The following is a 144,179-nucleotide window of genomic DNA, read 5'->3' as shown; positions in this document are numbered from 1 at the left end:
AACTGACTTCCTGGATCTCAATTCAATTAGCGCAGCAGCATTCTCTAGCATTAATAAATCAATAGTGATGGCCTGCTGATAGGCGTGCTGCATGCAGTATATCGAAGATGCTTTCTGCGCACACGCACACACACATTCACACAAACTCATCTGTTACAGTTTGTGTCTGCACTGTTCATTACTGTTCATTAATGATTCCCAGCCCTGCTGCCAGCTAGCATGTTAGCTGCTGTTTAACTACACTTGCACATGGCACGATGGGACGTGTTCTTTAAACATGTATAGATTTATGCGCGCTACACAAACAACACACACTTATTGATATCATCTCCAGCAATATGGGTGAGCAAAACTTTGGAGAACTATTTATCCTCTTGATCAGCTTACTGTTGCTGCCGTTCAACCAAGTAATTAGAGGCTGATTGTCCATCAAGGCCCTTAACTTCTTCACTCGCTGCCTCAGCAAGGACTCGAGCCAAGAGATGCTTCTGCCTGTAAGCCGAAGAAAAGACCCGAGCTATTGTTTTCCAACCGTTAAACCTCCACAGCTGTTTGGAAACCTCTGTGACAGCGAGTGGAGAAGCGGAACCAGAGCACTGACAAGGAGAAGGAGGAGGAGAAGGAGGAGGAGGAGGAGGAGGAGGAGGGAAGACATGCTATCAAAGTTGACCTTTCTAAGCACTTTTCAGCATAAGCAAACATGTCAGAATGGGTGGAATAAAACTCACACATACTCTCACTTTGCTGCACCTGAGTCATTTATTGATTTGTCAGTTACGCGTTTTAAAGGTCTTTTACCCACCCATGGAAACACACTCACACATGGCAGTAAGTGCACAGACATGTAACTGTGTGGAGGAGAAAGTTGCCTTTGGATCAGCTTTGAAAAATAGTATTTCGTCTTTTCAAGCTCATCCACAAAAGCCTCCAGCTTTGTTTTCCTACATCACTAGTCAATGTGATTGGCGTCTCGGGTATAAGGCGTCTTTCAGTACCTGTGCACACTAAAAGGTTGTGATTTGTTGACTCTGATCTTTATCATCATCTTCATCTGTTTCTGTCGCTGGCCATTTCTCTAGTTAACTGTTCTACTCACTGTTTTTCCTACGTATACTCTTGTTTCTAAGATGTTGATTTCTCCCTGATTACACAAACTATGCGTCACTCTGTGAATTGCCAGGGGCTAATTTGGCCCGTCGGCCTGATGAGACAGTTGATAAGGGCATTGATTGGCTCTCCTTCTGAAGGAGGGAAGGATTTCATTGGGACAAAGATACGGGGGCAACGCGGCATTCATTTCAGCAATCAGCCCACCATCCTCCCTCCTTCCTTTCCTTTCCCCATTTGGCCAAACTCTTCCCAGAAGTCTTTCAATATGGATTACACTGCATGGTGCGCACAATGGTAATTCAAGGTGAAATAAAACTCTTTTAATCCCGTCGGCTGCTGCAGTGAGAGAGAATCGAAACGTGTAGAAGGACAGACATCAAGTTGGAGGTGATTAGATGTCTGTGGCCTTTCCTTTGATGCCCATATCTGCCTATTTCTACCTCTGGAAGTTGATTTGGTAGTAACGGTCTAGTGAGCACGTCCTTAGTCAAGTCCCTGTCTCCTCCTCTTTCTGGATGCGAGCGCTGCTCCAAAAAAAATCATAGGCCTTCATTATCTTCAGTCAGGCAATTTTGGGAACATAATACTGTCTCAGGATTGGAGAGCTTGCCCCCATCAGGGCTGGGGCCTGATCAAACCACTTGCACCGGGAAGGGGAGTTAAAGAGAAGCACGCCTGCCAGTCGGTTCATCTCCCTTCAAAGGCATATGGTGCAAATTTGATCAAAAGTGTAGGGGGGTGGGGGTTTGAGGGGGCATTCACATCGTTGATGTGAAAAATAAGGCCGGGCTGTAAAAAACCAAATCAAACCATGGTCTGCTCTCTGGGAGTGATTAGAGCGAAAGAAGAACCAGCTGCCGCATCTCAATCTCCTCCATGCACTGGCAGCCTGCTGGCTGGCTGGGCAGAGGCAGACGGGGGGGAAAAGACAAGTGCTCATCCCTTCATCTGCCTCAGTGGCTTCTGAGCGCTGACGAACCACAGAGAGAAGAGACTGCGGGCAAGCGTTAGACGTCAGGATAAGAGAAAACAGAATTTGGAGGTGTAGAGAAAATAACAGAAGAGAGATTCGCAAAGGAAGGGAAAGAACTGAAGTGCATGAAGGTGGCAGAGGTCAGGGTTAGAAGAAAGTGCAACGAGACAGGGGGTGAGGATGTAGGGGGCCTGCATCACCCCCTCTGGGATGCCAAATGGAAGAGTCCCAGTGTGTCCTTAAATATTCATGCGTAGTGTGAGTTGCAGGCCTCTCCTAATGCTCGCTAGTGGCCCTAGGAGACCAGGCCCTCTATGGGTGAGTATACACTTCATTTCAAATTACAGCCTATCGTTTAGACAAACACTTATAGATGGTTGTTTTATAGTCATGCCATCCTGTGCTGATGAACTTTAGCGTCAATGAATTCTGGGTTGTTACAAGGAGGTGCCGTTTATTAGCTAAAAATTAAGTATGGCTTGTTGGTGATGAGTGTGCATATGACCAATCAACCAAATAACCAACTAATACATCATTTGTGATTCAAGTTTGAAAAAGATCATTTTTCTTAATTCATTTAATTGAAAACACACACACACACAATGCCCTCTTCAGATTTTTAAATTGCGACCAGCATTTCTATATATATTTTCTATATACATTTCCCTCAGTGGAGAGGCATCTCCATTCTCCAAAGGTTAAGTGTCACTCTGGGCTACCTCCTCCTCAAAGTCCTTTGCCTTAATGACAGCAGTAATTGAGATGAGATAGAGAGAACTCATCACCCCGTGACTCCAACTGCATCCTCACCAGGGCCCTAAAAGCCCCTTTGTGCTCCACAAGGGAGGGGTGTGAGATGGAGCTGAGAGGGAGGGACCAAAGGGACTGTCTACTTTGTGTTTTACGCCTAGAAGTAGTGAGTGTTTGTCATCACCATGAATCATTCAAAATACTCAACAGAGCCATACAACATCCATCTCGTCCCCATAATTCAAGGCCATCAATTTGTTTTGTCTATTAGCGATGCTTACACGCGGTCGTGCCCCATGCAAACACACAGACACACACACACACATACACAAACACACACACAATCCTCGTGTCCAATAGCAGTAATCAATCCCATTACCAATAGAGTCACAGGAGTCAGCGCAGGGCACGGCCCCCTCTCCATCCTCCAAAGCCACAGTCAGGTCCAGAGGTGAAGGTCAAGTTTCCAGAGTGACTGGCCCAGCTGCAGCTCGACCACAGAGCAGAAGGTTCAACACCGTGCTCCGTCTGTTTGCGCTGACCTGAGCTTTTGTCAGGGGCCGCGCACCCCCAGATTGTGAATGGTCCCTCCTCGTGGCCCTTGTGGCCATGGTCAGCGAGATGACCGAGCTGTTGGAGAGAGAGGGGGTGGGGGGGGGGGGGGTCACTGCACAACAAAGACCTCTGCTGTTAGCTGCAGCGAGCGGGTTGGTCAGGGTTGGTAGGAGGGCAGGGTGAAGGCTGATGATATTGATTAGTTATCTTCCAACTGGAAAACATATCAGACTTCTGTGGTACAGCCCGAGGCCTTTTTATATCTGGCCAATGATTGATCGGTTCGATTGTTACTTGCTTTCGTTTAAAAGGCTCTTGAGATTGAGCTTGACAAATGAATGTTGTGAGCTTCAAATTCGTCATAATATTCAAAAAGATCATATTATTTCTTTAAAGACAAACTAATTAGGATGAAAGCATTCCACAGTTCTGTGCTAGTTGTTCTTTTGTCCAAGCATTGTGATCCATGCTGTCTGTATTATTGTTGTGTCGCCATGGTGGTGTCTGTGTTTGTGCATAGACAAATTCCTGTGAACACAGTAACAATGACTCATGGTTTAAACTTCATACTTACGCCACAGGTTTCCTGTGAAGACAAGTACAGCATGTTGATGTAGAAATATTTATCAAACAAAGCATTCATTTAGGTAGGTAATGAGCTCATTCACATATAGCTCTATTAAAAATGTGTTATTAGTCAGATGTGCTTTATCAGCATCTATAGTGGAAGTTGTTTTAAAGCGAATATAGTGTTTTTAAGTTGTCAAACACAAAACAGTTGGTATCAATATGAATGTTTTTCTAATGGCTGAAAATCTTAAAATGCAGCTTCGATGTTACGTTACATTGTATGGGAATGACCCAAGTGCATAGCGCACGGTGTGTAGGAGGGGCGTGGGAGTTCAGGGAGCCTGCAAAGTAGTGCTGGTCGATATGGAGGACATCAAATATACTTTTGACCAAGTACCTCAATATCGCTATTGCAAGAATATTGTAGAGTTGTCCATTAGTGCTTTTACAAAATATTTACACAATGAATTTGTTGGTAAACATTCATCTGTAATGTGGATAATGGCTAAAGTAAAGGCAAATAATAATAATAATAAAATTTAGAATTTAGAAATTCACACCACTTTACTTTAATGCAGCCATTAATTAAAACCAGAAACACTCGTGGCATATTACGATATTGTTATCCAAAAAATCTAAGATGATATCTCGTCTCATATCACGATGTTGGTTTAATATCGATATATCGCCCAGCCGTGCTGCAAAATAAAAATATTATTCATAAATAAATGGCCCATTTCAATCATAGGTCTATATGTATGTGTGTATATATATATCTATATATATGTATATATATAGAGAGATATATATATCTCTATATATATTACAATCATTATAAATGGTCAGTATATATGTTACATTAAAGCTACATTGACTTGCAACTAACCAACTGCAGGGATCCTACACCTGTAGATATAAAGGAATCAGCCTCACTCGTAAAACTTACAACATGTGGAGAAGTGAAAAAGTGTTTGACAATTACCCCCATTCTATGAGTCTTAGTCATTTTTCTTCCCCTGCGCTGCTACGTATGGATGTATTCAATCAGGAGCCATTCCCACTGAAACATGCTCTTACACAGCAAGAGAGTAAACCTTTATGTAACCGCCAGTCGAGTGGGGAGTTCATTTGATGGAGAGCCCTGCTTGATTTGTTTGTGGCTCCAAAGAGGCTTACGACACGCAAGCTGCCCCTGTTCTGCTCTGATAAATGGTTCTGGTGAGAGGGAGGAAGGAGAAAAAGCGTGTGTGAGACCTCGCCAAAGACTTTGGGGTTTTTCACAGCTTAACTATATTAAGAGACAATCCCCCGCAGACACACACACACACACACACGCACACACACACACACACACCCTCGCACACACGGTACATGTTCAGCTATTAACAATGAATACACACACACATATACGTTGAGTCATGTGTGAATGTCTATGAACATTTTCATAGGTACATTTTTCACACACACACACACACACACACACACACACACACACACACACACACACACACACACTGGGTGGTATTCATTGAAGTAAAACAGTGCATTGATGAGGTGGGAAGCTTTTCTGTTCGGGACTCAAAGTAAAAGTATGGCTCCCCATACCGCCACTCACTCTCCATCGTCCTGCAGTGTGTGTCGTGTGTTTGCTTAGTAACGCGACGCTGCTGTCTTTTTGCCTTCTCCAGGCAGGGCTGTAATTGAACGTTACCTGTCCCACCCTGCAGGTCCCCGGCAAAACACTGCCACAGCCGATTAGCTCACACTGTAGCTATGCTAATGGTCCGTGAACACACAGGGGCCCACGTGGAATGTCTGTTCATGACAATGTGTGTGTGTGTGTGTGTGTGTGTGTGGCTCCTTTACATCTGCCTGCCTCTTTGTCTCTGTGACTATTATGTGTAATGAGTGAGTATTACTATAGCGACCAGCTGCTGACAGGCCACACAGAACGGAACACAGTGGTCATGCAGTTGTCCCAGTGACTCCCCCCCCCCACGCTCTCCCCACAACACACACAGTCCTCATGTCAAGACTGGGCAGAGAGTGTGCCACTGGAACACACAGATTTGCTCCGGCTGATGGCAAACCACAGCAGTGGAGCCTGTGGTGGCCTGCATTTCCTTTAATATCCTGGCTAATGTACAGAGAGAAGCCAGGGCCTCTGGAAAGCCACCCGATCCCAGTCAGGCTTCCTAACCTACCGCCACAACAGTCTTATGTAATGTTTTGATCAGTGCAGTAGGCTAGGTTTAGTGTGGGAGATGTTAATGGGACCTAAATCTGAACATGGCAGTGTCTTGGCATTCATGTTCTAATTTAAATTCTAATACACTGTGAGTTTGACGCGTGCAAAACTTTTACTTTGACAATCAAAAATGTAATTTTACGTGGTCGTATTGGCCTGACAACCAACCAGCCAAGATATACTGTAGTTCAGCATAAATTCAACCCTCCATAAACGACGAATTGTCGGGTTCATGCTTCGGTTTTTGAACAAATTAAACAAACAAAATTGTGTTAGATATGGAACTTAAGACGTGCTCAACGTGACAACACGTCCCGGTTTGTCCGGGATTCTCCCATTCTCAAGCTAGTTGTCCGGAATCCCAACAAATATTTGTAGAACACTCAAATATCCTGAATACCAACAGTCACTACCAAATTGTCCCGATATTCACCACAATTAAATAGTAATAATAATACTATACTTGTTTTCACTGCAAGTTTATCATGTCCTGTCTCACTCTTTATTACCCAACCCAATGAAAAACAAATGAATCAAACAGCAAATCAACGCATTACACATCTGAATGAAAAATGCTGCGTTCTGCAAACACTGCAAAAGTACATTTGGCTGATAGAAAAGATCATATTAAGACAGCCAGATAGCAATATACAACAGCATGAGGTAATCGGTTTGGGGGTTTGAAAATAGGGTCACCCTATCATGGACAGATTTTATTATTGTTGGACAGAGGCAGGCTAGCTGTTTCCCACTTTTACAGTCTTTATGCTAAGCTAAACTAACAACCGCCTGCTGGCTCTAGCTTGAGAATCACCATAAATACTAGAGAGTGGTATCATTCTTTTCATCTAACTCTCGGCAAGAAGGCTAATAAGCATCTTTCCCGAAATGTCAAGAGTTTTGCTTTAGGGCTCCAAACAAGCCATAAACCAAAACACTCCTAATACAATATAACTCAGCCACTCAGTTGTTGTTAATGTATACAACATATAATGTATGTACATGTATACAACACTTTTCAAGCTGTAATGTTCAGTAAAGAAAATACATAATATATTCAGGCAAGTATGTACCTATGTACCATGTTCATCCAAGTGTGTTGGTCCAGAGAAGGGATGGAGAAATGAGGGTAAAGCCGAACTTTCAGAGTGATAATACGTCGAGATTATGCAGGGATAGAGAATATTTAGAGAGATGTTGGAATGAAGCGGTGGTGGGGGTGCATTGTGGCCTCGACTGCGCAAATTAAGCATGGTTTCATGCGCGGCCCATCATTTCAGGATTCACAGCAGCTGGAGAAACCGCATCTCCTCCCATGGAGCGGAGCCAGGGCCACTGCCAGACCCGAATAAGCATCATCTATTTTATACCACAAAAGAAAAAGAAGGAAAAAGAGATTGAAGGAGAGAGCGAGAGAGGGGGTGGGGGGGGGTGGGGGGTGGGGGGGATCGGTTTAGAGGGCAGCAGTAAAAGGGAGGTTGTCTTCATGGGGGTTTGGGGCCGTGGAGCTGAGGAAGGAAACCACAGGAGGATTACGAGCGAGGGGCTCTGTGTTTCAGTTCAACTCTTCTTTCTCTCGAAAACCGTTATATAGACTTGTTGACCCTCTCTCCCTCAGTCAGAGCTTCCTGCCTCTGTCTACCATGCAGAACCCCCTCACCCGCTTCGAGCCCAAACCCCCCTCTCAGCCGGACTGTGGCAGTTCATGAATTACTCCACAGAGAGGTGTTGCTTCCGACTTACAGCTGGGGGGGGAGGGGCACTATTTTCCACATCCTTAGCTTAAAACTGGCCACTTTTAGGTTGGCTGTCACCAAGTCGCTGAGTAGGCACACCTGAGGATTGCCTGTCTGACAAGCTGCGACGTGGCATCTGCTCCTGGCACTTTGATGAATGGCAAATGAAACAAGAGTGGGAATGGGAGAAGAAGGCTCCCTCACCGGTGTCCTAACCTGCCGAACGCCGTGTTATTTCTCCCGTTCTGAAACTTCCTGTCGACCTCGGTCATGTGACACGGGTGGTTGAGGCCAGTCGTGAATGGGTGTTCCGGCCTTGTCTGGTCAGGTCTGGTTTTTCTCTTGGCCCGGCTTGCCGCTCCACTTGACTATCCGCGGAGGTTGGTGTTAACAATGGGTAAATGTTCCTGCTAGTACGCTGTTGTGTCAACGCAGGATAATTGCACCCTGTCCAATGGTCATCCTTGGACCAGAGCTATATGCAGTGTGTGTATTGACTTTTCTTTTTGGACCCTATACTTTTCTTATTTGACAGTCTTTCTCCGGCTGTCCAGACCCGGACCAAAAGGGTCTGGAAGTGGTTTTGAACTTCTTCTTCTTTTTCTATTGACATCTTCTCACTTTGAAAAGTTTTGAAAGCACTGTGCGTTCTAATCGATGCAGAATCAGCAAGAACTGTGTCTTGTGCAGAGCACAGTGAGGTTCTGACCATGTTCATTGTACAGTAGAAGCCCCAGCAGCCACTGCAGCTGCTGTGCGTTTGCTGAAGTCTTTGTAATACAGCAGTTGTCATAGGAAATAAAAGCAATTAACATTGCGCTGTAGTTTCTGTCATATCCTGTTGCTGCCTGCATATCGTGGTGAGGAGTCTTGCCATTTTCTATTTATTATTTACTATTTCTTTGTAGTTTATCAGAGAGGAATGTGTCTTAGCGGCGTGGCAGCAGTCCAAAGCGAATGTATCTGTCCACTCTGTTGGTGCAACATCACATTTCTGCTCATCTCCTCTAATCTGGATAATGGTAAGAAGGCAGAGGAGGAACATCTGCAAAGAGCCTCCGTAATTATATCTGAAGATGTGGAGCAACAGAAGGGGGGTGGGGGTATAAAGGAATAAAATGAAGGGGGTGAATGGAGAGGAGGGGGGGGACAGAAAAAAAATCTGACTGTGAAATGACTGCCAGATTTCTATTTGTGCGTCTTGAAAGACCCGTGTCTCTGCCGCTGCATATGGGATGTGGGATGAGAGCTCTGGCAAATCAAAGGCGCAGTGGATAAAGATCTCTGGAAGCCCATGCTAGTAAACAGGCCCATAAAAGCGGCTTGCGGGGTGGAGCGTCAAAGCAAAACTTGAACGACTGCCCACCTCCAATAAAGCCCGAGCTTCTGCAGGCGTCGGTTCCAGCGCTGCGCACGGCGAGGCGCCCGGTGCTGCCGGTGGTTTGGACCTTCCTCATCGTATCATATCCTCTGATTAAGGCCTATCAGTCATACAGAATCCTACTGTGTCTCTTGATGGATTTTCCAACTTTTCCTTAAGTCTTTTTTTTTCTTTTCTCGTTTGCTCTCCTTTTCATAACTTTTTCATCACCCTGCATGCCAACTCTTCTCCAATTTTCACCATTGCCTTTCAACCTATATTACACAGATTTCCAACACTTTATTTCCACATTCATCCTGTCATTTTCTGCAATTATTAACCACCAGTTATCTTCAATCTAACCCACTCAACAATTCTTTTTTCCAGCAAACCGGGCATGTCCTGCTGTAGCACTTGTAGCATTAATGCTAGCAGTCCAAAACCCTGAGTCGGCAGGTCTGCTCTGGCTCTGCAGCTGCCTCGTTTTTTCGCCTCACTTTATCGCTGCCAACTGTCGTTGCACGCTGTGCTTTTTTTTTTTTTTTTTCCATCACGGATGTAAGTGTTTGTGACATCGTGGCTAGAGGGGGGGCGGAGGTGTTGAGGCCAAACTATTTCATTTGAAACAACTCAAACCCGGTAGCATTCCAATGTAGCCAACCCTCCTGCAGTTTGCTTGAGAAGGAGAAGAAAAAAATAGGAAATAGAAAAACATGACTGCGAGCTTTGCGGTAGAGGAGGCTTCATGCTGTGTGGCATTTGTGTGTTGTTGTTTTTCTTTTTTTGGTGAGCAAAGTACTTCACACCACAGAAACACCCTTTAGCTTTAACAGTGATAACGATGCACTTATCGTTCACTGTGTCTACATTTGTATTTTTTACTTATTAGGAATTGAACAAACCCTGCAAATAAAGCAGTGAAGACTGTGCTTCAAGAAAGGAGCCTACTTTGATCTCTTTATTTTGGGCAATCATACTGTACTGATGTTTGAAACTTACATCACACGTGATGCAAAATGTGGCAAATAGCTATTATAGTCTCACTTAGTCACCGTTAATCATCCCCAGTGTCTGTGGCGAAAGCATCTCCCAACAAAGAGCGCTCTGTGTGAAGGCAGACGGTGCAGTGCCCTCCAGTGGTGCAGCGGCTAAAAGGGGCCCTTCAGAGCCGCTCGGCTTTACGTGCATTCCTCCTCGGTCGTAGTCAAGGGCTCCTGGCTGACAAAGCCACACACAGCAGTCTTAAAAAAAAATAAAAAATCAGTTTCCACCACAGACTGAGGAATGTTTATCAGTGGTAAGCTCACTGCCCTGGAAGCATATGGTGCGGTTTCACTGCTCTGGGTGCACAAGAGGTGAACTTAAAGAAATGTCGTATGATCATAAGAAACCAAACGGATGGTTGAACATGTGAGTTTCTAGTAGTTCTGCTCTGTGTTGTCCACCTATTCATCTGAGAAAATCACTGACAAAATAGCGACAGCATTACTTTAAATACTTTACTTTTGACGCCTCCCTCTGAAATGCCCTTCAAACACACACGTGACTCGCAGGAACAGATATACAGTATATATGCAGTGTACTTATGTCTACAGTATATGTAACAGCCAAGTTATCTACCAGTCACTAAGGCATTTGGTCACCACAACCAAACCCAGATCAGCATGACATGTTCCTCGATCTAGATCCTGATTGACGTAGACACTAAGCATGATGGGAAAATGATTGGCGCATTGTCTTTTTCCGCCACACCTGCTTTCATGAACATTTCTATCTTACAATTTGTAACCCACGCGTCGGCATTCTTATCGTGTCATTGTTGTACACAGTGCATCTTGGCAGTCGTGGAAGGTCCCTAAGTTCATTTACTCTAGTACACTTGCAGTAAATACAGTTTTTAGGTACTTGTTCTTCACATGAGTTGTTCCCATTTGACGCTAATTTCTACTTCACTAGATTCCAAAGTGTTTAACTTTTTATTCCTCTGTATTTTTTTGACACCTACTTACTGGTTGCTTTTCAGGTTAAGATTTGATCAAATTAGCTCCACCTCGGCCAACTGCAACATTAATGTATTGCTTACATGTTTATGAATCAAAATGAATAAACCAGCTAACATCGAAATAATGGGGGCCATTCTGCATGATGAGTAATTTTACTTGTGAATAACTTCTGTTGCAGAGGTGAATTTGATACGCCTGGGAATTTGACCTTTGTTTTCTATGAGCAATCACAGTAATGTTGTCAATGAATATATCAGACAATGCACAGGCGGTTGAGTGGAATCCCTGCAGATGTGGTCTTGAAATATAATCCTGAGTCCTCTTTGTCCGAGACCGAATCAAGATCGAGTAAAAATGCGGTCGATTGCGAGAAGAGACCGAGACCTTAAGTCCAAGACCAATCTCGAGTACTAAAACACTGGTGATACTTTTATTAAGTAAAAGTATGGTGAGTACTATATATGTATCTGAATTTGTCCTCAATCACTGCAGCATGAAACAGGTACAGGTTGACTTAATAACATGAACACGTGTACTGTAGCATACGGTCTACAATAGCCCAGCAGTTAGTCTTATTTTTGTTGAGTTTATAATGTTCAGTGTTTGTTCATAATGTGTTGGATTGCATTATAAAGTACAATATTACAGGTGTGATTGAGTCATATCTCGGTAAATGAAGGTTTTCACTCCCCAAAGCTATTTGTAAATGAAATCCGCTGGTGAAATTAGCCAATATTAGAAAAGACATAAATAACCCCCTATATATATTAATGCCATAAACTCATCATATATACACACAGGCTCCTTGTGTCTGTCAGAGCAAGGCCTCTAGTGCCCTCACTTTAATGACCCTCTCCCCAGTAGGCCTCGTTAACTTCTTTTCAGGACAAATTAGGAGGTGTTGCACATGTCAGAGGTCACTCTGCTGCTCTCATGCAGCTCTCCCAAATTCACAACACATGCTCGCATCGTCTGTAACCCCGAAAGGTGTTAACTCAAAGTTCACCACCTCATTTAAATCCCTGGTTACTTGCAGGGCTCAGCCTCGCCGAGTGACTGGCCAAACAAGGACAGTTTTTTCGGAAATGAACAGACGGGAGGTTGAAGCATCGCTGGCTGAAGCTTGTATGTGTAGCTCAGAGGCACATTGGTTTAAGCAATGTCCTATTAAAATAGTAGCCCGAACACAATAGTTTGATTATTGTAGCAATCAATGAATAGATCGCCCTTCTGGGTTTCAACTTTGCTAAAAGGAAAAGCCTTTTTGCTTTTGAATTTTATTGATTTGGTTCACATTGATAAATGATGCATTAAAATCTGCTGGTTCCAAACTTTTCCGATGCGAATCAAATCAAGCACTCAGTTGCTGTTTTACAGCGAAGATTATTAGTGAAATCAGAGCCCACCGGATAGGATTCATATAACACTCTTTGTACCAAATACACTTGTTTATTTTGGTCTGTACCCCGTGATTTCTCGAGTGTAAGTGTGAATTACATGTCGCCGCCATTAAATATTAAACCCAATGGAGCATTAATAATTAACGGCATCACTTCTTATGCAACGGTGGCCGAGGAGCCGTCCCAGAAAGGCCCCTTGCATTAGGCTCTCCTTGAGGTTAGAGACTGTGGCCACCGTACCCGCCCATTTCTTTTTAGCAGGATGATGGACGATCGCAGGAAGTTCGTAAAAGAAGATCTCCCCCACCAGAACGACATCGTCTTGGGCAGGGAATGGCCAAGTGCTGAGTGGATGTAAGTGCTTCTTCAACCACAACTAAGTATGTTCTGTGGACCTGAGGACTCTCGAGCTGTGGGCAGGATGGGTATAATGATCGGTTTGGGGGAGAGAATGGTGTGTGTGTGTGTATGTGTGTGTCTGTGTGTATGTGTGTGTGTGGACAGAGTGGTACAGCGTAGGTTACCCACATGACTCCTAAAGCCTGTAAGCTGTTCACTCTGCCCCCAAAAGTGGTGTGTTTGGGGTGGCTTCGGCATCTCAATGTGTTACCGCTTCAAAAGTGTATTCAATAAATGGACAGCCATAATTATTGTGACGATAAAAGCTCCAAACCACTGATGGAATTTGATGGTAAATAGGACTTCCCTGACATGGGCCCAGAGAGAAAAACGCTCAGTGAAGCTGCGTGTCATGCTAATAGGCTAGAAATAAAGCATCACAGTAAACACTGTGTTTATTGTCGAACATTGTGAGCTGCTTTAACTGTCCAACAGTGTGCATTACTTCTCTACAGTGTACTAAAGTGCAGGGAGCTGTAAAAGTCTCTCCCTATACAGTTCAACAGTCTCTCTCCAGCACACTCAGCTCCCCCTGGCAGTAATCAATACAGCTTAATAATAACCTATAATCAGTCTCGTCACGTTGCGAGTGATGGTGACTGATAGGCCTCTGCTGTCCGCCTGGCGCTCCTGCTGACACTAATGCACTGACTGTCTATGAACGACTGTTTATTACTCAATAAGGACATTTGGAAATAGCCTGATCAATAATGAATGGTGCTCCCTTAACTCCAAGCCTGCATGCATGCAGGAGGCAGAGAAATAGCATGTAAACAACAAAGCATCTCGTCTAATGTGTCGACCCCAGTATGGGGAGTTTTACAACAGCGAAGGTGAAGAATGTCATCAAAAGTGGTCAAATTCTCCAGACAGGAAATTCAACGTTTGTTTGTCTGGTCTGCATTTTTAATATAATAAACGAAAGCTCAATGTCTCCCTTTGAAATGTAGTGGAGTAGAATAAGTACAGTAGCATCTGACTGAACCACGCTAAGTCACTATTTGCTGTAGAGAATAGTTGAAAGAGAGCGGCAAGCTCCTTAAAGCGACAGCAGCCATGTTGTGCTGTTTTACAAAGCCGTTCAAATAGCTTGATTCATTCAAACGTGACCACCGGTGATTAAGGTAACGGACATCGGACGCTGTGAAGCTCTAATTTTGTGGACTGAGGTGGCCTTCCCTCTCAATAGAGAGCCATTTCACATAGTCAACACACTTTGATTCTGGCCACTGAATGGTCCTTTTCAGCTGACACACTCACTTTCAAACAGTAATGGCGACAGATATATAAAAGCAGCTCTTCAGGCTTTAGAAAATATTTTGCGAAGCCAAAATAGCCTGGCACTTATGAGAGAGCAAGCAGGAGAGAGAGAGAGAGAGACAGAGAATGACACTTTTTTTTCTCGACTTAACTGGAACGGCGACAGGCAGTATATTTGCTTGTTGAAATCTCATTGGAAGGAGAAGATGTTTATTTTTTTCCTTTCGGCCACAACTTAGAAACCCAAGGAGTCTGCTGTCGTCCTCGCCCCACCGTCTGATGCTTCAGGGTTAGCGTCTGCCTCCAGAGTCGTTGGTGCCGGGTTGGTGGGGGACGGGGAGGGGGGGGGGGGTACTGACTCTAAATGCGGCTGAGGTTTCCCCAGGATCTCTTTGAGCATACCGAGGCCATCCTGTGCTGAGCCCCGGTCTTACACCAGAAGTAATCCCGGCTAGAGAGAGAGGAGACGCTCCGTCGTCTACCCGTCTCTGTCAAAATATTTGTGCCGCATTGATGGGGGCTCTGTGTGTGTTTGTGTGTGTTGAATGGGATGGTCAGTGGGGCTTGCGGCGCTCCATGTGTGGGCACTGCCCAGGCTGCCTTGCCACCCTTTGCAACCACACACACTCACTCATCTCACCTTTGCAGGACGAGTGTATGTCCGTCCCTGTCCACACACACACACACACACACACACACCAACACCAGAGTCAGACCACCCAAGGCAAGTGGGGAACCATGAGAGGGCCACTTTATGCTCCCAGACAGCCCAGTCCAACCACAGTGGCGCCCCTCTAACACCCATGCAGCCGCTATTACCCACAGAGCCTGTGTGTGTGTGTGTGTGTGTGTGTGTGTGTGTGTGTGTGTGCGTGCGTGTATGTGTGTGCACGGACGCAGGCACACATGCATATGCATCTGTCAGTCTATCCGCCTGCATTGACAAATGTGTGTGGACGAGGTAGTGACTCTTCTCTTTATATTCTTCCAGCCACAGGCTCCAGCACATTTAACTTTAATTTAGCTAAATGACTCCAGTGCAACATCAGACGCTTTGCGTTTGCCACCTGGCAAACCCTGACGTGTGAGCATCAAGTCCGGCCTCAGCCGCGACTCCGCCACTTTCTCCAGCGCAGCCATTATCCTTGCTAATATGTATCACGCTGGTGTGTGTTGACAGAAGCAGAATGGGAGGCTGGATTGGTCAAAGTGCTGACATTTATCCTGCGCGTTTGTGGCTGCGACGGTTTGGTCGGGACCTGGCATGTGACCGCCTCGGCTTTGTTCTATCTCTCTCTGTAGACCATCACCCAGCCGTGATGTAAATTGCCAGGGACAAATTAGCCACATGTGTTGAGTAATGGTTACAACAATTGATTGGGCACAGCCTGCCTGGGGGGAGTTTCCCTGTGTGTGTGAGTGGTTCTGTGATAGAGCATCATGCATGTGTGCCTGTAGTTTTATGAATGACTGTACTCGTGAATTAAGCTTGCGCGCACGCAGAGGGCTGTGACACTCATTCATTTCAGCACGCCAGCGGGTGTTTGCACAAAGCAACATTTGCATTTGTTCGTCTTCGCATCGATTCTTTGTCAGTGATCAACATTCAGCCGCTGACATTTCTTTCCGGTTTGCTGTGATGATGAAGGAGGAGGAGATGTGAGGGAATTGCACCGACGAATCTGGAAAAGCATGAGTCATTTTCTGTGATGCTCTTCCAACCGAGCCTCCCACCACGCCACGCATGCCATGGCAACCGCTCCACCTTTGATTAATGACTTCTGCTATTGTCGGCCCTCATGCCTGTGATCTTCTCATAAAGTTTGTTTTTACGCCCAGAGAGCTGGTTGGACGAACTTCAGTGACTCATTGCCCAGATACCGCTCCACCTCAAACAGGGAAATGCTCAGCTCCTGTATACATTTTAAGCAAATGTAATAATAATTAATTTATGTATTATGTTCTGATCTCTTCTATCTCATTTGATTCTAATGTGTTTAAAAGCTGCTGCTGTCTGTGTTATGGAGAGTACAGTAACATTTTGATACATAACTAGTTAAAGGGACCATTTTTACACATTAAGTTAAGTTTACCCATCATGAAGAGTCATTTTAACTTTGTAATGTATTTTATGGCTCTGAGGGAGCTTTGCAAAGTTTGAAAATGTTATTAAGTCATTTGCATCATGGGAAATGTAGTATCGAGGGTAATTGGAGTTTTACCCATATTAGGCACGAAAGGTCAGGATTGATCTGCCTTTACTGCATCTATTATCTATTTCTGTTTCTTCTTCATGGAAGGGCAATACTGAATCACTGGATTAACCCTTTTATTGCTTTCAAATACACCATTAGTAAACATGGTCTCCACTATAACACATTCCTGGAAGTTGGATTTATGCTAAACAATGTATTTCTTTTTTTTAAGTTGAGGCCAGAAAGTTTAATGCATTCGAAGAGGAGTATGGAAAAGCTGGAAGTTTCCAAAAGAACTTCACTTTTGCTTTATTTTGTTGATTATGTAACACTGTGATTTTGTTTTAGATTGTTTTACCTCTCCAACGTGATAAATGACATACAATGCGTTGTGTTTAAAAGTGGTCACCGATGGGAAAGATGAGAGACGAGGAACAGCAGAGGAAAAATAGAAAGTACAAACATTCTCAGAAACACTGTTGCCAATTGCACCCGACACGCCAGGATGATGATGAAACCACCGGTGTGAGCTGTCCATTCAGAGACAGAGCCACCTATTTATTTTTCTTTCCTTCCTTCTGATTGGCCGGCGGAGGTGTGTGGCCAGTGAGAGGGCGAGCTTTCCCTCCAGAGCCTGATGACAGATCCAAAGGATAGTTCCCTATCCCTCTTGTTACAAATAACTTCCTCTGACATGTTTGGGCACGCTGACAATGTTTTGAGTGAAAACAGCTTTCAGGGTTGGATGGGATACAGGCTTTCAACCCCTAGGGTGGGCTACTTCTTCAACTGCTGCTTTATTCCTCTGAAGAGAGAAAGCAAGAGGGAGCAGAGAGAGAGAGAAAGAGAGGCAGACAAGGCTGGGATTAAGGATTGCTCAAGACAGTGAAGCACAATGAAAATAAAAAAATAAAAAAAGCGTTTTGGCTTTACAGTGACACAGACTTGTTTTTCTCTGTCAGTGCTTTACAGACAGCAGCAGGAGGGAGGGGACAAGCCGGAGCAGAGGTGTGTCATTGTTGACACAGACAGAGAAGAATGCCTGGACAGTTTTCCTCTGCTGCTGCTGTGACTGGATCCACTTCTGTGGTCTGGGCTGTGTGTTCAGAAGCAGTTCCAGGTCGTTGCATGTGATGTGTGTTGTGGGCACAGACAGGCTTTGTGTCTGCTCTCTGTCCTCTGGGTCGGAAATCACAGAGCAGAACACGTTCTGCCGCTTTGTATGTACCACAAAGCCTTTGTTTTGAGTCAGTGCAGGCATACATGCATTGTTGTTGCTTTTTTTTTTTTTTTAAATCTTTTCCTAATTGACCATTTGCTAAACCCCTCCACCGCCAAACAGCAACTTTCTAATCATAGCTTAGCAAACGCAACAATATTACCAAACAAGCTGTCATTTTATGATCAAAGACACGGATACAAAATTCGGTAAACTTTTTGTGCCCACTCAAAAATATTATTATCTAAATTGATTTGAGAAAATATTTGATTTACATGAATTGTATTCAATCGTTCACAATAACCATCATCATTGGCATGGAATTTTGTGACTGTTTGACAAATACATTGGTCCGCATCCTAAAAGTCCTTTCTAATCCTATGATGTTAAAAGTACACCTTACTTTTTGGAAAAACCCTGTTTGGGTTAGCTCGAAATATTAGCCTGATGATAATTACCTTGTTTTCATACTTTAATACAGGACACAACAGTGTTTTTCTTTATTTCCATGGATCATCAACTGGTGAGGATGCTGATGCTCTGGGACATGTTAGCTTTAGCCTCAGTCTTTTAGCATGAAATCATACATATAGCCACCAAGTGCCTTTTTAAGACCCCTTTTATAAGATTCTCATTTTAAAATGAGTCAGCTGGAAACATTAAAAAGGCTACACAGCAATTTTCAACAAACATTAGCTTAATTAGATAATGAAATCTGATAATACAGTCGTCATTTTAGATGGTAGCGTTTGACTGGCAGAGCCACAGTAGTCAGTGGGACTCAGTGAACGGTTAACTCTGGCCTCAGTGCGTTCTTTGTACCCGTCTCTCTTCCACTTTTTCCTTCTCTTTTTATCAGCTGTCCTATGGGGCAAGTCTCCCTGATCAGGCCCATCGGAACGCTGGTACGTTCTCCTCAATTGCCTAATCAGGGGAGATGGCGAAATCAATGAGGTGCATGGATCCTAACAGGAATCTGAAATGAACACCAGCCCGTAGGATCAATGTGTGTCTTGGCCTCTCTGTGTGTGCATGTGCGAGTGTGAGGAGCTGAAGAGGTTCGACCTTCGCCAGGACAGCAACGCTTTAAGCCTGGGCTGTATTGGATCACTTTTGGGAAATGATAGATAGGGAGGAAGGGGAGGACAGGGTGTTAATTAGAGGTCGAAAGTCTGCAGAAGGAGTCAGCCACCACAAGCCACTTCACTTAAATCAGAGCACAATCTTTTGAGGCCAAATTAATCTATCTATTGTCCGAAAGGACAACTGATCCTGTACGATCAATCACAGCCACCGTGATGGAAGTGGGAGTTGAATTGAATGCACATTGATTTAGTCTACGGCAATTGTATTGGAAACCAAAGGCAATAAAAAACAACATTGTGATGGCGGCTGCAGAGGAGGAGCTGACAGAGAAGATAAGCAAAGGACCAAAAAGAAAACCACATTGATGAGAGGTGAAGAGAAGAGAGGCTCGTCACCATCTGGTCCCCATCACCTCTGCCATGACTCTTGTGATGTTACAGAGAGAGGAGATGGTACCAATTAGAAACCAGACTGAAGACGACTCGGGGAGAAGTGGGCTCAGTCCCAGGTCTCTGTTTCTGTGTTACACAGTCACTGGGTCAGAGGCTTAGGAGGATGGCAACTTTTGCCGCCAAGGCCAATAAGCTAACACGTCATTTTCCCAACAGGGTACTTCCAGTTTATAGTTATGGCGGCTGATGTTTCCACACACTAAAGTATTGATTCTATAATTGTCCTAAAAGAAGGGGTGCAAAGCAAATTGCGTGATCGGTATTCAGCTTTGTAGATAATGGCAGTCTGGCTGGGGAAAATCTGCCACATTTTAAAGCTCCTCTGTCGGGAGCGAGACGAGCAGCGCCGGCTCTCCTCTTATTTCTTTATCAGAACAGGAGACGGCTCAAGCTCTTTCCCAGAATCTGTCAGGGCCCGGCGAGCACAGCGCTTCATCCATCACCGGAGCCAGCTCCACAGGCTTTTCATTTTACTGTGGAGGCCCACTTCAGAGGCCAGGCCCATTAAGTTTTCACATTCGTGTCCCAACGCCTGTCGTTTGGCTCACATCAACCGAAGCGCTCTTTCGCTCTCGCTGTCTCTCTCTCTCTCTCCGTTTTCCTCTCGTTCTATTTATCTTTATTTATCGGCCTCTCCCTCTTTGCCCCCCCGTCGCTCCATCACTTTTCTCACTTCTAATGAGGAGTGAACTCGTTTTGAAAATGATGATGTGATCCCGGGGTCAAAGCTGCAAATGAAACGCACGTTTCGAGGCTCACCCAAAACGAAGCGAGAGAGGATGTGCCGGACTTCCATGAAAAGCTGCTCCACGGTGTGAATATCAGTTCCCAGTTATCCCACATAAACAGAATACTGTACCGTAATTGCTGGTTTAACAAAACAATTGGCCTTAATCCTCTAGTCATGTGCATACCAAACAAAGAGGGAGAACAGCGCTGGTCTTCCTCTGCACTCAAGCAGAAAATTTCTGGATCTGCTGAACGGCTGAATGGACCATCTAAACACTATCAGATTCCTGCTGTTACTCTATTTCCCCTTCGAAAAGGCATGTCGTGCAGCGTGTGTCGTGCCGGAGGGCCAGATCACAGGCTAACATTGTTGACAGTCAGATTTAGTCTTGGAACAGACCTGATGCCTCAATCGCTTTTTCCCCCTTCATCTTCTCTGACCGTTTAAAAGTGGTTCTGGTCTCACTGCCAATCATTCCGCAAACATTTTCCCTAATAGGAATCCGATGACTCAAGGCAATTTACCCCTCATTTTGGCGCTGCCTAAAATTGTTGCGAGGCCACAAATCTGGCATGGTGACATTTGGTCTGAAAGGAGGCGCAATGGCGTCTCTGAACTGTCCTTGTTGTGGGTCTGTACTGTAGTGATGTAGTGATGCAACACTGAACACTAAAAATTCTCTCTCCCAGCTTAGTGTCTGTCCCGCAGGCCGCAGCATGGTCCATAACTTACATTAAGTATGCTTCATTTAAAGTAAGATTATGTAACGTTTGAAAAAAGAAAGAGCACATTTGTTCTCTTACAAATTAAAAGTTGAATTCAGAGGCGACAAGATGCACCATAGCTCAATTACATACATTGGTTTTACAGATACAGCTTTACTTATTGGCTTATTAGCTAGTAAAAGCTGATCTGGGCTAACTTTAGATAGATAATGCTTTGTAAATGTGATTATTGAGTCAGTCTGATGACTTGATGACTCAAGAGAAATTTGCTAAATTGGAAATTTGCATAGAAATTTGTCAAAAACCATAATCAGGTTATTAAAGGTGTTTACAATTCAGCATTTCTTAAAAAACCTTGGCCTAAAAAATATAATAAACTTGTTTTACTTCCTCATAAAACATTTGCAACGCTGTTTATTAATTTGAAACCAGCATTGTACATCAATAAATACGTATTTCTCTATCTCTAACTTCCGTTATGCTTAATACCAGTAGCTTTTAAACCAAAGGTATAATACAGTAGAAATAAAAACATATATTCTCATTTCATTTGAGAACGTGTCTCTAAGAGGGTGAAATTTACTTCCCTGCAGCCCTTCGTTGCAAAACACGCCACACACTTGAGTAAATCCCATGTAGTATTTCTGTAGTAGGTGTTCTGATTGTAACCACAGCTCCCAACTCATTAGACATGAACAGACATGACCGGGGTTGGGTTCTGCCATCTCATTTGCATGATTTCATTGTTGATGTGCCAAGCAGTAATTTTGTGGCATTCCACATCAGACTGCCAATGAGGCAGCATTTAAACATGCTGAACATTCCTGTGTGTTGTGATTGTGGTACAGTGTGTTCTCACACGTTTCATGGGGCAGTGTTCGAGGCACGTACATGCCCTCTGTGTGTCAACACTCGACAGTTAGGGTCCAAAGAGAGAGTATTGATTAGGGGTCAGCGGTCTGCATGCGGTTTATTTACTCTCCTCCGTAGCCTGCAATTTGAAGGGAGGAGCTGACAAATCCTCCTGAAGAGCCTCTTTGTCGATTTCTGACCTTTTCTCCTCTCTTATCCCTCTCTACCACTCCAACCGCCATCCAGGAAGGAAGCAGTTGTTGTGAAACACTCGGCCGGTTTCCTCTGTACATCATCTGTCAGCTCTCTCGGAAAAACAAAAACAGAAGTGGTTTTGGACATTGTTCTATCTATCCAGCACTGTGTTTGGGTTAACTTGCAAAGCACCAAACATTTAGTTTGAAGTCTTTTTGCATTTGTGCAGCACTTTAGTGCAAACCCCACTTTTATTTAATCTTTGCATTTTGACTCGTTTCCCTCTCTCTCTCTCTCTCTCTCTCTCTCTCTCTCTCTCTCTCTCAGCTCTTTAAGGTGTTTACATAATGAACATATTGAATTTGTTACTGGGCCCAAGTCTTATTTCCACTTCGCTCTGGGTAAATAAAAGGATAGACCCTATATTAAAACATATTTTTAAAATTATATGATAATTAAACCAATTAGAAATTGTTTATGGGCCCGTGCTTGGGTTATGGCCACTTTGGGCATACCATTGAACAATGTGGATCTTGTTTGGCTTATGTTTGAAGCGGTTTGGCTGTTTGGAGGGTCCTGTTAACTGAGACTTTTAAATAGCTGCTTTTTTGAAGCCCTGTCGTTCGCTCCCCACTCAGCCCAATCCGTGGGCTCCTGGAAACCCGAGGGGAACATTATCAAATTTAACACAAATTCTGTGTTATATTTTTTCAACCATATCCCCTCCACCAACCTGCCCCCGATATAAGGACTTTGGTCCTTTTTTCTACTAGAGCTCTATTGGGGTATTTCAACTTAGTTTTGACTAGCAAGTGTTGATCACACCATATCTAAAATCCCATGGAACTGTATTTTCACCTTCTTTCACAAGCTACTTTATGCCTACATCTTTCACCTACATTCACATTATTTTTGCTGTTACAACATAAAAATTCATAGCAAACTTCTTTTATTTTTATCACCTCAGCTTTTAAAAGATCAGATTTGATTTTGAGGATTTCATGACACACCTCTTGATGCAAGGAGTTGAGCGAAGACGAGCGAGAAACCGCGCATCAGTGCCTCTCCTCCCGTACATTTCAGAGAAGGCTTTCACAAACCACTGGTAAAAATGTTTGTCTCAAGTTAATGGTCCTCTCCTCACACTTGAGACCAAACAGAACAAACAAAAAGCACTTATGTCAAACAGCATCCTTCATTACATAGGAAAGAGAATGTTTTATTAACTCTAAATAAGCCCCACACCTATCGTAAACACCTATATTACTGTAATGCTATCAATAAATGAGCGAGAGGAAGCCTTTCAGCCTGATAAACAGCAAACAACTCTCCATTTGCCTCTGACTAAAATGATTTAATGGCCAGATTGAATCAGTGAAATTAAGTTGTTGTTTCAGTCCCAATGTATAAGCAGCCTAGCCTGAGCCAATGGGAACTTACAGTGTGTTCCTCCCAAACGAATCCAAACATAGCAGAAATAACATGAACAAAATGTAGAATAAGGTTTTTAGACAAGAATATAAAAGAAGTCAATGAATATAAAGAAGTCAATGAATATGATTAAAAAGAAGCCTTTTCCACACACAAACCCTGGACACATTCCTGCCCTGAACATACACGGCCATCTTATTATCATATAAGAATTAGGAAAATGAACTAATGTGGTATGCAAAAATTGGAAATGGATAAATGATTAAATGTGTGCCCTGACCCAAGAAATAGGAAAAGTAAAAATGTTACATAAAATAAATACATTTTTGATTTATTTTATCAAATTATTTTATATTATTATCTATTATACTATTAACACTTTTTTAACCAACTGATTGGAAGTAAAAGGAAAAGTATAAAGCTTTATATTTCTCATTATGTTGTGTTACAGTATCATTTATTGACGCATTTCATATTTTTTTGTCTGATAAACTCCATTTAGTTTTTTCGGCTCCTTAGACATTGGGCTGAGATGTGTGGCCTGTTTTATGGAGCTCAGGTTTAATCAACACTTTGCCTCCGCGTCCATAAATCTTTCAACTGCCTCTAATATTGTCGAGTGTGGAGAGACGCAACATCGTTACAGCATCATGCCGAACGATAAGGTCTTGTTTACTTTTGAATATCAGACGACTCGGTTCAAGCCCCTAAAGAACCCACATGTCTTCATGTGTGGGAGGACTCCCAGGCCTACACTCATACCTCTGGTTAACCATTATCTTACATCAGGTTTAGCGTGCTAGGCCGCAACCCAGATCAGGCCCTGAATGGGCGGATCGCCGTTAGCTGCGGCAGCGGCACCGCTAGTCCTACTCGAGGTATTTTTAACTGTCAGCACTAAATGCCTCATTCAGCCCCGGCATACCCCCCCCCCCACCCACCTCGTAACCTCAGCCAGAATACCTTCACTTCTGTTTACACACCACCACAGGCAGGCTTGCCAGCTGTTTACACACTCAGACACGCGCACACACGCACGCACACACGCGCGCCCTTACACATACTTAAAAAACACAAATATGCAGCATGCTTTCTCTGCTGCACACACACACACACACACACACACACACACACACACACACACACACACACACACAGACAAACACAGAACACATCTATATAAACTCAGTCTCCATGAAAACGTATTCATATTTGCAAACAGACACACAAACAGACTCCTCCACTCGTACTGTACACACATCATGTGATTTGGCCCGGGCCTGTCCCGTCTGTTGGCGAGTTGGAGGAACGGAATGTGTAAGAAACGGTTGCCCACACATGGAGCAGCCGCCCCAAACGCTGGAGCTGGCATCACACACAGTGGGGAAGTGTACGGCGCGAACGGCGAGCGAGAAATGCAGACAAAGAACTTGTCTTCATTAAACAATGCCGCCGCAATTAAACACGCACTTTTCTCACCTTCCGTCTCCCTCTCCCTATCATCAGATCAGGGAGATAATGGGTGGCACTATGCGACGAGACGATGGTTATCTGCAGGGAGAGCCAGCCCGAGGCCAATCAATCATTTTTGGTGTGACAGCTTTATGACTTCTAATGAATTTCTCCCACGCCACCACCAACGCTGGTAATTCAATGGCAGCCAGAAGAAGTTTTTGTCTCCGGGCATCTATCTGGCGCTTTCTGAAGTTGTGCTCGTGTGGCTAAGGAGCTTTTTCTTGGGCGTGGATGAGATCTGAAGTCGTCTTCTAGTAGACAGCCATTGTTTTTCCACACCTACCGGTCGGTTTCAACGTTGCTTCGCCCCGTGTGCACAGCCGTCCTCTGGGCCCCGGCGCTTCTTCCCCTCTGTTAGCCCCTGAGTCTGTTCAGCGCTAATGAATGAACGAAGGGAGTCGTGGCTGAGCCTCTCTGTATTTTTAGGGCTGTGTGCCTGTGGTCTGTGTGGCCTGTCCCATTCAGAGGAGCCATAGGGGGATATTTTTGGCCACGGGCTGAGTTGAGTCCAGGCCCACACAGAATCGCTGACAGACGCAGGCAAGGAGGAAAGAGGGATGTTTTCCTATTGGGAGGAAACCAGGCCTGATTATGGAGGGGAGAGAGAAACCAAGAGAAAAGGCAGATGACTGTGTTTGTGGGTGTGTGTATGTGTGTGGGTAATATTCTCTGATTTACACACCCTTCCTCTCTGTAGCCCACATATTTGAAAGGCTTTTAATTTGATATTTTGATCTAATGACGACAACAAAAAGCGCCTCTTGCCATGCCATTATAACTTTTTACCTTTTAATAGTTAATATTTCCAGTGACACACACAAGGTCAAAGCAACCATACACCACAGCATGTTCACATGCAAATTAAAGCAAAATAATGATAATTACAGTTATTGTTTCCCAGTTTCATATTGTTTTTTCCCTCCGCAGTTGGTTTAGTCCATATTAATGATATTAAAGATACCCAAAGTCTTATTTATACAGTTCTCCAGATGCTATTTCAGTTGGCTCACTGATTGGAGCGATTTGCATGCTCCATGTAATGTGGATACAGCTCTCAGGCTATGATTCCCCATATTAATATTTAATTGCCATCAAAGTGTGTTTTCAAAGTATAGGGTGACGCTCCGGTCTCTCGGCCCAGTCACGATAGAGCTGATTCCGGAGCGTGGTGAGGAGCGTGGTGTGGTTCCAAAGAGACGAGCTCTCGGTCATCTTATCCCTCCCTCCTCGCGCGCTGGCACCTGTAGCGCCTCTCCAGCAACAGTAAATCACGTGACCATTTCCTCGCGAAGACATCCTAATCCTCATGCCAGATCCGTCCGGGTGCGAGCAGCTGCCCCGGCCCAAGACATGCTGAAACCCGAGGCGACGGCATTAAGAATTAAAAACGCCAGAAAGTGGTCCCTGTGCGCGCCTTGTTTTGTCATCAATGTTCCATTAGTGTCACTTTATTCCGCGCCTCCCCTCCTTCTCCCCCTCGCTGTGTTTGAGTCAATATCGGGAAAGCCGGCCCGTTTCTCCCCAAATGGTTACAATATACCTTCTTCACGCCTAAAGAGCTGACAAAGGTTATTAAGCTGATCTGTGTTCTGAGCGGGGGACAGGGCCCAGCAGATAAATCAGAGCCGCTACAGATATGTTATCTCTACTCGGGGGATTTGCTCAGAGAGAGAAAGTGTGAGGGGACATGGGCCGGGACAAGTCCATTAGTTATAGTGAAGCAGCAAATTGAAACCATCTTCAAATCTCGAATAGGTCAAACACACATTGAGACACCCTCTTAGTCATTCTTTCCTCTGTTGTTGCCGTTTAATGTCTTGGTTTCAGAGCGAGGTAGTGGACTTCCTGGACAGTGGCCTTGGTGTTTAGAGGGCTGTCCTCCAGCAGGAAGTCTCCCTGGATATAATACCTATGTGCGGCTCCAGCCAGTGGCCGTTGTGGTGATGTTGATACAGAAGCAGACCTGACACACAGCTGTTGTTTATGATGTGGCTAGCCCAGGTGGACGGGCCACGGCCACAAGCCAACCCGACCCCGAATCCACAGATCTATAGTCCTGACCAGAGCTGTTTTTAAGTCTTTTTGGGGAAGACGAGCCAGTCAGCTCTGTCCCAACAAGTCTCAAGCAAAGTCCTAACTCCTTTCAAGCAATTACAAGGCAAGTCTTATCACAGCTACAACGCAGGTCCTTCAGGCGTTAATGGATTTCAACATTTCCTTTGAAAGCTCTTAATACTAGTCTGTGGTTGAAATCAAGTCCCTCAACCCATTTTACTGGAGGTTTTTAAAAAATAAAGAATATTCTACAAATATGAGCGATGAAAGAAGAGGTGACATTTTTACCGACTTGATGTTTACTCGTACAGAGATTACTGGAAGGGCTCAATAAAGTATCCCAAGTATGGAGACTCCTCTCTGATGTAAGTTTAGATGTACATCCAGTATGTTGTTTGTGCATATTAAGATATATGAATTTACAGTGAGAACATCTACTCTCTTTGTCTCACATTTGAGCATGACAAAATAAGCAAAATTAAACCCTTCAATTTCCCAGGTTACGTTTCCTAATTTAATGAAAGGAGTTTATACTATATGTAACTTAATGTATGTAATTTACTAAGAAGTTTCCTGGAACCATCATTATATAATTCTAATATTGAAAATGGAATAAAAGTGGTAAAGGCCTACTACTAGATAATTTAACTTTCTAAGAAAAAGTCCACTAATTATATACTTATTTTAAAATAAAGAAGGCCAGTTAGATTGAGTTCATAACATTCTGTTAATGTCTTAAAACATTTCTGTCAGGAAAGAGCTGTCAGGATGCTGGATTCATAATTGGAAAATGTGAGGCAGAGATACATTGGGTGATCCATGTTGGTGAATAAAGTTTATTAAAATGCACCCAAGTTATTGACAAAAAAAAGTAATTGATACAAAAATATCAATGACAGTTCAGTCTGAACGAGCAGGTCTTTAGATGTAATGTCTAAGGCTGTGCCAGAGTGCCAAAGCCACAATTGGCAACGCTTTGTCACCCTCATTGTTGAATTTGGGAAAATATGTTTATTGTCTTACTTGCTGAAAGGTGGATGAGGGGAAACAGCTCTGGATCAAACAAACAAGATGTAACATGTTAATTAGGGAATTTAAGAGGTGCTGGTAAGTATAAATGTGTTTCTTTTGACAGAGCCAGGCTAGCTGTTAGCAGTCCTTATACTAAGCTAAGCTAACATTTGGTTAACTTAATTAACCAAATGTTTGTTTTTTATGTTGACTGAAATTAGCAGATAATGCCAAGAAATGCCTTCAGACGTTACCATTTTCAAATAAACAAATTTCTAAACAGTTACTAAGAAACTCTAAATACAGATGATTATCTATTTTTTAGAAAAGCTTTCAACATAACATTATAAGAAAAACCTTATATATATATATATATATATATATATATATATATATATATATATATATATATCGTTTTCCCCTCGTGATATATGAGATTTGTGAAACCATATACGACAAACATCCAAAAACATTGTTAAAGCCTGACGGCTGCATGTACAGTGAATGCATTCAGTTGTAGTGATATGCATCTCCACACACACACACACACACACACACACACACGAACACAAAGGCAGTAACAGAACTCTCTGCTCCCTGGCCTTCGAGTCATCTCACTGCATCAATAAATACAGCAAAATAGCATTAGCAATAACTTCAACTATATGACCAGGCTCTAATATGATAGAATTAGTATCAGTGTTTTAAGGTTTGGCCATTTAGGTGAAATTCTAAGCCGGGCAGGGAGTAATTTGGACACAGGGAAAATTGATTTCGACCATCAGCACTTTCTCATTTTCAAACAGCGCCTGCGGCTAAATGGGTTAGCCTGTTAAGCACATTACACAGGTAGCTTCTCCTTTCCTCCCCAATGATTATGTGTCCGCCTTGAGCAATTGATATTTCTTGCAAATAAGAAAATTATCATATTCTATGACTGGAAAGAGAAATTAGGGCCTGCTGTTATGGAGTGGAGTCTCAGGACTGAGAGAGGCAGACCGAGATGCATTTTTCTCTTCTTTTTTCGTTTTTAAGGGTGGGGTGCATGTATCAAATGTCCCAAGTTATATTGGAATTGGGGGGCGCTGTCAGGCCTCATCAATAAAAATATACCGTGATAGGCTTTAAGTGGTGGAGGGGGGACAATGAGGGTTGGAGAGACGCCGGGAGAGAAGTACAGGCTTTTACTCTGTGCTGAGGCAGAAAGAGCTGGGAACATATAGAGTAGGGTGTGTCATAAGAAAGCTGTAATTACACCACCAAATGTGCATAGGTCTCATAAATCATAACTCTAGCAAATATTATTTTGCTGCTGTGTCTGAATAAAGTAAAAAAACAAAACAGTATTTCATCCAAATCATCCGTAGTTTTTTGTTTGTTATTTAATTGATATATTTAACTTTAAACAAATAATTACAGCCATGTTGGCTTTATTTGACCTATCTTGTCATTGTAAGTAATGATCAGTGGGCAGGGACACATTCACTCTGGGCAGTCAGGCACCAAGGAGGCCACGAGGCACCGGTTGCTAGCGATGAGGTGTGTGCCACAATGTGGGTTATTGAGCCTGCTGCGCATCCAGTCAGTGGGTCTCCACCCCCCCACCGCTCCCTGTAGCCCGAGAGGTTGTCTGCAGACTGTAGCTGGAGCCCCTGGCGGTCTAACTGGAACCACATGGGGCAACCTGATAGTGGCGCTTGGCCTGAGGAGAAGTTAACCTGGGCAGTGCGGCAGGCGGCCCCAGGCCTGTGAGATGGATGGTTGCTGCCACGGGGCTTGACCCATTCGTACACAACATCATTGCACAATGTCATCCGTGCACACATATGCATTTAGGCCTCATGCATCCCTGCACAGGCACTTTCTCTCACTTGCCCCGATGTATACATCTCATCCATCCTACACCCTCTCAGGGGTTTCTGCGGCTGCGGTGCCCTCAGGAGTGGCCGACCGATAAGCAGCATTTACCGTAGGGCCAGTCGGTATGCGAACAACACCAAACACACTAATGGGAGGGGAGACAAAGCCACAGGCCACAGACATCCAGTAAACAGAAGACCACAGTCCACAAGATGTATACTCTCTCCTCCATTTGACCATGCAGGTACATCTTCCCGAGTTGTGACTTCAGCAAGTCTTCTGTGTGTTACCTCTTGCTGTGTGGCCGGGGTAACTCGAGTGACCTGCTTGTGTGTATCATCAAAGGGCCGGCTACTGAGGGATAACAGTGTCATTAGGTCGGACGTTGTCTTGCGCCTCGGCACTGTGAAGGATCTTTAATTGGCGGGTCAGTTGATTGAAATACTCAGTCTCTCTCTGTCTCTCTCCCTCCATCGAAGCGCTCTGCAGCCATGTGCTTCCAGTTAAGTTGGCGCTCAGCCCCGAGCAGAGGTTAAGTGAAACTACCTGCTCCTCTGTGTCTGGCGATTATTTGCTTTGTCCGCGGCACTGCCAGATCATAAAACACTTGCGTCCACTTTCCTCCCGCTCTCAAAGTCCCTGAGGTTCATTATTGTTACGCCTGGACGTGTTGCTGTACAAGGCAGCCTTTTCAATGTCACACTGTGACAGCCCACTGAGGGTTTCACTAACAACACGTACCGCAGGACAATATTTCAACAGCAAAACACACTTCAAACCTTTTCCAAAAAGACCCCCCCCCCCCCCCCCTTCATTTACACAATATTGATGATCATCAGTCTGGAAGTGATACAGTAAATAATGAAAAATGAGGTTTCTGCAGGCAAATGGGATGAGACATGAAAGCGGACTGGAGTGCTGGCTCTGGTTTCCTGTCTGAATGGCTGTTAATTAATGGAGCAGACGAAGGCCATAATTCTTCACTGGCCCAAGACTGCCACAGTGCCTCGTGCTTACATTGTTTTAGTGTTGCATATGTTTTCATGTTGAAGAATTCATGTCTAGGAAACCCAAGCCCCTCTCTCTTTTTTTACCCCCCACACACTTGCAGAAAGAAAGAGCCCTATCTCTCCTCCCTCTGAAGCAGTAGATCTAGCAAAGATCAAACCTTTTTCACCCGCTATCAGTTTGGAAAGCCAGTCCATTCTAAGTGATTTCCAAAACCGCAGGTGATTCGTCTCTGTCTCTCCCCTTGACTTCATTTGCAGGATTCTAAGATCAAAAGGGCATGCAGCTCCTCCAAGATGAGCTCTAATCGCTTGAACTCCGGCGCGGTCATTAAATACAGTAGTATGGATGTCTCTGCCCAAGTGCCAGCCGAAAACGGCCCGCTCTGAACTTCTACTCTCTTTAGCAGACGCCACTCATGGGGAAACATTGGCGCCTCCCATAGACTGTGATTAAAGTACACGGATGAAATAAGATACAAGGAAATTGAAATGATTAGTTTTTATAGTAACCACGACGACTGGCAAGGCCCCACCGCTTCAGCGCAGGAACGACTGAGCCAATAAAGCGATTGCATTCAACTGTAAACGAGGAGGCGAGGAGGGGACAAGAGCGCATAGCAGAGTAAGACCAAAATTACATTGATTATGTATTCCAAACCATGGATTTCTCTCTGAAATATGGTCGGCTTTCAAACATCAAACGCAAACTTTAATTTCAGAGGTATAGTCAGAAATCCCCAAAACAATGTCTGGTTTCGATCACTGACGGTCACTAGCATCATTCATGTTATTCCTACCAAAACATCAAGTGTTTTTTGGAATGTGCAGATTTTAAACCTGTAGTGATTGTTTGGCCACCTGGGGGCGACAGAAACACAACATTGTGATATTATTACATTTTAAGTTGATATATTGTTCGGAAACAGTTGCGTTTTTATACATCCAGAATAAACGGTGCTCCACTATGTTCTCTAGCCAGTTGCTAACTTTGTCTGTCGTTTGGTGCTGGGCCGGTATGCTAGAGTCGGTTGTTAGCGCAGCAGTGAGAGTGAACCAAAACACATAACTTGTGGGCCGGAAAACTGAAACAGAAAGACACTATACAATTATAGTTAAAAAGTAAAAAATTCTCTATACATTCATATTATGAGTGACCCCTTTTCACAAACTGGAGGCCACATAATAATGAGATCCATTGTTTATCTAAGAATATTGACAGCTGCTTTAATGTTTGAATTGCCTCAGGGTAAAATTGTACCACAGCTTCTTCTTTGACCTCAACTATAATTTAAAGACTGTAGGTATCTTTGAACTGACTTAATTGGTTTATTTGTATTAGTTGAGGATATAAAAAAGCTGAATTCCTCTCCACCATAATGAATACCCAGTCTGTCCCTGTCATAACCCATTCCCACAATATAATGTATATCTTTTTATAGACTGAATTCATACATATGCTTTTCTGTCAGCTTCACTCTTCACTCGGCCGCATTTCTTACTCATTTTTGTATTTTTACCCCATTCTCCCCCTTTGTGTCCTGAAGCATGGGGTGTAAAAGACCGCTGGGACAGTAAAGTCCCTCATGAGTGGAAGCATTTAGACCCAAACCTCCAAATGATGAGTGTCATCTTCTTCCCTCCCCATCCGGCCGGAGCCTGTGAGTGGTGGTTGGTTTGTCCCATACTCACCGCCGCCTCTGGGCTGGGGTTCCCCGCCGGGAACCCACACGCCGGAGCTGGAAGGGCTCGGATAATGAGACGCTACGGGGACAACAAATGCATCTGCCCCCGCTCTTAGTCACATTGTAAGTATGTGTGTGAAATTCCCAACCTCAAATACAGAATGCAGAATCAGAGTTTGGACAGTGATGCTGGTGACTGGCAAATTACAGACGCTGGTCATGGTGAACAAAGTGGTGTATTTCATGGAATATTCTTTGCTAGTACGTACACATGGGGTAGCTATTAAAAACTCGACTGAAACTATAAATACCTCACATTAGCAACTGTCTTTTGTTTAGAATAAGCAGCGCAGGATCTATTTTCAGTTTGATGTTGCGTGTCATTTTGAGTGGTATCAGGAAAGGAAATGAAACACAGCATCTAACATTTTAATGGGTCATTAATGGCCTCTGTAATATTTTAAAACCAAAGCTGGGGAAGCCTCATGAACACTAACTGGGGGGGGGGGGCATAGCTGAAGCAAATGCATGGATGATTTGTGCAGTAATTAATCACATATGAATTAAAACCGTCCAGTCAATTGACGAGCCCTCACACAACCACCAACCCCCACCCATCATCCTCCACTGCCTCGCTGCTGTTTGATCCCAGGCCTTTGTCCACCCACCAGCCTCCCAGTGCCCTCTTTCATCCCACGCCCACCTGGCACGGGAAGAAAGGCTGCCTCTAAACACAGTGCAGAGTGGGCCGGGCCCGGCGGGCATCGTGCCATGCGTACATTTCCACATTCTCTCATCGCCTGTGCTGTGTTTCCTCTCCAGAAGCCATACATCAGCCACCGCTGGGCCTGCGCCTGGCCCTGCCCAGCTCCTTTCCGCCTCGCAACACGACTACAAAGCCATGGGGTAAATGACAGGAGTGGAGACCATGTACAGCGTGACGGAAAGAGAACCTGGGGGGGTAGGATATTTAACATGGAAGCATTAAAATGAGCACAAGTAGAAATAAGGGCACAGTCAAACGCTCTCTGGCCAATTGAAACGTACAGCTGCATCAGTGGGTGTCTCGCTGTGAAACTGCGTGAGGGTGTGGATGTCGTGGCTGGTTGCCAAGTTGGAAGCTTCAGGGCTTCCTAGTAGGGCACAAATTGTCACATGCACCAGTGGCCAAACCCAAACCACCGTGACCAAGGGTGGAAGTGACATCATTCTCTCTGGCTTGGCAGCCAGGGATGATGGCATTATAATAGCGATGGCGTCGCACTGGAGGAACGAGCCAGGAGTCGGTTAACCGCAGAGGAAAAGACATGGGGATGCAATGAATGACAAGAAAGGGAAGGCAGGATTTGTCTTGTTTATCAGGTGAAGGTTAATTGACCTCGTTTTTAGCCACACTTGCAGGGTGGGTCTAGGGATGGCGATGTCAGTCGGACAGCCAGCCAGTTTGGTCACGACTGAAATATCTGTTGGATGCATTGCCTTGAAGTGTTGTGCAGATGTTCATTAGGATATCTAATGACTTTGGTCATGAAAATATGGAAAACAAATGTCATGCTCCCCTCGAGATGAATTAGCTTTTCATCTAGTGCCATCATCAGGTCAAAATTGTCCTTTGTCCGTTATTTAAGTTTTGCACGTATTTAGTCAAACCTGTGATATTCCCATTGGCCTCAGCCGAATTGTGTGCAGTGCTAATTAGCACAAGCAAGCACGCTAACATGCTAAATACAATGGTGAACATAGTAAACGATATACCTGCTAAATGTGAACATGTGAGCATGCTGGTATTAGCATTTAGCTCAAAGCACCACTGCACCTAAGTACATCTTCACAAATTTAAATATATAAGTATTATGTATGTGTATGTGGTAGTACAAAAAAGGTGTAATACATTAGTACAAATAAAATGTATGAAAGTTTTTTCAATCCCATAACCCGATTGATAATTGATTATGTAACTATCAGATTTGTACTATGGTGCTACAGAGGAAATGTCTATCCAAATTAGCTAACTTATAGTTTTTTGTTAACCCAATACAGTTTAAAAGCAGCCGTGCCAAATGGCACCATTACAAACCCCTCTTTTAGGAGTTTGCTCTCAGCACAGTGAAGCTCCGCGCTCAGCGCTGGGGCTTTCAAACGAATGATACTCCCGCAGCATCCCGACTGTGTGTTTATAAACAAGACTCAATATTATTGTGATGTCTGAGCTGAATTCGATAGATTCCTCCTCTGTCAGTTGTGCTTCCGCTGCAATACGATACGAAATTACATTCAACAGCAACAGGAGACGGGCACGGCTCATTCTCTCTCTCTCTCTCTCTCTCTCTCTCTCTCTCTCTCTCTCTCTCTCTCTCTCTGCTGCAGCGCTGCCTGCTGCCGCTCTAACTTCATCATAGGGGGGCTCGCGAGGGGCCATGGGAGTCTGAAAACACCCCGGTCCATTACTCAGAGTGAGAGGCTAACCTGGAGTTAGAGTGTCTTGGCTACCTCCATCAGAGTCCCGTGTCTGGCGAGAAGCGTTCCCTCAGAGGCTTTTGGCTTTAATGGACTCTGCTAAACGCATTCTCTCTGTATATTACCTTTAGGATTGGCCATATCTGGTTTCTATACTCTGTTTACACATGGCTCAAGCTTGTTCTGCCTAATGCTCTCCTTTTCTTTCCTTTTTATCCCTCCATTTCTCCAAATACTCATTTTTTACTCCTTCACTACATTCCTGTTTTTGTTCTGTGTTTTGTCCCCCCCCCCACTCCGCATGTACAAGATTTAGAAAGGGACCCCCGGTCTGATTTTACGCTGAACATTTTTCGCAGCACTCTGCCTGCTCCTCTTTCCCAAGAGGGTCAGATTATAGCCCACGTTAGGGGAAACACCTCATTCATTCACACACATAACCCTACATCACTGCAGATTGTCTGGCCGAGACAGTTCATTGACTCTGGAATATCCGTCATTGTTTTCCCCGTCCCGTTCAGCACTCCCACGTGTGCGTCTGCTTTTAATGACTGCGAGTCACCCACAGACCCGGTATAACTTGATGGACCAAATAGTGCCAATACCACACTGGAAATTTTTACACTTTTACACACATTTTTTCAGCCTGTTTCAGCACCAGCAATTGCTTTTGTCATTAATTGTATTTGGTTGTCATGGGTTTGGTTGCATGCCATCGCTCTGTTCTCCTCTCTTTCCTCCTTTGCCTCTTGTTCTGATTCATCTCTTCTTTGTACACGCTAACCTCTCTTGTCGTCTCAGACCTGGCATTCCTCACCTGCCCACCAGCCATCACTATTGAGTTTCCTCACCTTCGTATACAATGTGACAAAATTAATTTGTGCACAAATTAGGTATAGTGCTGGAAGCTTGCAGGTTCTGCAGCACAGCTAATTTTTGTTATTTTATATTTTTTTTGTATTAGCCAAAACTCGAAGCCCATAATGTGACACAAGACAACATCTTACAGAAAATCTTTGTAGAACAGATATGAGAACAAGCTGAACAAACCTGACCATGTTTGAGTAGCTATAGACATATAATAAGACCAACTAATAAATATAAAGTACAAATAGGATGCCGACATAGCTGAAATATCCTCAGGGACCTTTGACCTTTGTCATAACCCTTTCTCTCTCTCCACGTGTCCTCTCTATCTCGACACTGTCGAAAGCTAAAAGTGCTAAATATTTAAAATGCAAAAAATCAAATAAAAATACTAAAAAGGGACAGCTCATTTCCACAGTAATAATCACAGAGATATGTGCTTCCTTACATTTACTTACTTATATAAATGAATTAATTTCTTAAGTATAAGTATTAGTCATTGCAATCAGCGATTCAAAAGAAGATATTCATTTGAACTTTTCAGCTGATTCTGGACACATCTTTGACTGACTCTTCCAATACTGACAAGCTATCCTTGATGTGCCAATAATGCATGTCAATGTAAATCCAGAATGTAAATGCCATTTTCATGTGTATAATATTATCCTATGAATGATTTTGTAGTGTGTTGTGTTCACCAAAGTTTAGTTCCACGCGATTTACTCATCCATTGATAGCGGTGATTCCATTCAATGGATGATTCTGGCTCTTAATGTAGCTGTTGCCGATGTGACCTTGTTTGTTTGCCTGCTCTTTGGCTTTTAACCAAATAACATTTGTTCACCTGGTTTGTTCGCTGAATCACCCTCATGATACCAAAGCTTTAAACCAGCGTTCTAACAAAGTATCCACAGTTCCATTTAGTAGCTGTTCTGGACCTTTTGATGTGATCTTCATCATGTTCATGGACTTCACCCAGTTGTCTTGAAATGTCTTCTTTTTTTTCAAAGCACTTTATTAATGATATATACAGTAATAACTATCTTTATGTATGATTGAAAGATGATATAATTAATTTTAAGCCTCAATGTTAGATTTTGTTATGGTTGCAAAATGTGTTCACAAAAAGAAAGCAAATGCTATAACATGATATAATTATTACATTTTCTGACATTGACAAATCCAACTTTGACATCATTCCCAGGGGAAAATTCTGAACGGCTAAATTGCAATTTTCTGCTAAAAATAAAATAAGATGAGTTTGTTGACAAATATAAAAGCATCCCTTTAAGCCCTAAAGAGTTCAGAGAATAAACCATAATGAACACGAAGAAAGAGATCATTTATCACCCAGCAGTTCAGTGGTGTTGTTGTTGTTGACACTTCTTTTAAATATTTGGCACTGGTTTTTTTCATCATCGGATTAGGAATTAGATCCATTACTTTGAACTGGAGATAAAAGGAGCCACTGCAGTTTTCGCACTAAGTAAGTTCTCAGAGCACAAAATTTGGTGGGAATGGGATTCACTTTGTGTGTGTGTGTGTGTGTGTGTGTGCGCGTGTGCGTGCCAACATGCATTTTGACACGTGTTTGTCTGTGTGAGGTTATTTGATCTGGCAACAAATTTTGCGTGTCGAGTCGGGGACAGATAAGAAAGACTGTCGGCCCTACACAGCTGCATGTCCGGAAGCTTTTGACTGGCCACGTCTCATCGCAGCCCTCTACAACAGCGCATTGTTTGGCCAAGTGAGAACTTCACTCTCTCATTAAGGTCGCTGGGTAAGAGGATGGGAACACAGAAGCGGAAACCCATGATGCTTTTGGGCCATGCTCAGGGGGGAAGACACTCGGGTTGAACTTGTGTGTGGGCACGGTGGTGAGGAGATGCGTCGCAGCTGATATGGAGCCCAGTGCTTTCATCTGTGGTGAGAACTCAAATCTGTTGGTGACTGTGGCTGTGGGATGCAGAGACACAATTTGCATAAGTTAGAATAAACTTGGAAATGTGGCCTTTTCTTAATAAACCCACTCTGCTTCAATAGGACGGTCATTTCTGGTGAAATATCAGAGAAATGCTTCCCTCTTGTGGTAAATGAGAGTTTAAAGGCCTGCAGGAGAAAGTGGCTTCAGTCACTGCTCATCCGTTTACTTTTATACTATATCTCAGGATGAACATCTCACAAACACATCCTCTCTGATAGTCCCACTTGGCCCGTTTTACCGGAATCGCTCAGACTTTTTTTTTTTTTTTATTGCGAGTTTATATTGTTGTTGCACTTTAATTTTGATCAGTAATTATGATCATAAAGTTTGTGGATCAGTCTGAGTTCCTTTGGACGACAACACAGGAGACATCTGTGTGCCCGCAATGTACGGGCCGTGGAGCTGCTCTCCCTGTGGTTGCTGCTAGTGGAAAACCCATAATGGCCTTTAATTGGGACTTTAATTGTGTGTGGTGGAGCAAAAGCATTGACAACAAAACTGGTGGTATTTGAGTGCACACATGCGTCTTCTGTGTAAGTATATGTGTCGCTCACCGAATCCTCTTCCCCTCTTGAGTGGCTTCCGTTGGAAATCAGATGAGCTAGTAGCGTGTCAAATCATATACTTCACGATCTGTGCATTATTAGCATTATTTTGCCTACAGGGGAAGATGGTATTTGTGTTGACACAAAGATGCTTGATGTCAGGCGTTTTTACAAGAACTCCCGTCAAAATTGCTCTATGTTCACTCCATTCATCCATGCCCTATGGATATGTCTTAAACAGCAGCAAATCAATGGGGCGCATTTTGACTGCAAGGGACGGCGGGTAGTGATGGACTGTGTGAGGAATGCCTCGGCTGGAAATTAGGGTGATGACATGTGACCCTGCGAGAGATCGCAATTCCTCACTTGGAGCATGTATAGCCGCAGAAAGTATTTTGGCAGCATTGCAGACGGTTCCTCAATATGTCTCATCATCGACCCATATGTTACATTAACAAGAACACTATCCAACATTGACTAGATAGCATTTGGAGGAGAACAAAGGAGAGAATGGACGTAAGGGAAGAGTGGTATAAATGGGGTGGAGAAAAAGGTGGCAGGGCACGAGTTTAACACAGAGAAGCGGCAAAAGAACAAGAGCAATGGTGCGGAGGGAAAGGGGAAAGGAGAGAGATGAGGACGGGACGGGTTGCGCCTGTCATGATTATTCTGGTACCAGGAACATTGGGACGGGACGGAAAACAAGACGCCATCTTGTGTTCCATTCATGTCTGCAGCGCCTTGGCCTCTGTTCCCCATAGACACACACACACACACACTCTCACGTTTACACAACACGCGCCGGCAGAGCAAGGCAGGAGCTTGTGGTTCCAGTCCAGTGACAGCGGCCTGTAGTCAGGGTGGCGACGCTTCAGGAGTAGCTCCTCGTGTTGGAGAAGCGTGTTTGTGTTGGCCCTGAATTAATAACTTTTCATTTAGTGCGGAAATGACAGGAATAGTAATTAAGGAAATGGAATGATTTTATTGGCCATGATGTTTATATTAAGTTCCAGATGTGAAGCAGCTGTATGCCCAGCAAGAGCGCCCCCCCCCTCCCCCCCCCCCCCCATGTGCTATCTACAGTAACTCTTATTAAGAGCAAGATAACAGTGCCAGTTAAATGTATCTCTGTGTGTACAAAAAACATAGTATCTGGTTCACAGCATGTAGCAAACTGAACTAATATCATGTCCGGTTTGATTAATGGTTTTAAAGGACCACGAGGTCTGCTATGTATTTAGAAATGTGCCCCGAAAGTGCAATTTATTTGAAGATATAATGTTTCTCTATTTCAGGCCTGATTTGCCTGAGTGGAAAAGTTAATATCGAGGAGTGACTGTTCAGCATTTTTGGGTGGCCCCAGCACATGTGAGATCCATGCCGCGCTGCACCAAAGTTTAGTATCCCTTAACTGGCAATGACAGCATTGCTTAGATCCTCACATTGCCTGTCACGAAGCTAGTTTGGATTTCAAATTTAGATCAAGCGAATCTCTGCTGTAACATGTGAAGCTGTAGTCGGGCCAATGACAAGCGCTGGCACAGGAATGAACAGAAAGACTCCTTTTCCTTTTCGGTGTTGGTGTTGTCACACAATATGTCTCTGAACTTAAATGTTCCTGTATGGTATCGTGCAAATATTTCATATTTTCTTGACTGATTGATGTCAGTTCTAATGCATGCGTTGCGTAGCAGGTCCCTGAACACAGTTTAGTTATTTGAATCCCCATCAACTGAAATGGAAGCTACTAAACTGTACTTTGGGTTCATGCATGACAAGAACATTAAACGTTACGTTACAATCTGTCCAAGCAAAACATGTTGGAGCTTCAGGGGCAGTGAGTGAATGCACCCTGAGGGCAGTTAAGTTTACTTATGAGAGTACTTGAGAACTGTTAAGGATGTGTGGGCGACGTCAACAAAGAGCTTAACAGCTATTGAAGACAAAGAACACGCCCATAAGACATACCGTAAACTCTCCCACTCGCTTTTTCTTGACGTTTGGAAATATAAAAATCATATACACAACTCTATTCCTGTTGCTTTACAACTGTTCTGCCATTGTAGATTCAAATTAAATAGAGTGGAAGTGCTCATTTGCTTCCTCAGTTCTTTTTCCTATTACTTTGCTGTTACTCTCTCTTCATCTGAGAGTCATTTATTATGGAGATGTTTTCTCTTTTTGCATGGCAATAGTAGAGCCCTGCCCATAACTGGAGCCAATGATGTTTTGTTCTGTTGTGATGTGCTCCCATCTGGTTTCCAGTGAAAATGCATCACTCCATTAACATTGCCTGTGATCTAGAGGATGCTTTAATCTAAGACTATAAACTCCACTTAATTACATCCTCCAAAAGAACTCTATTACTATAATGCAATCAAACGGGGAGCACATCCATTTTGGCAAGTCAAACATGCCTCGAATGGCTCTGGAAAGTGTTTACCTTTTGTCTTCTGTTCTGATCATAGAATCATATTTGGAGGTCCAAGGCCCTGATTGAAACTTGTGTTTTTTTTGTGGGTCAAAATAACATGCATTGCTGATACATATGAGATTCCAATTCTCTACAAAAACAACCGTAACAATTGAGTTTCGGGGAGTCTGAACGGACTCTCTGTGTGGCACACTGATGACTTTGTGCTTGACTTTTCATGCCTCTCACTGTATAACCTCGAGTCATATTCATAATTTCGGTCTGTATGCATCGTGCCAGTTCCCATTAGTCTAGCAGTATTTTTCAATGAATTCAAACTTCAAAGGAAAGCAAGATGGCCCAGTTTAAAATGATATACAAAGAATTTCTCTAGGATTCATGATGCCTGGTAATTCTTTTTGCCTCGGTGCTATGATGAAAAGATCATTACATTTAGGGAAATAATTGAAGTAAGAGTTTTTTGTGGTGATGTTACAGGTTTAACATTGACTTGGCTCTGATGACATGATACTGGTTCAGGGTTGCCAGTTTTCAGATAACAGACTCCATTAACACTTTCTGAACATGTCCTATACTTTTTTTTTTTTCAAAAAAAATGCAATTACTATTATTATTATCAACAATAATAATAATAGTAATTGCATTTTTTTGGAAAAAAAAAAAGTAGTTGATATTCATATTAGTAGAATTTGTATTATTAATAATATTGTTTTTGTTATTAGCATTATTTACACGCCTGTAAACTCTAAATCAAAATAAGATAGAGAACATCTATTGGAGTTGTGGGAAATAATATAATACCATCTGTTTAACAAGAAAAAGCCTCCGGCTCTTTTAGAGAGGAATGATGCAAAAACCTCTTTCACATGACAGAATTTTCTTAATTGTCCATCGTTACTGGGGAGACCATGGGCATGCTTACTTAGTTACACACTTAGTTATACCAGTTAATTTAATTTTCGTGATAGACTCCTTTAGACACACGACTGACGCATATTTCTTACTTAGAGTAAAACATAAAGAGTCAGTCTTGAACTGTGCACAATGTCATACAAAGAGTTGCTGAAATTGAAGAATCGATTGGTTGATTTAATCAACAGTTCTGTAAAAAAGTTGAAATATGTCATTCAGCATGAAACAGCTTAAAAAACGACTAATTGACTACAGGTCTTAGTCAACCAAGGCATCATTGGTATGTATGTATGTATGTATATATATATATATATATATATATATATATATATATATATATATATATATATATATATATATATATATATATACACATACATATACATACATACCAATGATGTCTTGGTATGTATGTATATATATATATATATATATATATATATGTGTGTGGGTGGGTGGGTGTGTGTGTGTGTGTGGGTGTGTATATAAAGGAGAGAGGGAGGTAGGGAGAGAGAATATATAGAAATAGAAAAATGAAGATTATCTTATTGGGCAAAGAAAATCAAGTAAGGTTGTAGAAAGGACTTTTGTTGGAATTTGAATCCACAATGCAGAAAACTGCTTGCAAAAAAAAATCGATGCAGTAATTTGTATTGAAAGAAATGGAGCCCTCTTGCACATTTTATATTTCTGTTTAAATATCTTCTGATCAAATAATAAAATCAAAAATGTTTACGTTCTGCGTAATATCCGGTGTGAACGTCACACTTCCTGTTTCATCCTCCGAGAAGTGCAACAATGGCGTCCCGTGTTGAGGTTAGTAATTTCTCCATTTTAATGTCAAATTACCCAATTTGTTTGATATTGTGTCAAATTACAGTCCAATAATACAATTCCTTTACAGGCGATGTGTCATATTGCCGGCGGAGAGTGTGTTTCTGTTCCTCACTTGTTGTTTACAATCTCGCGTTGTGGTGCTAAGCTAACCGATGTTAGTCAGTGCTAACTAACGCTAGCGCGTCACCATCTTGTGTGTAAGAGTCGACACTCGGTCGTTAAACAGTCTCGTTTTATAATGTATTATCTATAGATAGCGATGATAGTAACGCTCACCGTCTGTATTTCAGGAGTCTGCTACAGCCACAGAAGAGGAGCAGACTGAAACTAATGCCTCAGAGAAGAGGGAATCGAGACTACGGAAATTTCGAGAGTTACATTTCAAACGGGTGAGTTAAGTTAAGAGTTTTAATTAAGTCACATTTATGTTTTAGAGGCGAACAATTACGTCATTACATGGCTGGATGTTTATTTCCGTGCACATCGTGTGATCACGTGTTAATTTCCGTTGCAGAATGAAGCACGTAAGCTCAATCATCAGGAGGTCGTGGAGGAGGACAAGAGACTGAAACTCCCCACTAACTGGGAGGCTAAGAAAGCCAGACTGGAGTGGGAGCTCGCTGAAGACGAAAAGAAAAAAGTATTTAAGTCTCTTTAAGTATTAAAATACTTACAAACTCTATAGTACTGTGCACATTCAGAATGACGAGATGTCCCTGATCAGAAGTCATCTACGATGTAACTCCTCTCTTCACACTGACATGCTTGTGATGAAGCTGAAGTACCATAAAATTATTTCTAAGGATCGGCGTAGTTTGCTCAAAAGGGGCGCTTTTAGATCAAGCAAAGTGCTGTGGTAGCACATAAATCACTGTGAAATATATTTAGTTCACACCATGACTTTGATTTTATACACCCCTATATTTTTTTGTCACTGCTTTCTCCTAAGAGAATGATAATGATTCAATACATCTTCATCAGTACATCTGGAATATTGCCACAAACTTAACAGTTTACTCATGAAATATTAAATAATTTGTACATACGTGACGTATTCATGTTTTTCTTTCAGGAATGTGCTGACAGAGGGGAGGACTATCACAGAGTGAAACTGCTTGAAATCACCGCTGAAGATGCAGAGCGGTGGGAGAGGAAGAAGAAGAAGAAGAACCCAGACACAGGATTTGCAGGTTGGTGGCAGCGTCTCCAGTGTAGACGCACATATGTTGTGTGCTCTTTGGTTGCACTGATATGATACTTGTCCTAAATTGTGAATGAATTTGATGCTGAGTAGACCGTAGATCTCCGCCAGGTGTGTCTGCAACCCCCGTCTGACACCAATGTAAGGTGTTGCAAAACACACTTCATTAATATTTAAAAACAAGCACTAATGTACGCAGACAATCAGCTCAAAGTCATGTGTAGTACGCTTCATACAATCTTGTCAAAAACAAAATTTAAACTAGCCAGGCTTTCTGCCCGCCTAGCAGCTGCTGCGTGGCAACGATGCGCTCAGCAGTGTACACTGGTAGTTCAGTCAATAAAAGGTGTTTTGAGAAAGTGAGTTACCGCAACCACGAGAGATCCTTGATCATGCAGTTATAACTGGCCACTCAAAATATTACGCAGATTTAGCCAAGATAATCCCATTGAGGTTTTGAATCTCTTTTCCAAGGGAGTTACCAGCACCACATTGTTTTGCTTTTGGATGCCATCTTTTAATTACACAACACATGTTCACTTTAACAAATAAATGGCTACCTGAAAAAATAAAGCTCAACGTACAGACTAAAGACTGTGGCCGTTTGAAAAGAAATCTAAACTAATTACACATTTCTTGATCAATCAAAGGGGACATTTGTCCCTTTAATACCTAATAGAATCAATGTTTAACACATTGAAGTGGTTGTCACTGATTGTATTGACGCTGGAATTTTATCGTGGCATCAGGAAGTAACTTGGAAGCAAATGGCGATTGGATCAAACTGCTTTATTTTAGGCAGAACCTCAGCTACTCATTTAGTAAATTGTAATTGAATACAGTTTACTCTTGAGGAAACAAGCGGTTCACCGTGGGTTCTGCTGTGCCATGGTATGTTTCCCCACTTCTACCAAACAGGGAAGCGCCGCTGCCTGAGTCTTATGTAGCAGCAGTGTACAGAGCAATACTGGTTGCATGTAAGGACCTCGTGGGACGTTAATCTATTTTGAACTGCTTCGAATTTAATCTCCTGAAGAAAGTAAAAAAATAATTGCTGTGTCTCATAAATATGACTTCCATCTGTTGCATCAAAACCTCCTCTGAATTAAAACCTCTGGGGAGAAAATTATCACCAGAGGGGCCTCAAGAGAGGAAGGGAGTCGGAGAGTTGCCTCTTCATCTCGGCCTAAGCAGCCGCGGGACGTGGTGCTGAGCCTCGTGCCTGCTTGCTGTTTGTTCCGGTAATTATTTCTACATTTTTTATTGCTCTCCGTCTCACACAATGGACTGCAGGTTATGCTGAGGCCCAATTTCGACAGTACCAGAGGCTCACCAGGCAAATCAGACCAGACATGGAAAGCTATGAGAAGCAGAGGGAGGATTGGTGAGTTACCAATTCTGTATTTGTGCCTTTTTTTTCTTTAAACTCTTTATCCAGATATACAAGATGGCTCAACGTGGGAAGAAATCTGGCATTACAAATTTTTTTTGGTGCGTTCCTACTATCGAGGCCATGAGAAGGATGGCATGAGACGTCTCTATTACGACCGTAACTGTGAAATCTCTCGTCAAGTGAAATTAATTGTAACATTTTGCCTGTCGTGATCATCTCAGGGTTCACTCATCACATGTGAACAAAGCATTTTCTATACGTTAAGTCATGTACCCCCTCGTTTGCCCCGAGGTCAGTTTTGAAACACTTCCGAAGTAATTTAAAGAATTTTAAAGTGCAACGCAATTTTGAAGAAGAGTTTGTTGCCTGCAGGTTATTCACCCTCAAAAGACGTGACACTCATGCAGAGCCGTGAAGGATGCACATACACATTTTCCCCCCCGCGGCCACATTATCTCCTTTCATTGGAATGACCGTCGTCACAATGATGGAATAGAGAAGTCGGTTTTAAGTATGTTCAAATTGTGATTATCTCTGGTTGTGCATGTCTAATTCCTTTTTGCTACCGCTCCACAGCGGTGAGGACTTCCACCCCACGTCCAACAGCCTGATCCACGGCACCCATGTCCCCTCAAAGGACGGCATTGACCGCATGGTGGAAGATGTTGAGAAACAGTAAGTCACACTCGAGAGAACAGCTAGTAAACGAGAAACGCCATATCCTTTCCTGACCCTCGTTTTCATTTCATCTCGCCCTCAGCCTGCCCATTAAGTATCAGTTTGTCTTACTGGGCAGACTGGTGTGGCTCTAACAAGAAGCGTTCAACCAGGCTAACAAGCTAAATGCTAACGATGGACAACTTTGACTAAATCACGAACTGTAAAGAATGCAGGTCCTTAGTCATATGTAAAATGTTTCATGCCCCCATGACTTTATTCAAGTTTAATTATGATTGGCCTAGAGGAATACTTCACCCTCAAAAATGACCATTTGTGTATCAATTACTCGCCCAGTGTCCCCTTGAGTTCTTGGGGAGAACGTTATTTTCTCACAGTGAACAGAGAGAAGTCTTGTCCTGTCGCATGCTCAGTACTTTATAAACATGCGCATCTTTGATAAAACCTTAATATTTGAAACACTTTGGGCTCTCACGGTCAAGTAGCGTGTCCGTGCAAGCGTGATGCTGTTTTTATTTGACCAGCGTTAACTTTTAATTGATATAAAAATGCTCACTTGGTGGGTGAAGTATTCCTTTTAAGCAATTCTAACCCCCCCCCCCCCCAAAAAAAAAAAAAAAATTATTTCAGAAAGACAGTGGGTACATTCAGGCCTTTTTCCGGAACTGGTACACCACAAACGTAGTGTGAAGCCTGGAAATATGAGATTATCTCTCACAATAAATTGTGTGGAAACTGTGACTTTGTGACCTCTTTATCAATTTAGGAAGAGGGGGATGTTTTGTGTGAACCGGGGCCTATCTGATCTGAAGAAACCCGCCCCTCATACAGAGTGTTTCTCAGGGTCCTAGTGGGGCCCATTCCTGATCAGACCAGGGCCTTATGTCAAACTGATGGTCCTTTTATAAACCTTTATGAGAGCTACAATACCATCACTCTCTCTCACATTTAACTGGCTGCTGCTTCAAACTGTGTTTGTCAGGGTTTTTGTCCCCTTTTGTTACCCTGTTTTTCCCCCTGAGCTGTCCTATATTTGAGACAGTCTGAGGCTTGTGTTAGAGATGCGACTGTGGGGCATTAGACAAGGATGCAGTTGCCAGGGTATGACGCATAACAATGCTTTGAAGACACCGCGAATCAAGACTTGGAGCTCACAAATTGACAGTATTTTCCTCCGAGTAAGCATGCGTTTTAGGTTTTCCGTCGCCACTCTCCTTGCCAAATTTAAATGCACACCCTCGAATTATTGCCTGTAGCCAATTATTGTCATTGGATATGCCGTTTATGAAGTCCTCCCTAAGCTGCTTTTATTTGCCATTGTCAGGATAGAGAAGCGGGCCAAGTACAGCCGACGCAGGGCGTACAACGACGACGCAGACATCGACTACATCAACGAGAGGAACGCCAAGTTTAACAAGAAGGCGGAGCGCTTCTACGGCAAATACACAGCCGAGATCAAACAGAACTTGGAGAGAGGCACAGCGGTCTAGAGGGTCCATCACCTCAGCGGACATGTTCATGTGCAGTTTTAGGATGTTCATGCGTTCATGTGCAGTTTTGTCTCCATTTAGGAGACGAGGATGCTTCTTTTTCTTCTCTTTAGTTGCTTCATAACTAGAACACATGTATTAAAATGCTAAAAATGGACTCTGTATTGTAAAGCGTAGTCTAACATTGTTTTATGATGCTGAGGTTATCTGTGCGATATGTGGTGTCCTTTGTACAGTACTAGAAGTTGAAACAACTTATGATTATTTTTACCCTTTCTTTTTAAATAAACCACTTCCAGTTATCTTGCACACTTGTTTGTGTTTCTGTGGGCTTAGTGCGTGTGGTCTCATGATGGGAGACAGTGAGCGTGAGAATGAACTACCGTCGAGTACCATCAAACCTCGGGGCGCATTCAGCCGAAGATGCCAGCCAAAAGCATGTTTTTAGGTGCACAAAGAGAAGAGGACCAACAATTGAGCAATTCAATTTCTTCATTATCGTCTACATCTCAGTCTAACTAACTTGCCCCAAGCTGCGACATGAGCAGGAAAGCCTTGTGACTGGAGAACAGATAACGGACAACAGGTTCCCATGCCTCGACTCCTGTCAGTGTGACTGTAGGGGCATTGCCCCCCCCCACCAAACATTGGTTTGTGTGGTCACACCAGCACTGAATCAAACATACCATTGTATACATATTTATAACGATCTGTTCCATCTAATCTGGATGAATCAATAGTTGAACCCCACATTAAATGGATGGGATCTCTTTTAAAGAATGGTGTGCAAAGACGCCGTGACACAAGTTGTTTGTTTTACTGATGAAGGGTGGAGGAGGGCTTCAGGTGATTGCTTTGATACGTGACTCTGCTCTAGAGCGTTTAAGGGAGTGGATTAAATGTTCAGATGCATGATTATATTTTTGTAGTCTTATCTGATTAGCCCGTGGGACGTTGGCTGGGACTCGTACGAGGAACAACACTGCATAAATTCACTGTGGTGTCTCTCCGAAAAATCTGACACCTTTGGTTCTTTCATGGCCAACCGCCTGTTGAAAGGGTTCCCCGTGATGCAAAATGGGCATGATTTAAGACCAGTAAGCGGAGGAAAACGTCTGGATGAATAACGAGTGTTAATAGGCGAGTTTTTCCGTAGACACAGAGGCCTGCCGTGTGGCGGAGTGGCACCGATTCTTATTAAAAACCTAGAATAAACAAATCATATGTGATGACTTCATGAGTCTTTTGAGGATGACTGTGTTACATTACGAGTCTGACAAGTCTGTCTTGTCAAATTTGAGACTACACTATGATTTGTGTGCATATTGATGATCTTGATGTGTATCAAATAAACAGTGCCCCACCCTCTGCCCCAGTTCCACTAACACTCGCTGCGTTGTGTTTTTGCATGTCTTATCTCCCGTCAAGGTAATTAATCAGGATTACAGGTCAGTTTACAGCAGGAGACGCACAGTCTGGGAGTCAGGCGTAATTAAAACTCTGTGATTTTTACCTTTTTATTTACAACTGATTGTGACATGCATCAGCCTTGACATGCAAATTTATTACCCGCTTAATAGATAGTTATCTCCCCCCAATAGATTAGTTACCTTCTGGCAATAATACACCAGTATTTTTAAACACGGGCCGAGAACCAGTCAATGTGAATACACACACACACACACACACACACACACACACACGCACACGCTTTAGGGTAAGTAGCACAGCAGCCACAACAGCAGGATATATCGAGTTACTCAAGGAGGAACATGTACAAATCATGTGTGAGCAGACAGATGATCACCTAACATCAATCACCAACAACTGAGTCCCATCAGCAAACCAAAAAACATTGTTTAGTGAGTGCAGCTGTGATAGATTGCCACATTGTTGCAGGTGTAATACACAGCACATGTACAGTAGTAGGAAAAGCACAGGTGTTACTAATAACTTTAACGACTGATTTGTGGCGTTCAAGTGACCCAGTAAGCACAACGATGCACTATATCAGGAGCCTACAGCTAAATGGAACTCAGGCATCGTTATGTTTATTATTTAACACCTGTGCTTTCACTACTGTGACAGGCCAAACATGTCTTCCATTTAAACCAAGCAAGAGTTGCCATTTTGTATCACTTCGTTCATATTTAAATCAAAGATGTTGGCAGTGATTCACATCAACCTCAGTCTAAAACATGACCCATCCCTAAAGACAGTTGTATGCATGAGAAACAAATAGAAAATGTGGTAATACTGACACCGTGTGGTCATCATAAAGAATGCAAGTTGATGTCGATCCATTCACAAGCACTCAGGCTGGAGAGTAGGATCAAAAACTTAAGAAACGTGGCAGAAGTTTTAGCTGGTAAGAGAAGGTCAGGAAACAAATTGTGTATTTTTGCAATGAGGCAAATGTGCCACTTGAGTGTCTTAACTGCCAAATCTCTGTGTACCCGTTTATAAATGCACTTTTACTCAATCCCAGGCCTTTCTAACGGCAGACATTTTGACTCATGGTAGGAAAACAGGTGTTAGGCCTACTAATAACACTAATGATGGCGCCGCTCTATTCTAGTGTTCCAATGAGTGACAGTGAGCAAGCATGGACAACACCAGGAACCTGAAATCAAAGCACCACAATGCTTAGCCAAGATTTAATTATTTACATTTTTAAATTAAGATATCACATACCAAGTACGCTGCACAGAATTGTTTATGTACCCATCTTTATTTACCCCACTGGAATATCTAAGCATACCATAACTTTACTCTAGTAACTGGTAAGTAGTACGGCGTAATCCTATATGGATAATCAACCTCATTACTATTAGTTAAAATCTAATTTGTATGTCTAATGTATTTTAGTCAGTGTTGGACTCTGAAGCCCCAATAACCTCCCATTTAAATGTTTCCCTAAATAGTTATTCAAGGCTCAAGATGCAGGTACTGAGACTAATAAGAGAAACACTTTTTATCAAATAAATATCTTTATTGAAGCACAATATACAACAAAAGGGGAAAAAAACAAATAATCCCACCTGATCGAATTCCTCACTTCTTCTCACATAACTTTTTCATCTGAAATAAAGCTTCTGCCATGAAATGGGCAAACATATGTACAAAATATTTATAGTATTCACAGCGTCCATGTACTCGGCCACACTAGGGTGACCCAGCGAGTGCGCGTTTGCGTGCCCTGGAGGCGTGGCCTGATTTGACTGGCTTCCAGTGGCCATAGGGCTTCCTGCTTTCATAGCTGTCCATTCTGGAAGTTACCTTAGCCCCGGATGGAGCTGCCGCTGTTGGTTTTACCACGGAGTTCTGCCGAGACAAGATTAGGAGAGAAACAGACGTTAGGACAAATCGATATATTGTCGGCTTGATGTAAAGCAGGGTTTGGTTCTTAACATCAACAGAATTAGGCAAATCACAAATAAGCTGCCATCACTTACATTAATGCTGAAAGAGATGGTTTTCCTTTTTGGGGACGTCCTTGGGCTGAACATATCAGGCTCCTCATCATCGCTCTGTTTCAAAAAGACAAAGAAAAGCAGACCTAGTGAGATATACGTGTAGAACTGATGCTGTGTGCTTTCAGTTTGTTATGCTCTTATAGATAGATTATAGTTCCCACTGCTAATATTGTAAAGCACTTCATTGCATAGTGAATTATTTAAGTGTTAGTTTCAACACTAACACCCCCCACCCCACCCCACCCCACCCCACTGCTGTCAAAGACTTGGCTCCACCATTTCATTTAAAAAATCACCCTACAAGGACAGACATTGAAACAGAATAAAAATAATAAAATGCAAAAAGAAAAGAAAAGTATCATAGTAAGAAAGGATGTCTTCTCTGTCTACAGTGGCAGAATGATGGCGACGTAGGTTTCCCAGCCTTCAGCACACGGCTGGTGAACCAACTTATCTTTGGCACACGGAGAGGAGTTCTTCGTCTGTTTTTAGCTCTCTTGACAGGGATAGTCACTATAATGCAGTCCACACGCCTTTGCTCCATCAGCGAGTGAAGGATTCTGCTAAATAACAACGACCCATTTCAACTTCAAGCAGAAATACATTTGAAATGTCAAAATTCTACTGCCTATCTCTATCAAGTGGAGTCAGTGTAATACAACATCTGAATTGCTCATGAAGCATCTATGTGAGGGAATTAGCATTTGTATTGACTGTGTGCATCATGTCTGATAATCTGCATGCGTTTGTCTGATTGCAAACCTCTGGTTAACTTTAGACTTTGTGAACATTGCAAGGGTTATCAGATAAACTTTCACGCAAACACGTATTGTTGTCACCTAAGTCACATGACAGCCCTTTAATCCCAGGTGCCGATGAGTCAAGGAGACCACTGTCATGTTATCTATGAAGACAGGAATAAATACAGAGAGTATGTATATTCCCTCAGGGGTCCAGAGGTTAACACAAGACAGGAAATTCAACACAGCATAAAGCTAATCAATAGACGCCTGGAGACATTGCAACAAAGATAAGAGTAGATCAGGCAAAGTGTAACTTTGATCAAATTAAGTGAAAGCTAAAATCAAATTATATTATTAATCAATAGAATTCTCAACACACCTTACCTTGTGTTTACATGTAGTCCTAGATGGGGGAAAAACTTCTGTGTGTTTAATAGGAATCTGTGAGACAGCCTTATCTTATGCGTGTATTGTGTTCAATGTGAAGCTGACAGTCACTCTCAGACACCCACCTCTGACGGAGTCTTTTCAGGGTCTTGTCTCACCCATCTTGTCTCTGGCAAAAACTGTTTGGACTCAGTCGGCTCCGACAGGATTGGTTTCACATTCTCAGGAAGTTCGAGCTTCTCCACTACTACGATGGTGGTAGCCTTGGCAGCCTTGATGGGTTTTCCTTTACCTGGGTAACAGACACACAAAAAAAGAAGATTTAATCACTTGTAAAATTCATAATTTTTGCCAGAGTAATGACTATTTCCCTAATCAATTCAACTCACCATCACAACTCAAGTTGACAGAATGCTCTGAAGTTCCGGACCCTGAGCTGCTTCTGTGGTTTCTGGGCGGGGACTGGGAAAACCTGCTCACGGCCCTCCTGTGCCTGCTCCTCCGGCTGGATGGCCTGGAGCGGGACCTGTTGCGTCGGTTGTGAGAGTGCCTGGAAGGCGAGGGTGAGTGGGCCCCGTGGCGCCGCGGTGGGGATCCGCAGCGACGGCCATGCCTGCGATGGTTGTCACAGCGACAGCGGGAGGAAGGTCTGTGGCAGCGGGGGTGAGAGCGGGACCGGCGGCGAGAGGAGGACCTGCTGCTGGATGAAGACGAATGAGACCGGTGACCTCCCCTGCGGCTGTTACGCCCCCTGTGGCGGCCAGAGCCTGCGGAGCGCCCGCTGCCACCGCTGCTTTTGGACCGTGAACGGGAGCGAGATGAGGCAGAGCTTTTCTGGTCAAAGATGACATTGATGCCGTCACTCTGCCGAACGTGGGCAATCTCCGAGGTAGAGTCTTCTCCCTTGGTCATTGTTGTATTTTCTGCCACGAGCTGAAATGAGACATACGTACTTTGAAAAAACAACAACAACAAACCGTTTTACAGCAATCGATAAACCATAAATGTGCTGGTCATGTTACAAAGTACGTAAGTTATACAATATGTGTAAGCCTACAGCTAGTGTTGCACAACAAGTAGAGTCGCGAGTAGAGCAACGTAGGAGCAACGGCTGACTGACGAGGCCTACTAGCCAAAGCTAGCTCAACTAGCTCGAGCTAACGTTATCGCTCCAAAAGTCGCCGTATGCAGTCAGTTCGCTTATAATGAAAAAAAGATCGACATAACCTAAACTACACATTACAGGACACTACATATATGTTCACAAATAGAAGATACAAGACACGTTAAGTCATGCTAGTTAGCCATGCTAGCTGACGTCATAGGACTTACCAGGCCGACTGTAGCTTGAAGCCTTTGTTCCGATAACGTCGATGTAAACGCTATAACGCGAACGTTATGTCTTTTATAAACGTATAACGAGACGATTACTCACGAATATAGCTCAAATGGATAGAAATGTTAGTTTGTTCTGAATATTAGCGAAAGCGCGAACGTTGTCTCTTCCTCGAAATTGATCCGACCGTTGCCTTTACTCGTATGAAGAAACGCGGTTTGCCTGGTGGGTGGAGCAACGGTCTCTGGAAAATTCCAGTCACGTGGTCCTGTTCTTGTTGTTGTGTCTCGTGGTGACTTTTAAAATAGCATAAAGTCCATTACGATAAGATAACATTGAAAAGGCTGGGATTCGATTTGTTTCCAATACCTCTATCCAATGGTAAAATGTCAGCAATACTGTCCTATAAATAAGACTGTAAGGTCTTTGGATCGCTTTATAGAAGCTTCTGAAATTCACAATGTGGTATTAGCAAAGCCCCGAGGGCTGCTGGGTGGTCTAGTTGCCGAGTTTACTGAAGGGACTGGATAGTTCACATTCACTGTGCTGGTTTCAAGACCAGCTGTCCTGTTTTCCGTTTTTTGTAAGACCTGTACGGACCTTTAACCTTTATAATCCTACTGGCCCAGTGGTTTAAATGTATATTATATTCCGTGATTACAGCGTTCCTCATTCAATTCTGTCTGGGAAACTTTGTTGTGTCATTTTCCATACCTCTCTTTCCTCTCATGTCTTGTCACCTCTCTACTGCCCACCTTTAAATAAAGGCATCATTCCATATGAAGAAATTAATGAAATCTTGCAGAGTAAATTCTAAATTGTAAAGCCCATCATATAATCAGACAATACAACAGATCAAGCACAGACATTGATTTATTTTGGGAAACACCCCGAAATTCCTGCAGTGAATAGTATTTTTCAGAACACAGCTTTATAATCTGATTGAAAAGTGAAAATGCTTCCACTCTCTATTATTATTAAACAGGTCATTTGTAATTGAGCTGTGTCATTTCCTCTTTCGACTGACATTTAAAGCGCTGTATTCCACAGCTGCAAGCATTATGATATTTAACCTGATTTAATAAACACACCAAAGCTGCTTACAACCTGCAAAGTTATATAAGCAGAGGAAGGTGTACAAGCACATATCTGCTGGGAAAATCACAGAAGTTAAAACGCAACATGATATACACAGGAAATAATCTATGACGCAGTAACCATGAGCTAAACTCAGTACTTTGGATATTACAAAGCTGAAATAGAGCTTTCCAAAGCACTATTGCATCCACTGAATGAAACCTCAAACCCCACCTGTGTGAAGTTTGCTCTCATGGACCCAAGTTGTAAAGTAGCAGCATGCAGCGAGACTACTAAACCACTGCCGACTTAGGTCAGAAACAGATGACAGCCAGAGTTGATGTATGTTTAATTAACAGTAGAAACACAACCAGCGAATAGAAACATAACGTCTCATTTGCTCTTTCAGCACCACCGTTAGAAACAAGAGACAACACAAGGACTAACAACACCTGTTTGACATTAAATGTCAAACAAACCGAGTTAAATTCCTTGTATGTGCACACATATTTGGCCAAATAAAGCTGATTCTGATGAAGGTTATTACATGTTAAGGGCTGTTTTACTGATGTCGAAAATGTATTTATATACACTTTATAGAAAGCTTTATATAGAGCTTTAGGAAGACCTTTCCTCGGGATGGATTTGAAATGGGGAGTAAGTGAGTGATAATGGATTTCAAGCTCTTTAATAATTTAAGCCTTCAGTGAATAAAAGGCTTGAGGAATACTACAGTTGGTAGTATATACTACAGTTGGTAGTATTCCTCAAGGTAAACACCTCCAGTGCAGAATGATCGACCAAACAGAAGAAAGTTGTATTTTTGCCGCCACAAGCCGGGTGACGGTGTATTACTGCAGAATGTTATAGAAGATGTGCATCTTGTTCAAATCTCAGAAAAAAAATATCAAACTAATACCAGACTTTATATTTAGTTTGTTTGTCATCCCTGAGCATCTTACAGTAACTCCACAAAACTCCATTTGCAGATGAAGGCCATGTGATGTGACTGAAAGCTCTGGAAGAAACCTAATAAGTAGACCTTGAGTTATGAATTCAAACTGATGAATTTACCAGTGCAGATAACATTAATTATAGATAAGTCTTTAGCGTCACTATATATGGATTTGCTTTCTATCTAGTTTTCTATATTTCAAAAGGAAATCTTTTGTTTTGATCAATAATTCACGTAAGGTGCTCTTCAACAGATACAGTTATGTTATAAAATGTTATTGTGAGCTATAAAGTGTATTTTCTGCTTATACTTTTTGTGAACCTAATATGCTCTGCAGCTGTCTGAGAGAGAAGAAGGCAAAGACTACCAGCGGGTTGTTAAATGAAACACCTTTGACTTCTCTGACGCAGACACAACAGAGGAGCTGTTTCCATAGTAATAACTTCCTACATATAACACAAACTGATGAGCTGAAACAGTTCATGTGATGGTGACAATGACACAAAACAATTCAGCACTATAGGTGCTTTCATTTAAAATCTGATATATAGCCGTTGTAGCCCAACATTAGCCAGTCAGTCACACACACACACACACACACACACACACACACACACACACAGTGCTTAAAGCTTGCAGTTTGTGTTTGAGGAGGGTCAGCTGCTCCATGGCAACGCTGCTGCCACCACACACGATCACAAGCAGGGGGCCCAAGGCAGCCGGCAGCCGACCTAAAAATAAAAGAGTAGTGCAACAAAACTGATCATCTTCTCCAGAAGTTTCCCCTCATCAGAAAGGAATTACTATATAAGTTTAATCATAATTGCTGTTTTTAATCATGTTCTGCGAATATGGCTGTAGTCTGAAAAGATCTGCTGTAATGCACAAATGTATAAGAAAAAGAACTAATAGCAGTAAGAGCTGCCACGAGACATGTTTGCAATGAATTGTCAGACAGATTACTCGGCTGAAACGCTGTGACACGTTCCAACTTGATGCCACTGTTGTATCAACAAATGGAAGAGTTGTAAATCGAGAGGCACTAACAAGGAGGTTCAGCACACGCACAACGGAAGCAGGGTGGCGAATAACCTTATAAGGGTGCTAAATGTCTTATTTATATATTTATATATAATATACTATATATAGTACAGTGTATATCTAGAAACTATATATATATATTTAAATTAATGAATAATGTTTGATTTTTCCAATTCATTATTTCAAAGTTTTCAATTAAACATTTAAAAATACTGTGTCATGCAGCCTAGGCTCACAGTATCATCAGTGTTATTCAAAGATGACATAAAATATAAAGAAAGGCTGAGATTTATTATTATACAAATTACCATATATATTTATATTCTAACCTGTTCTTAGGTTTAATCTATGGTTTGCGTCCTTCTCTTCACACATTTACACCAATAGGGCCCCATTGTATGAGTCAGTTTGAAGTGCAGGCTGCACTAGTTCCCTGTTAGGGGCTGAGACATCAGAGGGTGAAGGGTATAGTCAGATAACCTACTTTTATGATCAGTCTTTGTTACATATAAATGACTTTCTTTTGTGATCAGAATCAGCCTCCTTTCTATATTAATGACAGACATATGGCTTTTGGATTTTTAGCTTCCTATTCACTTTCTGCTCATAATTCATGTTTAACTGTATACATTTCAAAGATGAACAAAGGTATCGATGAAACATTTGCTTTATTGGATGCAATAACTGTCTGTGAAAATCCAGTTCAGTTGTGTCCGACATGTTGCTTCAACAGTGCAGTAGAAATGTTTGGAATGTAGCCTTTGCGAAAATCAAAGCAAAACCCCCTCCGATGCCCATTGTGTCTCCAAAACTGTTGTTAATACATATGTTATAAATCTAAGTTCCATCCTGTCATGTAGTGGGAAAAAAAGGCTAAATAATTCAGAATCAACTATGTCCAAGTATGTAAACACAATACATTTTGTATTGCTCTTAATATAGGCTCACCTAATGCACTTATAAGATTCCATTAACAATATATTCAGTCCACATTATTATGAGCTAACAGCGAACTTCCCACCTGCAACTAAAAACGTATCATTAGTATTATTATGGAGGTATTGCCCTTTAAATGGGTTATGTCATGAGCGGGTAAGCGATCTCGCGATATTTTATGTAACCTCGACTTCTGTTTACTTGGTTGCGTCCTGCTTCTAGCGCCAAGTCTTTCTTGCCACTCCGTTTGGCTAAGAAGTCAATCGTGTTGTGTGCAGGCCGCCGACTTCTGACAACTCGAAACGCAAACCTATCGAGCAGAGATGGACATTTTGACTGTGTTGCCGTCCAACTTTGGCTATGCCATATTCACCTACCTCTACAGCTGGATTATGCTGGGCTACTTGGCAGTAAAAGTCGGGGGTGCCAGGAAGAAGTACGACGTGAAGGTAGTTTGAGTTTACTTTAGCGCACAATCATTTAAACAAGTACACGTGAACTTAATAATGAAAGCTCATAATTGCATTGCGAGTGTTGTTTTTTTTCTGGCTATTATATAATGTGTTTTTTCTCTTCGCTCTACTTTGCAGTATCCCACAATGTACAGTGACAAGGAGCAGGTATTCAACTGTATCCAGAGAGCGCACCAGAACACGCTGGAGGTGTACGCCCAGTGGCTCGTCTTCCAGACCATTGCAGCTCTTGTCTACCCGGTATGTATCATTTCATACACACTCAATCATGCATAGCCGCGGAATGACTTTGTGCGTGTTGGTCTTTTGGAAGTCAATTATTTTAGGCTGCTATAATTTTAACCTCACGCTATGTCAAACTTGTGGGAGGGGCAAGCGTTCCTCATGATCTTTGGCATGAATTCTCCAGACAGCAGAGTCAGAGTGATGAAGCATTTTTTTTCCTCAAACTGGATCCCCCTTGCATTTTCCCCAACTGTTTCTAATTCTTTCTTTTTGTTTGTTTATTATCTCAGTTATCAGCATCGGTGCTGGGGGCTATTTGGGTGACCAGCAGGTTTTCCTACGCCTGGGGCTACTACACAGGAGGTAAGACATTCTGTTAATGTGAAAGGACTTAACGAAGGCCAAAAGGCCCTAAAACCAGTTCACACACTCTTCTTATCTGTCTAATAGATTTTCCCAAATATTTCTATCGTGACATAATGCATTGAAAGTACAGACCCCCAATATTATTTATATGTAGCCTATAAATGTATGCAGTATAATAGTACATGGGTCAAAGTTATACACTTTGAGTGCAGGGGACTCTAAGGATTGGAACTCAATCTGCACTGCTAGTAATCACAGAGGTGACAGTGATTGCCTGAGTATTTTTGTTGCTCCTCGCCTAGTTTTGTTTAATTATTTACAGAATATAGCATTGTGCAAAAGATAATAAACATGCCTGGCTGAGGTCTGAATTACGGTAATTGTTTTAAGATAAGTGATTTTTAGACCAGTCAAAGTTATTTAATGTATTCTCAACAACATTTCATTTCAATGTGAGATATTCCCTTGTGAACAAATTTAGTATTCATTGGTGTTTCATATAATTCTGCTTTGGTGAAAGTTTGCATTGTTCTGTTTTATTCCAGATCCTTCCAAGAGGATGAATGGTGCCTATGGCTACATTGGATACTTTGGTGTCATCTTCCTGTCCATATCCGTAGCCTTGCAATTGCTTGGAGTTTTTTAAGAAGATTGCCATCTTGCTTACTCATTTATACTGGCTTGCATGGCATTGTCAAATGTATCAATTCTAAAATAGCAGTACAATTCTTTGTATACTGATTTCAAATTATGATGCTAAACATATTTTTGTGGACCACTAACTTGCTACATGATATCTTTTTATTCCATCTATTCGTTGTGATCGTCATTAAAGTAAAGTAGATGCTGATTGATGCTACAGCCCCGGGGGGTTTTCTCCAGTAGCCTGTTCGTAGTTGCAGGCCTTACATTTTGTGAAAAATGAAAGGGTCTGCAGCATGCTTGAAGGCCCCATGTGACTCGCATGTGACGTCCCAGGCACAGGTCTCAGATCGGATTATACAGCAAACGGCTTCAAGAACACCAACAGGTTGTTTTCTCAATCAATAACAGATCTAAGAGAATGTTCTGTTGATTGTGTCAACTTCTTTCCTTTGACATAAAGTGTAAACGTTCAATAAACAGCATGTTTCAAACAAGTTTTTAGCTGCTTGGCACCAGCGCCACTGAAATACAATAAGGCCTATATTCAAAGGAATTGAATGCTCATAAACCCATTTACACCCTCTCTAATATTTAAGTATTTTGTTATTGTTCAGTATTTATTTTATTATATTTAAGTGTTTAATGTTTTAGATATATGATGATTTAGTTGCAAATGTAACCTACTCTTGTATTATTTTCGGTATCGATTCCTTTGACGTTGTCTCGTCTACAAAATGCTCTTCCGCAGTGCTGCCTTCATGAAGTAGAATTAAGCTCGTACTTAGGGGTTTCCCGTAAGTAACGTGTGTGTGCTGCCATTTTTTGGGGGGGTAAATAACACCGAAGTCAGCGTTATATCGTTTGGTAGTATCATAGGTAGCGCCAGGGGTGTATCAGCAGAAGGGTAGCACATATTGAGTACTGTATTCTGAAAACTGTTGCATTACACCGAAGAAAATGCGTTGTTTTCTGTTTCATCATTGTTAGTATGAACTACGAGGTGACACTGCCCACTCCCATGCGCTCATTTATACGTCCCGTAATTGAACGTATTGATATCCCTACACACCAAATAGGCCTGCTACTTTTTGAGTGGTCCATTCGCTTGCAATATTGCACAAATTCCCATTTTGTTCACAACACCTGAATGCAACAATATCAACGGCGTCTCAGAGGTTCCCTCATCAAACGAGTGTGTGTGAACTGCGCATGTGCAGGTCCGAGCTCTATCGGAAGCAAAGTCGGGCTTATCGAGGGGTTTCACATCAGAAAAACGAAAATAAAAGGTAAGAATTCCTTTTAAATAATGACATTAACGTCACAACCCAGTCGTTCTGACGGGGCGTGTGTTTTAGCTCGCTACTGCTGGTGTCTTTTGAGTTAAGCTGTTATTTCTAGCAACTTCGTAGCGAGAAGAAGCCTTCAAGGAAATGTTTGCTAATGCCATAGCGATGAACAAAAGAATCCAACGAGGCGACACATCCCTGTTTTTAGCTGCTGTAAAGTTATGTTGTGTCTTTACAACTATACAACTTCGACAGCCTTATTGTTGACTAGCGTAGACGTTATCGAGCTATAGTGTATAAATAGTTGGTGCTCGGTAAATAAACCAGGACACTGAGCATCATCCGTACAGTACAGAGATTGCGCACAAACATAACGTTAGCCCACTTTTTAGAATGTTGTCAGATGGAGGGGGAATGGAATTTGTCAGTTGTGTGTGTGTGTGTGTGTGTGTGTGTGTGTGTGTGTGTGTGTGTGTGTGTGTGTGTGTGTGTGTATGTATGTGTATATGTATATATATATAACATAAACATTTGTGATATCGAGAGGAGTTTTTGATGTTGTTTTCACGCATTGTTGAACGTGACGCCCTTTCACAGAGTCATGTCAGGTTTCCTGGACGGAATCCGGTGCGGAGACTGCGAGTGTAATGTGGACTGGGGAGAAAGAAGAAACACCATTGCATCTGTAGCCGCTGGAGTTCTGGTAGTACCCCGATGGTGTCAGTTATAAAGGCAGATACACATAGCACAGGCTACACTGATTTGTCTTCCTGGTCTGTGTTTGCCTGTAGTTACTAATTATTACTGTATGCGGAGCTGTGGGTTCCTGATTTAAATAGCCAGGATGCCGATTTCTTACACATTTGTTGACAGTCATGTTCCTACTAATTGTTGAAGTCCTCAGGCTAACTGTGTGATCTTTGTTCTAGTTCTTCACTGGCTGGTGGATCATCATCGACGCTGCGGTGAAATATCCCGATGAGGGCCAGTTCCATCATGCCTATCACACGTGTGGAGTCATCGCTACAGTGGCCTTTCTCATGTGAGACTGACTCTCTGCACACTCTTTCTGTCACAGGAAATGTTTGATTCTCCAGTGGGACCAAACGGTCTCCTCGCACGTTTCGGTTATTTGGTGTTTCTTAAGCTTTAAGCCACATCTCCAGGCCTTTTTTTTTCTGGAGTCGCTCAATTTGTCACAGAGATGCTGTAGTTGCTATCGTGTGACCTAAGTGTAGAGCTTCTGAAACACCAAGTAAGTGGACCCGGTGATGGTAATGTTTTGGCCGTATTGCTGTGTCCCAGCTGGTTAGATGCTCCAGTTTGTGAGTTGAGGCCTTTATAATATGCTTATACTTGTTACAGTCTTAAGGAACGGGCCTACTTATCGTATCCTCTTATTACCATGAGGTCTGTCAACATAAACAATCAGGTGAAAGTAGCTTCAGACATGTTTTGTAATTATGTTTTTTGATCATCTCATTGGACACATCCAGGATAAACGCTGTTTCAAATGGCCAAGTGAGAGGAGACAGCTACAGCGAGGGCTGCATTGGACAGACGGGTGTGTATGATAGGATATGATGAACTTCTCTATACTGCTGTATCATCCGTCCCCACAAACGCTTAATTTTGACTATTTATGATGTTTTCCTCACTGGGTATGTTAATACCGCCACATCTGGTTTCTACAGTACTTGCGCCCTACTTTTAAACCGTTTTCTTGTTTCACCGTTACGACATACATGCAGTGAAGTACAAACCCAAATAAAGTAACGCACCCTTTCTTATCTCGGCTCTGCAGGCGCTCGAGTGTGGCTCTTCATCGGCTTCATGCTGGCGTTTGGCTCCCTCATCGCCTCTATGTGGATTCTGTTCGGAGGATTCGTTGTGCCTCGTAAGTCAGTCATGCAGTAACTTAATTGACATGTACTGTATAAAGCAAGCAAAATGCTGCACAGTCCATCACGAACAGCTCTTCATTTACTAAATGTGGTGCTCTGTCAACATATAAATGCAGCCTCATTTTGAAAGCTGTAAATCTGTTGTCTCTTGCAGAAAAGCCTGTCGTCTACCCGGGCATTGCCATTTTCTTCCAGAATGCGTTCATTTTCTTTGGGTAAGTTATCGGTCCTCAGCATCAAACTCATGCTTACATGTCAGCAAAGGTGTTTTGTGGAAATATTTGTCTCATACTGTCTTCCTGTCCTCTGATTTAGGGGTTTGGTCTTCAAGTTTGGACGTACAGAGGATCTGTGGCAGTAATGGACTCTGTGTGTCTTCACGTCCACTGTTTATACACTCTGCTTTCTATATCGTATGAGACGAGATGCTTTAGTGTTATCCACTTTATACAAACACCTTTTTTTTAGCTTTCAAATTAACATTTTTAATTTATGTTGTTTGCTGTATACTGGCTAGATCATAACTAAGCACAAGGTTTCATAGTTTCCTCAAAAGAATATTTCAAATGTGGCACAACATATTTAAATGTGTCTATCTGCAGACTGTGTAGCCATGTTGTTATAACTTCTGTAAAACAAAATGTATTTTGGAAGCTTTACATCTCTGAACTGTCCACTTTTCCTTTGGGTATACTTACTTTTACGGCATCCTTTAATTTGAACAGTCTTTTTAAGGGGAAACATCATAAATTATTACAAAATATCATTGAGGGCAATATTTCATAATACAGTACACATTTACTGAATGTAACCATATAGGGTTGTTTGTGTGTTTCCTGAAATAACATTATGTCAACTCTGGTACTTTTTGCAGCCATCCAGATTCATTGTTGACGGTTAATTAGGTCACACTGCTGACATGATATCGACAAAGGTTTGACAACTGTAGGCTGTTGTACATGTACTGGATTTGTATTATAACACTCACCCACCTGCTTGTGTAACATCCGAACCATGAGGTCAGTTTCTGACGACCATGGCTGCATTAAACAGACACATACCGGGCAGAAAATGAGTCTTGCATTCATGCTTCCTCAGTTTATTTTATGTATCCCAGTTTTTCACACATAAAAACATCTAATCGCTACTTTTCATGAGAGTAAGAAACTATGAAATGATAAACGCTGACATGAATGAACACCAGAACTAGTTTGTTCTTCCAGGATCCACTTCTTTCTCCGTCTTCTTACTTCTTCACGGCAAGATGGGGAAACTGCATAAAACATGAAAATATTTTTCCACAATGCTAATTTACGATTGTACTTTAAGTATGGCATGGCACAATACAATACCAAGTCCATTACTGTTCAGTATCATTCTTGATAATGATAATTGATCTTTTCTGGTGCAGATATAGAATTGTGTTCAGCTAGATATTTGTTTTAAGAAGATAGAGTCTTGATTGCCTACCTCCCAGTAAGCCTGGTCATCAAAACATTTCTTGTCTTGAGGCGGTCTCCAGAAGTTCCACTTGAGTAGGAGCCCTTTAAACAATGACATAAAGAAAAATTAGGAACGCTTACAAATGGCAAGTGCATAATACAGTGTAGATACACCTGGGGTTGTCAACCTGTATTTTGTTGCGCACTATAAAGAGAGGGGACGTCTGCATTTCACTAAAACACAGAAAATCTAAAGTAGGACATGCGTTGGGTCAAATTTCACTGTCGATGGCATTCTGTTGCGACTGAATAATTAAGAATGGACCTTCTGTCTTCTGGTTTGATTGTGCCCGACTGTTATTAATGGAAACCTTACTAGAGAGAAGACTTACCTGTAATGATTCCCATGGACAGACTTAGACTGATGGTGATGAGGAGAGTACAAATGTGAAATACAGCAAACCGGATAGACCTACGAAACAAAGGACCAATTACACAGGGCGTCGCATCCTTTTGTGTGTGTTGCGATGCAATTCGAATGACAGTTGCGTTCTTACGTTGCGTGATCATCACCGGCTTTTATCTGTAGCAGGAGATGTGCCAGCCATCCCAGTAGACCAGGGAGTCCGTGTGTGCTCAGGACAGCACAGGTGTCATGGCAGTTGAATGCAAGCAGCATGTGCGTCTGCAAAACAAGATGTTATGATGAGCTGTGATGTACAGATGGCTTACTTCAGGGGTACGTGGTGGTGGTGATCATCACCTTGAGATATTGCACTCCAATGGTTGATACAACAGCCGCAGTGAATCCGATTGTCATGGCTTCCCATGGCTGATGAATCGCTGACATGGAAACCCCAACAGCAACACCACCAGCGAGGATGCATGACTGCATATGGATCTGACAGAGGAGAGGAGATATACGCCCCATTATGAAGTAATCACGACTCTGTTCATGGAAGAGAAAAATGTTGCGTTAACACATCAAGTGATAGAATACCAGGTTGAGTTTTCCCTTAGGGCTGGAGAGCGCAGACACAGCAGCTGCTGTTACAGCACTGACGGACAGGGCCAGGTAGGTGCTGCACACGGCCCCCAGCTTCCTCCCAGGACTGTGGTTGTCCACAAGGACTGAATTAAAACTGGGCCAGAACATCCAGAGAAACACAGACCCTGGAGAACGGAGAACATCGGCTTTAGAATCTTCTTTAACAAGGTGGATTCTTACTAATGCAAGGTTTGAACTTCAATCCCATTTGCTGCACCATCCAACAAAAAAAAACAATCTAGCAGCAACATCAGAAAAACATAGCCTATACGCCTTACCCAACATGGAGAATAATCCTGTTTGGCGGTCAAATTTCTCTTTTTCGAAAGGCTGCAGGGATCCTTTCCGAAACAGGATCCAGGTCAGCGCGAGTCCAAAGAAGGCCCCGAAGATGTGAAGCAACATGATGCTGTTCACTGCCGGGACCTAGAGTTAGAAAACAGGTGTACCCACTGTGCAACCGGTTACAGTCATCTGGATGCTTTCCAGGATGTCAAGGAACTTGTGTTTAAATAAGCAAATGTCTACGTGCTGCATTATGTATGAAGGGAATGCACAGGGCCTAAAGAACTGATGCAAAGGTGAAACACAGGATTGAAAGTTCACCTTCAGCAGAGTCTGGAGGAGCCACTCATTCAGGACAAAGCCTGACACCTCCAGCAGGGCGATGAGGATGAGGTGGACAGGGTTGGTCTTCCCCTGCACGGCTCCAATTGAAATAAGGGCAGAGGCTGCGCACATCTCAGCAACTACTAAGCTGTGTCAAAACATTGACCATTGACTTGAATATTAGATTTGTGAAATGTGTATTCATAGTATTTTCTGAATTTTATTGTTGTTTGATACATCTCTGTTCTATTAGGTGCCATTTTATTTCACTATACAAGCTGTAGATACTGGGACAAATGTATTCTGCTCAAGTAGATGTATGACATACCTTCTCAAATCTGCCCTGATCTTTCCTCTGTAATACCAGGATTCAGTTCCATTGAGTATGATAGCCCATTGGGTGGCCATGACAGCTACGAGAAGGTTGAATCCGGAGGCACTGTAACTATATCGCACTAGAAAAGTGCACAAGAAGCCAAAACCTAGAATCACCATCACGTTCACATCCTGGAACTCTGCAAAAGAAAGGAAATAGTATAGGGTTTACAAAAAAACTTGAATCTTGAATCACACTTCAGTTCTATACAATAGTCACTTCTGCTGTGTTTCAGCGAAACCAATAGACAACCCTAGGTCATCTGTTCCTAAAGAACCAGCAACTGTCTGATCTTATCACTGCCTACCAACTGCCGCACCTCCCCATACTCATGGATCCTAGTAATTCTTTTGCTTTTTAAAGAAGCTATATAGCTTTAAAGTGATGTTTCCTTGATGGGTTATTCACCTTTCAACCCCCTCCCCATCCAAACTCACTACTTAGGCCTACCTGGGTAAAAGCTGCTGAAGGTAGTCCCATCTGCTTTTATATTGCTTTCAATCTCAACGTAAACGGCATATATGACTACGAAGCCTAGCTGCAGAAAAAGCAGCAAAGGTGCCAGACGGGATCGCAGACTCGGTGCGTACTGAGGAGCCATTGGAGATGTTCCCTGCTCACTGCTCTTCCAACTGATGCAAGTGTAGCCCCAGCGCTTTGAGCAGGGCGCAACCCTAAACACATGCACATCTTTTCGCATTTATCAGCTGCTTGGCAATAACTCGTTTTTGGCTGACAAGCCTTGCCTGATATCGGACAGAATCGTAAACATGTTACAACTCGGTGGAGTGAGTTGATTCAAAGGTCTGGACCCAGGCAATGACTGGTCATCAGTGACATTTATTTTGATGCTTAATTAAAGAAAAACGCTTTAGTCATTTCAGACAGACAGCAAACAATGCAGTCTCTTAAAGACAATTACAAATGGATTGAGGTCATGGAAGATAACTCAGATCTCCGTGGTCAACTCAGCAGACACTTAACTTTTAGTGCGGAAAAATGCTGAAATTTACGGTAAATCCATTCAAACGGCACTGACGGGAGCGAGACTATGGAGCTAAATCCAGGTCAAAAGTTTTGATCATTTGAAAAAAAAAAAAAATTGAACCTGAAAGTTCAAATTGTGGTCTTGAACATTGAAAAATACAGCAATGTATTCAAAAAAAATAAGTGAATGAAAAGTTTTTTGGGGTTGAATATAATTTTGATTCAGTTCTGGATTTTTTTTAATACATTTCTTTTTTTTCATTTTTCACAGGTCTTATATTTTTCAGTTTCAGGTTTTATAGTTTCAGATTCAAATCTTTTTTTCACAGGGACCGTCTACAAAGTGCAATGCGGAAAATACATACTACAACAATATTCAATAACTTCACTGTCATGTAATGTAACCAAAATCACTTCACACATCAATGGGCTTCTCCTTGTTGTACTACAATTGTTATCTTGATAAAATATGCTTTTGAATAATTTCTGTGAATTTCTACTGGAAAATCTTTTCAATAACTTCACTGTTATATAGTGTAGTGTTACCAAAATCACTTCACACATCAATGGGCTTCTCCTTGTTGTACTACAACTGTTATTTTGATTAAAAAAATGTTTTTGATTAATTATGGTGAATGTTTATTGGACAATCTTTTCAATAAATTCACTCTTATAGTGTAGTGTGACCAACATCTGTTTAACCACCAGGGGTCGCTTTGGGTTGTACTACAGTAGTAATTATTGAGAAATCTGCTTTTGTACACTGCAGAGGATTTGTTATTGGAAGGAATATTCAATAAATTTACTGTTATATAGTGTAGTGTGACCAGAATCACTTCATACATCAATTGGCTCCTCCTTGTTGTACTACAACTGTTATTTTGGTAAAATATGTTTTTAATAAACAATGGTGAATTATTATTGGAAATAATATTCAATAACTCTACTGTTATATAGTGTAGTGTGACCAAAATCACTTTTGGCTGGTGCTGTCAAATTATCTTTCTGGTGATGATTCCAAGTGACATTAAAGTATCAGTGATTTGGTCAAACTAGTGCAATTGTGAACCTATGTTTTGCATTCTGTATTTGTCATGAATAAAAACATAGTACCACATACATCAAGATAAGAGCCATCATAAGTAGTTCACTCATTTAATCTTCAAGAAAGAATATACACATACAATCAGGGCCATAAGTATTTGGACTGTGACACAACTTTTCTAATTTTGCTATATAACAGTAAAGCTATTGAATATTATTTCCAATATTAATTCACTAAAATGTATTAAAAACATATTTTACCAGAATAACAGTTGTAGTACAACAAGGAGGAGCCTATTGATGTATGAAGTGATTCTGGTCACACTACACTATATAACAGTAAAGTTATTGAATATTATTTCCAATAATAATTCACCGTAATTTATCAAAAACATATTTTATCAAAATAACAGTTGTAGTACAACAAGGAGGAGCCTATTGATGTATGAAGTGATTTTGGTCACACTACACTATATAACAGTAAAGTTATTGAATATCCCTCTCAATAACAAATCCTCTGCAGTGTACAAAAGCAGATTTCTCAATAATTACTACTGTAGTACAACCCAAAGCGACCCCTGGTGGTTAAACAGATGTTGGTCACACTACATTATAAGACTGAATATTGAAAAGATTTTCCAATAAAATTCACCATAATTAATCAACAGCATTTTTTTTTATCAAAATAACAGACAAAATATAATCTGCACGCTTGTAACTATTTATTTTGTGTTTTTATGGACAATATGTGGCATTTTAACAATAAAAAAGCACATTTAGAGGCAAACATACTATTATATTAATGGTCGAGGCAATCTGGAATGTGAATTAAACATTTTGACACCACATATTCAAAGTAAAAGGTTTTTGGAGATAGTCACAGACGCCTTAACTTAAAACATCTGCCAGCCACGTCACAGTTTGTTTGGGTGTACATAACTGATAATGTTAGAAATAATTAGAAGCAATGGTCAAGCGCAAAAAAACGTGTGGATAATTCTGGATTAATGCATGACATAAAACACCAACAACAGTTGTACTTTATCATTAATATACAACATAAGATAAGTGACTGGATCTTTAAAATGGTGTATTAACTTTGGCTTGGCTAGGAAAGTCCGGTAGTGTTGCAAAACGACAATGCCCATGCTCAGATCTCGTTGCCAGGGGGACACCATTTTGTTTAATTTTGTTTTCATTTGATTGGCAAATTGCTCAAGTAAGTGCTGGTGACGTCAGAAAGCCACCTTGACAGGTTTGATTGAAAGGCCGTCAGGGACGTCATATCACTGTAGATCGTTGAGTCATGAGGTCGCGATTTATTTCTTCTGCAGGACTGAGCTGAAGGGCTTAATTTCGAGAGAGGAGCTTGAAGAGATAACACCAGCTGAGGAGATTTAGTTCTGAAGCAAACTTCGTTTTTTTGTCAACACTGCTAATGCTAGTTAGCTAATTAATTGGACTCATTTTAGCCACGGTTTTCAGTTGGACTGCAGATTTTTTAAGCTAGCTGAGGACCCAGAAGGAGAACTACAAACAGTAAGTGCTAATTTAACTACTTCTTATTTGTGTTGTGCTGCGTTGTGTCACCTCTGAGTCAATATGTTTGTTGTGACCGTGGTGTTATGTAGAAAAATTAGGTGTCTTTTGCTAACTTTATTAGCCGAACATTAGCATAACACTGAGACTGACTGGATTCCCATGGCAGGTACTGTTACTTTCCATTTGTTTTAATCTTAACAGACTAGCTAAAGCCTGCTTGTGTTGCTGTGTCATCTCTGAGGCGATATGTTTGCTGTGTCTCTGGTCCTTTAGTCTGGGTGGTAGACCCCTGAACGATTTTACATTAGTTGAAAGTGCTCAGATGTTCCCATTGCTGGGGTGAAAATTGTAATACTTTAGTTAAATTGGTCCACTATTGTGCTGATGAAGATGAGTTATGTTTTATTTCCATAAGAGGATTATTTAAACTTTGTTTTTAAAGATTCCTCTTCACTTGTTATTGTTTGAAGTGCCATGGTCTTCATCATGTTCTTTATTAGAAGTTTACTTTTTAGATATATCTTTATTTGGACTCTGGTTCAGTATATACGACTTAGACCATACTGACATTACTGACCTAGTAATACCATAAAGGAGAGATTCATAGATGATAAAGGGATGACACATAACTCCCTCTTAAGACCCTGTGTAACCTTTTATGAGCCTCTGGTGGAAGAATAGTCGGGTGAAATAAAGAGGACATTTGTAAATGTTTGATAAATGGCCCAACAATGAGAATCTCTCTTTAACATAGACCTGACTACAAGCAATAGAGATAAAGCTTACACATAGTCAAAGACCCCCCCAAAGACTTTACATGCAAGAGACTGGACTTATTGATGACTCCACTTCAGGTACACATGACATTGTTGATGTGAAAACTTCATATTCATCATTTGGTCTACTCATGTGCTGATGAAGCTAAATTCAGTTGTTTGATTTCTATTTGTGCCATGGTCTTCATCTTTACATTATGGTTAAACTAGCTAAAGACTGGTTGTGTTGTGCTGCTTGTGTTATCTGGCCGCTGTGCCATCTTATTGTTTATTTGCATTGTGCTTGTGTTGTGCTGTTTGTGTTCTTTTTGGCCGCCGTGCCATCAAGGAGTATACGACTTAGACCATACTGACATTACTGACCTAGTAATACCATAAAGGAGAGATTCATAGATGATAAAGGGATGACACATAACTCCCTCTTAAGACCCTGTGTAACCTTTTATGAGCCTCTGGTGGAAGAATAGTCGGGTGAAATAAAGAGGACATTTGTAAATGTTTGATAAACGGCCCAACAATGAGAATCTCTCTTTAACATAGACCTGACTACAAGCAATAGAGATAAAGCTTACACATAGTCAAAGACCCCCCAAAGACTTTACATGCAAGAGACTGGACTTATTGATGACTCCACTTCAGGTACACATGACATTGTTGATGTGAAAACTTAATATTCATCATTTGGTCTACTCATGTGCTGATAAAGCTAAATTCAGTTGTTTGATTTCTGTTTTTGCCATGGTCTTCATCTTTACAGACTTTACAGACAGCTCGAACCTCCACCTCCATAAGTTTACAGCTACCTGCACCTCCGCCTCACCTGCAGACTCTGGCATCCGAACAGTTTAACCTGCAGGACATGTGACCCAAAGAGCCCTGAGGACATCATGAAGACACAGAGGTGAGACACACATGTCAAACATTTGCAAGATGAAGAGAAACTCGCCAGCAGCTTTCTGTTGTTATTATTAGTTTAAAAGAGGAATGCTAAAGGTTTAACAGATAAAGATTACAACTTGTTCAAACTTAAATATCAATTATCATCATTCAAAGTGAAACTTTCAGTTGTAGCAACAAACCAAGCCAGTCCTCGTACTTCACCGACAGTGATCATTCATAATGTAAAACGTCTCGTTTTGATTCAGTACAAAGTGAGAAATAATTCTTGACACAAAAGCTGAAATAAACAGTTGTAGGTTTAACTTTATACCACACATTTTTCTACATTAATCTTCCAAGTCATGCACTGTTGATATATATATACCTTTAAATTATATATACAAAATATAGATAAGTCTAGTTTTTATTCAGTACAAAGTGAGAACAATTATTTTTGAACCTTTGAACCATTTCAGAAGGTTGTGAGCTTGTTATCACTCTTCCCAGCATGCTTTGCGTTTGAGTTAAAATTCTCCAGAGTCGTGTTCTCACTAACTTGGGTAAAGTTATAATTGAGGGTTGTTATGTTATCTTTTATGAGTCACATGGTGATTTCATCCATGATGAAAATGAAAACATTGTAAACAGTTGAGCTAAATTCTTTGTCCACTGATCCAGATGTGGATGTGACTGTTAGCAGTACAGGAGAAGTCCAGTCTAGTGACTGTGTAATGTGAAGTAATCCAACATTCACCCCTGAACATGCTTCACTAATGAAAACTGAACACAAGAGGAAAACATGTCTCACATTATCTTGACACTAAAGCTGAACTAAACAGTTGGAGGTTTAACTTCATTTCACAAGTTGTTCTACATTAAACTTTAAATTCACTGTTGATATAAAGCTTTAGGATATAATGGGACACAAAGGACTATTGAGAAAAGGTTAACAGTTACTCTATGTTAACAGAAGAATTGATAGAATCTCATAGTTTGTAAAAAATAAATAAACCAGAGGCTCATAAATAACAACAAATTACCAGTCTAAAAAGTTTAGAATCCAGAAAAGGTTAAAGGGTTTTTTAAACCTCATCACACCTAAATTGATGTGTCATGTTGCATGTTGTCATTGAAATGTTGGAGACAAAAGTAGTTCTAGAAACATATTAATTTTATTCTTCAAATAAAAAAAAATATGTCACACTGTGATCCACTTTTAAGCTACTCAGCCCAATATACTGTCTTGTTATTAAGCGTTAGAACAAGCATAACTTCTTTATATTTGAATAACAGATTGTGAATATAAGTTATTGTATCATGCAATCTGTTGACATTGTGAAAAACATCAACTGTGCATGACTGTGGATGATACAAACTCGTACTGAGCACATAGATGTTTAAAGATACGAGATAAAGTATTTTTCAAGGCATCCTATAGGATAATCTCATCATCAAGTCATCACATGTATCACCTGCATTAACTTGACACCTGTGAGACCAAATCTAAAGAAACTAGAACGTCTTTAAGATGTTTTTCTTTCTGGTTGGTTTCAGTAAAGATTCTGTTTCTTTCTCTGATCTTATAAGAACAATCAGTCTATTGATAAGGAAACTAGTCTTTTTGGAACTCCACTGATTTTGTATTAAAGTCAATTTCAATTCTTCACAATCCGTAGTTGTCTTTAAAGAAGAACTTCTTTCAGTGGTCTTAGATTAAAACTGCTTGCAGTCATCAGAGTGTTACTGTCAGTGGGTTTATTGGGAACACTTGTTTGTAGATTTTTCATTAATTTAACATCTAAAAAGGCATATGAGGGGCTGAAGGATTTATTGAAAAATAAACTCCAGGAGATGGAGACACAGATGAAGGAGGCATTCAGCATATACAGGTTAGTATACTACATACAGACTTTTGTATGTTTACCCCAGCATTCCTTAATATTACCTTGCAGGTAGTATACAATTGCAATGCTGTCAGCCCATAAAGACTAAGAGCCTGAATGCAAACAATGACAATAAGTAATGTTTTTGTATGCAGGAACGTTTTGATGGACCCCACTGCCCTTTAGGAGGAGGAGGAGGAGGATGAGGAGGATGAGGGAGAGGACGAGGTGTGGGATGGGGACCCTCTGACCCTTGATGCTGACTCTTCTGATGATGACCTAGATTAACCTCTTCCAGACATGCCCTTTCATGCTAATCCTTTGCAGTTTGGGAAACCAAAAAACATACATTTTCTTCATGCAATATTAAAGTGATATTTTACCTATTTTATTATTTCAATTATTATTAAGTCATATTAATCTTGCAGAACCAGGACATTTTGATGTAGCATTTCAAAATTAAAGCCCTTAAAAATCTCATTCACGAGCCAACTTCAAATCTCATTTGTGAGACAATTTGTCTAATTTCAGATGAGATTTTAGAGGAAATGGTGCATAGTTACAAAATCATTTCACCTCAGGTTAATAGCAGACCCCCTCAAGGTGTCACTCAGAGAGAACCAGGACATTCTGATGTAGCATTTCAAAATTAAAGCCCTTCAAAATCTCCTTCATGAGCTAACTTCAAATCACATTCATGAGACAATTTGTTAAATTTCAGATGAGATTTTAGAGGAAATGGAGAGAACTAGAAGGCAGATAATTGTATCTTCATTAATATAGAGGATATCAAGTCTATAGATTACATCTAGAACATGTGACTTTGTGGATGTCAGTTTCTGATCACACTGATTGTTAGTTTGTGATGATAATCTACTTATGGCTCTTCTGAGAGTACTGAGGTTTAAAGAGGAGAAGGAAGTGATGAAGAAACACCATCACTGACTGCACAAGTTGGCAAAGATGAGAACTTCAAAGTAAAAGCAGCTCACTGGGAGGAGTTTCCCTCTGAGTAAAGAATCATCTTTATATTTCTGTGACTTGTGGAGCTGCATTAACAGTCTACACACTGCAATGCTAAATAGATGAATTGGTTGGCTGCAAAACAAACAATGTGACAGATAAACTCATGTGTTTAACAGGTTATGGTTACTTAACCAACACTGTATTGATAAGAATGTTTGTGCGACTCCTGGGGCCTGTTGTTCGAAACCTAGATAAGGGATTAAGCCGGGATATGTTGGTTATCCTGGCTGAATTTAGCCTGCAGTCGGTTGTTCGAAAGCTGGATAACTTTATTCTGGTCAAGTTACCATGGCGATTTATTCTCTGCGGCTAGCCTGCTCCAGACCAGGCTAAATGCCAAGCTTAGTTGGCATTTAGCCTGGTTTAGTTGATCAGCTGCGCTGATCAGAAATTAATGTTTTATACAGTCATTCCATGTTCTGATGAAGGCTACACATTGGCCTCGTTTTTAAACAACACGTAGGCTAAATTATTATTTAAAATAAATAAAACAAAACATGATCAAATTAAAAAATAAATAAAGTTAGCCTATTACGATAGTTCTTTTTCATAATTGGGGCCTATTTGTGTGTTCGTCATTGTAAATAAACACCCTTCATATTGTTTGCCAGCTCAAATCTGATTTTATTGCAGTCATTCCAGTAATTAGAAATGGCTGCACTTGCAAAGGTGCTTGCAATTAATTACACTACTCATTTAATCAGTCCGTCTCCAAACTTCCAGACAGCAGCGGTGCTTCATTTTATGAGAGGTGTGTCACCTTACGTCAGCATTCAGATCCGCTGTTCATTGGAGGAAAGTGTCCACACCCGTCGTCTCATCAGTGAATCTGTGATCAATCTCTGTGGTCTACTGAAGAAAGCCGTGGCCGCGCACTTACTCGAATTAATTAAACCTGGCTTGACAAAGCCGCCCTTCCTCAGCCTGGCTCGGCGTTCGAACAACCAATTAAGCCAGGATGAACTTAGGAGACTTTGTCCAACCTGGCTTTCCCACTTATCCTGGATGCCTTTATTCTACTTTCGAACAACAGAACCCTGGTGGCAGAAAAGAGAACATGTTGTCTTGTGTAAAGGCTGGAGGATAGCCTCTGATGTTAGTGGTTTCTCACTAAGTTGATATTATATAATTTGTTTCCTGTTTTTTGAATAAGTAACACCTAATTAAACTGAAGCAATAAGGTAGAAACAGATTGACAGTAGTTAATGTTGATGTGATTGCATCAAGCCAAAGTATAATCACAAAAGCAGGTGTTTGGGAGCTTGTCTCATTCAAAACCATTGAAAAAGAGTTATGTGGAGTTTTTGTAAAGTTCAGAGGGGGTTTTTGTCAGCGTGCTTCTCTTGCTGCACAGTAGTAAACTGCACTGTGCTCTTGTTTAAGTTTGACTATTAGAGAGCCATTCTTTCTTGTATTTCCTCCCAAATCCAAATGAGTTTCATAGCTGTGTCTCCAGGTGACCGCTGGTACCAGAGCATCACATAGTAGTCAGTTTTATCATGGCTGCAGAAGATCTGCACTTTGTCCCCAGGTTTAGTGATGAGATCAGAGGCAGACTGATGGACACCTAAACACCTTGAAAGAAAGAGGATGAGTAAACCGTGTGGAAACTATGGATACCATGATTATTCCCGGAGGAATGAAGAGATTACCGATGATCCAAGATAAATGGAATAATGTTGGCATGTTGACCTCCTGTCTGAATGAACACAGAACACTTGAGTGGCTTTAGAAACCTGACTTACACAGTTTACTATGCTACTCTTTCATCAATGCCCTCCTTTGTCAAGCCGCTACATTAAATCTCAGTGTTGAATGAGTATTTCTGCAGCTCCAGTTCCACCTACTGGAATGGTATCAAATTCAACATTTGGTTTCTAATACACTCAAATGTATTGGCAATTAGTTTTTGTTCAGCTGCTTTTACTTCTCACATCACTGTTTGCTGACGGCACAAAAATACACACCGCCGCCCTCGAGCTGCAAGTCTTTCACAATAAGAGCCCCGCTCGCTATGTTGTCTTTGACGGCTGAGTATTTGGTTTGAGGGAGCCTCCCATAGTCTGGCTGTCCACCAAAAGCTGTGTAGACCACGAGGGTCATGGTCTCTCCTGGATGCTGTCTGTACCAGTACATCTGGTTGTGACAGGCGTCTTTGTTATGGCTGTAGTTCATCTCTGCAGTTTCGGAAACATAACTCCAATTGATTTCAGGGTATTGGGTCACATCCTGGCAGTGACCTGTATGGAGTAAACCCTCCTCTCAGAAAATAGTTAAGTCATCAGGTGTCCTAGTGCTTCCTCATCCTCTTAACATTATAACCATCATGTTAACTACAACAACATTCAGATATACTGCCACCTTATTAGAGGAAGCAACACAGGTGCACAGGGCTGTGAGCTTTAATACAGAGGTAAAAGAATGTGTGAGGAGGAGGTTTTTGTACTGAGGAGCAGTGATCTGTAGCACTGTGTAAACTATCTGTAGCACTGTGTAAACTAGCAGCACAGAAGTACACGGCCCTGCTGTTCAGGCTGAGTCCTTCAACTATTAATGTGCAGGTTTGGTCTTTATCAGCACTCCCATCCATCTTCACATTCAGTCCAGCCTCTGGGTTTCCATTGGTTTTAAAAATGTATCCCAGGAACTGCGTTTTTTTTATCCCTCGACTGTTTGTACCAGAGGATTCAATCGTAGTTCTGAATACTGTGTGAACAGCTGATTGTGGCTGTTTCTTCGGGTTTGTTGTACATGTCAGCTGGAGTCTGGTGGACTTGCTCGCTGAGAGAGGAACCTGTGGTGAAATGGAATAACATTTCACTAACAGTGCAGTAAGTCGGACTCGTTTCCGGTGAGGGTTGGCCTCCGCCAGGGCTGCGCTTTGTCACCAATCCTGTTTGTGGTATTCATGGACAGGATATCGAGGCGTAGTCGTGGGGAGGAGTCTTTACAGTTCGGTGGGCTGAGGATTGCGTCGCTGCTTTTTGCAGATGATGTGGTCCTGATGTCTTCATCGGGCTGTGACCTCCAGCACTCACTGGATTGGTTCGCAGCCGAGTGTGAAGCGGTTGGGATGAGGATCAGCACCTCTAAATCTGAGGCCATGGTTCTCAGCAGGAAACCGGTGGATTGCCCACTCCGGGTAGGGAATGAGTCCTTACCCCAAGTGAAGGACTTCAAGTACCTCGGGATCTTGTTCGCGAGTGAGGGAACAATGGAACGTGAGATTGGCCGGAGAATCGGAGCAGCTGGGGAGGTGTTGCAGTCGCTTTAACGCACCGTTGTGACGAAAAGAGAGCTGAGACGCAAGGCAAAGCTCTCTATCTACCGGGCAATCTTCGTTCCTACCCTCACATATGGTCATTTGGACTGGGTCATGACCGAAAGAATTAGATCACGTGTACAAGCGGTCGAAATGGGTTTCCTCAGGAGGGTGGCTGGCATCTCCCTTAGAGATAGGGTGAGAAGTTCGGTCATCTGTGAGGGACTCGGAGTAGAGCCGCTGCTTCTTTGTGTGGAACGGAGCCAGTTGAGGTGGTTCGGGCATCTGGTGAGGATGCCACCTGGGCGCCTCGCTAGGGAGGTGTTCCAGGCACGACCAGCTGGGAGGAGACCCCGAGGGAGGCTCAGGACCAGGTGGAGGGACTATATCTCCAAACTGGCCTGGGAGCGCCTCGGGATCCCCCAGTCAGAGCTGGCTGATGTGGCCCGGGAAAGGGAAGTTTGGGGTCCCCTGCTGGAGCTGTTGCCCCCGCGACCGGATCCCGGATAAGCGGTCGAAGATGAGATGAGATTTCACTAACAAGGCCCACGCCAATAACAGTATGAGTTTCAAGGTTTATTACATGATGGAATGATTAGATTTTGGAAGCTGAAGGAATGTAGGGATAGAGGGATGAAGGAATGTAGGTAGAGGGATGAAGGGATAGAGGTAGAGGGGTAGAGGGATGAAGGGATGTAGGGGTCGAGGGATGAAGGGATATAGGGGTCGAGGTAGAGGAATGTAGGGATAGAGGTAGAGGGATGAAGGAATGTAGGTAGAGGGATGAAGGGATGTAGGGATAGAGGGATGTAGGGATAGAGGTAGAGGGATGAAGGGATGTAGGGGTAGAGGTATGAAGGGATGTAGGAGTCGAGGGATGAAGGGGTCGTGGTAGAGGGATGAGGGCGTCGAGGTAGAAGGATGAGGGGGTCAAGGTAGAGGGATGTAGGGTCGGGGTAGAGGGATGTAAGGAAGAAAACGAGGAGGTTGTAGAAGGGAGGTTAAGCGAGCAATGGGGGACCGTTGGTGTCCGATGGCTGGTGGGAACTGGGGGAATGGAGACAGAGTGGGGGCTGTCTCTTTGGAAGCTCTGGTAGTGCAGAGTCCCCAAAAATATCCCCCAAAAAAATTACGAACTTGGGTGGCGGTGGCATTTCTGATGCAGGAGAGGTACGCAGGGGAAGACCGACAACCAAGCATTGTAATAATGTGGGCGGGAATTCCTTGGCTCAAAGCGGTGGAGGCTGCGCCGATGCGGAAAGAATGGCCTGAGTAGATTCAGGGGGTATTCCGGATCCAAGATATGGTGAAAGTGGTGGTGAACCCAGGACCGCGTGGCCCCTTTGCCTGTGACGAACAGATCTTGCGGGGAAGTTCGTCTGGCCGGAATTGAGCTTGGGCTTGAGTAGTCACAGATGGGTTTGTACAGACTCATATAAGTCTTTTTGGAGAGGTAGGTGGGCTGGAGTGGACCGTATTGGTTGACTGTCGGGAGGATGGATGTGATGTCTGATGCGGTAGCATGACGCGACGGATGGTGGTTGGAGTTCGAGACGGTGAACTCAGAGCAGCGAAGGAAGCCGGCTAGGGTAAGGATGTCAAGTGACAGATAGTGGAAGGCTGAAGGAGATGTGAAAAGCTTTGAAGCGGTTCCGTCCGTTGAGGTACAATAGAGTGGTTTGAGGGGCGACGTTGTTGAGGATGCTATCTTGAGAAGCGGAGATTAGGTGTTCCGGTTGCGGGGTCTTACTCTCCGCATGAACGCCATTGTGTTTAGACGATGTGACCGTCCTTTATTAATGCTATGACAGCGCTATTGTCTGAGTAGGTGGCAATGGTCTTTTGACCGTTCATGCCCTGAAAGAATGGCTGCAATGACCACGGGATATATTTCGTAGATTGGAAGTGAGGGATGAGAATTGAGGTGGCCATGCGGCTCAGCGCCACTTGCCACCATGGAGGCCGCCGAAGCTGATGGAGGGTGCTGCATCTGTGAAAAGCTGGATGTCTTCCGGCTTGGTGATGTGTTCGTTGTAGAAGAAAGAGATGTCGTTCCAAGATGAGAGGAACTGGTGTTGTGGTTTACCTCGATTTTGTGTGCTTCGTCAAGTGTGACGTGGTTGTGGAGGTTTGTAACAAAGGTGGTGACTACCAGGATGTGTGGCAGAAGTATTGTTTATTCTATTAATTCTATTTATTTATTTTATCTGGTGGAGGAAGCCAAGTGTTTAGACCATGTGCTGGGTTTGACGACGGTAGCGTAACGGTGATGAAGTCGTCTTGGACAGTGATTTATTTATTTTTCTGCCGCTGTGCAGTGAGAGGTAGTCGGGTGTGCCGTGGGAAAGTATCCGATTTTGTTTAATCGGTCCAAAGTATCTATGTCAAGATCCGGCAGAGTGCTTTGGGTAAGCAATCGAAAATGTTCAGCCTACTCTTGGTGGACGCATGACAGAGTAATACGCATCTTGGCCTGCTATATACCTACCTGTTCCCTGTTGGAGCGGTCTGTGCAGCTGGTAGAGGTGGGAGGAGTTAGCCGAAGTGGGTGGGACATGAAAGGTAGAAGTAAGGGAAAAGGAAAGGATGCTGGGATGGAGGGATGAATGTAAGATCTTTAGCGGGATCTTTAGTACAGTCGATAGGTACCCGGTTAGGGTAATGAGGCCGGTACCGAGGTTGAATCTATCCTTTCCAGGACGAGTCGCGATTAAATATCTGTTAAACTATGCTGGATTTGTAGATTCTGGCTGTGGCAGGTAGTGTTGGACGTAGTATGGAATTACTGCAAGTGAAGCAGGGTCTGTTGCGTTTGATGCCGTCATACCCACATGCCTGGGTTAATAGTGAAGTTTGGGGAAAAACATTGCAAGGTGAGATGTCTCTGGCACAGAGGGAGCTTGAAGTGGGTGGTATACAACCTGGACCGCTGGAGGGACTGATGTAGATAGCTGGGCGTTATGACGTCATCGGCGCGCGCCTAGCGTGGCGCGGGGAAACCCGGAAGTGCTCTGGAGGCTCGGAGAGTTGTGCTGAGAGTGCTTGAATAGTTTGGAAAGTTGTGCTTTTTTTTTTCGGAGAAGTGGAATATGAAGAGACTGCCGGAGCGTCGGAATGGTGAATCGCGGTGATTTCGTCCATCGTTCGAGCGCCTGGATCTCCGGCGGTCGGCAGAGCGACGTGGGGATGTAGGGGAAAGGATGGGGGGGATTAAGTTAGAGGGGTCGGATGCCGAAACCGGGATCTCCCCCCGGGCTGTTGGAAGGCGGGGCGGACGACTTCGGAGTTATCGAGAGCCGCGGGGAACGTGGATGGCTACACTCAGCCGAGGATGCTGGCAACGGGAATTCGGGACAAGGCTGGTCGTCCGGAAGGGTTGAGAAAGAGCCTTTGAGCAAAGGTAAGCGGTTTTAAGATTTTGCTTGTCTGTCGCACATCGTATTGAAGCCGAGTCGAAGTTTGGTTGTTGTCTGTCGTGCATCGTGTTGAAGCTGAAATCAGAGAGCGTTTGCTCGTATGTCGTACTTCATGTTGAAGCTGAGTCAGAGGAAGTGAACGGGTTCATTGTGCTTAAATACTTTGTGCACAGGAAATGAGCCGTGTTCTGGGCGTGGTCCTTGTTCCTGAACTAAGTTTGTGAAACTAAATAAAATGTGAAACAGTGCAAAAACAGCTGAGATAGCAGCAGCAAATGAGACTGGATGTGGACAAGCAAATGTAAACATATTGTAAATAAATTATTTGTGCGTTACCTGACACCAGAAAAGATCTAAAAGTAAAGCAAAGGAAGACGATGTACATTTTGTGTTTTTTCTGGATGTTTGGTGATATTGCAGAAAATTAGATGTATACAAATCAGAGCCCCAATTTGTTCTTGCAATGACTGAAGCAGTTATACTTTCATAATTTCATACCTCCTCCTTTTGAGTAAACCCTCCCAAGTCATTAGTGGGCGGTGTCATTGTGCATATAACAAAATGTTGACTAACTTTACACAACACTGGCCCGGTTCAGTGTAAAGATCTGAGTATAGATGTACTGAGGAAGGAGCACAGCTGTGAGGAGCTGTGAGAAGAAACAATGTGTGAGCAGGTTTTTTGTACTGAGGAGCAGCGATATGCAGCACTGTGTAACCTAGCAGCACAGAGACGGCACTGCTGTTCAGGGCGAGTCCTTCGACTGTTAATGTGCAGATCTGATTTTTATTTGCACTCCCTTCTATCTTCACACCCAGTCCAGCCTCTGGGTTTCCAGAAGTTGCATACATGTAGCCCAGGAGCTGTAGCTGCATATTGTTGAGCTGCTTGTACCAACAAGCATAGCCCTGAATACTGAGTGAACAGTAGATTTCGGCCGTTCCTTCAGGTTTGGTGAACATGTCAGCTGGAGTCTGGTTAGACCTGGTCGCTGAGAGAGGAACCTGTGGAAACCGCATCAACCAAAAAACGATTTACTGTCACGGTCCTCATAAATGTAAAAGTAAAAGATGATGAACCTGTGAGAATTACCTGACATCATTATGACATCAAGGGCTATGCCGAAGACAGTGATCATCTTATTTTATGACTGAACATCTTTGGTATTGGTACTGTGTTTTTTATCACTGTGTATGCAGTTTTTACTGAATATTGCTGTAAGCCCTCCCATCAGGAAACATGTGTTTTCTTTGGTGGTGTTGTATTGCATAATATTCCGTGAAGTGCCTCTACACACCACAGACATACTGTAGTGCCACCTTATGACAGGAAACAAGATAACAAAGACCTGAGATGAACCCTGACGGTCAGGTGTAACAATACATCATCATTACACAGAGTGTTATGTTTGTGTGATGGAAGTACAGCAGCTTTAATGGAGGGAAGCAATCAATTTATTAAAGTCAGTCTAATCACATAAACAAAGCACAAATACTGTATGTACATAGTATGTATGAAGGTAAGAAATATTGGTAATAATTCAAAATTCAAATGTGTCCTCACTGAAGCCACTTTCATACGTATGTGGAGGATTTGCAGTCATGTAAACTATTTGCCTCATTCCCTCTCCTGGCAGCTGTCTGTACCAGTACCTCTGTCGGTGTGAGATGTCCTTAGTGTGACTGCAGTTCATTGTGGCAGACTGACCCTCCACCCTCCACAGCAGAGGGGTCTGGGTGACATCACTCCCATCAGTTAGACCTGTGAGGGTAAAAAATATCACGTCATGTTACAGGACCACCAACAACAATATACAATCATCAGTATGAATGTAGAGATAAAGTAACAGCTTCTCCTCATAATGTAAAGTACCTACAATCCAGAGCAGAGCTGCAGAGAGTTGGATCAGACCAGCTGTGATCATGATTGAGTTCGAACTAAATGAACTTAGAGACCAGAGTGACTGTCAGTCTGTGTGCTGGAGGTGTGATGTTACAGATATGAAAGGTTACAGCAGGGAGTGTCTCTGTACTGTATGATGTCCAGTGATTGTGCTGGAGGTCCCGCTACAGTACAGCTGATAAATAGACTCACTAACAGATGTGCCAACAGTGCACTGAGGTTTTTGTTCAGCTTCCACATGTGTCTGTATCACTGTGTTCACTCACAGCACAGAAGTACAGGCCTTTATCTTCTGGCTGCATGTTCTTCACTGTGAGCATCAGGCTTGGTGGCTGAATATCTCCACCCTCTGAAGGCTGGTTCATACGCATGTTCTGTCTTTGTAAAAGCGAAGACTGCTAGTTTCATGGTTTCTCCCGGCAGCTGTCTGTACCAGTACATCTGGAAGTAGGCGCCACCCTTCGTTTGACTGCAGCTCATTGTTGCGTTTTCACCCTCGTGTTTCCACAGCAGCGCAGTCTGGGTGACATCACTCCCATCAATAAGACCTGTGTGTATAATAGTTACCAATTATACACTTTCACTCTTTTTGTATTGCACTGTTTTCGGAAATCAAAGAAAGAAAGCAGAGTATGAAAGGTTCTCTTCTGTTTTTCACTGTTCTGTTCATTCAGACTGCAGTTCAAAATGTTTCTGAGAAGAAAGCTCTACTTGTATACATGTAGAGCTTGTATACAAGTAGAGCTATATCGGTAACAATGTCCTCATAAAGATACAAATGTAAAATCTTCATTCTCCAAATACCTACTTTGATCACACACCTGTTTCCAGAGCAAAATACTTGAATGATGCAGTTCAGTTGCATTTTCTATCAGTATATTGAAGACAATGAGATCACTGATCTAAAAAACAAAATAAACCAGTAACCTAGAGAATACTTCTTTTAACTGTAATGAGTAGTAAGGACCTTCCTTTTCATAACCATATACTGATAAATGACCTATCTTCAGCTGCTAGTGGTGACTCTTCTACTGTAGTTTAATTGATTAACAACTTCTCCTCCAGTAGATGGCGCTGTGTTCATACATACAGAGAGACAGAAATCTGGGAATTCAGACAGACTTGAATCTTAACACTGAGTTCAGACCCAGACTCAGTGTCTTGGTTATTAGATGCTGACTTTGAATGAACCATTACATTCATTTTCATGCTAATTTAATTGTGCCCCCCTGGCGTTTTCAAACCCGGACTTGTCCTCTAAACTCCTCTTCCTCTTCCTCTTCCTCTGGGTCTCCTGCAGGTCACAGTAGATCATCGGGGATGACATATTTATTCACACAGCTGCGGTTGGTTTTCACAGACATCTCACTAATGTACACACTTCAGAGATGTGTGAGATTTCACAGACCAATAATAAACTGGAAGGCTGCTGTAAACCCACATTCAAGGAAAGATTGTTCTATGGTGGGACAGTATGATTCACTTTAATGTAATCAATCTTAAATACACTCTGGTATTTAACTTCTTACGTCTGATGAGATCACTTAAACCAGCAATCACAAAATGACAGTTATAACGGTTAACCACCATAATTTAAGAGAATGAAGATCTTGACCAACATGATTTAACAGTATGTTTATTTACACATCAGGTGGTGGTGACACAAACAAACACGAGGATTTCATCACAGTGTTCCATGACGTTATGGTCTGCAATGCGTCATAATGCTCTTTGTGACAAACAACAGTTTAATCCTTGGTCCTGCAGACTTGAAAGTGTCCACCACCTGTCCCTCAAAAGGCTCCATCTCTTTACAAAATAACAAAACAATGGTTTCAAAATGCCTCAAAACATATTGTATATATATCAATCAGTTTACACTTTCAATTCTCATACTGTCAGCAGAACAATGTTTGTTGGAAAACCAAATAAGTGAGGCCCCCGCCAGCTTCTTCCAGACGCACTCAGTCTGCACTTTGACCCAGCGGTGCACTCGAGGTGAAGCGGTTAGTCCTTTGTCATGAACATTAGGACGGTTTAAGTGTCAGTTCACCCGGATTATTGAACGCGATTTTATTTTTGGTGCTCTTCGGTTTTTTCAAGATGTCTCTCCAGAAACAATAGTGTTACTCAGGATAACTCCCAAATTATTTTTGCCTTGGGTACATTCTTCTGGACGGAAACCGCTGACAGGGAGACTTGGGAATAATTTGAGTAACAAGGACATTATTTATTTATTATTTAAGAACCATTGGTGTTTTTAACATTCAAAACTTAAGCAAATAAAACCAAAACTATGTGGTTATGTACTGCTAATATTTTGATTTTTTGATTTTTAGAACTGAACGTTTTTAACAGTATGACTATGAGCGGCTTCAGTAAGGGTTGAAAGGTCGCTCAGGGGAAAGTGTTGAATCCAGTCTTGTTGTGCAGAGGGATGCCCTCCGCTCCTCTGAACTCCTCTGCGATGTCGTCGAATGTGCGTCCTTTTGTCTCCGGGAGGCGGATCCAGGTGAAGGTGAAGGCGACCAGAGCCACCGCCATGAAGAGGAGGTAGACGTACGCACCGCACACTTTCTGTGTGTGTGGGAGGAAAATAAAAAACACATTTTACACAAGAAAGTAGAAAAACAAAGATTGTTTGATTTTGTTCCTTGGTCTTTTTCAGGTTGGCTGCCATCTCTGCAGCACTATAACCAACAGATGTTTCCATTGTTAACTGTTAATTTAATTACTATTATTTCAACTTGATGTTGCCGGAGTTAGCAATAGATTTATACATATTTAAGATTGTGATTTATGTCTGTTTTACAGTATATGTTTATAATGGATTGAACAGATTTATAGCTTGTATTTCACAGACATATCTCTAAGGTATAAGGGAACTTGCAAAAGCAAGCAAGAAATCCACGTCTCAAGTTTATCTCGGTGGTACAGCATGCAGGCCTACAGTATGAACCCACCAGTAATGGAGGGAAGAGGAGTGCCAGAACAAACTTCCCGCCCCAGTTGAGCATGCTGGTGAAGGCCATAGCGATGGGTCTGCCGGGCTGGTCGAACAGCTCGGCAGCGATGAACCACGAGATGGGGCCGGGGCCCAACTCGTAGGCCGAAATCAGGCCGAAAACCAGCAGGACCTGCAGGCTCCGCAGCTCTGGGACCAGGTGCTGCACGGTGGATGGACACGTTTGTTGTTAAAAGGTGGATCTACAGTCGGGTCATTGTGAGTTTGAGGGTTAATTTGTGTTGAAATTTGTGTGCAAAAATGGGTATGGTATTAGGGTTAGCCTGTTACGTAAATGTATTATGATACATTTGAAAAGTAGGATTGTGTTTTGTTCACCTGAGAATTAAGTTAAAAATAACTTTACTAAAGTGGATTCCAGGTTTGTCAAACATAAGACATCTGCTTACCAGGACAGAGTCCACTATGGTCATGAGTAAGTTACACACGGCTATGGAGATGAAACCAGTCAGGAGCAATCTCCTCCTTCCTGCTCTTTCCATCAGGAAGAACTTGAGAAAGAAAAAAAAAACATCTCAGTGGTGCACTTTGTGGCAAAATCTACAAAATATGACACCACTCGTATTCTAAGTGTTGACTGTTGGGTTTGTATTGAGCAGTCGACATGATCATGTGTTGAATAATACTGTTAATCAAACAGTGAGTTAAAATGTCAAAGGTTCCCACTAGATATTGTACTCACTGCCACCAAAGTGAAGGTGACGTTGACGGCCCCCACGCCCAGAGTCAGGTATTTGGCCTGATCAAACTTGGCCTGGAACATTCTGGTGGAATAATTAATGATCTGGAAGAAAAGAGCAGACGCTGCTTTTAGATTACTGGGTTACTGGGACGTCTCTGTGTGTTTTTAGGGACAGGGGTATTGTCCTGACCCACTGCCCCAGAATCTGAGAGTCGTAGAGAAGAGCTGAGCCCTGAATAATGTATTGAAGAAATACTACAACGCTGCAAGTGAAATATTCATTAGACAGCGAGTAAGCCATACTAAATGATGAACAGCAATTTTTTTTTAGATGCCTTCAAATTCACGAGTTTTGCCAGAAAACGTTTCACAGATAAATGACCGACCGCGTTGAATCCGGACAGCTGGCTGCCCAGGTTGATGACGAGGACGATGATGATGGGCTGCTTGTATCGGCGCTTCTTGAAGAACTCGTGGATGGTGACTCCGGTCTGAGTGTGGGCGGCCTCCTCCTTCATCTCTTCCAGCTCAGCGAACACCTTGTCTGAGCGTCCTCTCAGCCTCAGCAGGGCTGCAGGGTTAAAAGCACATTTCTGTTCTGATTTTTAAGGAACCATCCACAGAGCTGAGAGACTAGAGTGCTTTAAAAGCATGTCTCTGATTCCTGGAGGTCAGCCCTGAATCTAAAAGCTGATGACAAAAGTTCTTCAGCTCGTCTCCCTCTCTAATCGGTGACTGCAGGACTGTTGCCCTGTTGGATATCTCTATGATATAACTCCAGCGTAATGACTACAATAAAATACCTAAAAGTGGGACCCACCAGCCTCCGCTTGGATCTCCTCTCCCCGGTTGATGAGCAGGTAGCGAGGGCTCTCGGGACAGAAAGGCAGGACCAGGTACTGCGCCAGGGCCGGAATGACAGACAGCGACAGCATCAAGGCCCAGTAATGCTCCGTACCCAGCACTGTCTCCAGACCGGCCACCTGCAGCAGACAGATACAGGAACCTCGTTCAAGGATGCATCTTTCTATCATATCTCTATGATAATGTTTTAGTTCTAAACATTTATTTGTTCAAAGAGTCTGAACTGAGACTGTTGTTGGATATTTGTTTCTGGATGGATTTTGACTTGAGATCAGGAACTGAAACTAATCTATTGGTACCAGCATCAACATACATAATCACTACTGTATACAGAAGGTTATAAATCACATCTAAGCACCACAACATGATGTGTCATTCTTATTGCAAATGACCTTATAGAGACAAAAATAACACTTTGTAGATCAGAAACAACTTTTGTGATCCACAAGTCTGAACAAATGTAACTATTTAGCCTTACCAGCACCATTAAATGTAGGCGTAACTTGTGGGAGGTAACTTGGGCAACAGAGTCAGAGATTTAGGACAAAATAAGTAGCAAAATTCTTACAATCCAACCTTAGACTTTATCGATCTTATCCTGGTAGGCCTCTAGTGGAAAGGAGGGGTTGTAACAGCAGGCATAAAGAAAGTAAACGTTAATCTTATCTAACTTTTCCAGTCAAAACTGAAGATTTCCAGGGCTGTCCTCACCATTCCCAGCAGGATGCCCGAGGCGAAGGACACCTGGTTGAGTGTAGCGAAGGCCCCTCTCAGGTTTGTGGGGGACACCTCCTGGATGTAGAGCGGATTAAGAGTCATCACCAGGCCGCAGAAGAGGCCGAACACCAACCGTCCCAGGATGAGAACCTCAAACGACTGGCTGGCTTTGGAGGCCGACATCAGACACGCTCCCACAACAGAGAGACAGTTCACTATGAGGATGGAGTTTCGTCTGGAGGGGAAGACGAGGGACGTTAAAAGACCCGATGGAAGTTATGAGAAAAATATTTTTTTCCTGGCCTTTATTATTACCTCCCGTAAGAATCTGCGAGGTATTTGACTCCCAGCGAGCCCAGCAGGGCTCCGAAGTCTTTAATGCTGACAGAGAGCGACCACAGGAGAGTCAGGCTGTGATCTGGCATCGTCTGGTTGTGCCTGACTCGCCAGGTGTGGTTGAAAAACTCTTCAATGATCTAAACAGTGAGCAAACGGCAAAAGACAATCCGGAAACTCAGTAGAAATTCAAACTGTGGGTGTGATTGTTTAACATTAAACTGAGTACAACTTATTTAAAACCGGAATTGTTCCTTGGGATGGACTGGACCAATCAAACAACACCAATTTAAGTCACTTCTACTGTCAGTATTGTAACTATTCCAGACAAAATATTTTGTGGGCTAGTCTTGCGAGGAATTTAAATGTCGAATCACTTGCAAGCATGTAGTGCAGTCTACCTGTGAACTAGCAAAACCCTGCCAGACCTGGAGCTGAGCCAGACCTGGAGCTGAGCCAGAGAGTTTCGGGGCTTGTTAAGTTTATTTAGTGTTTTATTGAGGGCTGTGAGATATTTGTTTGACGGTCAGTCGGTTTTCCAGTATCCACTGTTGCATGATACTGTTGGACTTGGTTGTCCACGGTCTATAATGTTTTTTTTGTTGCAGTTCTGAGCTCGATTTTTGTTGTAAGACTATTTTTCTGCATTTTGTGACCTTTCTGCATATCCTGATAGTGTAATTTTTTAAGGTATTATTTCAAATGAAGATATTTTCTATTTCTTTGTTGATAAAGATATTCTTCTATATTCTTTTCTCAATGGATCTTGATGAGCAGTATATTTACAAAGCAAATTCTAAAACTAAAATACGTGACAGTAGTGGAAAATGTGAAGATGTTTTTTGAATATCGGGGACTGTTAAAACTTAACGATTGGTGTCAGCATCACGTCCTCGTGTCTCCCCCCCCTCAGCTCCCGTGTGTCCTGCTCACCTTGGCTGGAGCGTTGACGTTGCCCGTGTGGTAGCCGATCTGCAGGGAGCCGAGCACCGCTGCCAGGATGGAGGTCAGGAGTGTGGCCGTCAGATGGCTCTGCAACAATGAAGTTAGTGACATTTATTTCTTTGCTTTGCTTTTTGATTTTAAACAGAAACTGGTTTTCATGGAACATTAAAATGCTTTGAGCATTTTCTTTATTGTATCAAACACATTCCAGATGACTCCTTGTAATTATTTTAAGTTACAAACATGTTTTCTGAATGAGTTGCCCTAAGATGTTCTTTTTCCTACTTTTTTATTTGCACAATAAAACTGTACTCTCAACCCACAGACGTGCTGTGCATATTTAAGCAAGTGTGATCTGAGCTCACTGGCCCCACATGGTTCTACAAATAAAAGCAGCCGTCTGACTTATTTGTAAAGGTCAACTATAGCAACCACAGTATTTTCACACACTGGCAAGATGTACAGAATTTCAATTACCACAAGTGTGTGTTAGAGCTCCTTCTGTCTGTTCATTTGTAGATTAAAGGGTTAAAAGAAACAAACCTCCTGCGGTGCCATTTGTTCAGGTGAGGCGGGGTTTCACTCCCTCAAGATGTGGGTACATGTATCTTCGTCTGACTCGCTCTGCTGTAAAAAACACAAATTATGTGCTGACATGGGATTTTATGTGTGATAAAATGGCAATTAGACTAAATCACATACAATATATTTAATGTTTTATAGAATACTTTTACTTCGAGACGAATACATTTATATTGTCATTTTGAGTAAAAAAATTGTAAAACTGCAATCCTATGATGAGCTCTCACTAGCATTAAATCAAAACAGAGATGCCCTGGACCTGAATGCTACAAGACAGAAAAGGATGTCTAGAAATACTGCCTGTATAGAAATGAAATCAATCAGTAAAATGATATCTTGCAACACGCAGTGTTTTGTTTCCTTTTATGTCAATTCACCTGGACTGTTGAGAAAAGCAAACTGCTCGTGTTGACGAAAATATAAATCAAAAAAGTGAGAAAGAAAAATAAATCCAGTTAATTGTCGTTGTGAGGTGAATAACTGCTCGTAAAAATGTTCATTTAACTTTCAGACTCATTAACCATTCACATATTGAATTCTAAAATTAAATGAAAAAAGTGATTAAATAATTAAATTAAATAATTACCACTATCCCTTGTACAACAGCTTTAGTAAAATCCTGACATTAATACATAGTTACACCTTTGTAGACAGTTTATTGACTATATTGTATGTCTATATCAATATATATATATATATATATATATATATTAACATCTACATAAACTCACCACTGTTCCTGAGTGTCGTATGTTGATCCCGTCTTTATTCCTGAGTTTCAGATATGACTGTGTAAAGTGAACACACCACTACTAAAAACTGCACACACGCACACGCACACACACATGCACCAGTGATGAAGTCGCACCCAGCTGGTGAATGTGGGGCAGGCCTGACAGAAAGGCAGCGGCGGGCCTCCTCTGGTTCTCATGGACCAGCTGATCGACGTCCTGAGCTTTAACTGACTGAGGATCAGCTTATCTTCTGCACCCATAGCCTCAAATTAACTCTGGTGGAAACAGCGCAACTGTTCCCGGGTCAGGACCAAAAGGCAAATTGTTTCCTTTTTGGAGCACCGAGTTGTCATTTTGGCAATCACACAGCCACGTGCTTTAGCTGTGTGTGTGTGTGTGTGTGTGTGTGTGTGTGTGTGTGAGTGTGTGTGTGAGAGAGAGAGCGTTGTGGGTGACTTTGTCCTGATGATGTTCATTGAAATGGAAAACTCACGAGTGTCTGATGACCTCACATCTCCACGTGTCTTTCTAGGAACTAAGAAAGAATGGTTTTAAGTTCGAAAGATATACTTATTTCTCCAACTGAAAACTGAGATTATTTTATCAGCATAAGGCCTCATAAGGGGCTGCACGGTGGTGTAGTGGCTAGCAGAGACAAGACATGAAACTTGATGACTCTAAATTCCCCGTTGGTGTGAATGTGAGCATGAATGGACGTCTGTCTATCATTGTCAGCCCTGCGATAGTCTGGCGATAAGCGGTTAAAGGTAATGGATGGGGATGGAAGGCCTAATAAGATTTTCTAAACCCATACAAGAGCAGGAAACCTTACAACTGACAGTAACATGTGAAAAGTTATGTTTTCACTCAAAGACAACGAACCTCATGTCAATTTACGATCATGTAGACATAGAAAAGCCACTTTGTTAAATGCGGTTTGTTTTTACATTAGCGTTCCTCACACAAACACATTCAAACACTATTGATGTAAGTAAATTACAATGGATAATCTGTTGGATAATAGTTGTTATGGCGGAATCTGTTCAGCACATACATCTTTGTTCTTGTAACTGGCAGGAAGTATTACAGAAAAGTGATTTCAGGAAGTGAGGAAGAAAATAAAGCAAATGAGTCTTCATGCAGTTTCACTCCTGAGTTGAATTGGAAAAGCCTGCTTGCTATATAATACAATGAATATGAGGGAATTTAAATGTTAAATGGTAACAACTGAGGTAAATGTCGACAGCAGCATACTTGATTGCACCTTGTTGGTCAAGATTAGCTGACTGAGGCAGAGACACTGTGTGCTGCTTTCAAGGATAGTCTCTTAACGGGCAACACCCATCACACAACGCTGTGACAATGTAGAGCCTCAAAGATTTAACAGTCAGTACCAGGAAGAAGTGAATGTCCTCCTCCTGCGACAACATGCCTGATATCGGCTCGAAAAAGCTCCCTGCTCTCTGTCAGTCTGAAGCTCTGGAGGTATCGGTTTCCATCCTGGATCTGGGACCACAGATTAATCCCTGAACCGGACCGATTACATTACATTATATTACAGTCATTTAGCCGACGCTTTTATCCAAAGCAACTTACAATTCAGTATCTATCTACACACCGTAGACGCAGCTACGGGAGCAATTTTGGGGTTAAGTGTCTTGCTCAAGGACACATTGACATGAGACTAGTAGAGCAGGAGCCGGGGATCGAACCACCGACCCTCTGATTGAAAGGCGGCCCCTGCTCTCCACTTAGTCACGGTCACCCGATCCTGATCAAATAGCTCACACAAGGGGACGTGATGGAGCTTTGAGGGCTAAAGCCATCTAGGCCTGATGTGGGTTATTTAATAGATAATCTTGTAATTTATGTTCATTATAGTAAGGGGGATTATCTGTATTTACATTGGCGCTTGCATGTGTTTGCGTTCAAATGTGCTTGTGGGTGTTTTGTGTTTTACGTGGTTGCTATATTTTAATAGCGTATCCATATATTGTATGTGGGTAATGGATGTAATGGAGAAGTTAAAATCGTACTTGCGTGAAAATCGTATTACCTCAGTTTCACGGTTTTCCTGCTTTAGTTTCAGCTGATGAATTGCATCGTCCGGTGTTTTTTTGTTAATTTCCTCACATTCATCATTGAGGTCTAATCTAACCCAGTCTTATCCAATGACTGTTAGCTTGGCTGTGTTTTGTTTGCATGCTGGTATTTGCAAACACATATGTGCACATGAGGTGAGTAAAATACAGGTTACAAGTGAAATGAAAATGAAATCATGATAGATGCACACATACCTGCCTCTTGAATAAATCCAAATAGGCAGTAACTGCTTTTTTCGCAGCCGAGTTGCACGAGCCAAATAAATAAAAGCATGAAGAAGAGGGATGAACCTAATCACAATGTTGGGAGAGGGAACATTCCCCGACCTCACCACAAACCACATCATTTGTGCATAAAAATGATCTTTTATCGTAAAACGTAAGTAAAATATGTCCAAATAAATATTGAGTGTGGCCCTTAGGGCCCCGGAGGTGATGAAAAGCAGATAAATCCAATCCACAAAAATACCTGCGCTGCACTGACTCATATGTGAAACACTTGAGTTGTGTTGAAGACGGAAAACAGAAGTCCTGCCATTAAACTTAAACTTTACGCTATAAAACTGTGCTAGTTTCACATTTTAAATCTTTATTTCTTATTTACGCTGTAAATTATGGAAAGCAACTTTCCACACTGCTGATAAATGTCACCAATTTCAAATATTAGATATCTCCTGTTCTGTACTTTGTGTAATTTTTTGTGATTTACTTTCAGACCTCAGAGAACAGAACATATTGTGCTTTTAAATCACCTACAAGAAAATTAATTTAACTGAAAGCAAACAGGGATTTAGAAGTGAACGTGCTTGCACCCTGCTCATTCTGAATTTGTGATGAAAATCGAACCACAAAACCACCCCGATGTTACAGGACTGTGTTTAACACAAACCTGCAGCACAGCAGAGCACAAAAAAGAAAAAGAGAGGAAAGAATAATTAGCATTGGGGGGCAAAATGCGTCGTCCACCTGCAAGCTTTGTTCCTGCAGCTGAGTTCTCAATCAGCGTGTGGATACGCCTGTCTGGAACATGACCTCTGACCCCTGAGCCCTGGCCTCCTGGCAGGCAACCCCCCCTGACCCTGCTGGGCAGGTGCTGCTGCAGGAACAGAGGGCATCAGGCACAAATGGTGAGCGGCGTGCACCGTCATCCCCCCACCGCTAATGTTAAGCTATCACACAGACTAATTGCCCTCTATAATTACCTGTAATGGTGTTTGATCTGTTTCTAAGTGTTTCAATGCCCACAAAAGAGAAAAAAGGTGTATAAAGTGACTTGTCACTATTAAAACATGTGGGCTCTAACAGACTCCTATGTGGACAGATGTCCTATATTTCTCCATTTTGTTAATTAAGATCTTTAAAGAAAAAACATGCTGTATCTAGACATGCTGGATTAGTATATTTTTAGTGGAGAAAACATCATGCAGCACCTGTACTACTGCCCACACATCCCTTCTAAAACCCCAAATTCCAGTCTTCACCTATGAAACCCCTTTAGCAACCCCCCCCTCCACCCCACCTTCAACAAAGGAGAAAACACACACACTCTCTAAAACACACATACATCCCTAAGCAGCTGCGTCATTACGAAACTCTTTTGAACTTCACACTGGAAGTCAAATGCCACATGTGTCAGTACAAGACAGATGCACTGCAGCTGCCTCTTGGCTCCAATTTCATCTGTGATACAACCCCCCCCCCCCCCCCCCCCCGATTCCAAATCACCAGCGACCTCACCCCTAAGCCCTCCGCCTCCCATCATGCACTGACAACATCCGCACCTTTGAAGTCTCATCCCTAAATCAAAGAATCTCACACCGCACACAAATCATGAGGCCAAACAGAGTGCATCTTTGTAGTCAAGTTTTATCAGTCAAAACATTTTTGCAAATTATGAAGCAACAAGAGAGTCCACCTTAAGCTATTTTTACAATATCACCTGCCAGTTTTTAAACAAATAGTGGCATATAAGTCCCCATAAAAGATAGAAAGTTGCAGGACATAACCTGTCTTTAAAAATAAGTATTGTCAGTTTATTGAATTTAACTGGCTTGGCTGATGATGTGTAATAGACCTGTGTGTGTGAATACCTGGCTAACAGGGTTCAATATGTGGAGTTGCAGTCTGCAGTGAACCATCTTCACCATTGGGGGGCAGTGTTGAACTCCTTCTCCCGTCCACAGAGATCTTGTCTTGTGCTGCAGCTCTAAATGCATTTCTGCTGCACAACACTGAGTCTAAACGAAGCATAGTGTGAGTAGATGTGGTATGAAACCATATCAGGATCAGTTGTATATTATCGTTACTTTTGTTGTTGTTGTTTTTCTGGCATGGTTGTACCGCATGTAGTGCAACTATGATGGGTAAAGACCGTGGGAAGAAGAGGGGAACGTTGAAATTCTGGACAAGAGAAATCCTGCTGAACATTGCTCCTATTTCATAATTAATAGGCTTTTACAACTACTTAAACTTGAGTCAAAACAGTTACATGCTAGCAAAATGGTGCTTGGTAGCCCTATAATATATACACTTTCATACGCTCCTGCAAAAGATAAGTGATTGCCATATATCCAATATTTCTTTCCAAGTTTAGCTCTGTAGGATATCACAACACTGACACATTCATCAGGTGAAAGGGTGATGATATAAGTGTAACATTCTCTCTCTTTTAGCTCTGCTTTTTGGTCTCTACCAACTCCAGAGGGAAATATCTGCTTAACGCTCCACCATGTTAACCAGCTAGTTGATATCTTTGTCTGATGTTTGGTGCACAGTGGGGGTTTTTAGAGCTTTTTGTTTTGCTCAGAACAGCTGCCGGCCGTGTCCAAAAATGATGCTTTGAGAGCGGTAAGAATAAACCAAAACAGTAAAATTGCAGCCAGGCAGCCAAACAAGGAGCTGAAACTCACTAAGAAGCTCCATAAAGTTGAGGGGGACACCTTTTACATTTGTCTTCATATTATCATTTGATAAATATCGATTATAGCCGCTTTAAGTAAGAAATAACTGGTATGTTTGGGTTTCAGCTGTCCTGAATGTAGGGCATCTGCAGGCCTTTTTCTCATTATGGCCGCTTTAAATTTATGTCTCAGTTCAGGTGGGGAAAAACACAAACTACCCAAAAAAGTCGAATCAACCCAGGTGTAAGCCACTGCTGTGTGCCAAGATGCACTTCGTTAACTCCTTCAGTGTGGGTTCCCCTCCATAAAACAGCTCTCTTATTCTTTTTGGTCCTGTCTATTGTTTAGTCTTGAGTGAGACTATTGTGACACAGGTTCCCATAACTCAGGAAATAAGGCCTGTGTAATAAGTGGAAAAATATTTTTGTTTTCATTTCCTTCGCCAAACATCTGCACCTCAAGCCACATCATTTACCAATTTCACCCAAAGACAACACGTCTCAGTGTTTTGTTTCCCAACAGATCTAGTTTCTTCAGCTATGAATAAGAAATATTGTCAAAACACATCGAGATGGTCCCGACAATCCTGTCGGGGCTCTGCAGTGGAAAAGTTGCCGGTGAGCGGCGAAGACAATCTTGGCTTCTCCCCGTCAGAATGACAGTCCTCTGTAGGCCTCCCTCACTATACGTCCCCCATCGTGATTAGCAGTGATTACTAGGCTGTTAGGTTGGTTTCAGATCGCTTGTGTGATCTGCAGCTCTGCGGCGTCTGGAAGCACTTCAGCAGACACACAGGCCCAGTGTTCAGTCTCCACTCAGGAGAGACTGCACAGCCGTCTGAGAGAGACGTTTCTTTTCTCCTTCTTGGCACAACTGCCCACTTCAAATTAGACGCGACTGGACTTGTGATTGTAGTGGATTAAGCACCAAATAGATACTGTATACATTCTTGACGGCGTTTAGTGATGACAGGAGTCGTAAAACACAAGCTGAAATAGTCAAATAACCCCACCACAGATAAAATAAACAGTGCTCAGAGCTTATGGCATACAGTCTGGTCTAAGCATTTCAACGTGAATTAGCTACTGTAATAGCCTATTGTTTGACATGATGTAAACACAGAGAGAAGTATATATATATATATATATATATATATAAGTCAGAATGGCAGTGAATAAGTGAACACCAATAAACCCCATAATGAAATTTAGTAAATCAAACAAACAAACAAAGGTTATTGTACATATTTACAATGGGTGCCTTTTTTGTCTCATGTTCATGAGCCACTGCAGTGACTCTTGGGAATATAAGAAATACACAACTCCACAACAAATGCACAAGCATTCAGACCACAATAGCAAACTCATGATTCTCCAATTTTGCAACTCAATTGTTCCCAAATGTGAGGAAGAAATTTTATTTTCATTCCAAAACTTGTTCGTAAGGTCTTTTTTTTCGTGTGTTTTCCTTCATCTCATACCCTTGTGGGTATTTAAAAAGACTTACTGCTTTGTCTTGCATTAGGTGGCAAAGCTCCAAGTATGTGTGGTGGTAAGTGTTTCACAGAGCAGGACTGACAACTGTTGGAGGACAGACAATACGTGTGTTTACATACACTAAATGTACTCCGAAATTACTGGGGAGACTCAAATATTTATTTTAGGAACTGGCATGTGTAAATGCCACATCTCCTTTACAATAACTGGAATAAACGTGAGTGTAACGGGTGAAATGAGATGATATTAACGGGATACTGAGCCGTGTAAACATTTTACTCCATTTACTGGTTGGGTTTAGTCATCTGTGCCACCTCTTTTTCCTGGGACTAATAAGAATATTTAAACATCTCTGCACTGTAATCTGATTTGGAAAAATAAAATCCCCACCAGGGGGTCTTTGTCAGAGATTTGTTGATGTTACTGCAATTTGTAAAGGTGGCCAGTAGAACCCTATGAACCCATGATCACCAAACAAAAAAAACAAACATGCGGGATTCACCATTAACACACTGGAAATAGTCTTTAGCTGTGTACTGAGTAATGAATTATGAACTATGTAGGGTAGTAAAACTAGCCGCATAAAATGACACATTAGTTATGTGTAAACTAACGGCCTTCATTGTGGTTTGAACTTAAAGCTGCATTAATCAATATTTTTTAATTGTGAAAGGGGTTCCTCATACAGACGAACCCTCAAGAGGATTACCACACAACTCTGCCGCTCTTTTTAATTTCTCTTAACTCATTGTATTTATGGCACATTTACTTTATAGTTTGGTCTCATCAGGCCAACCGACCTGCTGGGCGCCGAACACCGGACAGACAAAGTTAGCAACTAGCTGGTGAACATAGCGGAGCGTTTAGCAGATAAAGAACCAGATATTTCCCTCAGGAGTTGGTGGAGAGCAAAACGGAGCTAAATATTGGACTTGGGATGTTGCTCTGTGTCGGCTACATCTGTAAGGATGCAACTAGGGTGAAAATGTAATTTAAATAAAACATTACGCTTTGTATAACCCTTTACAGATGATATTTATTTATTATTTACCGGGTTGAATTCTTGAGGAGGCAGATGATTAAATTAACAAAATAAAATGACAAAAATCGCCAGGGAAGAACCAACTGGCGATGGACTCAGCCGATCGCTGAAAGCCAGTATATTGGTCCATTCGTTCAACTCTAGATGTAACCCTTGAGGCAATTATAGTTCATGGTTGAGAGTCTTAAAAAGATAATTAATGCAGCTTTAATAGGTTCATACTGCCACGGGCTTGTAGAAATGTTTTACCTGCTGTGTGCTACAGTGTCTAGCTGTGTTAGTGTACTGCTTAGACTGAGTATGTTCTATACCAGGATTGACTTTTAAAGTACTCATATTACCTTTGTTATTACTGACAGCTGCTACACATTTTTCACAATCTGTAACTTTTAGTGTTTTTTTCTTAACTAAAATTATTTATTTTTTGTTAGCACAAACTTTATACAAAAGTAGAAAAACAATGAAAACCTCAATGCATCTTGTGCAGACAACATGCTGATAACTGAGAGAACTACAAACAACCTGATGGGCTTGCATTGGTTTTGGGTTGCACTAAAAGTACACCTTTAAGTAATCGTGTGGTAAGTTATTACAGCTAGCGTTCCCCAACACTGGTACTGTATGTACTGAACAAAAACCAGACCACATTGTTCACAAAGATCTGATTCTGAAGCCAAACATGTCAATGTGTCTAGAGAGTTCTGTGCAGTGCAAGGGGAGTCCTCAGCTAATTCTGTGCTGATAAATTAGACTTCATGGTCACAGTTAGATTGTAATACATGCCGTTCACTTAATATGCTCACATACAACATTACACATTCTTTTAAGCCTACATAGCTCTTTTTTTTTGAGTATCGAGCAACATTTGGGCTGAATTTGACTGTAAGCTCTTCTTTAGTGACTTACTACTGGCTGTGGGCTGCTGTGTGTAACAGGGGAGGTGTAAGTTTAATTTAGTAGCCACAAAATGTGTGTTAGTGCCTGTTCCTGTTAACAGCAGACTAAAACACAAGGGGAAATGTGGTATCATACACATCTTCCAGTGGTGATCTTTTTACAAATATATTCTCATTCTTACCTAGACCTTTGCAGTCAATTCAAGAGGAGAAAAAAAACACGTACAAACGGATAAAATGTCAAACATAGGGAGGAGAAAGTGCAAATATTTTGGCGCCGCTTCGTTTTCTTTTCGCTTTTTTCTGTTCACTTTTTTTTTTTCAGGAACTTCTTAATTTGTCTGCTCCATCTTTCTCTTTCCTGTCAGCAAGCGTACAGATGCCTTCCCTCTGTGCCCTCTGCTCTCGTCTCAGCTTCTGGATCCTTCTCTTCTCACACCAGACGACCTACTGGGAACAGAAAGACAGACGGACAAGAAAGAGGAAAAAAAATTTTGTATCCGGCAACCAGATGCACTCACACATAGCTGCTGCGTGACAAGACAATGACCTCTCTCCACTCCACAGGCAGAAGCTCACTTACACAGACTAACACACACAATTTAAAGAACATACTGTATGTAACATCTCATATAGTTTGATAAAAAAATGATCTCTACTGATGCATGGTGTGTCTCTGAGTTAACATGTGGAAAGCTGATGTTTGTCTTCCTCTTAAACCGAGCGCCTTTCCTTCACATCTCACCAGCATCGTTTTTTTTTAAATTTTATTTCCATCAGCAGCATGTAAACTTATTTCTTTGCCATCTTTTTTTCTTGTACAAAAAAGTCATTTCTACAGGATGAAGTCAGTGGTTACTAACTAAAGTTTGACTGCTAAGCAGCTGTGCCCCACCTACACTCAAACGGACCATACGCACCGTCACATGTGCTGACGTTATGTGACAACCGAGCAATAACTCAACATTCTCTGAAGTTGGGTGTGTGTTGTGTTGCATTCGTGCTGAAACTGCTTGGGACAGTCGGTGCTCTGCACAAGGGATGGACTGCTCTCTCATCAATCAGACGAGTGGGTGGGTGGGTGGGGTGGGTGGGGGGGCGGGGGAGATGGGTAAAGAGCTTAGATTGTTTACAGATGGCTGTCAAGAGGGGAGCAGAGGTCCTCCAGAACCCTGTGAGCGCTCAGTGTGTGTGTGTGTGTGTGTGTGTGTGTGTGCACGCACACTCATTTGCATATTGGTGTATTCAAACGAGGGTTGTGTTTGTGTGTATATATGTGTACGTTTTTCTATCTATATGTTATGTTTGCAGGTGTGTGTGTGTGTGTGTGTGTGTGTGTGCGTGTGTGTGTGTAGAGGCTCTCTTCTGGCCTACATGAGGTTGTGCGTGTGTCTGTGTGCGTGTGTGTGTGTGTGTGTGTGTGTGTGTGTGTGCGTGCGTGTGTGTGCGTGTGTGTGTCAGCAGCCCGTGGGGGGTGGGGATGTGCAGGTGCACTCTCTGTCAGTGCTGGTTATGTTAGTCCAGCTTCAGGTCTCAGGCGATGCATTCGCTCCACAGTCAGATATTCTGTTCAAATTTAAAAGCATCACAATCCCTGCAGGCGCTCCATAAATCAAAGATTATCTTCCATACGAGTCCTGTAGGGCTTTCACCTGTACTGTAAGTGTATGAAATAAATGTTACGGCCACCTATTTCTACCATGACTAGTGGGATCCGGATGACTGTTTGCAGTCTTAGCTGTGACATTTTTATGGGACTAAATGTCAGTTTCTGATACTGTCTGTTACAAAAACACAACAATGAATCAACTTGTATCCACCCAGTTCATAAAATATTTTCTTTCTTTCTTTTAAACACAGACAGAAACCTCAATGCACAGGATGGGGTGTGGCTTACATGACCAGCCACCACTAAAGCAGTGATAGCAAACATGTAGAGAATACTATCTTTCAGAAACTTTAAAAAAATAAATAGTAATGAAAAAATGTTGCGGTAAACTACACCGCGCTAGTCCGAGTGATTTCTTCAGTGCAAAAAACACTAAATTAATATACAATTAAATCAACAAATTGGGCGCCAGCTTGCTCATTGAGTCTTCTTAGACCACAGTTGGCTGTTGAAAAATGTGATGAATTATTTCAAATGGCTCTTATAATGTTGTCAATATTTTTTTTTTGGGACAATGTTTAACCTGATAGATTAAAATCCGCTGAGTGTTTTCTTACTTTAAGACTAGTCGACTAGTCTAAGCTAAAGGAAAACTCTAAAATGAAAGGAGTTCATCCTCTGAGGAGCATGAATGTGCTCACTTTGATTTTTTACATTTCTTATGTACAAATAGAAACTTTTGCTTGATCAGGGGGACTACAACATCATTACAATTCATCCTCAGGGAAACCAAAAAAACGTGTTAATCTCGTCAGTAGTCATCTTCAGTAGATCGTTGGTTAGGATCACATCATTGGATAGGAGGACTGACCAGCTAACGTTGACATCCTTAGGTCTGGCAACATTAACTTAGGTGAAAACAGGATACAAAGAAATCATGGAGAGATACTTAAATGTTAAAATAGATTAGTACGATTCAGACCAGCTGTTATTTGACTGAAGTTTGGCCTCTGTGGTGTTAATGGCTTTTTAAGTAACATTCAAGCATCTCAAAAACAACAACTGAAGTATTTTTTGTACATTCAGTGTCATAAACCCTTTACTATGGCAGCGTCAGTGACATGTTCTAACTCTTAAACTATGCAGCTCTGCAATATTTCCTGATGCCTCTCTCCAGTGAAGTCGTGCTGCTCCTCTCTTTAGCTCAGATAAATCTCGTCTTAGAGCCACAGTAGCGCTGATGAATCGGCTTTGCAATTACGGGGCTCCAGAGCAGCGAATGGTCCTCTCCTCCCAGTCACTGAGGACACTGTCTGTGCCATTAACAACACAAAGCTCACCCGGCCTCTCCCTGGACACCTTGGCCCCACTTGTGATAAAGAGCTGAAAGCAGATCCCGTCTAGCGGTGAATCGCCTCGCCTCACCTGGGACCAGCTAATAAAGACACTTGGCTCACGAGCTGGGAATCATGGTACACCTGTACATGGCTTGGCTAAGGATTCACAGGCCTGAGTTTACTGTCGGCTCATGGTTATTGTTCCAAACTGCTGAGCAAAGCAATGCTCATCAAACTGTCACGGTCCTCTCGGTTACCTTCAACGCGGTACAGTGTGTCGAGCTGATGTCACAGTAATTAAAACACAAGTGGTGTGTGGAGCAAGTGCTGTTGGCTCTGAGAGGACGGGGCTCTGGGCTCTCTAATGGTCCCGCAGCCTCGGTGCCAGGCCTGCCTCATAATGCCCTCCTTTCATTCCTGCCTAATGACGGACAGGAGAGGAGGAGACGAGAAAGGAAGAGAGGCGTTTGACAATAATACCATCTGCACATCTGACCGTTTATGTCGATGCAAGCTTCACCTACTGAACAGAGTAGGAAGTTTAAAATGTCCATTGCCAGGTGAAATCAGCCCCTAAAAGCTTTCTGTGACCAGGTGGCAATATTCTGCATGTTCCGTCTTAGTCATCAGTGCTTAAAGACTTAAAAATAACTGAAAAATAGGTTTTGATTTAAAATTTTCAATAAGCAAAGTATACATTTTTTTTTTCAAATTTTGCTAACTCTCTCTTCTTACTGTCCTACAAAACTCAGGTTGAATACCTCCCTCGAAACCCGATAATTGAAGCTGGATCAGGACTTGTTTCTCATGAAAAATGTAGATATCCTGTATTCTCACACTTCTTCCATACAGCGAGCCAACTTTGGTGAATGGGGTGCGAAGAAATTGTCCAGATATACGACGAGTGAAAGGGACGAGATTTCTTTCAGGCCAAGTTGTCAGTATCTCAAGTTATTTGATGATAATAATAATAATAATTTATTCATAAATAACTTGATTTTCTTGCGTTATTATAATTTCCTCGGCTAGAATGATACATCTTTGTTATCTGTAGACTGGAGGGAAAACGGACGTCGGTGTTGATTTTGACAAATGAAAATAGGTTGTATTAAAAATCGACCTTCACAAGGCTAAAAGGATGGTAGTCCATCCTTCATCCATCCAACCTCTATGTAACGTAATCACTTTTAGCGGCGACTCTGCATGAAGCTGTGCATGCTGCCACTGTAGTGCATATAACACGCACCATATTTTGCAGAAAAAAATACACTCATGCTCAACAACAACCGATGCCTCCTGCAAACAGCAACCTCTGTGAGCACTCACAATAGATCCCCTAATATCTTATAATGGTGTATGCCCATGTTTGGTGTGTCCTTGTGCGTGCAAGCATTAGTACATGCACACCCGCATGTGTTTGCTCTTACTCAAAAGCATGTTTATGTCTTTCTAAATGGAATTAAGATTTTTGAAAAGAACATTGTGAACTCAAGTTTAACAGTGAAACCTTGCTGTGTTTTGTTCATTTCAGTGGAGCAGACAATGCTTGGGCCGTCTGAGCTACCAGACCTGCAGCCCTGTGCTTCTGTTCCATATCTCATATATGATGAGGATTCCAGTCCCTCCAGAGGATGGATGCCACCCTCTGCACCACATCCAAGCTCACACAAGGTATTCAGATGTTTTCTTTTGCCGTTGCCAACGCGTGGAGAGCAAGGAGCCTCACACAGATGTGCTCCAATCTGCCCCACATGCTCACAATCCTCCCCCAAAAGGCACGTACTGCAAACAGTAAATATGTCCAATAACACTCCAGTGACGACCCAAAGCTGCGACAGAGCATGATAAGATTCAATGTCTGGCAAACGCCGCTCGACTTAAAGCGATCCAGGCCATTTAGGATCAGCTAGGCATACCTGAACACAATGGCCGTCTATCTTGGTCAAGGCAGAATGCTGCCATATGTTCTTACAGACTCTGTCTCCTTCTCTCTGAGCATTCCTCACTCTCTCCACAATCATCACCAGCTCAGAGTGCCTGGGTGACAGCATGAGGAGCTGTATAAAACTATCAGGCTATTTGCCTCCAGCTCTTAAGCGTGAAGGTGAGAGATTTGTTGACCACAGGGAAAACAACCGGCCGAGCCTCCTTCTCTGCTGCTCCAGCACCGGGGGCTGTTTATCCTGGCAGCTGTGGCCAGAGGGTCCGAGAGGCCTGACGTTATGCCCGCTCAGAGCCACTGTTCTCCAGGTGAGGCGGGGCAGCGCCAGGGTAAACACATGACCTCAGTGCTATGTGGCGCTGAACCGGCTAGAGTCAACAGCATTAACGGGACCAATAATTACTCAATTATTTCTATCTTGAGATGAGACTCAATTGAGGCAGAATCTGACTCTACACAGTCTTAACAATAGACACACACACACACACACACACACACACACATTACTGCACATCCACACACAACAAAAAGAACATACACTTCAAAGTTAATTTACTCACAAAAGCTTTGTATGTAAATCAAACGCTGCTGTGTCAACCAGCTGTATCTACTCCAGACTGATGCACTTCACCAGTGTGAATGTTAATGGATTACACAATAAGCCAACTACAGTACAGCACTCAAAGCCAGAGGCAGCCAGAGTTAGTGAAAGCGTATTAGTTTGCCTTACTGAACAATTTTGTCCCTTGCCTTGGCCCTTGGTTGCCACTTGTTGTTGAGCTACCTGCAAAAGAGAAAAAAACAAAACCAATATTAGACTTGATTGAAGTGGATTTCTTCTTCTTAAGTTACTGAAACTTCAAATATGCCATGAAATGTAATAATTATAGTACACTTTAAAAAAAGCGGAATATTTGTCTTATAACTGCTTAAACATGTATTCATACGTTTTCATTTGGACTGTAGAAGCAGCTTCTCACTAGGAGCTGCTTACTTAATGATCTCTATTAGGACCAGTGTGTACACTCATAATGATGAGTAATAATAGTGATGAGACTGTGTCTGGATCCACTAATATGTTAGTCTGGTTTGAATATTAATCATGAAGTGGAGCAGTGCACCTTATTCAGACTGCAACCACATCTGTTTGTCACATGCACTGCAGTTACTTCATCCTTTACTCTTTTTAAAACTATGACATGATGAAATCATTAGTAAAAATCTATAATGGACACAAATGGAAATGGTTATGTTTATTGTAGTTTACGCTTGTAACTTGGGAAAACTTGGGAAAATGGTAACACAACCAAGTACCTTTTCTTTTGCCATCAATCCTCAATTTGACATGTCTATAAGAGAATTAGTTTTATTTTCATTAAAGTAGCCGTGAAACTGCATGCCAAAGGGCATACGTCGTTGAAGGAGACGAGACTCGATGCAGATTTGACCCAGCTGGCCTGAGGTTCATACCGGGGCCATGACCCTCCTCTATGACCCTGCCAACAGACTCTCAACCTTCAGGTCCTTTTCCTCTTACCCTCCTTGCTGACGCCCAGGCAGCCTTTCAGCTCCTGCAGGGATATGGATCTGTCCTTATTCAGGTCACAGTAGTCGGTGAACTTGCGGGCGCATTTCTTGGGTTTGGCTTTCTTCTTCAGGTACCTCTTAAACGGCTTGAGTTCCTTCTTGTTGATGTCGTGGCTGCCGTTGTTGTCCAGTTGGGCGAAGTACCAGTGCACCACCCGCTCCTCTAAAGTGTGACTGGGATCAGGCTCCACAAACCTGGTTAGGATTGGAGGCACAGATGGGAGTGAAAACACTGATGTTTCAAAACCTGGCATAAAGGGAAGTAGTAAAATAAAATTTGGTTTAAAGGCAGAAATACCTTTTATACCAATATTCCTAGCAATAACACACAAATAAAACAACATATCCACAAAAATGAACTGGAAATACAAAAAACAAACACTTTGGAATTTGCATATAAAATGATAAGCAGTTCTTAATCCTGTATGACATCACTTCACTTAAAAATGATTGGTCCATTTAGTTGATTTCTAATGAAATCACGTCTTTTGTGCAATAAAAGATGTTAATCTGGATACCTCAGGTGGTCATGTTTTATGTCAGAAACTGACAGCGTATGATATTACATCAAGGAGGACGTTGCATTACGTATTCCACGTTATAGATTACACCAGCTTTAATCCCAAATGCCCTCCAGTCCCATTGGTGTGTAAAGTTCTAGCGTTGATGGAAAGTGAGCACAAACCCTGTCGGTGCCAAAATCTGTGCATGTCAGAGATAAAATATTAGTGTTCAATTCAGAAAACCAGAGGGAGGGATGATTTGAGAAAAACCAGAAGAGGGGGAAGTTTTCCATGAAGGCCATGAGGTATCCTGATCAGGCACAATACTCTCAGGTCTTCAACGCTGTGCGACATTACTTACCTCCCACCACCGGAGGGGGCTGGTGAGTTTATGGCTTGCACCATGTCTGTGGTGAGGGCATCTAACAAGCTTGTAATGAATTCCACTTTCTTCCCCTCTGGGCAGCCTGGCACAAATCAAAGACAAGAATACACCAAATTTACCTTCCAAGTAATTTGATTCGTTACTGCACAGTGAGGCTGAAGTGCCACTACAGCCTCGACACCAGTGAACCAGAGCGACAGAAACAGTTACACAGTAAAATAAAGCATGCAAACCTTGTCCACAGCTTAATGACAAACCAGGTGCATCTGTCTGCTTATGTTCACGATTACATACGTAGTTTGGCTGTTCTGTAAGTGCTCAGAAAAGCAGAGCTGAGGCACATGTCGAGTGGCGGAACAGAAGTGTGTGGTGATGAGAGTTGTGTTGAGCAGTGCAGACCTGTTAACTTTTATGACACAATTCTGAACACCTCTTTTTTAATTGCCCAGATGTATGCCTTTAATAGCACGCTAAACCAGTGCAAATGTTTCCCTCCTAATTGTGTCTCTTAAAGGGAAACTTCAAACGCAGCTGCATAGTAAACTAATCTTCTCATTCTTTTTTTCTCTCCCCTCCTCCCCTTCCTCCGAGCGTCCGTGGCCTCCTTGTTCTCTGCTCTGTTCATGTCTTTTCGTTCCCTTTGTGCCGGCTCAGGGGGTTGTGTGGGAGGTGGTCTGCTGCCGCCAGGTGAATCCAATTAGCATTTCCAGGACATGACAAGCTCTGAGCAGCACTGCCTTGCTGTGCCTTAATCCAAGTGTTAAATTGGGGTGTTATGAAGCGCAAACCGTTACGTTGTATGCCGCCTATGTGGCAAGGTGTCAAGGGCACAGTGTGGTGCGGGACGTCTGGCAGCGTCCGACAGGCTCTGAGCCTCTTGGATTTGATCTTTAAACACATTAAACTCCAAACACGGTCATCAAATTTGTTTTCCTTTTTTAAACCATTAAAAGAAGGCAAAGTTTACAGGTCTTCACTGGTTGCATATGTTTTAACGCGTGGGTAGTTCAAGTACAGAGATTATTCAGAATTATCTTTAACGCCTGTAAGAGTTACAAATATCCATTTCACAAGAACAAAAGCAAATATAGAGAAAAGCCAGAAATGATTAAATATGTTTGTGCTGTTTTAGCACATTAATCAATCATCACCTAAACACAACAGACGTTTGTTGGGTTGGGATCACGACATTTGCTTTTAGGTCCAAACTCAATTCTGGAGCTAAGTTTCTACTTTTGTATTATAAACTTTTGTCCAGATAAAGCTGGGTTCACCAACATTAGCTCTTTTCTCTCTTTATAAACTGATCACAAAGCAGCTTGTTTAGTCAACATTTAATCCCTGATATACTCTAAAGCTGACATAGACAGGAGAGCAGACACACACACTCAGCTCTGTTTGCATTTCTGCATTGAGTGTCTGCAAATGTGAATGTGTGTCACATCTGACTAACTTATTTGTTGATAGACTAGATGACATTGAACAAAAAAACAGTTCCTGAACTGATTGAACTAGAAGTTATCAGATCCGAGCCTTTGGTCTCCAGGGAGGAGCTCTTATCTGCCCTCCTGACAGAGGTGCTATTGTGCCACTTTGTGTGCAGTGGGATTGAACCTGTAGCTGCACCCTGTTCATAGCGCATTCCCTCCTCTTCTTGACTTCATGTGACGACCATCGACCATGTATTGTTGCTTTGTTGTGGCGGTTCAGAGCATCCCTCTCCAGTACATAAAAATATCTCCACTCAGCCCCCCCCCCCCCACACACACACACACACACAGCCGCACCAGCACACCCCGCAACACTCGCACCTTCCATAAAACATGCCACACATCTGCTGCACAGTCAGGAGTCATGCTTGACTCTGTAAACTCACCAGATGGGGAATTAAATAAGAGTTACAATGCAACCTTAAAGAATGGGGAAACACAGGGGCAGCTAAAGTAAGTGAGCGGTAACAAGGGCAGAGGAGTATGAGCCGAGGTGACGACCTCTGGTCTCTGATCTTTGCCGCCAGAGAATCCAACAGCACAAAGTGTGCGTTAGACCATTCTTAATCCAAACCCTCAATCTGGTCAGTTTGTGTGAAGGTGAAAAAATGATTTCCAAGTCTCTGAGCTACAATGCTATCAATAGATCTTTTAACTAAACACAGCAGGTCAAGCTTTGTATTCCTCCACATGCTGAAGCTGTACTAAAAGAGATATACACATATATACATTTATAAAAAAGAGTTTCCAAAATAGAAAATACGGAAGAAAAAAGTGGATTAAACAGTGTGATTTTCTGCTCTAACGTCAGCTGCAAAAGTTAGCATGTCTAGCTAACTAACCCACTACCTAAAATAGTCACCATCGTGTTAATTCCAGGGCCAAGGAGATTTCATACCACATAAGCTTGTGTACCCCCCCCCGTTCAAAACTTGCACATCCGCTGTATGTTGATGCTATCAGTGTTTTAGGGTAACGTTGGCAGCTCTGTCCCGCTCTTAATTGGATTTGGAAAAAGTTTACACTCCAGCAACTTCAGCCAAAATCGTTATTCGAGATAGCTTTACGTTTGCCAAACATGTCAACAAGTCCACATCTTAAAAAAGATGGGACGATAAATGTGAAACATACAGTTTGAAAATGTAGACGATAAAGCATGAATTTTAACTTTTGTGTTTCTTGTCCAAGTGTATGTATGTAAGCCCAGCAGGGTTAGCTAGAAATGAGAAGCTGCAGTTGTCGACCATTGTCAAAAACCTAATAACAATTTAAAAGGTAAATCTGCCCCAAAATATCATAAACTGCGTGTGTCGTGCGTCGTTATTATTAAAGCAAGGGATTTTTTTAAGCTTCCTCATTTGTTAAAAAATAAGATAATAGAATTAATCCAAGAATGTTTCTGCAGTCCCCAAAGCCCCAAAATGTATTGAACTGCAGTGAAAAGTATAAAAAAAACTAAAACCTGTCAGGTCTCTGCCTTGGAAGAGATCTTCAGTGTCTGAGATGCGAGATCGCGCAGCGCCGTCACACTCTGGCGTCTGGTACCTGTTACACAGAGAGGACATGGCTGCATGAGACAGAAGAAGGAAAGAATAAACCTTCTTAGCAATGTGTGAACGGCAAAAGCAAAAGACAGGCTCGTCCATGATGTCAAATTTGAGCGGAGGGAAAAAAAAGATTTAAAATTCTTTTTTTTTATCTGAAGACAAAAATCAGGAGTTTAAAACCAGGAGACATTATTGATGCAGGAGAAATATCTTTGTCCATCCTCATTATGAAAACATGCTTTCTCCTTAATCGCTTCACGGCAAGGATCTTTACTCATTCGCACCGTTCTGGCTTCATGAAACTACAGTACAACCTACTGCTGTTCAATCTTCTTTAATCTGTGTTGATCTGCAAAGAATTATTGACAGTGATTAGCTTCTCTAAATTTGATTTGATATGCACAAAGAGTTGTTTCAGAGCCATAACAAACTGCTCGGCATTATGTGTGGCATGACTCGTTTTCTCCTGGCCGTTGTATCAGTGGTTCTTGCAGACATGTAGGATGGAAAATTGAGCATGTGTGTCTCGTTTGCCTTTTCTTTCTTTCTTTTTTTTTTTTCAAAGTAAAAGCAAGTTGTCATTTCTTTTTTCAGTCTGCAGAGCCACTGATCAAAGAAGGGATGTCTGATGCATGAGTATGCACATTGCTGTCCAGAGGAAAGAAGTTCAGAAGAGTGACATGAGGTCTAGACCAAAAAAAATAAATTCTTATGTGAAGAAATAATCGCCTCAAGGGTGTCATTCAATATCTCTGAAATGCGGATGAGAATTTGGTCTGTGTAAGTGATATATTTTAGTTTTTTGGGGCTGTCAATAATAAATACACGTTTATTTATTGATTTAGAAGTAAACCTGCGTTGTTCTGTATTCAAACTATAGTAAGACCACAAACCAACTCTTTCTGATGGTCTGTGCCTCATCCTGTAAAACATAAACCCTCTTGTAGAGAGAGAATGATGATGCCTCTTCTCGAACAAAACCAGCTCATCTATTTACCGGTGCATGCCGACAGTTTTTTTTTAAACATCCAATCTCGTTCCCTTTATCCGTCACTGTGTTTAAAGTTGTAATAGTCATGTAGCAGATACAATTCATGAAAGGTTTTTAAACAACCAAAACATGAGCAATGGGCATCATTTATTCAACATTGCCTCTTCTCGATCCCTGTGACATGTATCCATGATGCCAAGAGGATGAATCCTAGTTACTTCGGCTATTCCCTGATTTTTCCACTAGCTCCACCAGAAGGTCAAACTTACCTCCATTTAAATATCTCAAAACCTGTGAAATGAACTGGCATGAGATTTTCAGACATTCATGGTTCCCAGTGGATGAACCCTACTGACTTTGGTAAATAATTGACTTTTACTCTGGCGCCAAAAAGAGATTCACAGTTGTTGTTTTGAGTGAAATGTTTCTTAAGTGGATTGACATTAAATTTGTCACGTTCCCCTCAGGGTTCATTCTAATAACTTTGGTGATCCCTTAACTTTTCATGTAGCGCAATCATCTGGAATAAAAACTCAAATTAAATTCCCATCTACCAGCTGTAATCTGTTTTTAGTGCTAATTAGTTAATGTTAGCATGCTAACACACTAAATTAAGATGGTCACAACCTATTGTGAGCATGTTAGCATTCAGCTTTGAGAAACGCGATTCAGTAAAGCCTCATAGAGCTGCCATAGTTGTAGACTCTTAGTCTTAGTTAAAATGATATTCACAGACTTAAAATGAGAGACTCCTTCAAACAAACTACTGTGCTTATTGTATGTAGTAACCACACTTTAATTGAGATATTCAGTCTAGCTTGATTTAAGTTTAAGTTAAGAGATTGTTCTAATAAATGATATTACCTGGTGGAGGTTCCAGGAATGGGCCGTCCCGTGTCCACCAGAACACACCAGCAGTAGCCTGTGGACTGGTGGCACTGGACCGGTTTGTAAAGGCCTCCGGGCCCGCAGTCGGGAATGAAAATGGCCTCGCGAGGATTCTGCCGAGCCTCGTCCAGTGCACTCTGTCGCTCCTGGTCACAAGAGGGAACTTTCTCTAAAACCATGAGAAACACACTCAATACAGAGGCACCACAGTCGAGAAACCAGAAACACACAAAAACAAGGTAGAAGCATTAAGCACCCAGGTGTCCCTAGCCAACAATGCTATTTGCACACATAAGATATATGTAGCATACTGTAGGCTATGTATATTTTTCCTAAACCTAACCAAGTAGTTTTGTTGCCAAAACCTAACCAAACTGTGACTGACAACTGAAAATAACAATAGAGAAATAGAAAATAAGTCAACTAACTGTAAATGGGCTCCTGGTTGAAAACCCTGAGTTTGACCCACCTCAACCTACTTCCTACACATACTTTGTCACTCTTAATACTAATGCTGCTAGCATATTCAACTTGACTGGATGTAAATAGACAATTTGTGTAGGATAAGATGAAAGACTGTAGACAACCGAGGAGTTTATACATAAAACTGATTCAGGATAATCATGTCACAGCAAAAGAAATGATTCATTATTGGCCCATGATGTAACTGACTGTCAGGCATCATTCACCGCATTGTTAAACAATGTTAAATGTGGGTATTTTGAGCATGAATGTTAATTATTGGCCTTGGGAATACTGTAGGAATCTTAACTCAAGGTCCTCTTACAAGCTTTTTTGTAGCTCAGTAGAAAAATGAAACAATATACAACAACATGTTATGACATGACAGAAATGCCATGGTAAGGACAGGAGATGGCAACTGAACCATCTCTGTGACAACTAAAACAACTCCATCTGCTGACTAAGACTATAGGATGTGGTGAAAGCACCAGAAAACAACAAAAATTAGTGAATCTTAATTGAAGATTTTCAAAATAGTAACCTGGCGTTACGTCAGAAAGGCTGCTATGTGTACCATAGTACCATGGTACCAAGCTGTATCAAATGTTCTGTATACTCGACTGATCCTGCCATAAAACCTTTATTAGTCTTTCCTCAGGTTGTATCGGGAAGTCGTTTCCCACCACGATCTGTCATATCAATTTCTTCAACAAAAGCCTCTCGGCCCTCGAGAGATGCTCCTGTAACACCTTGTCCCACCACACTGTATTTACATTCACATCCATTTAGTCCATCGTTCACTCTTGAGCCAAGTGCAACAGAGCTGCATGCTAAACTTGTTACCATGGCTATGAAGTGTGCTTTTACCGCTCCTGATCCATTTTTCATTTAACATTCAAGCGCTCTGTGAAGCATTGAGCTACGATAAGAGGGTCACACTAACCGTTTCAGGCCTTTTTTTCAGGATAGTATTTTCACATCCTCAAGCTCATTAAAGCCATTTAGTAGCCATTTGTGCCGGTAGCTCACACAATTCAAGCAACTAAAGCATAATTAGTGCAGTACGTCACAGTTGCTTGGAGCTGCTGGTTTGTTTTCACGCTGCTAGCGGTAGCAACATGGCTACCGCTAGCAGCCTGGTTAATGTCCAAAGCAAGAAACAGCTGTAAGAATTTGAACTAGAAACGCTGTTCTCATTACGATGATTAAAGACACCCCAGTGTTTCAGTTATATACATTTTGCATCGGCGGCTCTCGAGGCTTCATTTTCCCGGAAGATTGAGACCCTGTGGCTGACAGAATACATCGTGAAAGCCGGGCTTAAAGAGAACCAATGTAAACGTCGATGGTGTCATTATTCTATAGCCTTTACATTGTGCAATCAACATTTACTTCATAAAAATGATAAAGTTAAAACTTGTCTATTGCCACTTAAACACTGAATCAAATTACTACATGTTTATGAAAGGGGTTGGCATATATATACATATATTTTTAGCTTTTTGTGCTGCCCCCAATGGCCGAGAAAAATAAATCAATATAACTTTAAGAGTACACATCATTTTCTATAAAAAAAAATTAGGATGAAGATGATGGTGGTGGCAGGTTCAGCAGACCCGAGGAGGTTGGGAAGTGTGTGTGTGTGTGTGTGTGTGTGTGTGTGTGTTCATGTTTCTTGAGCATGGCTGCCAGCAGAGAACTAAACGTGTGCCTACAGCAAAGACGTTTTTCTCCTGCGAAGACTCACACTCAAGTGTTCTTAGCACTGTGCCGTGGCTCTGGTCCTCGCCAAGGTTCCTTCACATCCAAATTATTTAGCAGTGTTTATTATACAGAGGTTATGCTGGCGCCAGACGCTAGGAATCCCAAAAGAAAATTGTTTTTATACATATAAATGGAAAGTGGCTGGACACTGGTAATGTAGTCCTCTCAGTTTTGTGTGGAGTTGAAATTGAATCTGCGACTTCTTTGCCTGCCTTGGATGTCCGCATTTCTGTTCTATTTTTTTATTTTTGTTTCTTTTTCAATTTAATTTCTCTTCCCTTGGCAGGAAACGAATGATTAGAAACACAAACCCTCAGAAAACAAATATTGTCCCCAAAGGAACCCACACAAGTGGATGTCAGGAACTAGTTGTGGTAATTTCTTCTTCAGGGCAAACTGATAATGGACAAAAGATGAACATCTGCAGTATCTTTGATGAGTTCAGACTGGCCTTATTTCAAGACTTTCACTTTGACCCTCGTCCTCCAGGCTCCAAACCAAGTGAAACTATTTTAAAATGGTCTTCTCTCTTTCTAATTTCTGTTTGTCTTTATTTAGGATGCACATTTTATCATTCTTCCAATCCCTTCCTCCCACATCTCTAAGCGTTTGTCTCTCCTGCCTTCACTTTCCTTTTCTTTTTCTTTCTCTCTCTGCTTCTCTCTATCCTAAAACCTCCCTCTCCGGACCCACCCCCACCCCACCCAGAGCTCTCTCCTCTTCACTTCACTCCAATGGCTTTCAGCTGTGGGGTAATCACTGCAATATTGTCTATAGCAAACCCTCTCTGCAGTTAAAATAGCGGAAGTATTAGTAACAGGGGAACTCTGTGAGTAGGTATGTAGGTGCATGTGTGCTTATGACCTAAAGGGAAACAAAACCAGAGATGATGGAGAGTTCACTCTTAAAATGATTACGTCATTTTGAACACAGTTGTCTTACTTTTCAACACATCATTCGTCAGCGTGTTCGGTCACAACGTGTTACTGTCATCGCTTATCGGGCTGAAAAGTAAAACGGTTCAAGCTGCCTTAAACCAAATAGGTAAAAATAGATAAAAATCCCTTTTTAAGACAGATTTTTATTCAAAATCATGCTCTCGGATAACATGATCGGAGTATTTCTTACTTTTCCTCGCCGCAAGGGGGGGAGAGTTAGCGGTTAGCGAGTTTCTGGTTCTCTCCAGACTTTTAGAAATGAGCTGCACGACAGAGAGCTTCCCCCTCCTTACAGCATTGGAACAACAGCATGTCAAAGTCTGGCAACAAGGCGCCCTTTTGAAAAATGATCTTTGCATTGCTTTGCCCAAGCAAACATGTTTCACTAACACAATCTCTGCATCACTTTAAATCATAATTATGGGGTGTCCAGAAAGTCAGTAAATGAATAAGGTAGTTTGTGTGCACAGAGGGGGGCTGCTTTCTCAGTACTCAGGCGTTCCAGCGTGTAGGAAGAAAAATACTGTAAATATTGAGGATTTGTTGCACCAAAACTTTTTGGGAAAGTTTTTGGGATAAAAATGTTTTCAAATCAGATGACAATGCAAATACCTGTAGTACCTGTGTAGGGAGAGAAGGAAAGAAAGGACAAAATAAATAATCTATTATAATAGTGATATTTTTAGGTTATCTTATGAATCTTTGAAGTAACTACCGTCGTAACTTAAGTACAATAACATCCTAACTTGGTTCAATACTTAGTTGTTGTTTATGACTGCCAAACTCTGAATCATGGACATTTTCATGCACACATCCATTCACACACATTCTTTCACTAACTAAACTAACTAAATATTCACAGACACAGGCGTTGAATCTCCTTTTGATACACACATCCAAAATCACACACACACACACACACACACACACACACACACACACACACTGTATGCAATCACATACAGATGCAGTGGCAGACACACACATTGCTCATGTCTCTCAAACGTGATGACATGTCCCCTTCAGTCTGCCTTGTCGCTCGTACTCGGAGGACACCGGATGCTAATTGGAAACAGGAAACTCGTGTTTCCACAGAAGATTCAAAGAGCTGTCACAGTGAATCTCTCTCATCTAAAATACAATCTTTAATGCTGCCCTGAATATAGTTTCCCTCACCACATCGCCATCATTCTAAAGGCCCATATCACAATCAACTTTTTGAGTACCCTATTGTGTGGCAGAGAGATCAATTTGCATCATAATATATAATGTGCAGACAAGGTGGATATGATTATGCAAAATATTCATATGTGCAGATGCTGATAAACATGAAGTTTGACCAATGTGTTTGAAGACTAATCTTATTATAACATATTAATGCTGGTGACACATTTGATTGAGAATAAGTTAAAAATATTTTGCTCATTTTCAAAAACCTGTGTATCCTCAGAAAACATCGATAAATAAAAGATTAGCCTTAACTGTAACTTTAAAACTCCTCACCACACCGCCTCAGTGGCAAGTTAGAAGACCAAACACAACAGAACACTGACATGAAAAAAATAACTTGAAAATAAAAAAATAGATGTGCATTCTTCAGACTTTTTAATAAAAGACAAACATCAATCGATATAACAGCGAACCAATATGTCCATCCACACACACACACACACACACACACACACACACACACTCCCCCCATCACATTCACTCACTGACTTGCTGCAGAAGCGTGAAAGGCGTCCAGCTGCCCAGAGGGTAGTGAGCATGTCGAGGCGTAATTGAAAAGGAGACAGAGAGAGCTAAACAAATTACACCAAAGGAAAGAAAACAAGAAACATAATACTGGCAGCACAGCGCTGTTCTCAAACTGTTTTACATTTTATCTTAAACTAGCGGCTTTGAAACCGGTTACACCGGAGATGAGTTGATACTTTCTTTGTGTTCACTTTATTTAGGATTTAGGCTACTTTTCTGGTATAGTTTTCATCTTTGAGATTAATATGAGGCTAATAATTGTATCCTGAAAACAGTGCATGGGTGATATTTGAGTAGGTGGTTGTACTGGAAGGAGAGATCCCTCACTGGCCTCCCACACGCAAAACATCCACTTGTGTTTGATACGGCTCTATTTTGGCAACCTATTTGTACTGCGTTGACAGTGACTTGATGCCCTATTGTTCTAAACCATTTTCAAGTGTTATTAAAGATTCATATCAAGGAAGAATGTATGCGTAAAGGTCTCAGAATAAGGATGAGTTTCTTTGTCTCACCTTGTTTCCTGGAAGTGGAGCTGTTCTGCTTATTCTCCTTATAAACCAGCTGTTTTATCCACAGCGTTGGAGCAGTTATCTCTGCAATGACAGAGGACAGATCAATAACTTCCATACTTTTGGATGATCATCACAGAATGTACCACAGCTAAGCTTTATTTAGCCACGATCCGCCAGTAGCTCAGTAGCACAGCCAAGCTTTGCCCACAAAACCAAAATTGAAATTGCAGTCAAGATCCCAGCTTTTCCAAAAATATCAAATATGTCATCTGGTATTTTCAACAGCTGGAGTTTTCCATTTAATATAACGGGGCATTCTTAAGAGATGGCGTCTTGAGTTTGGATGTTAAAATCTTGACACACTGCAGCTTCGCTGAGGTGTCGGAACAATCTGAGGATCGACAGGTTTAAAGGAGAAACCTTGTGAGCCGAAACGCTATGACAACATCCTATGCACCTCAGCAAACTAAGGGACGATCTTAGCACAGTGTTACAGGTGGAGGAGTAATAATAGGAGACTTACCGTCACCCTCAGGGGGGACGTGAGTCTCCATGGTGGGTGTGGGCTTGGAGCCATCATCTGGGTTGAGGGTGAGAAAGAAACGGAAAGAGACTACCATTATTGAGGTTAATACAATCTACTCTCCAGAACTGTTGAATGGTTTGGATTTGCACATGGCCCGGCCAAGTCAGATAGAAAAACAGACAGAGAGAGAGAGACAGATAGAATAATAGAAGAACGATCACCCACATGTAGCTCCACATCTCTCACATACTCGCACTGACACACTCACACCAACATGATCAGGCTGCACATTCAGCACACTTCCTCACAATCACACTGTAAACCAAACATACATACACTCGCATACACACACATGAGGGGACCACCCTCCTCATCAGGACCCGCACGAGTGCAGTGCAGGTGTAGCTCACTCGCAACTAATCCAAACGCTGAGGTGAATGGGCCTCTGAACTATTGAAGGAGTGTGAAGAAGAGTATACTTCTTTCTTGAGTGTCAAATTAAGATGATGTAGATGTTGATTCGGTCCGTCGTCTGATTGGTTGGTCTGCCCAAAAACGCTCATCCAGTGTATGAAGTGACATTTGGCACTTTGGTGGTCCTCTAAGGGTAATTTCCAATGAATTGGGTGATGATCTGATCATTATTCTGGCTCCACCCCAAATATCCCGCTCGACTCACTCCATGGTCCATGAGAAGGAAGTCTTGTATTGGAATGTCCGCAATTTGTCGAAATTTGTTGTCGATATTCATGTCATTCCAAAATAAGACTATTTTCGGTTTTCCCCCGGATCTTTGCTCGCTATCAGCCGTTTGTACTTCACGGCTCCATTTGTACAGTAGAAATATGAAAACAGTTAAGGATTTGATTACCTCATGGTCTTTCCTTCAGCATCACCCTCAGGATAAACCTGATCCTGATTCAGGTGTGTTTCTAGCATATGCAGCAATGGATGAATATTATATACTCTCAAAAAAAAACATCCAAATTTGATCAAATTAAATATTTAAAATGTTTTAATTTTGTCTCAATAAATATTCTCATTTTGGCATCCAAAACTTGTTTACAAGTTACTATGAAGTGGTCTTAATCTTTTAGTTTACATACTGGATGTGTCATTACATATTGATAAAATGTGTTTACAAACCAGTTAACAGCATATTCTCACTGTTCTAACATTTTTCCACAGCTATCGCACTGTATGAGAAAAAGGAAGGAAGTAAATATTCTAATACCATTAAATGTGTGATAGTTGACTACTGTATCTGTTTATCCCAGTGTAACAAGAACACTGGTGTTTGGCACTCACACATAGGATGACACAACTGAATGAAAACTGTTCATAGTCAGTAACAAGATTGAGTTTTACTATCGGACAAACATTTTTTTTAAAGATTTAAAAATGGCCCATGCATTACATTTTACAGTGTAGCACAGGCTGAAAGAGTCAATGTCCTATTTAAGAAATTGATAAGTTGTAATGGATCTGAGATAATGCTGTGAATTCAGCTACCTAGAATACTCACCCATGTGCAGTGTTGTAGCATCTGGAAAATTCCTTAGGAAGTAATGCGATCAAAAGCAAACCACAGAGAACTGGAGTCATTCTACAAACATTTCAGTCCTTAAATCAGATGGACAAACTGACCTGACCTGGTCAAACTGTGAATAATAAAATACAGCGGTTACTGCGTTGGTCTCAGACAAGTGCAAACCTGGGTCAAACACTAGTCAGAAAGAAGCACCAGTATTTGTTTGATCCCCTTTTGACAACTTATTTTTTACACTTCTTAAAATTTCCAATATGGATCACGCTGATGATGTAGACTGAGCTGCATGTTAAAACAATTTCTGTAACTTACAGTATTTTTCAGTTAATGTTTGACCCAGGCCTGGACTGTGAGCTACAAACTGTTAGAGGGGGAAAAAAACAATTAATGGAAGCATCGACAGCAAACCCTTAAGCTGACTGTCACCTCAACAAGAACTCTCTCCTGTATATAACTACCTCCGGGTTTGGAAACAACTAAAGTGCTTAATAATAAAAAAAAAACCTGAGAGACTGTCCATCTCTTTTGGGTTTAAAAACAATCTTTGCATTAGTTTTCATTTCACTTTTGTTCAATTGATTGAATTACTTTGATGAAACCATAGGAAAGCTGTAGAACTACAGCCATTCTATATCAGTTTCATGATTTACAGTTTTAGTAACAATATGAAGACAGACATGACTAAAGCAAAACCAGTGTTTGAAACATACAGTAGTCAGAATAAGGCTTTCATGCCAAAGAAAAAAATGCTAGTTTTAAGATGTATTATTTAGCGATAAAGAACATTTAAATCCAAATCCACTAAGTAAAACATCAGTCATGTACCGTTCTGCTCTGCACAAATGTGGATTTTGCACGGATTAGACGGAACAAAACCAGATCAAAAGATGTTTTGAACTTTTTCTGTGTCTTTCATACAAAACGGAAACACTCACACGCATGCACACACAAACTTGCAGCAGATCTCAGCTCACCTTTTCTACCAGAGTTCGGTGGCCCGGGTGGTCTATCGGTTACTGACCCTGTAAAGAAAGAGAGAAAAAAAACACGTAACATGTACAAAGCAGAGATTAGACAGCAGCAACAACTCCTGTGGAACATTCAAAGAGTTTGATTCCAAAATGCTGTTTATCCATTTTAGAAACAAAAAGAAACACTTAAAATGAAAATGTGATGTTTTACCCAACCCACTGACATCTTGACTTAGTTAGACAACGCTTGATGATTATATTCTGTTAGTACTTGATAGCAGGCACACATTGGAACATTAGGCCCGTTGCGTTATTTTATTGCTGACTAATGCAAACCTGTGTGATCTGCACCATCTGTGGATATGCAGTGAAATTAAGTAGTACATTTGCAAATATCATTCTGGTTTGGCGCATGCAAGTAGTCATGCATGCATGGATGCATGGGGGGAAAAGATTAGACAGTGCAACCAATTACAATGAACGGGCAAAGTGGAGAAATTTTGAGTAAAGGCAACTGGAAGGAAATTTACTACCTGACAATCCACTTGTCCCAGCATGAGTTCCCATAAATTCACGGAAGTTTCCTGCAAATGTATGTGAGATGATTGATTTGGGTCATAGTTTACGGGGGCATCTGAGCACGTCAGTAAAGGTTATTTGTTGGGCAGGTACGACTGTAGCAGCTGTATACAGGTTCAGGTTTACTGTGCCCGGATTCTGGTCCCAGTGTCATACATACCTTTGCAAGAAACAATGAAGATATTGGATCTTATGCAGGACAGAAAGGAGACTGCTAGAGACGTTGTTGTTCCATAAACTATATTTCAGAATTTCATCAACTTTATTTAAACCTGGACAACTGAAATTATTTCTTCCATCGAGTGCTGATAGAGGGCAGGAAAAAGTTATTAATTTCTTCATGAAATGCGTTTTTTTTTTTAATACATTGGACTGCTTTTCTTTATCTATTAATTTGCAGATTGTCGAGAATTTGGATAGTCTATGTCAAAACTAGTGAAAAACAGCCATCACAACTTCGCAGAGCCCAAAGTGACGTCTTAAGATTTGTTGGAGCAATGTTCCAAAACCTAAAGTTATTTAATTTACTATCACATATGATAGAGAAAAGCTGCCTATTATTCCTACATTTAAGAAGCTTGAACCAATAGACGTTTACCGTTTTTGATTGAAAAATTACTGAAACGATTCATCGATTACCAAAATAGTTGCCAGTTTTGCAACTAAAGGGCCAGTAGAGTTACATTTTTTGACCAAAACAATTACATTGTAATAGAATCGCTGCCATCACTGGATTAATTTACAGAGAAGTACATCTGCGTGGAGTGTTAACATATAGTTCAAATCTGGTCCCTACTGGTGTTTTCCATTGACCTATTGCATGCCATCTTTACAGAGAGCAATATAATCCAAAATGGAAGAAACTACCATTATCTAATCGGCTCAATCAGCTCGGTTTGTGGTCAGTCGTAAGACAGAAGAAGATGGTACAAAAACATGAATGAACTGTGTAAACTTACTGGTCAGTTAGCAAAAAGCTGCCATGAAGCCTCCAGTTCCACCTATTTCATGTGGACACACAGCTGAAACAGCAGTGCCACTTTCAGGATACTTTTTTAAGATTTTGAAAAATCCGTGAGCATTTAGGGTCCTGTTTAGACATTAGGGTCCTGTTGTGCACTGAAGAGTAAATGGAAAAAGCAATGTGTTTTTTGTATGAATGGATACGTAACCATGCTCCATTCAATACTGATTCTATTGAAAAGACTGCAACTCAGCAGGTGCCAAGAGAAACCATACAGGTGACAAGTGGGGAAATGCAGAGAGAAGGAGGAAGAGAGAGGGAGACGAGGAAATTGAAGGAGGATAAGACAGAGGGAGCGGGAAGCCTCTGGCGGTCTGTTGAGCAGCTTCAGAGGGGCATGCGACCGCTCTCACCACACTCTCCACACTCTCCACACAAAATTTGCACCATATGCTCTTGTGGCTGTGCAATCCAATTCTGGCAAAGACCCCTGTGTATTATCTTCTGATGGAAAATGATGGTGATTATCATAAAGTGTTCCCATCCAGGATGAGTGTTCAGAGCGCCGCTCCCTCTCCTCCGGCCTGCTGAGAGCAGTTAGACGGGGGGGGGGGGGGGGGGGGGGGGGGTCTCGGGAGGCCCCTGGATGTATGGCCATTAGCCTTCTCGTTGACCCTGCACCTGCTGTATGCCACATGACATGTAATACACATGTGCCCACAGTATGGCAAGACAGACCCTCTTTAACTGTAACCCAATGGCCCAGACATAACTTCTGCCTCGATTGTACTGCATCCATTCTGATTCTTTTGTTTAATAAGGAGCTGAAGCCTATATTAAACAACATTTCTATTTGAATTGTGACAAAAACTCCAATTCCTAAAGTGACTGAAAGACAATTGGCTCAAACCTCAGTGACTTGGCTTCCAAGCACTGCTGGCTCCAAGATCTTACAAATGCAGCCACCATTGAAACATTTTAAATGCTCGTTATGCTGCCTCTCCACCCTAATAAAGAACTGTCGGGAAACCTTCAACCCTTCTACGGGAGTTTAAGTCATACAACCTGTTAGACATTACTCTGAAGTAGAGCTGAGCTGTTAGCACAAATAACTCTAATCACCAACGTGAGCAGTGCCAAGGCAGAACAGATGCAAGCTGTGTTGCCGATGTTAAGATGAGATTCTTATGAAAAACATTTCATCCACAGGTTGCCGGGCTTGTATCCCCCCCCTCCCCCAGTACCTGAACACACCGGGGTCCTGTTATGCACAGAGGAGCCACTCACTGGCTTGCCGTCACTGGTGACACACCAGCAGTAACCTGTCAGAGTATGGCACTGGACCTGCAGATGCAAAAAGGTAAAACACACTGATAGCTTTGTAACATACATGATTTTGTTGGTGTATTTAACAAAAGGTGAAGAGCACAATAGAAGATTACAATGTCGGTGAAGTGAAATGGATCTCTTGGGTGATGTGAAGGGGAGGGTTCACCAGAGACTGTTGGTAAAGCGAAGGATAAAGAGGAAGAAATCTGTGGAGGTAGCGAGACAGACCTGCGCAAATGTTCCATCCTCGTTGCATTCTGGGATAAACATGGACTCCTGAGGTCTCCTGGCTTGTTCCAAAGCCTGGTTCCTCTCAACGCGACACTTGGACTGACCTGCATCTGTAACAGATTAACAGGACAGCCCGCTCTCACACACTGTGTACAAACACCACTGCTGATGTGTTTTTACCGAAGACGTGTGTTCTGTGTCAACAACACCCCGTTCACACCTTGGGAGGAGTTGACCAGTGCGACCACAGTTTACTACTGTTGGCCACTGAGCGCCGTCTGACGTTCGAGTGCCTTGCTCAAGGACACCTTTTTGATAGACATAAAGGGAGAGGAGCATCATTTATTCCCTAATTTTAAATTCTCCGTCCAAACCACATTGTTAGTGCTGAGGAGTGCGTCATGAACTCCACACTGATATTTAGAAATGTCAGTGGAAACTGCTCTCAGGGGACACAGATGGAAGTGGCTGAAAGGTCAGAGACTGAAGTGGGCTCCACACCAACTGGTCACTGGTTCAAAATCCCATCAGCAACTACTGTTTTTATTGCACTCGCAGCTCCTGTAGAGTTGAGCTTCATGTTGAACTGTTCGTGTATACACACTCACACCGGGGAGCTGACCGGTGCGACCGCAGCCCTCCACTTTTGGCAAACATTCTACCCGCATAAATAAAAGTAAAAAAAAAAAAAAACGTGTCTCTGGACCTGAAAGGAGACAGACACGTTGTCTCCTCCAGAGTCAAAGACTGACAGAGCCAGAACTGGCTGATGAAGTCACCGAAAAGGACAGACATGGTTACACAAATGTATAAACGTGGACTTTGACTGAGAGTACATTTAGTCTTACTTTAGAAAGACACTTATTAAACATTGTAGTGCTTGTGTCGTTTAGAGAACAAGCTAAATCAGTCCAACGTCCTACGGAAGACCTCAACAAATCATTTAAATAACTCTGTGCTTGTAAGTAAATACCTGAACATCCAAAGGTTTGTTTCTTTATTTATTTCTATTGTAAGGAGAGTTTGATTGACTGCCAAACACATACTACATAACCTGGCTGAAAAAAACGTTGCTTTATAATCACTTTGTTTTGAATAATGAGCTGTTTCTTGATGATTGACAGCTAAATAATGAACAAGCAGGTCTGCCTGTTGTAATAGGCGTAGCTATGTGTTTGTAGCCGTTTTGCTGTAATGTATACCTCTTGTAGTCACATTTATCAGTCGTGTTTTAATCTGAATCTGACGCACACCTCAATAGGCGTTCGCCAAGCGTTGCCGTTATAAACACGGGTTTGTTCATGAACTGCCTGCCTAAATAAAGCAACAGTTTCACTACAACAAAACAGGCCTGCCGCGTCTCCAAAGACTGTGAGCTTTGCCCAGCTCTCCTTTCCTTGGCACACCGCTGTTATTATGAAACAAAACCATGTATTAGCATACAGAGCGAACGAAATTCACTCCAAAAATGGATTTGGTGGGGAATGCTGTTTTCCTAATGGACAGTGGGGCTGAAAAAAAAAAAAAAGGGGGGAGGAAATGCCAAGTTCCAACCTTGACTCTAGACCTATCAATCTCTGCTGTTGTTGAGTGGCTGGCATCCAGAAACTGAGGAAGTGTGTGATCCTGGTCTGTAAAAACTTACACGCCTACAGCGAGGCGGAAAATGAAAGACATCTTCAGTTCAGTTCCACTTTAGACATCTCCTCTTCAGTTCTACATTTCTGTCTTGGTGTGTTCACTCAAAGCCGCAACAGCTTTCGTCTCAAGTAAACCAGTGCATTGCTTTCTAAGTCTACAATATATAGTCTCAGATTTAGTGCTGGTTTCAAGTCTTTGCTACAGAGGACAGTCTTACCATTTGAGCTCCATCTCCTCGTAATCACTCCCTGTTTGTAGTCCTGGTGGTCAGATTCAAAAGGGGTTTAGTGGCCTTACCTTTGAGCTCCAGGTCTCTCGCCTCAGATGTGGAAGTTGGTGCTGGAGCCACCGGCAACTGATCGATTTTCACCCAATTTTTACCTGAAACACAGAAAAGTCACTTGAAGCTTTGTGGGGTCATGGCATGGTTAAGGGATGCTAGCATGCAACTGGCAACTGTGTTGTACATCAAACCACCATTTTTAGGCAGTTTTTCTTAGGAACCTTTCCGTTGGCCATAGAGGCAGGAGCGGACGTTATAATAAGTATTTATCCATCATTCACCCCTAATTGGAATCCTCTCTTCCATTAATCGCAGTATGTTTTGTAAAAGACTAAATTATATATTGTATCTTTCCAAGTTATATTACTGTCCATTACATGTACCATTACAGTAGTGCTGCAGTTGTAAGCACAGACTGTTTAGAAAATCCTCGTTAGTGCATTCATGGAAACTCCAGTTACGACTTCCAGTGCCAGCTGCTGACAAGAATTGTGTGGAAATAAGACAAACAAGGTGCAAACATGCACGTCATGAAAATGTTAATAGTTTCTGGCATTAAAAAGTCACAGATGACTCACAAATCTGAGACAAATTACTCCATCTGCGGCTAGATTTGCATCTAGATCTTGATGCACTGGCATCAAGTGAAAACCAGAGTTCAACCCTCACCTCGACACCGGCCGCGATGTGCCAGTGTCAGCGTTTTGTCTTTGCAGCGCGCCCTCTGCAGTTCACAGCCGGTCTCATAGCTCCGGCCGTCCGAGCCGCACACCGGCTTCCCCTGCGTCCGAGAGCAGATGACCCCACAGTGACTGTCCCTGTCTCCGATCAGCCACTGCAATGAGAAATACGGCGACATTGTTGGCACAACAACGGTGTAATATATGACATATTTAACTCACTTAAGGTATCACATAACACAACAGTTGCATCTGAAAGATATTGAGCTGTTTTCTCATTCCGTGACAAACTGGTTTCCTTTTGGCTCCGTTACGTTCTTTCTAGTTTCACCGTGTTTGAACAAAGGCTGCATTCAGCTGAATCTGAGATTATGCCAAACTAACGTACAAATTGGACACATGGGTCACTTGCCCATTTTGCTCAAAACATTTCTTTCCTCCTCAAGCACTTGACGGCCGCTGCCTTTCTTTGTTTAGGCTACTGTAACGAGGGTGTGAGCGGTTCTGCTCTGAAGCTCAACCTAGAGGCTAGTTTATCTAATTGATCTTTGGCTGAAGACAGTTTGAACCTTGATTAAGTTTCAAAGGAGCCAAACCACATTCAGAGCAAGGGGAGTCCTTCCCCCTCTCTCACAAGGTCTTTACTCATGATCTATTAGTGAGTCGGTTCTACTCTGCCGTTGGATGTCGGCCTTCTCTCTGACAGCAGTAATGGTTCTTGGCTTTGCAGCTGCCCTTAAATATATTTAAGGTCTAAAGGATTTCAAGGGAGCACAACCAGGAAGATGGAGTTGTGGGTTAGTGAGGAGAGAGAGTAGGTGTGCAGTGAGGAGCACCAGAATCCTCTGCAGTGAAATGTGTCCCAGCAGCGTACCTGAGCCAACTCTTGTTGAAAATGTTTCAACTATTTGAAATAAGACCAGCAGCTCTTGATTAGTTCCTGATTCCTTGCATGTAATGATTAAACTTTGTGGCTGCTCAAAACACCTGTTTCATAAAAATCCAAAAAAGAAAAGAATTGAGCAATTCTCAAGTGGGGACGTGCATGTGAAAACCTTTCTCAAATGCAGTTTTGACCCAAGGTCTCTGAAAGCAATCAGCATAGTGTTGGTTGGAGCTCTTGATCCGACACAGGAGATCTCATTAGGGGCAGGTATGGAGGGAAGAAGGTGATGGAAAATAAAACGCAGCCAGAAACAAAAGGCACAGTTTCTATCCTTCACTCCTATCAGACGATCTCTTCAAAACGATCCACAGTACAAATGCGTGTGTGGAGCTTGCATGTATACAAGCACAACTTTAATTCTCCCTCTCCCCCCTCATCCCAATGCCCCACTGTATTTTGAATAACATCAAAATTGTTGCTTGGAGACAGATTTTCTCCAAACATATAAAGAGCAATCAGACGGACCTGAACAAAGTGTAGATGGTAACGACGCCAAACCACTGATGTCATGAATGAGCTGGTGTTCAACTGGATCTCATATACAAATGAATCACCAGGAGTCTTCATCTTACGTGCTCTAAACGGATTAACCGCATGCCAGTGTATTTTCTTTTTACTCTGTCAATGCAGCACTGTGTGCCCATTTATGCCTTTGCATTGGTATTATTATTATATAAAGGCTTACTGCTCCAGAAACCGTCACGGCCATCCTGTCTGAAGTCTTTGCTCCTCTAACCATTCTGCTCTGTAATGACTGCCAATAACATCATACTTTAAGTATCCGCCAGTGACACTGTTCTTCTGGACAATTTGACTGTCACAGATCAGCGGACACTTGCACTAATCGCCTATAATCTGCTCATTACTGAAGGAGTTCAGGTCAATGTGAACACTATTTGAAAATCATTCTACTTAATATTTGAAAAAGTGTTTTAGGGTATGTCGTACAGAGAAAATAATAAAACAATGTATGTTGCATACTATAAATAAGCAAAACTAAACTTAGATTTTTATGAAAAGAAACAACATAAAAGGACTCCACAGCCATGCTCAACACTGAATGCTAAGTTACCATGTCTATGATGCTCACCATCTAATGCTAACATTTGCTAATTAACCTTAACACAAAGTACATCCATGGTTGAAGGGAATGCCATTAGTTTTGCAGGTATTTGGTATTGGACAAATTCAAATTTTGACTTGCTGGTGACACTAGATTTAAAGTCAGAGCAAAACCAAAGTCATAACTCATCTTGAGGGGAACATAAATGTCTGTCTTTTTTGCAATTCATCCATTTACTGTTGAGATATTCTCAAAGCCACAAATGTGAACCGCATTGTGGCATGAAAAGTCGGGCAATCACCAAAAGTCGTTATAATACATCCTCTGGGGAACATGAACATCTGTTGAGATATTTTAGTTCAACCCTTAAACCTCTGGTATGACTACACATGATGCAGACTCCCTCAGCCACAGTGGCAGCACACTCTTACTACTTGAATTTTATATTCTTTGTCACATTGTGGCTAATATGTCTCTCTATGACAACCTGGAAATGACACAGGAGTTTAAACTTGTTGTAGCACAAATTACAAATCCAAAATGTGGTGAAGTAAACGAGATGCAGGTCAGAAAATAATCATTTATGTTTTTTTACTTTCCTGTTACCAGAGAGTATCTGCCAGCGCTGACGGTCATGATGGTCATGGACATTCTTTTCTAAATCCCAGCAACTTAATCAAAAACGGAGTCCAAAATTCATGAGGTGAAAAATCTGCCAACTGGTGAGCTAATATCACCTGTGTCCAATGCAAATTAATTGGTTTGGATCATGTTCATATAAGTGAAGAGTTTTGCCCTTTTTCAAGCTTATTTTAGTCCTGGAACAGATGATGACCTATTGGAAAAAATTTGGAATAATTTCACCCCACAGCCCATATTTTTACAACTAAATATAACATTGGGTAAGACTGGTTGGGAAGTTTTTTTGCCGTAGAGAAATTAGTATCGTGTCTGTCAGCTCAGGCAGATACTTCATTATCTGTAAAGAGCAAAGAAAGAGATTAGACTTTTCCTGAAATAGAAAAAGACACTGGAGCTTTAGTATCCTCCAGATAAAATCAGGAGATGAGGTAACCGGGTGGTCCAGAGTTTGAAAAAAAAAAAAAGTGTCCGGAAAATACTGTAGAAGATTACAGGTTTTTATCTCCACATAAAACAATATGTCTGTTACAATATCCGAGTTCTAAGCACAGAGCGACTCGTTTGGCTGCTTTAACTCCTCCATTGAAATGCTGATACTTCTCATAAATTGATACAAAAAAAACTTGTACAACAAGGTTGAAAGGATATTTAAACAAACAGGGAACCGTAACAATATGTCCAGAACAAGCCAGACAGTTAAATGGGATTTCAGCTTTGGCATTGAAGCATAGTAGAAAATCTCTCGTCTGACAGCTCAGAGTAAAACTAAATCATAATGTGCCTCTTCATGAGAAAGTGCAGACAGAGAGGAAAACATAGCACATAATTTCATTTTTAACTCTTGGCTTTGGTAAAGGACGGGAACAATTCAGTAGTCGGAAAAAAAAGCGTGTATCTGTGTTGTATCAGTTTTTTCCTCCCTAGAATAAAGTAGCATGTGGCTAGAAGCAAGCAGTTACATGTTCCCCTCACAGCAGGAATGTGTCTGGAAGCAGTTTGTCTACGTGATGAACTTTTTAAATTTGTAAATCAGTATACAAAGCAAGCTATTCTAAAAAAGTGATTTATCCGGCCACTCATCCAGGTTAAGAGCCACAGAGACTGGCCCGTCCTCCCCATCCCTGACTCACAGCCTTAATGGATTCAGCCACTCTACCTCCTCTGTCATAATAAAACATTAAATCAAAGATTTTGAGATGACATTGTCCAGTAAGTGGAAATAAACACTCCCACCAAGTCTCCCACACGTAGTCATTTCTTAGTCATACTGTCCCACCCACAGACTCGTCTCCCGTAAAGGTGAAACCCGAGACTCAGAAAAAGCTTCCCAATTTACAGTTGGAAGTTCTGTTACTTGAGTTGAAGATTTAAAAAAACAAACAACGAAAGATCAACATACATCTGTTAAAGTTGCTGGTTACAGTTTCATAAAGAGCACACACAACAAAAACTATTTCTTGGGGTCTGTTTTTTCTATGGATTAAACAAACTGGACATAAAGAGTTAATTAGTGAGCTTTAGAGGTGCTTGTTAATGCTTTTACCTTTGGACAGAGCCAAGCTTAGCAGTTTCCCCCGGTTTGCAGTATTTATGCTAAGCTAACTGGCTGTAGCTTCATATCTAACAGACAGAGAGAGGTATTGATCATCACATCAAACTATCGTCAGGAAAGTGGATAAGCGCGTTTCTCAATGTGGAACTATTCCTGTGTAATGCACTCTATGTAACCCTTAATTGCTTGTGCATAACCATACTTGCCAAAGAACTGTTTCAGATTATAACAGCCGAGGCAAAAACCTCTAAATTAATGATAGAATCTGATCTAATCTAATCTTCTGACTCAGACTCTCTGCACTGTATCCCTGCTACTTCTCAAGTCTCACATCAGTCTCTACGGCACCACTGTTTTACATGACTTCCTCACTACAATAAATGTGCACGTGGTTCACATTTGAATCCTGCCAAAATAAAGTTCACCCACACCAGCAGTGAATGACACTGAGCCTGGATCACATGGTGTCTGAAAAACAACTGTTAACTCGCGAGGATCAACCAGAGGAGTGAGGTTTGTCTTTTAGCACCACACAAAGAAGTTTGTAGGCAATCAGCAAAGCATTTGACATCATTCATATGCTTTCTGTGGTTTCTAGCTTACCAAATACTATCTGAATTGTCCTGATGTGGTAAACCCCACCCATCATGGCGGCTTAAGGAGGTTAAAACAAGTACTACGAGTTATTTTCAGTTACTGTGTCTGACCCAGGTCTGTTTGACGGCAATCAGCTGCTACAGTGTTAGCCAGGATTATGGGACCTGGCATTATCTCCTGAGGGAAAACAGCCCCTCATGTTAGGCCAATAATGGCTGGGGTTGAGACCCGCCCGACGTCCCATAATCAAAACCAAACAAACACATCGAAATTAAACAGACTAACATGTAACAGGAGCTTTTGCTGGATCTGTTGAGGAACACGCGCTGCTCGAAATAACATTAAGTACCTAAACCTGTGGGGAGAAGTTCACTCATGTTCCCTTCCTGCAGATCATTATGCAACAGGCAGCACATCAAAGATTTACAGAGCGCTCCTGAGGGATTAATCTCACTTTAACAGCTGCTCAGAGACCCTTTCTTTAATTTACAAGTAGAAAAAGAAGAAATATATTTTTTAGAGAGACAGCTTAAATAGAAATCCCCAAACATTGTGAGTACATGGCATCCTCCTCTGCCCAGGAACCAAAGAGATGAAGTCAAAGATGAGCTGACCCTAACCCTAAAACACCAGGGAAGTTACTAGTTTGGTACCAATATCTTGACCGGGAAACAATGAGCACTGAGATTCTCACATTTAACAAGCCAATTTCCCCCTACACACACACACACACACACACACACACACACACACACACACACACACACAATCTCTCACACACACACACACACACACACACATCTCAGCCAGAAGCACACTGAGCCCTGAGCTCTCTCTACACCACTCATAAAATAAGTGAAATGCAACCCCCATTGTGCAACAGTTACAGCATTAACAAAGTGGTCTTTTTTTTTTTTTACCGTCGCTGGCAGTGAATCTACTCCAGCCCGAGCCTCAGCAGTGGAACAAGAACAAAGAATATGATGAGAAAATTATCATTTTTATATATGCACGCTTAAAGGGCTTACAGGGGAAAAAGTAGGCCGGAACAAAGGTAGTAAATAAACAAATCTGTGGATTACGTCTCCTACAGTAAATGCGACAAAGTAAAACTTTCCAACTGCCTCATTGTGCGTAGGGTAGAGTTAATTTCTTTGGACAGATTTTTTATTAGAAGAACACATATAACACAATATAAACAGTAGATCCCTTTTTCACCTTTATTACACTTATCAACCTTTTTTTAGTCGTGAATAAGCTTGCTATAATTTAGTTTGACATGTTACCTGATTTATATCCCTGATACACCAGAGCTGTGGTGACAGGAATAAGAGGGGTGTGGACAAATACAAAGCAGACAAAATGAGTCCTGTTTCTGTGAACACAACAGTAGAGTAAAATGTATTGAGCTTTATTTATTCACTTTTTTTTTAATGACATTGTCAGACTCACAATGGACTGTTTGCAAAAAAAGACAACATTTTACCCTGTGTATCGTATTCTTTATTCCACACATTCGTCTTCCTTGTCACAATTTGCCATCAACATCACCCACAATGCAACTGAACTGATGACAGTTTGGCCTGAGTTTGGGGTGTGTTATGCTAATACCGGCTAATGTTGCCTTAAACTGTCATCATGACATAATGTATTGCAGATTTCTTAAATCAATCTGCCTGAAAAATGAATTACAAAACCAACACATTTAAAACCCCTAGGCGTTTTTTTTAGGCCTCCGCTCGAAAATAGCATACCCATACTAAAATGAGTATAGTTTTGCAACTGTAAGGGCTATTTTAATAGTTTTGGTATTAAAATAACCCTAACACTTGTGCAATTTGTTCAGATATGTAAATATCAGTATATATGTTACTGGTTAAGAGTACATTAAGATGGCACACAGCACAAATTGAAAATTTCCGCCAAAAAAAAAAGAAGCAATTTGAGGATATTTGTTTTTAGGAATGATGTAGATTCAAGCTTTAACCCTCTCCCAGATCATAGCACAATATGTTAAGAGTCTCTCTGCAAATGTGTACTTTGATAAAGTGAAGCATTCAAGAGAAATGGACATGCTCTTACATGTAACATTTTCGTTGTTAGCACGTAGCTAACGGTCGCTAGCAGATGGAATGCCTCGAGTCGGCAGACTCCTGGCAAATTGTGAATTTCATATTTTGGTTATTTGTTTAGTTGGCTGTTAGAGTTGTGTTTGTTTCCTGTAAAAATGGCTTGGATAATGTTGTAGCCCCGTTTCTGAGGTTTTTCCAGAACTATAACATCATTATATTCGTTCTTCGTGGGTTCATTGGCATTAACTTTGTACACTAAACTCTGTAGGTTTTTGTACGCTTGTGTCCAAATGGGGGACGCTCGGGCTATACATGTATCAAGAGTCTGCTGAAAGAGATTCATACTGTAAAGAAATGAATGAAAATCAGTGGATGTGTGTTTCTCTCTGTTATGTGGACGGTTGTATGATGGTGTGGGCGCAATACTGTTTATGTGCTGCAAAGAGAAATGAGGTTTCAGATCTGCAGCAAGGCCTTCCAGTAGGCTAGATTTTGTACCTGAGGCTGAAGTTGCATTTGGAAATCACTTTATTGCTGTCACTGTTAAAACTCACAATAGTACCCCAGTCCACACCCATTTCAGTTAATTCATACCTCTTACTGCCAGGAGTTTTCATCTCCAAATAACTGTAACTGTAACATCTTAATTTCTTAATAACACAAGAACATTTGTGGCGCAAACATTTTTAAAGAAATTTCAGCATGATTTGGCATCTTTTCCAGATTTGATCCGTGCTTCACAGTAGAATTTCCTTCGTCAATTAATTAATTACAAATATTCTCTATTATATATATATATCTAAATAACTCTGATTTAAGTGTTAATACTCATGCAGTAAAAAAATATATCGGGGGTATTTTGCTGCTGTGTAAAACTGGATGCTGAACAATTCAAATACAGGCTGCAATATGGTCGTTATTATACAAAGCAATGGTCCGAATTTGAGATTCCTCTCATGATTGAAACTCCATTTAGTCAAAATCTTTAGTTGGAGAAGTCCACTGTAGTGACACCTCCACTTTGTTCTAACGCTCGTCGACAGAAGCTCTCACCCTGACTTGATATCACATTCTCCTTGTGCTTAATGACATCACTGCTTCCACGGAAAAGGGGTTTGCATGCACAGACGGAGATCGGCTACATCCGCTTGTGTGTGGATGTGTGAGTGTGAGACGGCGAGAGATGGAACTCTGTGTGCCAGCTCCACGCTTCGTGTGATGCGCTCATTATTCCCTTTGGGCACAACAACAACAAATAATGCAACAACACCAACTCGTACAAAAATACATACATAACTGGTCATCCAATGCATCTTTGTGTCATTAATCAATTCCCTCACATTCCCTCACTCGCCATCAAGTGGATTACTCAGATGGCGGAAAAGGACAATAAATCGTCAACCACAAAGGAAAGAAGCCAATGAAAGTTGTCCACCAAAATCAGGGCTAATTGTGTACTGTTGTATGCTTTTAACAGGCCAAGGTAATCACTTTTGTCCGATAATTAGCATTTTGTTTGTCAGGAAATATATAAATGGAATGCCATCCCTCATGCTGTTTTCATTAACACACTTTACTGAAAATAAAAAAAGGAATGTATGGAAAGCTGCTCACTTCTTCTCCTTCCTCTTTTTCCTTTTAAAAATCTAATTTGGTTTTGTCTTGAAAAAGAATGTTCAAAGTAACCCTTTAAAACCCTTAAAACAAAGTTGTAGCATGTTGTGAGCGCTAAAGGAGCTGAACAACTTTCACATCGGAGCTGCAAAGTGTGTGGGACAAAGTGTCGTCCCCTATTCCACTATTTATTTTAATTCGATATGTATGTAATTACTGTCATGTTTTTAGCAGGTAACGTTTTCAGCAACGTAGTTCTAAAGTTTAGTTTTCTTTCATCTCTCCCACCGGACTGAATCAACAAAGAAATGAAGGATGCAAAGAAATCAGATTTGGCTTTTTAATACAACTCTTCATTCTTTGTTTGTCATAGTCGATCTGGCAATCCGAAAATCCATTGGCATTGATGATTTCCACCACATTAACATAGTCAAATGCAGTCCTACACAGTTCTATAGTCACTCCCTTTTAGCTCCGTTTTTGGTCTCCGCCAACTCCTAAAGGAAATATCTGACTCTTAAACTGGTAAATGCTCCACTATGTTCACCAGCTAGTTGCTGACTGTGTCTGTTTGCTGAGCTGATAGCATCCAGCTGTTGCATCTGGAAACAACGCTGATGAGAGCAGTGAACCAAAACAGTAAAGTTGCGGGTCTGAAAACCAAAACCATAAGCTGAAGGACACTAAAACACTGCGTAAATCTCAAGGGAATTGCAGAGTTGGGTGATAGTTATCTGTGGTTTTATCACTTGGAACGGCTCTTTTTCACATTACACAGTGATTTGATTTATTGTTTTAATTTGATCAGTTTTAATGTCTTGCTATGGTTATTAAATCAGATTTCCTTTTTAGATAATGTTCAGGAGATTAAATATGACATAAATGAGAAGGATGACTTCCTTATTTTTCTTTTTGAAGTGGTGTAAAGCGATCAAAATGAAAGTGTGAGTGAAGGGGCAGAGGGAGGTGTTCCTCCTTTTCGGAAATGACTCTAAATCTGATTAACAGCATTCCTTGTTTGTCACTAATGCTACATCCTGGCTACAGAACAATCGGCTGTCTCTGCTGTTCCCAGGATGTGTGTGTGTGTGTGTGTGTGTGTGTGTGTGTGTGTGTGTGTGTGTGTGTGTGTGTGTGTGTGTGTGTGTCCATCACACATTTCAATAGATTTTGCCACTATTGCGTACTTTAACTGAGACCACACACTCGCTCATATCAAAGGAAACGATTAAATATGTGTGGGAGAAGAGGCTAATCTGCTGAGCTACTTTGAGAGAAAAAAGGAAGTGTTTCTGCCATCCTGATAATCTGAAGGATTACAGAGAGCTGTAACTCTTTTAACAGGCAGCCTTTCTCTCAAACAAAAACTGAAGCATGTCACCACCCAGCAAATTTACATAGAGCAAGTTCCCATAGTGGACTAGACAATTGTGTAAAAGCAAACGCATAAACTACAACTATCAGGAGGATCTGCAGGGGAAAAATGCTGAGGGAAGTTGCGATGATCCGTGCGTGAAGCTCACTGGACTGAAATCACAGAGCTGGACGTTGACTGCGTTTCACTACACTGATTAGAAAGACCCGAAATTGAGCATGAAATGCGTTCCCTGATTATGCAGTTGTCAGAGGAAATCGACATATGTAAGCAATTTGATTGGTCGCTGGTTAGGCTGATGAAAAGTGAGGGGATAACCAAAGACAGTGAGCTGTTTTACTCATTGATACCCTTCTGTTTAAGCTCTATTTATCTATAGAAATATAGTAAATAGTACTTTTGGTCCTAATTCCATTTTCTGCATTGTAGCCATCAGAACAGACGGAAGAGAACCAATGGGAAGGTCAGTCAAGGGGAGAAGCAAGCTGCAAGCAGCTGTTACATGCGCCTTCCCCAGCGGATTGTTGTTCATAAATTCAATATACATCTAGCCTCTGATAGTGTTAGCTCCTATGTGAGTGCTCTGGTTAATAAATGTGTAGGCCTAATCATTGACTGTGAAATAGCCATGTTGTTAGTTATGTACATATGATAAATGATCCTTTAATTCGTAACCACATTTTCCCATCACTACCACAATTCATGTGAGATTGTCAGTCAAATGAGGCTGAGCGCAGCGCTGATATCTGGAGGATAAACCATTTTGATTTAGGACACATTTGCTTCGCTAAAGCACCAACCTCAGAGCAAAATGTCATTTTTTACACAAGATTTTAAATATCAATTGCCAGATTCACTTAATTTCCTGTAGATATTCTTAATCCAAGGATTTATTCTAACCCTAACCCTTCTGAGCGGTTTTGCACTCAGCGGCTCACGTTACCGCAGTCTTGGAGAGGGAGGAGTGAGCTGTGGGGTATTCAGTTGCTTGCAATCTGTAACCACACCGCTAGATGTTCCCAAATCCTACATGCTGTGCCTTCAAGCCAAAGTTATGCACAATAATCCCCACAAGCTCCCCAGAGGAAGAATCCATCATCTATTCAAAAACACCAATTTTAAGTGAGAACAGCAAGGTTCTGAGAACAGACAAATATGTCTGCTGTTGTGTCCGTTTACAAAATCACACCACTAAACAACAAAAGAACCCAAAACCACAAGCTTCGTCACCAGTAACAGTTTTTAAGGGATTTTCCCTTGAAGCGCCTAATCAGAAACTGCTGCTGAACAGAAAGTCATGACAAAGTTTAATCTGAAAGGTTTGTATTTCATGACTCCTCACAGAAGATGGTGATGCCAAACTATGACCTTATCGCTTTGCCAAGAATGTTTTTCCCCATAAAGACTAAATGGGGAAATGTGCACCGCACGTCTGCGTGATTATGGCCAACAGCTCTTCTTCTGTGCATCTCAGTGGTTTGATTGTTGAACCGTCTCACTCTGTCCCCTTAAAACGGTCTTTCCCCATTCGACTATTTGAACACTCCCTAAAAACTATATCCTTCCACTTAATAAGACACACATTATGCTCCAACATAGAACACAATATAAAGTTTTATATTCACCTTCTATGTACAAGCGTACTTTGTATAAATAAAAAAATCTCCAATCTGTTACATCCAGCGACCATAATAATACTTGTTTTTCTATCTTTTTTCCATTTTCAGTTCCTGATTTCTTATTTTCCCAAAATGCCCATTGACATAACAGATGTGAACTCTGTGCTCTTTTCTTTTTCTTTTATGTGTCAGAGAAAACACAAGTTATATGAGCTTTTCCAGTTGAGTAAATGCATTGTATTCAGCAGTGCTTTTCTGCAATTATTTTCTCCTGTATGGTTTCTCCACATCAGTGAAAAATAATGAGCCTATTGAAATTCTCTAGATATGTACGACACACCACCGATAGACATTTTTTTTTTAAATATCAAAACGCCTGTTAATATATCTGATGTTTTCAAATTTGTTTTTTTCTCACTGAAAGAGTCCCGTTCCTGACTTCCATTCCTTTGAGCACTGTCAGCTTAATTAAGTCATTGCCTGAACACACAGGCACCTGCACCCACACGCTGCATGCATCAACAGACACACACACACACACTCGCACATGCAGACCACTCACACCTGCACTGTGATCTACCTCACACCAATAAAAAGGCTTTCCTGCTTTCCCAAGCTGGAGGTATGTACTCTTGGCTGCGTCGCCGCTCGAGCCTGGCTCTTTATGTTTGTGTTTTAATGACTTTATGATTTTTCACTGATGCCGTCACTAAAGTATGCAGTTCGTATGTTCATCGCATCCCATCCCCGGCGCTAAGGTTGATTTGATAAGGGGGATTTGATGGGTAAGAGTGGACGGAGTCCCCATTTGTTAGGCTTAATTCCTGATTACCCCCCCCTTTGGAAACATATTCCCTGAAGTGAATACCATTTAGAGGAAACAAGACTTTGCCTGCCTGCCCCCCCACCTGTCTTGTTAGAGAAATCATTCCCAGTATTAGGGATCAGCAAATCTGCAAATGATGTTGTTGCAGTCATTAAGACCTGCAATTACATGTGAACTTTAATCTGTAAAAAAAAAAAAAAGCATGATTTAAAAAAGGTTTTTCAGTGAGATCAGAAAGCTGGCTCTCAAATGTTGCTGTTCCTTCCACCCTCCATTATTGCCTTTGAACTGAATAAATTCAGACTGGGACTTTGTTTTGGCAGTTTATGCAGAGACTGTGTTCCTGTATGACCATAGGAAAATGTGTGATCCCCACCCTGAACCATCATCACACATCCTTATCATCTGAGCGGTGCTGCCCTCCCTGTAGCCGATGGACACATTGCTAAAACAATAAAGGAGACATCAAAAGTTACTTTTTCAAGAATGAGGACGGAGGGGGATGGACAGACTTATCTGAACTGCTGCAACAACAACGACCACAAGGCAAAAAGTTCAAATTGTCAAATGCGTTGTTAGTGTCCCAATCGCTCCTTTTGAAATATTGGACGTTTGCACTCATTGCATCATGGAGCCTCCGGGGAAATGAGGAAGGAGCAGTGCTATGCGGTGAAGTTAGCTCAGGCTTTCGCCCCTGATATCAACGTGGAAAGTGGGGGTGTGAAGTATGGTATTACGGCAGCTATGAGCAATGTTGAAAGTATCTGCTGTGGTGTGAGTGGGGGTGTGCAGCATGCCGAGTGGGAATGGATTGGCCCAGGAGGAGGACGAAGTGGATGCGGAGAGTGTTTAATTTTTTGGGGGGATAAAATTGAGAGATGCTCACGATTGCTCACCGAACCTCAGTGAAGTTTTCTGCGTTTTCTTCTGGCGAAAAAGTTTTTGTTTCTAAAGCGTTAGCTTTTCAAATTGACATCACCCTCTATTTCGGAGTTTGTCCAGTGTGGTTTTGAAAGTTTCCCGGCCTGCAGAGGAGCCTGAAATCCTCTCAACTAAAGTTTGAGCAGAAAGTAGAAGCGGTTTGGAAAATTTCAGTTCAGATAGATCACCTTTCTTCTGATTTCCTAAACACCCTAGCACTTGTTGTAATATCCCATGTGGCTAACCAAAGATCTGTCAGCTGAATCAGACGCAATATATACAGCGAACTCCAAACTCACTCGTGTGACCATAAAACCAGTCACTCCACTCTCATGTTTTAAATTATTGGGCAGTAGGAAAACAATTATCTAGTGGGTAGCAAAGAAGTGATTACGGAAAGTATAATTCACTACGACTCTTTCCACAGAGCCGCATTGACCGCTGTGTCCCGCGTAGGGAGGGAGGGAGGGAGGGAGGGGTTCAAAGACATTGTGAAATAGGTCCAATATGTGACTGCTACATATTCACCCACCCTTCTAACCACAACTATTACACTGCATCTGTGAACTGAAACAATGCTGTTCTCCATCACTTGGTTCCCTCTCTGTTTGGCCACTGCCACAGGTATTTGTTTAAAAAAAAAAACTGCAACAAAAGGGGGAACAAATAAAGCTGTGTGTGGGTGTGTGTGTGTGTGAGAGAGAGAGAGAGAGAGAGAGAGAGAGAGAGAGAGAGAGAGAGAGAGAGAGAGAGAGAAGTAGAGAGAGAGAAAGAGAGAGAGAGTTTAAAAAAAGAGATGGAAGGACATGACGGTGACAAAGATCTGTCCTAGAAAAGCAGAAGGGATACGAGCAGAGATGCTGTGGTGAACAAGATGCAGGTCCATATCTTTACAAACAGAGTTTTATCATGTCTTACACTCTGATTGCAGTACTTTAAACACAGAGATCAGGACTAGTTTCTTCCTCTAATGACTAAAAGAGAGAACAAGTCTCAAAATTGCAGCCAAAATGTATTTTTCTGGAAGAGTAAGGCAGCTTATAACCATGTAACCCATTCAATAGACTACACTTTAAAATAATTAGGAATTTATTCCAAAAATAAATACAACATAGGCCTTGAAAAGTCTTGAATGTTGGTTAAAAAGCTGTATTGTAAACATTACTTATCATTTATAACTTATTGCAAGAGGCTTCACAAGATAAAACATTATTTAATTCGTATTTTGACCGAATTTATTCATGTTTCACCTTCCAAAACATGTTATTTCGAGTCTTTGACTGTCAGTTTTGAAAGTCCTTGAATTGTTGACTTTATTGATTACTTTGTGGGGCTTCGTGTTTCACCTGGTCTGCACAGAAACGCTGTTATGAATAGTCTCACGTGAACTGCATAATACACCTCTGCACTATATTTATAATATTCATACATACTTCTATAGATTGCATTTTAAACATCTGCGGATTGCCTGAATTCCAGTAAATTTAATAACAAAGCGATTAATCATGCCGTCAAAAAACAAAAAAAAAAGCACGATCACACTTTTTATATTTTCTGTGGAAGGTGAAACATGTATATATAATCTGATAAATTGCACAGTATGACATTTGGCACACAAAGTATTTCGTCATGTCACTTTTAACCGGAGTGCTATCCGACAGCATATCTTCAGGTATGCACTCACCCGTGAGCCCGGCTTCTGTGCGGAGACTTGCGGCAGGTAGCAGAGGAACAGAGGCGCCCAAAAGCGAGAAAAGGTGAAAAGAAGCAAACTTGACAATAACATAGTTGATGGCTGGTGAGCGGCAGGTAGTCTCTGTGTGTCCGTCTGTCACACCGATGATCAACAGGTCCAAAAAACAGCACGCCTTCCCTCTCTCCAACCTACTTTCCTTCTAGTTATTTCCCTTTTGTCTACTTCCCCAATAACTAATCACATAGTGCCGCGCGTGGGATGAGAAATCATGACTCGGCGGTGATCATGGTGATCGTTTTTGTTTTTTTATCCACTGCGGGAGGATCAGCTGTTCATCACGGGCCGCTTCCACAGTTTGAGTCGCGCTTGTATCCATTGCGGCTTCATTTAAAACGCAAAGGAGGGAGAAGCGGCGCTGACTGACACCCACAACCGTCCAATAGCAGCGAGGGATGGCGTTAGAAAAGCCACGCCCACCTTTAAACTGGTCCAAGATTTTCTCTCCACGGAGGAGAAAAGGGCTGCTGTGGTCAGTCAGTCAGGAGACGCAGCAGCTGCAGGGACACTCAGTGTATTATCGTCGGTCTTTGAGAGCAGGAACAATGGCCGAGCAATTGTGAAGTCACATTTTAGGTTCTCATCCCCATTCAGAGACATATAATGCTCTATAATAGCCGAGTATCCTGCTGCCGTGACATTTAGCCTGTGTACTTGGGTTACAATAGAAAACATCTATTGAGTAAAGTCAATAGCTGTCACAAGCACCGCAGGGGGTCGGCATGTGTGTGTGTGTGTGTGTGTGTGTGTGTGTGTGCGCGTGTGTGTGTGTGTGTGTGTGTGTGTGTGTGTTGAAAGGATGGGGATTCAGAGGTTGATTGGGCAAAAACATCTGTTTGTGACACTTAATCCCTAATTATTGTTCGTGATTTAACTTGTTTTTAAGAGTAAACCGTATTGTTTGGAAGAGTATGGTGGCTGATCACTATAAAGAAAGCAGCAGTAATATATATTAATAATAATGATTGCCTAAATTCATGTGCAGTATAACCATACATAATAAATGTGTTTGCAGTTGAAAAATACCAAAATAAATATACTCTTCCTGGCCCTTTTATTAGCTAAACATATACAATCTAATGCAACCAGTACAACCTCTTTACCACAAATACCTTTTACAAAGCTTAAAGTATTTTCTGTGAAAGTTTCCAAGAGTTAAGTCGATTATCTTCTACTACTCTCTGACATCGTACTCAGTGCTGGTGTTTTATCGGACTACATTATATTGACAAAACATCAGCAACCCTTCTCAATATAATGTTCAACACCACGGTAAGCAACAACCTCAAGCAAAAAACATATAGTTCAATTAGGACCTCTGACAATGTCAATGAAAAGGGAACATATCATTTATGGCTTAGCTGGTGTATTGGACAGGTGTACCTAATAAAGTGGCATCTGAGTATATATTTCAATAAAACAAATCTATGTAAGTACATCTAAAATATTCAAATGTATGATAAATATTTTTTTCTTTTTACTATACTGACAAATATGATGTATTTGTACATAACTTGAGTATTTGCATTTCATGCTATTTTATATTTTTTAATTTCGGGGAGGAATATTGCACTTTTTGAATTTACTTTCCAGTTGGATTCATGTCAATCACATGATGATCTTTTAAAATATGATTCACTTAAGTATTAAACCGACCAATATAATGCAAAATAGTTACAGTAGTTAAATTGTAATTACACATGAATGTATCAGTATTAGTATCAATATTATCCAATACTAGGCTGTAATATATTACAGGGGTTTTTGACTTTTGTTACTTCAAGTTCATTTTACTAATAATACTTTCAACTTTTACTGAAGTGACATTTTTGATTCCAGACTTTTACTTGTAATTGAGTATTTTGATATTGCAGTATTGGTACTTTTACATAAGTAAAGTATCCAACACTGATCATATTAGTATTGGTGTCCATCCTGACTGGAAAACCCCCTTAAATGGACTCATAAAACTGGCTCCACACTGTAGTCGCTCTACAAACTCTCAACTTCTTGCTCCCACATCTTCTTCCTCTCTGCAAGCTCTCTTTCTCCATCTTTTCTCTTTCAGATAAATTGTGTGGCCCATTGAGAGCCAGCTAAAAAGGAGGAGGAGAGGCCGAAGAGGGTGAGCGAGGGAAGCCGAGTGTTGAGTGCAGGTGGCCGGCTTCAGAAACTGGGCTCTTAAGAGCTGAAAAGGGCCATCCGGTCACCCTTTGCTGGAATGGGTGACCCCCCCCCCCCTCAAATCCCCTTCCCTCTGTCTATGTCCCTATAGATATTTTTTAATTGTTGGCGATGACAGTTCAGCGGCTTTTTGAGTGCCTCAGTGAAGAACCTTGTAATTAGAGCTATTGAGCTGCTGGAATTGGCACAATTAGGGTCAGCATTAGCGATTTCTGTGAGCACCGGGCAGTTTCAGTAGAGAACTATTTTCTCAGAGAGGATGGAGAGAATTTGTGAAGAGGGTCAGGCCTCTGAAAAAGAAAGTTGGATATAAAGGAGAGGAAAAATGGAGGCCTAAACGAACTGGAGACAGTGAATTATCTGGATTCTTCTTTATCGGACCACCGCAGAGACTCAGCAAAGCGCCCGTGTAGTATCATTATCAGAGCTGTGAGAGGTTGGATACGCCTCACTCGGGTGCTGTTTCTCACCCTGGGGGCATCGTCTTCCCCTCCCTTCCTCTCTGCTCTGTGCCAGCCGGTCCACTCATGACCTGGTGTGAGTGGAGAAATGCTGTGGGAGGTGAAGATGAGGAGTAGGGGGGGGGGGGGGGAGACAGGAGTGTCTCTTGGAATGTTAACGAGATCAGTTTATATCTGCTCTTCCCTCTCGCTTCAGCCCCCCTAACAAAGAAGACAAAGTTTTCTGGGGTGTAAAGCTGTTGTAGGGAAAGCATGGCTCTACACTTTAATTCTGTTGTCATTTGGCCGAGCATGAAAGAAAACCTCTGACAACAAAAACAAAAAAGGAATGAATGGGCATGCTGAAAGGAAATGTATTTCCCAATTACTGCAGCAGCCCCCCCCCCCCCCCCCACCCAGCCGCTGTCCCCCCGCCAGCTTACACCAACTACATACGGCCGAAAATTAGCAGGTGTCTGTAGACACAGAAACAGACGGAGCAGGACAGAGGCCACCCAGAGATCTGACGGCCAGGGAGGGTGGGGGGGGGGCACAGATGTTCAACCATGATGTCACATGTACAAAACGTTAGACACACACACACACACACACACACACACACACACACACAGAGTTCAGACGTGGTATGCTTAATGTTGTGGGTAAAAGTTATAACAGTTAACTAGTTAGTTGTCCCATTAGATTTTACAGGTATTCACAGTTTTATACTATGTGAACCAAAACCTTTTCAAAGTAAAAGCTCCATTTACATGTTTTCCGGTGTTTTAGTAGCTTTTTTTTTTTTTAGTAGCTTTTTATATATTGTCTTCTGCACTTTGTAGACAGTGGAAGTACTAAACTTACAACTTTACAGTATTTGTGCTTTACCTGAGTATTTACATTTTGTGCAACTTTATACTTCATCCACGTTTTACTGGGAAATATTGTACTTTTTACTTCACTATATTTACATCTGTATTTATGAGTTACTTCACTAAATGTCTGACATATACACACGGTATGATAAACTCTTTGATATGAAACTGCATTAAATCATGATGGAAAGTAACAAAATACAGTACTAAAGAACAATTCTTAAATATTTAAAATTTTGTTTTAATTTTGACTGCACTACCTTAATTTGACAGTTATAATTTTCACTTACATGTCAGATTAAATATTGAATTATTAATATTCAACATTTAAAAGCAATTATTATCTTATCTCCTAATATTTTTTTAAGAATAACTAACTTAACAGTTTTCTACAAGATAACAATACCACTCTGAAAAGAGCCACTTTGCATAAAACAGCTTTTACTTTAAGTATAAATCTCATATTAATAATACTTCTGTGGTTTTACTTGAGCAAAATTCTGAATGCAGGAGTTTTACATGTAACTGAATATTTTTACTCTGTGGTATTGCTTATTCTATTTAGGTAAGGAATTTGAATACTACCACTAACAGAAAGTACTATATGTCCACATAGTAGTACTTGTACAGTAGTTTGTAGTAATTGTGTCACACCCCGAGCTACATGATTAAAATGCAGCTCACAAGG

General features: G+C 41.8%; 7 protein-coding genes and 1 long non-coding RNA gene across 14 annotated transcripts; 4 read left to right on the top strand and 4 right to left on the bottom strand.

The window, feature by feature from the left end:
* Positions 1-42,304: 42,304 nt before the first annotated feature.
* Positions 42,305-47,489, top strand: syf2 (SYF2 pre-mRNA-splicing factor). Its single transcript, XM_068721806.1, has 7 exons — positions 42,305-42,397; positions 42,709-42,807; positions 42,933-43,058; positions 43,491-43,608; positions 44,913-45,003; positions 45,589-45,687; positions 47,015-47,489. The coding sequence occupies exons 1-7, from the start codon at positions 42,380-42,382 to the stop codon at positions 47,178-47,180; spliced, it is 717 nt and encodes a 238-aa protein (XP_068577907.1). The 5' UTR covers positions 42,305-42,379; the 3' UTR covers positions 47,181-47,489.
* Positions 47,490-50,151: 2,662 nt separating this feature from the next.
* rsrp1 (arginine/serine-rich protein 1) lies at positions 50,152-53,350 on the bottom strand. Its single transcript, XM_068721693.1, has 5 exons — positions 53,119-53,350; positions 52,176-52,719; positions 51,912-52,078; positions 50,636-50,710; positions 50,152-50,504 (listed from the first exon to the last, which is right to left on the bottom strand). The coding sequence occupies exons 2-5, from the start codon at positions 52,696-52,698 to the stop codon at positions 50,346-50,348; spliced, it is 924 nt and encodes a 307-aa protein (XP_068577794.1). The 5' UTR covers positions 52,699-52,719; positions 53,119-53,350; the 3' UTR covers positions 50,152-50,345.
* A 3,977-nt stretch (positions 53,351-57,327) lies between these two features.
* mgst3b (microsomal glutathione S-transferase 3b) lies at positions 57,328-59,334 on the top strand. The gene is made up of 4 exons (XM_068721925.1): positions 57,328-57,580; positions 57,722-57,844; positions 58,120-58,192; positions 58,741-59,334. Exons 1-4 carry the CDS (start codon positions 57,455-57,457, stop codon positions 58,839-58,841), a joined length of 423 nt encoding a protein of 140 aa, XP_068578026.1. The 5' UTR covers positions 57,328-57,454; the 3' UTR covers positions 58,842-59,334.
* Positions 59,335-60,017: 683 nt separating this feature from the next.
* Positions 60,018-62,481, top strand: tmem50a (transmembrane protein 50A). Its single transcript, XM_068721766.1, has 7 exons — positions 60,018-60,126; positions 60,724-60,829; positions 61,056-61,168; positions 61,623-61,690; positions 61,931-62,023; positions 62,185-62,245; positions 62,346-62,481. The coding sequence occupies exons 1-7, from the start codon at positions 60,050-60,052 to the stop codon at positions 62,389-62,391; spliced, it is 564 nt and encodes a 187-aa protein (XP_068577867.1). The 5' UTR covers positions 60,018-60,049; the 3' UTR covers positions 62,392-62,481.
* A 632-nt stretch (positions 62,482-63,113) lies between these two features.
* Positions 63,114-66,156, bottom strand: rhd (Rh blood group, D antigen). Its single transcript, XM_068721765.1, has 10 exons — positions 65,956-66,156; positions 65,458-65,644; positions 65,127-65,277; positions 64,799-64,946; positions 64,473-64,645; positions 64,236-64,373; positions 64,030-64,157; positions 63,865-63,944; positions 63,501-63,574; positions 63,114-63,303 (listed from the first exon to the last, which is right to left on the bottom strand). Exons 1-10 carry the CDS (start codon positions 66,104-66,106, stop codon positions 63,277-63,279), a joined length of 1,257 nt encoding a protein of 418 aa, XP_068577866.1. The 5' UTR covers positions 66,107-66,156; the 3' UTR covers positions 63,114-63,276.
* Positions 66,157-69,022: 2,866 nt separating this feature from the next.
* Positions 69,023-72,900, top strand: LOC137880352 (uncharacterized). Its single transcript, XR_011103807.1, has 3 exons — positions 69,023-69,075; positions 70,612-70,755; positions 72,772-72,900. It is a non-coding gene; the product is annotated as an uncharacterized lncRNA (long non-coding RNA).
* Positions 72,901-84,619: 11,719 nt separating this feature from the next.
* LOC137880351 (solute carrier family 2, facilitated glucose transporter member 1) lies at positions 84,620-89,349 on the bottom strand. The gene is made up of 10 exons (XM_068721680.1): positions 89,335-89,349; positions 88,780-88,878; positions 87,826-87,986; positions 87,505-87,745; positions 86,750-86,912; positions 86,316-86,500; positions 85,930-86,031; positions 85,637-85,738; positions 85,186-85,389; positions 84,620-84,799 (listed from the first exon to the last, which is right to left on the bottom strand). Exons 1-10 carry the CDS (start codon positions 89,347-89,349, stop codon positions 84,620-84,622), a joined length of 1,452 nt encoding a protein of 483 aa, XP_068577781.1.
* Positions 89,350-96,298: 6,949 nt separating this feature from the next.
* Positions 96,299-140,289, bottom strand: smoc1 (SPARC related modular calcium binding 1). 7 transcript variants are annotated; one of them, XM_068721757.1, is made up of 15 exons: positions 139,924-140,289; positions 125,002-125,167; positions 124,347-124,430; positions 122,406-122,518; positions 122,093-122,192; positions 119,839-119,889; positions 119,309-119,356; positions 116,783-116,872; positions 116,260-116,340; positions 110,799-110,991; positions 108,859-108,941; positions 105,883-105,988; positions 104,969-105,213; positions 104,162-104,215; positions 96,299-98,993 (listed from the first exon to the last, which is right to left on the bottom strand). In XM_068721757.1, the coding sequence occupies exons 1-15, from the start codon at positions 140,023-140,025 to the stop codon at positions 98,977-98,979; spliced, it is 1,533 nt and encodes a 510-aa protein (XP_068577858.1). In that variant the 5' UTR covers positions 140,026-140,289; the 3' UTR covers positions 96,299-98,976. The 7 variants fall into 7 exon arrangements, with proteins under 7 accessions (XP_068577858.1, XP_068577860.1, XP_068577857.1 ...); XM_068721759.1 differs by having other exon boundaries at positions 96,299-98,990; XM_068721756.1 differs by having other exon boundaries at positions 104,182-104,215.
* Positions 140,290-144,179: the final 3,890 nt, after the last annotated feature.

This window comes from Cebidichthys violaceus, unplaced genomic scaffold (genome assembly GCF_023349555.1).
Source record: "Cebidichthys violaceus isolate CVI_PGR_0920_01 unplaced genomic scaffold, fCebVio1.0.p SCAF_28, whole genome shotgun sequence".
In the NCBI taxonomy this organism is placed as follows: Eukaryota; Metazoa; Chordata; class Actinopteri; order Perciformes; family Stichaeidae; genus Cebidichthys; species Cebidichthys violaceus.
This window is presented reverse-complemented; position numbering and strand designations above follow the sequence as displayed.

Bases quoted from the DNA above. Each gene is read 5' to 3' on its own strand.
- syf2 (XM_068721806.1), top strand. The intron at 43,609-44,912 runs GTTGGTGGCAGC...AATGGACTGCAG, and splicing joins CCCAGACACAGGATTTGCAG to GTTATGCTGAGGCCCAATTT. The intron at 45,688-47,014 runs GTAAGTCACACT...TGCCATTGTCAG, and splicing joins GTGGAAGATGTTGAGAAACA to GATAGAGAAGCGGGCCAAGT.
- rsrp1 (XM_068721693.1), bottom strand. From the start codon at position 52,698: ATGACCAAGGGAGAAGACTCTACCTCGGAGATTGCCCACGTTCGGCAG. The intron at 50,711-51,911 runs GTGGGTGTCTGA...TTTTTGAAACAG, and splicing joins CTGAAAAGACTCCGTCAGAG to AGCGATGATGAGGAGCCTGA. The intron at 50,505-50,635 runs GTAAGTGATGGC...TTGTCTCGGCAG, and splicing joins CCATCTCTTTCAGCATTAAT to AACTCCGTGGTAAAACCAAC.
- mgst3b (XM_068721925.1), top strand. From the start codon at position 57,455: ATGGACATTTTGACTGTGTTGCCGTCCAACTTTGGCTATGCCATATTC. The intron at 57,581-57,721 runs GTAGTTTGAGTT...TCTACTTTGCAG, and splicing joins GGAAGAAGTACGACGTGAAG to TATCCCACAATGTACAGTGA. The intron at 57,845-58,119 runs GTATGTATCATT...TTATTATCTCAG, and splicing joins TTGCAGCTCTTGTCTACCCG to TTATCAGCATCGGTGCTGGG.
- tmem50a (XM_068721766.1), top strand. From the start codon at position 60,050: ATGTGCAGGTCCGAGCTCTATCGGAAGCAAAGTCGGGCTTATCGAGGG. The intron at 61,169-61,622 runs GTGAGACTGACT...GGACACATCCAG, and splicing joins GCTACAGTGGCCTTTCTCAT to GATAAACGCTGTTTCAAATG. The intron at 62,246-62,345 runs GTAAGTTATCGG...CCTCTGATTTAG, and splicing joins AATGCGTTCATTTTCTTTGG to GGGTTTGGTCTTCAAGTTTG.
- rhd (XM_068721765.1), bottom strand. From the start codon at position 66,106: ATGGCTCCTCAGTACGCACCGAGTCTGCGATCCCGTCTGGCACCTTTG. The intron at 65,645-65,955 runs GTAGGCCTAAGT...TTTCTTTTGCAG, and splicing joins CTTCAGCAGCTTTTACCCAG to AGTTCCAGGATGTGAACGTG. The intron at 64,374-64,472 runs GTATTCTATCAC...CTCCTCTGTCAG, and splicing joins CTAAGGGAAAACTCAACCTG to ATCCATATGCAGTCATGCAT.
- LOC137880351 (XM_068721680.1), bottom strand. The intron at 86,032-86,315 runs GTCGGTCATTTA...CTTTTCTTCCAG, and splicing joins AGCTGTCCGGATTCAACGCG to ATCATTAATTATTCCACCAG. The intron at 84,800-85,185 runs GTGGGTTCATAC...CCACACACACAG, and splicing joins TCCTCTTCCCTCCATTACTG to AAAGTGTGCGGTGCGTACGT.
- smoc1 (XM_068721756.1), bottom strand. From the start codon at position 140,025: ATGTTATTGTCAAGTTTGCTTCTTTTCACCTTTTCTCGCTTTTGGGCG. The intron at 122,519-124,346 runs GTAAGGCCACTA...AATCTGTTACAG, and splicing joins GAGAGACCTGGAGCTCAAAG to ATGCAGGTCAGTCCAAGTGT. The intron at 98,994-104,181 runs GCAAGGGACAAA...TTCTGTTCCCAG, and splicing joins AGTGGCAACCAAGGGCCAAG to TAGGTCGTCTGGTGTGAGAA.